Source organism: Theropithecus gelada, chromosome 12 (assembly GCF_003255815.1).
Source record: "Theropithecus gelada isolate Dixy chromosome 12, Tgel_1.0, whole genome shotgun sequence".
Taxonomy (NCBI): domain Eukaryota; kingdom Metazoa; phylum Chordata; class Mammalia; order Primates; family Cercopithecidae; genus Theropithecus; species Theropithecus gelada.
In genome coordinates this window covers 29,894,113-30,038,291 of record NC_037680.1, presented here as the reverse complement: position 1 = coordinate 30,038,291, position 144,179 = coordinate 29,894,113, and positions in this window count along the sequence as shown.

The following is a 144,179-nucleotide window of genomic DNA, read 5'->3' as shown; positions in this document are numbered from 1 at the left end:
GCACTGATAATGAAATGCAGCTCAAGAGTAACTGCTTTTCATTTAGGTACGTGTTTATATTGTAGATGAAGGCCTTTATGCAAGCCTAGTGTCCCCAGCATTAACTTAGATTCAAAATATTCTAAAATTAGAAATGTATGGGATTTTAGGGGGTTGGGACTGGAGCTAAAATTGAGGGACAGAGATGAGGCTATAACCACAATGGATCTGTTGCCCAATGCATGAGACAAGGCAATACGTGGAGACACTGGGTTGAACCAGAGAAACAGGTTTAACTGTAGGGCCGCTGTGTAAGGAGATGGGAAGGAACCTCAAATCTATCACCTGGAGGAGTTTGGGTCTAGGGTTTTGAAGTGGGCCAAAGTGTGGTGATCATTGATTGGTTGAAAAATGTAGGGTGAATTCATGAGACAGGGAGATGAAGAAGCTTTATTCTCATGCTGATTCTGTTTCTCTGTGTTTTCAGACTGGTTGATGTCAGCTGTTTTGCTGGAATTCAGGATGTGAAAAATATCTTAAGCAACTCTTAAACAAAATCTTTACGATTCTAATGCCAGAAATCCCATCTGTAGGAACAACAGAGATGCAAATGGTCAGTATCTAGTGACTTTCATTTACAAGGAAATATGTTAAAGTGCAGCCTGATTAATGCTTGACTTTAACAGTAATGAACAGTGGTGACGGTGACTGAAAAACTGCCGTGATTTTCTGACTCAGAAGCCATATCCCTTTGCACTTCTGAAAGTTCAGTAAAACTATAAATTGCACTGAGTGGGGATTTGGAAAAATCAAGGGCAAGAGACTGTTTTGGGCCAACGAAAAAGGAGGGAAATGAGTGAGCACAAGAATGAAGCCAACTGAGTAGAATGGAGCCTGACATGACCTGCAGTACTTATGCTGCTCTCCGAGGATATCCAAATGTATTGGTGCAATGAGTTATTCCGTCATAGGGTTTCCAGATTTTACAAATGAAATACAGCATTTCCAAATAAATTTGGATTCAGATAAACAATAAGTAATTTTTTTCATTTATTGTGTCCCAGGCAATTTAGGATAATCCTGTGTTTTGTCTGGCAGCACTTCCCCTCCCCACTCTTCATATATGGAGTTTGTGAATCAATATTTTTATAAACCTGAAACCGCCTTTGCAAAATCATGACAGTAAGAGAAATCTGACATGGTTGACTTTATCTTGCTTCTGACCTTCAAGCTGTCCTCGGTCATTCCTGGGCATAAGGCAAGCTATCTTTGGGAGAAATTTAGTTTATAGTTTAACCTTAAAGCAAAGATGTAATAGCCCTTCCCAAACTAAACCACCTTTGTAAAACTAATGGAAGGCCACAAAGTTAAGATTACCACAGGGGCCTGAATTATGGTAAGATAGGTGTAGTTTCTGTAATCCTTCACTGCTCAGGACTCATGTGGCCAGAGGTCGCAAGATTTGTGACCTTCCCAATTGCTATGTCTTTCAGACTGACCCCACTGGAACTCATGACTCATGACTCAACCGATCCTGTGGCCCCACCCAGAGGTGAACTCTACATGAGGACTGTTTTGCAAACTCCTATGATTTCATCCCCAACCAATCAGCAACACCCATTCCTGAGCCCCTGCCCACCAAGTTGTCCATAAAAACCCTAAGCTCCCAGCCTTTAGGGAGACTGATTTGAGTTATAACTCCAGTTCTCCCATGTGGGCCAGGCTCACGTCAATTAAACTGTCTCCCAGGCTGGGTGTGGTGACTCACTCCTATAATCCCAGCAATTTGGGAGGCCGAGGTGGATGGATCACCTGAGGTCAGGAGTTCAAGACCAGCCTAGCCAACATGGTGAAACCCCATCTCTACTAAAGATATAAATATTAGCTGGGCATGGTGGTGGGCCCCTGTAATCCCAGCTACTCAGGAGGCTGAGGCAGGAGAATGGCTTGAACTGAGAGGCAGAGGTTGCAGTGAGCTGAGATCGCACCATTGCACTCCAGCCTAGGTGACAAGAGTGAAATGCCATCTCAAAAATGAAACAAAACAAAACAAAACACAAACAACTCTTTCCCTACTGCAATGTTGTGGTCTCGGTGAATTGATTTTGTCTGTGCAGTGGGCAGGAAGAGCCCATTAGGAGATTACAAATTTAAAAGGTCAAGGTGACCCCAGGTAGCTGAAAGATTGGAGGCAACATATTCTGGTATCTAAGTCACACCTCCGTTCTCCAATTCGCATTTAAATTGAGGAACTCAGTGCAAGATTTCTTTATCATTGTCTTTTCCTTTTGGTAACTACATAGATGAAATGGCAAAGCGAGACTAAGAAGATATGTTAGAGCATGGATGTCCTGACTACAGTTAGGAACTCTTGGGTCCTAGGGAAATATTAAGAAAACTTTCGTGCAAATGAAATTTTTAGGTGATGCATACCCTCCTTTGAAAAGCATCTTAAGGTATTAGTTAAAATATGGCATCCTAGGAATATTTTCTATGAAACATAAGTACTTGGAATAGAGAGGCTAAATGTTAATCTGGAGGATACCATACATAGCAACAACTTAAAGAAAACAATTGGCAAAAAACCTCAGGGCCTTATTTTCCTAAAGCAGGTGAAATGAGTGGAATCTTTTTTTTTTTTTTTGACACAGAATAATTACTTGAAGTGAACTCAGCCTGTCTTCCAGATTCCTGATAATACAACCTATAGCATTTTATAGTCATCTGGGAAATAAAGCAAGGACAATAGTTTCTGGGTAGAATTCAGTGCTTCGTTTGTCTTCCAAATGTAGTGGCTGAGAGTGGGTCGAGGAAGAACTGAGCAATGAGCGTCAAACTTGGGTCTGTTATGAATTCCAGAGCTGAGGGGCCCAGGAAGGGTGTCTTCCGGGGCCTTGCAGAGAATCTGAGCTCCTCTTATAGAACACAGATGCTCTATTGGAAGGAAGTAATTCAGATCAGAAGCTGGGTAGCATCCAGGGTCATGAACTTAGAGTTTAAAATATCTGTCTGTGACCCCACCAGCCAGCTAGGATTTCCTGCTGACCCTAGAAATTCAAAGGATTCCAAGTTGGCGCACGAGCTTGCCTCCTCCTGACACTCCAGATGTCTAACAAAGAGTTTCCATGCTTTGAAACAGGTAGCAAATGTTTTATGGGTTTGCTGTTGTTAATTAATGGTGAAGGTTAACACCCTGAATAATAGAAATGACTAAACTATTCTCCTAAATAATACAATTGAAAGGAGAAAATATGAATTCACTGACTTAGATAAATGACGACAGTAAAGAGGGATTAAAAAGTAAGAGCAGCTGTGTTTTCGTTAAAGCAAATAGGCAGCTGGAATCCATAGGATCTCAGTTTGGTCAGTGGCCCAGTAGACTAAATCTTAAAAGTGATTGTTAAGTGTTAGGAAATACGAAAACCACAAGCTAACTCTACTGGAAGAAGACATTCACTTATTTGCAATGAAAACAGAATTAACAAAAAGTGAAATTCCAAACTTGGGAATTATTTTTAAAAAGAAGCAGCCTTTGAAAGATAAGTTTTTAAACAAGATTTATCATGACTCATAGTAATATAAAATAAATATACACCAAAGATTTTGTTTAATTAATTAAGGGAAACAGTAAGTTGTGACAAACAGTTCAAAGGAAAATTCAGAGAAATATATTTGTGTATATATGTTACCATGTATGTATTTGCATACATACATATATAAAAGATGCAGGAAATGAATTAACAAATAAATGCACAAGTGGTGTTTTACAGAGGGGTGAGAATGGAGGGTAGGAGAGAGAAATCAATTATCCTTTCACCTTGACAAAATTAATTTGCATGTCTATAGACAAGAATCATTTGCATTGCTACTAGTTATTTACAAATTACAGAGCTCTAAATAGCTCAAAAACAATGAAAGATGAAAACCCCAATGAGTGAGAAAAATCTGAAATTAGACAATGCCTAGTTTTCTATCAGGGATATCTAATAATCTTGTTGGCCTATTTAAAAGTCTTTAACAATTTATTCTGCTATATGTGACACTTGAAAATAAGGCAGAAATATTACTGCAAGCCTTTTTAACATCAAACTAGAGTAGTGGTTCTCAAAGTTGGTCCCTGGACCAGCAGCAGAGGCCTCATCTAGCACTTGTTAGAAATGCCAATTCTTGGGCCTCACCCTAGATGTACTACTGTGGATTAGATCTAACACCCTTTCTTATCAAGCCCTCCAGGTGATTCTTATGCACACTAGTGTGTGAGGCACTGGTAGGCGATCTAACATTGCCTGCCTTACAATTGATGAGGACTCAGGCTCAGTAAAGTTAGATGTTACCTTGGTAAAGATTGAAAAGTTGCAAGTGATTTTGTTTGGTAAATATACAAACATTTCTGAATTGTAGATGAGATAACAGCAAAGGCTGTGATTTTAGCATTTTACTTAGCAGTCTTATTTCAGCACTTTCTTTGGCCATATATAGTCGTTTCCCCTATCTTTGTATGAGCTTTGTCATCCCGGTGGTTTCTTTGTTAATTAGGTAAATAAATTTTCGACAAGTGCTCCCTAAATATCTTTTTAGGAATTGTGTCTTTAACTTTATAAAAATTATATTTTGACTTAATGTAACTCAAGTAGAAGGCACTTCAACCTAATAGAGGAAATGAAGTGCAATTGAGTCAATAAAAGAGTCAGGATATGAGACTAGGTCTGCTTGGAACTTTTTTGGGAACACTATTATACCATAAATCAGGCTTTAGCCTAAGCTTTTCAGTGTGAGTTACATGCATATTACCTGGTTCTCCCCGTGGCCATTTCTGGTTGGATTTCCTATTTATCTATTTCTTTCTTCCTGTCACCACCTCCCACACCTCTCCCCTGCCAGCACACACAGCAAATTATGCTTTGCTTCTGCAAAGGTCTGTGCCAGTTTTCTAACCTACTAGTTCAGCACATCGATTAAAAAAAACCATATTAGGGAATAGAGAGAAAAACTGAGTTGAATTTTTATGATAAAAAGGAGGTCTCAAAGGTTTTTAATTATGCTCTGCTTGGAGCTTCGCACAAATACCTCAAGGATACTCATTAATTTTCACCTGCCTATGTAGGTAGCTTGGTGGGAAAATGTTTAAGATAGAAGGAGAGTCTTTCCAAAAGACTATCTTTGCCAACTTTCACAAAACCCTAAGGGAAGCACACACTGTATTTAAGGCAGCTTTATAGGCTGGGAAAACAAACCTAGGAGCTTTGAGGAACTCTCCTGCTGTGCTTTCAAATGAAGGAGACTTTCTACTGAATTACAGAATTTTTTATTTTCTTAGATAAAATTGGTCATTGAGGGAGTTCAGTAAGAGCCGTAGATATATTTAAAAGACATATTTTTTCATAAGAACTATTGTGGAAAGTCTTATCAGATGAGAATGGACTGAAGAAGCATGCTATTCAGAGTGCCATAAGAGCAAATGTCATCTGAAATGTGTACCCTTCAACTCCCATGGCACACAGAAGGAAGATAAAGCAATGCAGTTGTGAATAGGAACATGTACAAAATCCTTTTGGCTCCACCTGTGTTTCTCTCATGACTTCTCCACCACGGCTCTTCTGCTCTGGTTTATGAAGTTTCTATACCTTTAGACACATGAAACAGTGTCACCCGTAGACAGTTTTGTTTGGTCTGCATAACATTTAAAACAATTAGATTTTGAACGTCTTTAAGTCCCTATTTGCTTCCTTGCAAATGAGATAAGTCGGTCACTCTCTCCCAGACTATGTTGTACTTTTTTCTTTGAGATCCTCCCAATGACAACTTCCCAGTGTTCTATATGTAAGAAAATTGTTCATTAAATAAACATAGAGACATTAGTAAACTTTTACAATGAGAGAATGAGGGATAAAATGTGGTAAAGACCTTATGAAAACCATAGACTGGGGGATAGGCTAAGAGGTCATTGAGTCCTCTGCAAACTTGCACTTTCCCAGGAGCATGAAATTATCTCCTGTAATAATCCCCACATACATAACCCAAGGCCCCAGCAGATTAACTTGATTTACTCTTTGCCATATCTGCCCTGGTGGTAATAACATGGGCAGTATGACTTAATGCACAGAATCTTTTCATCTCTGTGAAGCGTCCCATAATGTAAACCAGAGTGGTTACTTCACTTCCCTCAGCCTTTCCCTGAGACCCTGACGTGCTACATAAACAAGGGAAAGGCCCCCTCAGCACATAACTCCCTACAGTAATGAACTTCAAAGACATTTGTGGTATTCCATTCAGAAGTATTTTTAATTTGGGGCAGATGCATGTACGCAAAATGACTCAGTCAGCTGTATGTGGTATTTATATTGTGAACCTCTGGTGCCCAAGTACTGATCTCCTCCTTCCTGCGGTTGTAATTTGTTTAGAGAAAGCATCTTGGGGGAGGGAGGAAGGGAGAGGGCAGCAGCACTCAGGCTGCCAGTCTGGATGTGTGTGGCCTTGGGGAAAGTCTGCTTTGAATGTGAATACTGACTGTGGATTTTCATTACCAGAAAGAATGCTCAAGGGAAACTATCGGCATATAAATTCCTTCACTTGGAAATCAGGAGGGGAAAGAATTTTCAGAGATGCCCTGCAGGATGCCTTTTGTCTCTTAAGATGCATTAATGGAACTGCATCTCTGTGCAGGCAGAGCTCAAAACTCCTCACCAACACCCTCAAGTAACAAAGTGCAGTATTTTCTTCATTTGTCTAAATTCATTCCTTCTTTATCAACAGTCTGTGGGAAGGGAGGGAGATGGGAGAGACAAAACATCTGGGATTGAGAACCTCATTTCTTAACCTTGACATTTAATTTCAACAAGCATCTTTTAAAAAATTCCTATTTTATTTAGCCAAATACTATTAATTCATTTCTTAGAATGGACTCATCTCTTTCTTTCTATTTGTGTCACACTGCCACGTTCTTATTTCAGATACTATTGGATGGAGCAGGGACCCCCTCTTAGGGGCTTGCAAGCTCCCTCAAGCATGGAAGTAAATGAAAATCTTGAGTTTCTTCAAGGGAAACTCCAGGCACAGAGGTAGCCTTGAGAAGTAAATTAGCAACTTAATAAACAAGAAGTTAATAGTAGCTTAAAACAATAGCCAAGAAAGCCACCAGAATGTTTGGTTTCCTGTAGAAACCAAAGAGACTATGTTAACATAAGTCCCTGAGTTGTTTTCAGAAACGTACACCTCCACCATCTGGATCCACTGGCAGGTAGACCCCTCAGGGGTCTGAGGACTGGACTCTGACTGCCATTCTTTGTCCTCAATTTCTTCCTGAGGGCCCTGGAGGAAGTTACAACCCCAGAGCCAGAGCTAACATCCTTTTCTGCTGATCTTGAATTTTTAGACAAAGCTTCACCTCCTTAACCAATTTCAAATCAGAAAATCTTCAAATCTACCTATAACCTATGGGCCCCCACTTTGAGTTATTAAGTAAGCCTTTTTAGGTCAAAGCAATGTATGGCCTCCATGTATTGACTTACGACTGCTTGTAACCTCTGCCTTCTGCCTTTAAAAACCGCTATCTGTAAGCCATCTGGGAGTTTGAGTCTTAAGCATTAGCTACCCAATTCTCCTTGCTTGGTGTCCTGCAAAAAAATGCCTTACTTTCTCTCATTGCAACCCCTGTTTGACTTTGCTGCACTGGGTAAGTGGATCCCAGTTAGGTCGGATAACACTATATTCTTAGGCCTAGGAAACTAAGCAGCTGCTTCCTGCTCTCCACTCTTTCCTCCACTCTTTCCTGGCAGGGCCAGTTTTAGGTCTTCCTAAAACTCACACTGATCAAATCTCTTTCCTGCTCAAACCTGGTGCTCCCGTCCTTCCATTAGAAAATATTTGAGTGTCTACTTTATGCAAATGAGAGTTCTAGACCCTGAAGCACTTGTAGGGCCAAGGGACCCTAGACTCTGAGGGTTCACTGAAAAATCAGCTCTCAAAAAGCAGATTAGGCCAGGTGCAGTGGCTCACACCTGTAATCGTAGCACTTTGGGAGGCTGAGGCTGGCGGATCACTTGAGGTCAGGAATTTGAGACCAGCCTGGCCAACATGCAAAACCCTGTCTCTACTAAAAATACAAAAAATTAGCTGAGCGTAGTGGCGCATGCCTGTAATCTCAGCTACTCAGGAGGCTGAGGCAGGAGAATCACTTGAACATGGGAGGTAGAGGTTGCAGTGAGCCCAGATAGCGCCACTACACTCCAACCTGGGTGGCAGAGTGAGACTCCATCTCAAAAAATAAAAAATAAACAAACAATAATAAGGCACACAAGTTTATTTAACCTGTGTTCATGAGAACCATCAGAATGAAGACCAAAAGATACAGGGGAAATTTTCTGATTTTATGCTTAGGTTCAGCAAAGTATGGACAACCATGTAGAAATATGATTGGACAAAACAGGTATGATCTAATGCTAAAACTGAGTGGGGAAACCCAGCGAGGCCTGTCTGTCTAGATTCTTCTTGGCCACTCCAAGCAAATATTTCTTCTTTCTTGGTATGGGCCAGGAGCCTCTCTGGAATGGGGGTCTTATGACCTACAGTAAAACAAGGTAGGCCAGATGATTTCTTTATGGTCAGTGTTTACACAGAAAGGCTGAGGGAACTGTTAGATAGTGTTTTTAGGTCTTAAGGCTGGCTCTGGGGAAAAGGGGTTCTGGTTTTTATGACCCGCATTGGGGAAGAGGGATCCTAGTTTCCATGGCTAGCCTTGGGGGAGAATGGGCCAGAGAAACAGGAGGGTGGTAGAAGGTCAGAGAAAATCTTTTTCTTCTGAGGCTGCTGCTGAGGACTTCAATCTGGGGTATTGTTTTCTGAGCCTCAACACATTGTAACCATTTTCCCAATTCTATCTAGTGTCTTTTTCAATGAAATTTTCCGCTCACTCTGTCCTGAATACCTACTGAATTTTTAGACCTCCAGGTTCTGCTCACTCTTTTATCCCCACCTGGAGTGCCTGCTCCTCTGCTTGTTATCTACTGAACTCCTCTCCCTCTTGGAAATTTTAGCCAAATGCCAGCTCATCTACGAATCCTTCTATGACCCTGCCCTGGCCCACTTACCTCACCCCTCTTCAAACTTATGTAGTGTCAGTGGTGACTTCACTTAGTCATTTGGCTTCATTCATTGTCAAGCATTGTCATTTATTTATTCATGTTTTCACCCTGTGCCTTCATTGTGTTGGGGGCCCAGAAAAAAATACCCCCAAATGAAGGCCTTGTAAACAGCCGCAGAAGCAGAAGTTCTTCTCTGACCTTCTCCCTCCCTCCTGTCTCAGGCCCATTCTCTGCCAAGGCTAGCCATGGAAGCTAGAATCCCTCTTCCCCAAGGCGGGTCATAAAAACTAGAACCTCTTTTCCCCAAAGCCAACCCTAAGACCTAAAAATATGATCTAACTTTCCCTTAGCCTTTCTGTGTGAAAACTTGCCATGAAGAAATTATCTGGCCTACGTTGTTTGACTGTAGGTTACAAGACCGCCATTCCGGAGAGGCTCCTGGCCCATACCAAGAAAGAAGAAATATATGCTCGGAGAGTCAAGAAGAATCTAGACAGACAGGCCTTGCTGGGTTTCCCCACTCAGTCTTAGTATTAGATCATATCCTTTATGTCTGATCATATTTCTGCATGGCTGTTCACACTGTGTTGAACCTAAGCATAAAAATGGACAATTTCTGTTGTATCTTTGGGTCTTCATTCTGCAAGCCTCCTGTGTATACATGTCAAATAAATTTATATGTCTTTTCTCCATTTAGTCTGCCTTTTGTGAGTTGATTTTTCAGCAAACCTTCAGAGAACCGAAAGGAACTTTCCTCTTCGTTCCTACAGCTCTGACCATAAGTTCCTGGAGAACAACAATATATATATTTTATTCTTTTTGATGTTCCAGTCATCAGAATATAACTGATAGCTAAAATACATGATGATTATTTGAGACAGCATATATTTACTCTGAATGGAACAATCAGATATCTGAATAAAGAAATCTGTTACTAATACCACTAGTCACAAAACAAAGACTAAACCCAAAGACTCTGCTTTCAATGTCTGGAAGTAGCCCTGGAAGAGCTAACAATCTGAGTTGCTCAAGGGAATCCATTCAATTGCACCTGTAGGGGAGGAAAAAATAACTTTCTCTCTATCCTTCATAGTTCTTAGTTGGGACAGATCCCTGTAACAAGAGACAGATCAACAAGAGAAAAACAAAAAAAGTTTGTTGACAAGTTTTACCTCATGTATGCATGGGAGATACACAGGGAATGAGCAACTCTCAAAGTGGCTTTGAACTCAGGCTTAAACAGCATCTTCAACAAAGAACAGTAAATTTTCAGAGAAGTGACAAGACAAAAGAAAAGGACTTTGAGTCTCGGGGGCAGTAAACTGTGGGAAAGTGAATAAATGGGAGATAAAGGTGAGTTAGCACACTTTGTTATGTAGATTCCACTGGTGCAGTCTCCAGCTTCTTGTTTGTTTGTTTTTGAGACAGAGTCTTACTCTGTCACCCAGGCTGGAATGCAGTGGTGTGATCTCAGCTCACTGCAACCTCCACCTCCTGGGTTCAAGCGCTCCTTCTACCTCAGCCTCCCAAGTAGCTGGGAGTACAAGTGTGCACCACCACGCCTGGCTAATTTTTGTATTTTTAGTGGAGATGGGGTTTCACCATGTTGACCAGGCTGGTCTCGAACTCCTGACTTCAGGTGATCTGCCCACCTCAGCCTCCCAAAGTGCCGGGGTTACAGGCTGGGATTATAGTTACAGCACCCAGCCTGTCTCCAGCTTTATTATGGTCTGAAGTTGCTTTTAGTGATCAAACTTTGTCCTTTCCGGCAGAGAGGGGAGGAGATGAAGGGGTTACAAGTTATAATAAGTAGTAACAGGTTTGATTAGATCAATGTTTAACATTTACTTGATTGTTATTCTGTAAATCTACCCACAGCTGGACCAGGTAGTCTAATTTTCCTTCTTCTCTATCTTTGTTTCCTTAGAGTTGATAAATGTCTCGTTTTTGTGCCTTTTTAGTTTCTAACTTTTACAGTGTACTTAACACTAACTAATTTATTCCCAAGGTGCTCTCATTTCTGTAAATATTCATATGCATCCAGACCCATCCAGGATTGTATTAGTTTCTTTCCCTTGGAGATATGTCTCCAAGAGCCTTCTGGCCTCTACCAATTTATACAGGCTGTTCTGTAGGGCCACTGCATATCTGTGATCCTGAAGACTTGCTTCCCTGTCATCTTTTACCTTTCTCTTATGTTACCTGTCATTTCCTAGATCTCGTATTATTTTCTATTTGATTTACTTTCTCGTATGAATAAAGTATATCTTCTAGTAAATTCCATAAACAGAGAATACAGATGATATGGTTTTTGAAATCTTGCATAGTTTAAAAATTTCTTTATTCTACCTCCTAGCAGATTGACAGTTTCATTAGACAGAGAATTCCAGGTTGGAAACATTTTTCCTCGGACTTTGGAAAGCATTGCTTCATTGTCTTCTAGTTTCTGGTGGTACTATTGGGATAGATATCTCTTTCTATTTGGATTTTTCATATTTTAGAGCCTGACTTTTCTCTCAGGAAGTTTATAGGAATTTTTCTTAGTGTTTATCATTCTTAAGACATATTTTCCACTTTTCTGAAAATGTGTTAATGTGCCTTTGTATCTGCCAATTTTTTTGCCTATTGTTCTGGGCATTTCATTTGGACCCTTTGAAACTGTAAGCTCCTGGACTTTAGTTCTAGGAGTTTTCTTAAATGATTTTATTGATGATTTTAACCTTCCATTTTCTCTTTTTTGAACATTGATTATTAGAATGTTGAACCTCTTGACTGGCTCTTTAATTTTCTAATGTTTTGTCCCTGAATTGCACTTCTTTTTATCTTGCTCATTTGCTTTCTGGTAGATTTCCTCAACTTTATCCTCCTAGGTTTCTATTCAGTTGTTTCATTTTTCTATCACATGTTGAATATCTAAGAGCTCTTTTATTTTATGAATTATTAGTAAAAGTACCCTATAAATTATTATAGTAAATAAGACCTAGCCATGTTGATTAGACACCATTCTAAGTAGTTGTAAGTGTTGTATGGTGCTAAGAATATGAAAGAGGACAGTCTTAGTCAAGTTCACAGGTCTTGTTAGATATAAAATACATCTACATATAATTAAATTCCTGTCATGTAAAAAGAACTTCATTATTAGAAAATATATTTACGTGTTTTATTTCAAAGTCTTTTTAAAATTTTATTTTTATTTTTATAGATTTAAGGGGTACAAGTGTAGTTTTGGTATATGACTATATTGGATAGGGTAAAATTTGGGCTTTTAGTGTTGCTGTTAAAGAAGCGAAATGTCCAATCATGCAGTCAATATGAGTGAGATTAATCAGTAATGAGAATAACTTGAATGTAGTGGTCTATGTAAGCTGAAAAAATAATAATTCTTTCAGTTTTGTGGGCTGTGACACAAGAACTCTAAAAGGGACTCAGTATTACATCACTCTAGATATTGGAGGCTCCAACATCTCTGTTTTATGTAAATTTTATCTATTATATAAACAGATGGTATGCATATTTTACCCGGAAGATTTAGAATTAAATAAAGAATGGTTTGAGTAAGAGAACAAAACCATACTCTGTTCTTAGGTTAAGAAGAAATCCATGTGTATTTGTTACCTTATATAGTTAGACATCTGAGTCTCAATCTTGCATTTCCAATAAAATACATAAGTTATTAATTTGGAAAGGATTTTTAAAAAATTACTAAGTTTATGTACATTATTGGTACCTTTAAGACAAATTTAGTTACACTCCATTTATAGATATAATGCTCTGGAAGTTTTAAAATGTTTCCCTAGTCAACCAAGGAAAAACAGCCCTGTTGATGCTATGTGACCTCTAAGGCTAGGTTAGAAAAGGCCATTCAGCTTTTCCTTGGTTCTCTCCAGACATTTGCCTTTGGATCTGTGAGCCACCAGGTGAGTGAGATGTTGGAGGCTGCCATGCTGTGAGGAAGCCCAGGCTGCCATACTGAGGCCTTGTATAAGTGTTTGGGTTTATAGTTCCAGCTGATGTCCCAGATAACAGTTGGTATCAACTGCCAAATATGTGAGTAAAGATGTTGCCAGTGCTTTCTGCTCTCAGTAGACGAGTCACTCCTAGCCTTCAGTCCTTTCTAGCTGATACCCTCAGAGATTGTGGAGTAGAGAAAAGTCATCCCCACTATACCTTTCCCAGTTCCTGGCTGAAAGAATTTATGGGCATAATGATTACTTGAAGCTTAGGAGTCACCTGTTACATATCCATAGATAATCTAACAGGTAGATTATCTAAGAATTATTTAAATTCATGGAAAAAATAAAACTAAGATGAAGCTCAATGTTTGAAAAGTTGTGTGTTTAATTACTGAGTTTGTAAATAGAAACAAATGTTATTTAGAGCCTCTTAAAATTGAATGTATAACATTATAAATGTGTCAGATGTAACCATTAAATAAGATTAGTAAGTTGACTTTAAAAGCTTAAGAAAAAATTAGAGTTTGAAGCACAATTAATAACTGGAAACTAGGCATTTAAACCAAAGTAAGTAAATTTCTGCATTTATTTTCTAAATACAGAAACTGCTTTCAAAAACATCAGAAAACATCAACAAGCATAATCCCTTATATTGCCTCAATTATGTATTTCATGTACACAGAATCTTCTTATCTCTGGTAATATTCATGCTAGCATTTTTCTCCCTAGAGGTGTTATTCTCTCTCTCTCTCTCTCTTTCTCCCCCCGTGTGTGTGTATGTGTGTGTGTGTTTACATTCTGTATTTGTCTATTTGACATGTGTTCATCACAGGGTCAATTATGTTATCAATATCTTTTTCTTTTCTGTAGTCTTGATGCTCTGGCATTTGGGGGCCTTAAAGACCTAGGGAGAAACTGTTCCAGGGATACCCAATTATTAGAGATAGCAAAGGGCTCAGCTGGGAGGACATGTTTTATTTACAAACTATTATGGTTTAATTATGTCCCTTCTAAAATTTAGATGTTGCCCATGCATTAGTATTAAAAAGTGGGCCTTTATAAGGTGATTAGGCAATGAGGGCTCTTTCTTGTGAATGGTATTAAGTTCCCAGATGAAAGGGCTTGACTAAAGGAGTTCATCCCTTTTTGCCCTTCACCTTCTGCCATGGGATGACACAGCAAGAAAGACCTCACCAGATGCTGGTGCCTTAATCTTGGACTTCCCAGGCCCCTGAACTATGGGAATTAAATTTCCGTTCTTTATAAATTACTTGTCTGTGCTATTCTGTTCTAGCAGCACACATGTATTAAGAGAGAAATTGGTACCAGAGGAGTGGGTCATTGCTGTAACAAATAACTAAAATAACTAAAAATGCAAAAGCAGTTTTGGAACTGGGTAATGGCTAGAGGCTGGAACAGTTTTGAAGTGAATGCTGGAAAAAGCATGTATTGCTATAAATGGAATAGTAAGGAAAATTCTAGTGAGGGCTCAGAAGAGGAGGAAGGCTGTAGGGAAAGCCCCAGTTGTCTTAGTGATTGTCCAAGTTGTGGTGGTCAGAATGTTGGTAGAAATATGGACAGTGAAGATCATTCTGATGAGGGCTTAGATGGAAATGTGAACTGTCTTATTGGAAACTTGGGGAAAGGCCATCCTTGTTACAAAGTGGCTGAGAACTTGGCTGAATTGTGTCTTGTGTCCTAGGACTTTATAGAAGACAGAACTTAAGAGCCATGAATGAACATATTTGGTGGAAGAAATCTGTAAGCAGCAAAATGGTCAGGTTGCTACACGGCCTCTCTCAACTGCTTGTAGTAAAATGTAAGAAGAGAGAAACAATTTAAAAATGAAATTCATCATTAAAAGGGAAGCAGAATGTAAAGATTAGGAAAATTCTCAGCCAGGCCATGTAAAGAATTAAGTGTTTAGGAGAGAAAATCAAGGGTGTGGCCAAATGACTATTTGATAAGGAGATTAGTATGGATAGAAGGAAGCTAGGTGCTATTTATCAAGACATGGAAGAATGACTCCAAAGACAATTTGGAGATCTTTAGGGCTACCACATCGATCACAGGCCTAGGATACTAGGTACTTGGGGGAAGAACAGTTTTAGGGGGATATGGTTTGGCTGTGTCCCACCCAAATCTCATCTTGAATTCCCACGTGTTGTGGCAGGGAACCTGGTGGGAGGTAATTGAATCATGGGGGCAGGTCTTTCCCATGCTGTTCTCGTTAGTGAGTAAGTCTCACAAGATCTGATGGTTATTATAAGGGGGAGTTTTCCTGCACAAGCTCTCTTTGCCTGCTGCCATCCAGGTAAAGATGTGACTTGCTCCTTCTTGCCTTCTGCCATGATCATGAGGCTTCTCCAGTCACATAGAACTTGAGTTCTCCATTAAACCTCTTTCTTTTTTTTTTTTTTTTTTTTTTTTTTTTTTTTTTTTTTTTTTTTTGAGACGGAGTCTCGCTCTGTCGCCCGGGCTGGAGTGCAGTGGCCGGATCTCAGCTCACTGCAAGCTCCGCCTCCCGGGTTCCCGCCATTCTCCGGCCTCAGCCTCCCGAGTAGCTGGGACTACAGACGCCCGCTACCGCGCCCGGCTAGTTTTTTGTATTTCTTAATAGAGACGGGGTTTCACCGTGTTAGCCAGGATGGTCTCGATCTCCTGACCTCGTGATCCGCCCGTCTCGGCCTCCCAAAGTGCTGGGATTACAGGCTTGAGCCACCGCGCCCGGCCATTAAACCTCTTTCTTTTGTAAATTGCCTCGTCTCAGGTATGTCTTTATCAGCAGCGTGAAAACGGAATAATGCATGGGGGAAGGGCCCGAGGTGCCTGTGGGGCCTCAGGGTTCCCTGCCTGGGGCCACCACATGTCTCTATTTGTCCTATTCTAGTGCAGTACTGCTTGACCATCCCCACTGTGGCTCCAGTGGGCCCAGGTGTGGCTTTGGCCACCACTCCAGAGGGTGCAAGCACTGAGTCTTGGGGCATCCACATGGTGCTAACAAAATCTCATGCTGTGGCTTTTTGAGACTGGTGCTGCATGCTGATGGCTCTATAGGTTTGGGGGGGGTGGTCTCAGGTGCAGTCTTGAGTGTGCAGCTATGGTGTGCAGCATGCAAGAGGAGAGTACAAGAGCTGTGGAGACATGGCTACCTCCAGCTAGATTTCAAAGGATGTCTCAGACAGCCACAGGGCCCAGGCAGAGACCTGCCACGGAAGCAGGGCCACTGCAGAGAGCCTCCATGAGGGCAATTCCTAGTGGAGCCGTAGGAGTAAGGCTGCCCCGTAGACTCCCAACCTGTAGAGCCACCAGCATGCAGCACCAGCCTAAGAAAGCCTCAGGCATGAGATTTCAATACATAAACCCTGAAGCATGGACTGCACCCAGCTAAGCCATGGGGATGAGGCTTCCTGAGGCCTTGGGGGCTCATCTCTACCCCAGCATGTCCGGAAGGCAGGACAGGAAGTTAAACAAGGTTTTTCTCAAGCGTGAATATTTAATTTTATTTGCCCTGTTGGGTTTGGGACTTACTTAGAACCTGTTTCTCCTTTCCTCTTTTCCATTTCTCCCTTTTGGAATGGAAATGTCTGTCCCACTATTGTATTTTGGAAGCACATAACTTTTTTGATTTCACAGGCTCATAGCTGGGAGAAAATTTGCCTTAGGACATATTATGCCTTGAGTCTCACCCATATCTGATTTAAATGAGATTTTGTACTTAGATTTTAAAGTTGATGCTGGAATGAGTTAATACTTTTTGGGGGCCATTGTGATAGAATCTGTGTATTTTGTATATGAGAAAGACATAAATTTGGGGGGCAGGCAGTGATAGAATGCTGCAATATGAGTGTGTCCCCTCTAAAATTCATTTGTTGCCAATGTGATGGTATTAAGTGGTGGTCCATTAAGAGGTGATTAGACCATGAAGGCTCCTCCCTCATGAATAGGATCAGGTGCTTTTATAAAGGGTCATGAGGGGGTTCATCCTACTTTTTGCCCTTCTGCCTCCCACTACGTGAGGACACAGCAAGAAAGCCTCACCAGATGCTGGTGCCTTGATCTTGGACTTCCCAGTCTCCAGAACAGTGATAAATAAATGTCTGTTATTTATAAGTTACCCAGTCTGGGACGTTCTGTTATAGCAGCACAAATGGACTAAGACAAAAATCTACAAATCCAGACTCTGTACCTCTCAGCTCTCACACACAAAACCAATATTTCCCCTGCCTTAAATCATCTAAGGGCCGGGTACCAGACAAGTAAAGACCATCTCTAGAACCCAAAGCGCACCAGAATTATTCAAAATAACCAACCCTAGGCTGTTAACTCTGCCCTGCCTTTCCTGCAGAAACCCCAGTACAGTCTCTGGCCTAGATGTTCTCCTTGTTTCTGCTCTCTGCCTCCTGACTGGCAGGTGCTTTCTTTTTGTGCGTGCATTGACCCCTTCTCTGGGACTTGTGAGTAAAATAAAATTCTTCCTTCCAAACCTCATTCTTGTTTTCTCTGTGACCACACTGACTTTACCATGCTATAGCCAACATGTGCATTCTTAGAACATCCCTGTGTATTATTTGTTTCCTCCAAGTTGATTTATTTATCTGGCCTGTGATTTTCATTATTGGAGACATTCCTCATTTGTCTGATGACTAACTGATTGCTCACATTCAAGAACTGGGCATTAAGAAGTAATTGGAGATTCTATGTCTGGACTGGGTCTTGTCCACGATGAGCTTTACTGAGAGCGACCTGACTGGGCCTTTTTTCCCCCCACATTGAGTTTTCAATGTCTGTATCTTTAGGTCTCTTCCCTTGGGCAGTTTAGACTTTTTAGAAATGAAGTTTCAATTATATGCCTAGAGAATATTAGCCTAAATGTCAGCATTTTGGGAACCAATCCAGGGAAAATGGCTGGAGGTCTCAACATTCAATCAGCAAAACTCTGTTTAATCCCCCTGTTTTCAGTACAGTACAATGTATGTGGAGTTTCCTCAGTCAGAGACACTCTGCTGGGCCCTCTCCAGAGTTAGCAATTTTAGGTCAAGTCTAAGGCCTTCAAGTGTCTCAGGTGATCTCTACACATTAGTAACCATTTAATAGGGTCTCTGGCCTTGAAGAAATTACTCTCTGGTGATTTTGTCATAATTGCTTAAACACAAATGGTGAAAATGTCTCTTTTATATTATGAATCATAAATCTCTGAACATTGTACATTGTATTCTCTGAATGTTAAGTACAGAAGATTAATTCAAACACAGGTAAATAAACAACTCAAGTTGGAAAACAATTTGGACATCTTGAAGAAAATGCCACGTTACAAATGAAAGCGCCTATTAATGAGAAACTAACATATTCTTGTTGCTAGAATTTGATACATATATTCCACTTTTATTATTAAAGCAAGAAATTGTTATCTACTTCTGAATTTGATTCTGCTAACGTGCTATTTTATATCAGTGACAGATGATAGGCTTCAAACGCCTGAATACCAGCAGCATGAGAACATTTTTTCTTTTTGTATTTCTTGTACCAAGCTCTTGAGGTTATATAAAATATCTTCCTGGAGAATACATTGATGGTGCTTTTATCATAATTATGATGATTATCATATACTCTCATCATTCCGACCTTCCATTTTCTTGCTATATCAAAAGAATCCCTTTAAGTCACATGGCCCTTTAAAAGAGTGGAAATTGAAAAATAAGTTAAATAAGTTGGTACTTCCATCTCAATTGACCTTTGAGTTAGACATAGCTACAGACTTTGCAAGAATTGCCAATCTCAGTGTGATACAATATATTTCTTCCTTTTAAAGCATTTTCTTTAGAAAATTGTCCAATAAAAGTGAAAAATAATAAATAGATCCTATGAAAGGATAGAGACCTGTTTGGGTAAAGGGCTGTATATTAGTCCATTTTCAAACTGCCAATAAAGACACACCTGAGACTGGGTGATTTATAAAGAAAAAGAGGTCTGATGGACTCATAGTTCCATGTGGCTGGGGAGGCCTCACAATCATGGCTGAAGGCAGAAGGCACATCTTACATGGCGGCAGGCAAGAGAAAAATGAGAGCCAAGTGAAAGAGGTTCCCCCTTATAAACCCATCAGGTCTCATGACACTTATTCAGTACCATGAGAACAGTATGGGGGAAACCACCCCCATGATTCAATTATCTCCCTTCACCTGGGGACCCTCCCACAGCACATGGGAATTATGGGAGCTACAATTCACGATGAGATTTGGGTGGGGACACAACCAAACCATATCAGGCTCTTTTGTTTTGTTTCCTTCCTAATTTAGTCTTAAGATTTCTCTCCTGAGAGTGGCCATAAACTCTAGCCCTGCCCTGCTGGGAATCCAGGGAATTTTGTGTTTTTTTGGTGAATGTTACAGTGTGCCTTTCACAAGATGCTTCTTTGCTGGCAGGCAGCCTGGTGTCTAAGTTTTGGCTACATGACCAGGTGTTCCTCTTACATGGTACTTGTTTACACTGGCAGACACCCTGTGGCTCTTGCCTGACCTGTGTCCAGTTTATTCCGACCATGAGAGCCACTCCCTAGGAGATCCCTGACCAGAAAAGAAGTTAGGTTCAGGTGTGTCAGTCCAGTGAGACACAGAAGACACAACATATGAAATATGATCAACAAAACATATGAAATAATAAAGCAGTGTATTACTTCCAGGTCCTAGATAGAAGAGGGTATCAGCAAGGGCCAATGGGAAGGTTGTGGGGGCACCAGGCTCAACCAGCGATGGAAGGAGTGAAGGAAACAAAACTATTTCACCCTAAAATATACTTCTTTGACATATTTTGAGATGGCTGTGCAGAGGGTCTGCAAACACTAATAGCCTTGCAAAGCAGTCTTTTGTGGGGAGATTTGCATCAGTAAAGAGTCTGCAGTGATACAGTCAGACTTTCTCTGAGGCCCTCTCTTGTCTGGGTCTGTGAAAGATTTGCTGAGAGTCTTGGCACCTTGAAGCTCTGAAAGAAACATTTACTATCTATTCTCTCTGAGAGCTGCTACCTGTGAGGCTTCATCTGTATAACAAGACCACCTTTGCTAGCCAGGCTTCCTCTTCTCTCCCTCCCATAATCTGTCTTGCCATATAATCTGATTTACCACCCTAACCTGTTTTGGGCCGTGTTCTGAGCCCCCATTCTTTCTGTAACCTCTGGTAAATAAGCCTGTGAATCCCATTTAGTTTTGGGGGAATCACTGTGGTACTCCCTGTGCATGTTTATACATTTGTATGCCTTCTCTCCTATTAATCTGTCTTTTGTGAGTTGATTTTTTTTTTTTTTAAGTGAACCTTCAGAGGTAGAAGGTAAAGTATTCCCTCAGCCCCTACAGGAGCCAGAGAGAGAGATGGACCAGAAGTCTTTTTTGGAGTCCAGGTGTTATTGGAGTCTTTATTGGAGTCTTAGTGTTACCCAAGCAGGTTTCAAATGGGGAGCTCTAATTGGTGGGTAGAGAGCAAGCAGATACAGGTCCTGCGAGTCCATGCTGGGCCTCAGGAGTGTTTAGTGCAGCACATCTACACAGCCCTTCTGGGGTGGGGTCCGTAGAGTGACGCTGGTAGTTTATATATATGTCCCATAGGGAGGCTTAGGTATAGGACAGGTATCTAGATCAACTACATGGGAGGAGAGGGAGAACTGGAAACTGCCAAAGGTGGCTAAGCCCTGTTTCTGGTATGAGATAGTTAATCCTGTACTCAAAATGGATACTGTGGCAACATAAATTTACAAGTATTGACTACAAGGGCCAAGTTCTAATTATACCTGTGAGCTCATTATGTTTGTCGTAGTTGGAGAAGGAAGGGCATTTGTAAAACTATAGCATTTGTAAAAAGTAGTAACAGAGCCCTTTATAGGTCAGCCAAAGTATCCAGTTCTTTTATCCCAGAGATAGAGACGATCTTCACTGCCAATCTAAGCCTTCCAAACTAAGTATGCAGCATACTACTTGGCATGATTTAAACATTAAATACTCTGTCAAAGTTTGAATCTTTTAATGTCACCAAGGTCAATTAAGAGTGTTTTCTGTTTGGACAATTTAAAGGCTTCTTTGGCAGATCCAGCATCTAGTCTATGAGCAAATTTTGCAGCACTTGCATTATTGACTGATGAATAATACTGATTTGAAATAAATACTTAGCTCTCATTTACAAATGAGTGTAGAGGGGAATTCAGAAACTATTTAAAAGGTCTAAGGAAGCATTTGAAAATAAATTACTCTGGAGAAAGTACAAACTTTCTGTATTTGTCAGGATTCTTCAGAGACAGAGGAGTCTGATGTGCCAGACCCCTATTGACTCCAATAGGGATGGCACTATGTCTGAGAGACTGAAGAACAGACCAGGAGCCAGTGAATGAGACATAGAGTTTGTTGAGGACTTATATACAGGGCAGTCTAAGAGTGGTGGGCTGGACAGAGAAACTGCCACCCTTTGTAAAAAGCATGAAGTTTACATAGCATTTTTACTTAGCAACCTTCACCTAGCAACCGCCATCTAGCAACCTTCATTTAACTGAAAAACAAACGGCCTCAGTCTCTTGTATGGCCTGTGTGCCAAGGAATGGGCCAGCGGTTCAGATGTCCTCCCTATTAGGAGTGAATCTCCAGGTTGGTCACTTACGAATTCCTTAGCTCAGAACTCCGAACATGCATTCTTCTTAGCCTGTAGGGTTATTCTCAGAGTATGTTTAAGTTGTTGCTGACAGGTGCATCTATCATGCAAGAACCAATAGAAAAAAATATTTATACATAAGAGGGGATTTATTAGGGGAATAGGCTCACATGAGTATGAAGGCTGAAGAGTTCACTGTAGGCCATCTGTAAGCTGGAAAACCAGAGAAGTTGGTAATGTGGCTTAGTCCAAGTCTGAGGACCTCAGAACCAGGGAAGTTATTGTGTAACTCTCAGTCTAAGGCTGAAAACCTGAGAACCCACAGGTGTGGGAAGAAGGAAGATGTGCTGGTGCAAGTCCTGGAGTCCAAAGGCCAGAGAACTTGGAGTTCTGATGTCTAAATGCTGGAGAAGAAGGATGTCCCAGCTTCATAAGAGAGAGTGAATTCCTTTACTTTTTCTTTTCTTTTTTTCTTTTTTTGCTATCTGGACCCCCTAGGCAATTAGATAGATGGTGCCTGCCTACATTGAGGACAGATCTTCTCCACTCAGTCCACCAACTCACATACCCATTACCCCCATTTCTTTCAGAAACACCCTCACAGACACACCCAGGATTAGTGCTTTACCAGCTCTCTAGGCATCCCGTAGTCCAGTCAAGCTGACACCTAAAGTTAACCATCACGCTTTCCAATTTCAATTGATCATTCAAAAGATTGCTCATGGATCTATTCAAAAATTTAATTATATTTTGTATTTTTTATTATAAAATACTTCAAGTGTGCAGAAATGTACAGATAATAATGTAACAGATATGCATTAATCTACCATCAAGACATAAAATACATTATTTTTTGCCATAAATTTTCCATATCACTTTTGTTTATAAAGAAATATCATTGAAAAATCTAAAGATAAAGGCCCCCACCATGGTTTTTTTTTTGTCTCTTTAACTATCTTACTATATTTAAAGTATTGTTTGGGGGGCTGAGATGGGAGAGTTGCCTAGAAGTTTGAGTCCAGCCTGAACAACAGAGTTGGACTCTGTCTCTTAAGAAGAAAATAGTATTATTTGAGAGTAATTAGGATATTGGTTGAAGTACTTAAAATATAGATTACTGGTACCACATGATACTAGTCTTACGCAATTTGCTTTTTTAATTTGACATTATGTTTTTAAAGATTTATTCACATTTATAGATAGGAGATAGATCTAGTTTATTCAATTTTACTTTCTGCTGCTGCATAGTTTTGTTATAGAAATAAGCCAAGGTTTATTGATTCATACTCTTAGTAATGAATGATAAAGTTGTTTCTAATATCTTGCATTACAAACAATGCTGCAATAAATAATTTTGTTCATGGCTCCTTGATAATATGTGCAAGAGTTTCTTTAGAGCAGTGGTTCTCAACAGAAAATCATTTTTTGCCATCAGGGGACATTTGATAATGTCCAGAGACATTTTTGCTTGTCACATCTGGGTAGGACATCCTATTGGTATCAGGTAGATAGAGATCAGGGATACTGCTAAACATCCTGCGATGCACTGAGAACATAGGATTATCTGGCATCAAATGTCAATAGTGCGGAGACTGAGAAACTGCTCCAGGATATGTAACTAGAACTAAATATATAGAAACACAAACCACCATCATAAATGTTGGATTCAATATCCTAGAGATAACAGTCCCTTGCCAGTTAATCTGAAACTTCAGTCTCATTCCAGTCAATATTTTCACAGGGTTTTACGTGGAATTTGACAAACATTTTTCATGACTGTATTTTTAATTCTTCCTGGGACTATAGATGGAGCTAAAGAATATTGTAGATGAATCAAATTGATAAATGTGAAAGATGTCAGGGAGTCCAGTGATTGTCTTACAATAGCATATTTTTGAATAAATAATTTTCCCTAGGCTGGATTTGATTATTAATAGTATCGTTTGGTCCAGGTAGTAACATGCTTTCTTTTCTCAAAGTACATATCTGGAATTGGACAAAACACCGCAGCCTCTCCAGCTCCTATGGGTTACAATGCTTATGATCAACTTTACAGCACTTCAGCATAGGCTGGTGATAGGATGTATATGCTAAGTAACTTCAACTCTAGGTGCGACTGGCAGTCCTAAATGAGAATCCTAACCCTTGGTAACATTGTATCGGAGAGGGGAACACCCCAGGAGTTAATTTCTCAACTTTTCTGGTCATTCAAATCTTGACTAACTTTCAAAATTCTACTAATTATTTTACTTAATATCACAAATGAGTTTTCATTGTCAAATCAACATAATGAAAACTAAAATGGGCTCTTTTGGTGAAATAAAAATTATTCAAGTTTAAATAACCCAGGTTTAATTGGTTTTAGGATATCATTTTTCTCTTTTTTTTTTTTTTTTTTTTGAGATGGAGTCTCGCTCTGTCGCCCAGGCTAGAGTGCTGTGGCCGGGTCTCAGCTCACTGCAAGCTCCGCCTCCCGGGTTCACGCCATTCTCCTGCCTCAGCCTCCCGAGTAGCTGGGACTACAGGCGCCCGCCACCTCGCCCGGCTAGTTTTTTGTATTTTTTTTTTAGTAGAGACGGGGTTTCACCGTGTTAGCCAGGATGGTCTCGATCTCCTGACCTCGTGATCCGCCCGTCTCGGCCTCCCAAAGTGCTGGGATTACAGGCTTGAGCCACCGCACCCGGCCCATTTTTCTCTTTATATATGCAGTTCTGTATCTGTTGCTTTTCTGCTATGAATTGTAAAGGATTTGGGTTTTGATTGCCTCCATTAGTGAGTTATCAATTCCTCATACAGTCTTATAGGTCTGAAACATACTACAAGTTCCTGCTAACTTTACCATTTCCCTATGGCTCTAATGAAGTTAGAACTAGATCTTAATTGTAGTTGTGACCTTGTTGACCGACACTGGTACCATAATATATTTGGCTTGAAGTCATTAATTCTGACAGCTTCATTATCAGCCTGGGATAATGTGCTCTGATTTCTCTGGGTTTATACAATATAGTAATGGCATATTCATTCATTCATTTGACTATTTACTGAGCACCAAACTGCTTTAGCATCTCACCTCACCTGCATGTGTGAGGTTGCCTCAGCCTGGGACTTTCTTCTACCTTACTTCTTTACCTGGTGATCTCCCATTTTAACTCCTAGGTTAGATTCCTTTCCTAAGGGCTCTAATATACCCCATGCTCTTGCAGAAATAGCATTTTCCACACTGGAATGTTATTGCTTATTAGCCTGGATTCAGATTACCTGGGTTTAAATCATAGCTTCATTCCTTAGGAGCTCTATATCCTAGAGAAAGTTACTTATTTTCCCTGAATTTTATTTCCTCACCTCTTAAATGGAGAATTAATATACCTATTGAATAAAGTTGTTGTGTTCATTATATTTATTCATTCAGAACTAGTTATTAAGCAACTATTATATATTAGTTAACGATTCCAAGTGCTAGAGATGAGGCAATGAACACAACAGAATCCCTGCCCTGAATGCATTCTAGTGGGAGACAGACAATAAACATATCAATATATAACATGATGTGGGGCTGGAGAGTAGCTGATAGTCTCTATTCAATGTCTGTATTAGAAAGGACGAGACATTGAGCAGAGACTGAATGAAGATGGGGACACTGAGAGAAAAGCAAGTTTTTGGAGGTGGGGAAGGGGGTGGAGTGGGATGTGATCAGTTTTGGCTAGTTAAGTTTAAGATGACCATTATTCATTCCAGCAGAGGAATCGAGTGTCTACTTGTGTGATGGGCTGAATTGTGTACTCCTCAAATTGATATACTAAAGTCCTAATGCCCCAGTACTGCAGAATGTGAGTGTATTTGGAGATGGAATCTTATAAGAGGTGGTTAAGTTAAAATGAGGTCATATGGGTGGCCCCTAATCCAATATGACTAGTGTCTTTATAAGAAGAGGAGATTAGGACTCAGGCACACAGAGAGGGAAGACCGTGTGAAGACACAAGGAGAAAGCAAGCCAAGGAGAGGGGCCAAAGGAGAAACCAACCCTGCTGGCATCTTGATCTCAAACTTCCAGCCTTCAGAACTGTAAGAGAATAAATTTCTGTTGTTTAAGCCACCCAGTGTGCGGTATTTTGCTACAGCAGCTCTAGAAAACCAGTACAAGTTGAATAGCCACGTCTACAGTCTAGTGTTTAGGGGACACGATGAAGCTAGAGTAATTGGCATATGGAAGGTATTTGAAAGCACCTTGGATAAAGAGATCACCCAGAAAGGTATGGGGCTAGAGGAAGGCAGATGTTTAAGAACTGGGGCTAATATAATCCAATATTACGAGTTTAGGGTAATTAAGAGTTGTTAGCAAAGGAGATGGCAGAGGATCAGCCTATACTAGAAGAGGAAAGGAGAGCGGGGTCCAAGAAGGCAAGCAAAGGAATTCACTGATGGTAGGTGCACAGGCAAAGGCAGCCTAACTCAGGAGAAGTCAAAGCTGAATACCACCAAGAAAGATAGTGTGGGGCAGCAAGCCTATGAACTAGATGTGGTTGAGCAGTGCAATACATACACACCACATATGCACACGCACACATGCACGCACGCACCAACTCACAAAGGAGGTTATTTGGAGAAAGAAATTTGTTAACATTCACATGAGGGAGAGCCACAGAGTGCTTTCCCCCACCCGCAGTAGTGTTCAGAACCTCATATAGCATTTTGAAGTTGCAGAAAAAAGGGGAGCTCAGAAGATGGCCAAAAACAGGTTAAGGTGCTAAATCAGGTTATAGTAGCAGGACAGGTTATGGAAGGGAGAGAAGAGGAGGCTTGGCTAGCAAAGGTGGTCTTGTTATGTAGATGGAATCTTTGAGGTTGCAGCCCTCAAAGGGAATAGACAGTATGTGTTTGTTTTAGACCTTTAAGATATCAGACTCAGTTAATCTTTCCTAGATCCAGACAAAGGAAGGCCTCGGCTGTGTTAATGCAGATTTTTCTGCAGATGTAAATCTTCCCCAGAAAAGACAGCTTAGCCAGGCTACTTCTGTTTGCCGGTTCTCTGAGTAGCTATCTCAAAATATGTCAAAGAAGTATGTTTTGGGATGAAATAGTTTGAGTTCCTTTAACACATAAACACACACACACACACACACACACACACACACACACACACACACACACACCCGGTGGATTTAGAGGGAGACAAGAAACAGAAGAGAAAGGAAAGAAAGGCATAGCTTTCTGCAGCCGGTTAGACAGGCAGAATGAGAACAAAGTCCCATTATGCTCTGTCCTCTTGACTGTGTTGTACTCCTATTGTGGCAACCCTTCAGTTTACAGAGCACTTTCACATACATGACTTCAAATAACCTTCTCAACAGCTCTTTGTTGAGAGACGGCATTGTAAGCTGTGTTTTACAGATGAAAAAAATTAAGATTTTGGAAGGTTCAGTTACTTGTGTTCTGTTAGACAGTGGGAAATATTTAGGCTCCTCGGTTAATACCTGAGTTTGACTTCAATAGAGCTATATTTAAACTGCTTAATTGAAATGTTAGCATCCTCCTTTGGGTGGTCATTGTCCAGTCCTCCCTTACCACCTCTTCATTATTTCTCTTTTGAAGAGCATTGAAATGGTGTTAACGATCCCTTTTATCTTCTCTTACATTAAGTATGTATTATAAAGCTAACAGAATGCCATCAATGCCACATATCTTTGGCTCAACTTATAAAAACTTTGGTTAAAGAAAAAATCACAGAAATTTTATTATGACCCAGTTCTTGGAAGCATTAACTCAGTCAAATAAAACAAGAAAGAAAACCCTTAATTTTCACTGCTTCAACAAACCCCATGACATTTTTGACACGCGTGCTGAGGTACAGTGTTGACTGGGGAGAGTCTGGGTTTCTTTGTTCATGATTGGCTTAGGTTTGAGATGAAGCAGGGGCCCCTCCTAGGGGCCTGAACTCCTCCTCCCCATAAGCATGAAAATAAGGGAAATGAGTTCCTTCAAGGGAAATTTCAGGCACCTAGCTAGCCCTGAGAATTAAATAAGCAACTTGATAAGCAAGAAAGTAATAGTAGCTTAAAACAATAGCTAAGGAAGTTAGAATCATGGGGTGTTTGGTTCTGCATAGAAAATGAAAGTGCCTTTGCAAAAATGAAAACAGTGAGAAGATTATGACAGCGAAAGAGATCTGACCTAACCAACTTCATCTTGCCTTTAACCTCCAAACTGCCCTTGGTCATTCCTGGAAGTGGGCCAAGCTAACTTTGGAAGAAATTTAGTTTATTGTTTAAGTGGTAATAGTCCTTCCTAAAACAAAACGGCCTTTATAAAACTAATAAAAGGTCATAAGTATAGGATTATGAGAGGGGCCTGAATTCTGCTAAGATGTAGGCATAGTTAAACCATTACCAGCCATTGTTCTGGAGGTCGCAAGATCTGTACCTTTCTCAATTACTCTTGTGAATATCATTACTATTGTAGAACCTAAGATTGGCCTTTTGATATGTGTTTTCAGACTTTTGGGTCTCTGATGTCTGGATGTTTCCGTCCGGACCTGAGACTCAAGACTCAACTGGTTCTTTGGCCCCCACCCAGAAGCAGACTCAGCACAGGAGGACCATTTTCCACACCCCTGTAATTGCATCCCCTACCATTCAGCAGCACCCATTCCCTAGCTTCCTGCCTGCCAAACTATCATTTAATATCTCTAGCCTCCAAATTTTTGAATAGGCTGATGTGAGTAATAATACAACTCCAGCCTTCCATTTAGCCAGCTCTACAGGTCTTAAACTCTTTTTCTATTGCAAGTTCTCTGTCTTGATATATTGGCTCTATCTGGGCAGTGGGCAAGATGAACCCATCAAGTGCTTACAAAACTAAAGATAACATCTCAACACATATCCCTGAGTTATTTCTCATAAAGCTGAACTCCTGCCCAGTGGATCCACTGGCACATAGATGTCAGATAAAGGGGAACCAAAGACAACTCTGACCACTGTTCTTTGTCCCAAATTCTTCCTGAGGGACCTGGAGGGAGTCATACCCAACAGCCAGAGCTAACATTCTTTTCTGCTGACCCCAAATTTTTAAACAAATCTTCTTTCTTAACCAATTGCAAACAGAAAATCTTAGAATCTACCTATGACCTGGCCAAACCAATGTGTGACCTCTGTGTATTGATTTATGTTTTTGCATATAGCTTCTGCTGGAATTTAACCCTGCCTTTAAAAAACTTACTTGCATGCCATTGGGAAGGTCAAGATTTAAGTGTTAGCTGCCCAATTCTCCTTGCCCTGCAAATAAATGCCTTCCTTTCTTTCACTTCAAACCTCCGTATGGACATGTGGTTTTACTCTGCCAGGTGAGTGAACCCCAGTTCAGTTTGATGACAGATTTTAGGCAAATGACAGCTGGCCCAGAAGTCCTGAAAGGCCAAGGCTTTAGGCCAGAGCTCTCCTATGTCCTGTTTGGAGGTGGGATATAACTTCACAATTACAGAAAATTTCAGATTGGTCTATGTTTAATTTCTATCTCCATGAAGAGGCTGGCATCCTCAGCTAAGTGACTAAATGAGCAACAGCTGGGTTTAGAGGCAGAGAAACATAGATGTAACTTATCTTAGGCAGCCACCAAAGGACTCGTTTAAAAAGAACAATTGTGGTCAGGGAATTTTCAATACACTGTGGGACTGCTAAAGAAATTGTCTCCATCCATGCCTGTTAGCATGGAAAGGCTAATCCACAGTGCCCTAAGGAAGGATACTTTGCTTAGAAATGTGGCATTCAGTTTCTGTAACTCTGCATGGAGATTTCTTTTAAAGCTGCGCATTTCACAAAATGTATTAATTGCCTTGGGGTGTAATGAATTACAAAAGATGGGGGTAATCATAAAGAAAGAACATCAAGGAGAAGGAGATGAACAGAAACCTCATTGTCTTCAATGATCATCAAAAATAGGTCAGAAAACAAGTCTGCTTTGATGTTTGATGTTTTTATTTTTAAGGAATTCTGTGTAATGAAGTGTAACCTCAGCAAATGGAAACTAGACCCAATATTAAGAGCTAGAGAACTAGTTATAGGAATAGAGAATGGGACGAGTCATTTTCATGACATTCATTTGAGTAGAATCTCAATTCTTATGGTTTCCATAAAAGTTTTTCTTAGTTTTGCTTTTCTTCCAGTTTGATTAATCTATTGAATTGGATGTAGGCAGGTTGGAATAACCTACATGGTAGCTATGTTAATGTCTTCTTTGGCAAAATTAAAGGTATCCTTACCATGCATATTAGGCAACCTGGAGAGGATAGCAGTTGGAAGCACACATCATATTAATAGAGGCAGGAGGCAGAGAAATCCTAGGCAGACAGTGGCGGGTCCCTGGTGAAATTCCACTTTCAAGCCAAAAACAGACTAAAACCCATGGCCCAGAGTGAGAACTTCTATTCCTGTTTGCTTACTCTCTCCTGATTGATTCTTTCTGAATAATGCCTTTTAACTAATCAGATTTTGCATTTTCCAATACTACCTATAGCCCATGCCACCCCCATCCTGGGCCTATAAAGACCCCAGACTCAGTTGTTAGACAGAGAGGCCTGACTTCAAGGAAGAGACCTCCTGACTTTGGGGAAGATGACCTGCCCTTCCCATTCCCTTTCCAGCTCCCCTCTCTGCTGGGGGCTGTTTTCATCACTCAATAAAATTATCCTCCTTCACTGTCCTTCAATTTGTCAGTGTGACCTCATTCTTCTTGAATGCTGGACAAGAGCTCAGGACCCACTGTGTGCAGGTACTCAGAAAGGCTGTCACACTGGCCCTTTTCCCTTGCTGATGGAGGGCAGCCACCCTATTGATGGGGCCACGGGCCCACTGAACTGCTAACACACCACTGTCCATTGGGCTGTGGATGGTGAAACTAAAAGAGCTAACTGGCACACTAACACCCCCTCTGGGGCTTTGGGGTTGTGGGCAGCCTTGCCTGGGTGCCACCACGTTCCCCATGAGGTGACATGCCTGGTCTGGCCGCAAGCCCTGCACAGAGCTTGCTCCTGTGTTAGTGCTCAGAGGGGCTGGCCGGATCCTGCTCTCACTTGCTCACATGCTCCCTCCTGCAGGGGGCTGAGTGTGGTGAGCTTAGTAGCATGGCCATCCATACTGTGAGTCTGGCAAAGGGGCTGAGAAAAATCTTGCATCAGTGTAGACCTTCTCCTAATATTGGCTTCACCTCTTGCTGCTGTGTGATTTTGGCCTTAAGCCTCAGGTTTCCTATCTGAGAAATGGGGGTGATTACAATGTCTCACACTCTTGTCATCATGAGAATATAAGAGGTAATGTATGCCAAGGTCCTGATACATTTGTGGTAGGGGCTGTTGTTATTTATATCATCTTCTGAAATAGTCATCAAATGCCCAGAGGAATGTGAGTGAGTGCGTATGTAAGTGTGTGTGTGTGTTGGGAAATTATTGTATTGAATTTTCAATACACTGTGGGACTGCTAAAGAAATTGTCTCCATCCATGCCTGTTAGCATGGAAAGGCTAATCCACGGTGCCTAAGGAAGGGTGCTTTGCTTAGAAATGTGGCATTCAGTTTCTGTAACTCTGCATGGAAATTTCTTTTATACTGGATCAATGAGCTCTGTTCTGCATAAAATTAGTCATGTAGCCAGATTTACCTGGTGTGAGCACTTAAGAGAAGCTGAAGCTGTCAGTCTCCTCTCTTACCTGTGATCTTCAGTCTTCCTTACAAACAAGAGCTCTGATTTCATCACCTGTGTAGTTTCAAGATTTTGATAAATGACAGTCAGGACCTGGTGGGATCCACATAGTTCACTCCCCTCTGCCTCTCTCATTCTGCCTGTCAGAAAGTTTGAGACCCACAAATCCTGGTAGCTAGGAGCATGTCTCAGACACATCAGCAGATAGCACGGGACTGGGTCCCATGGAGCTGTACAACATTTTCAAGGGCTTGTTTCATAAACTCCTAGGTTTAGTTCATAAGTTACTGTGAACTCACCTGCAGTTAAGTTACTAAAAGGTAGCTACAATTCTGGGTTATGTAAACTAAAAATAAAACCCCAAGCCCCACAGCCAACTGAATGGATTTCTTCTTGGCAGGGAGAGGCCTGGAAAACTAAATTCTTGGCCATGACAGGAAGGCGGGTTGTACATGCCTCATTATATAGCCTCTCTTTTGAAGTTTAGACATAACTGACCAACATTAATGTCAAAATGGAGATTATAAAAGTTTCAGGACAGACTCTTTGTGGCAATAAAATACCAAATTATAAATAAGACTTAAAGCCATACAAGGCAAGGGTTAAGTCACCCTCTACAAACCATAAAATCTGACTTTTAGAAATTAACCTGGTATAATGTGGCTTACTTTCCAACCTGTGCTATAGCATCACATGGCAGATAGGAGACCCCCTTTTCTCTTAAGCAGTCCTTTGTACTGACTTCAAGTCTTTAGAGTCTAAGTTTAGACAAAGCTTCACTCCTTTATCCAAAAGCAAATTAAAGAATTGCAGAATCTACATATAACCTGTAAGCCCCCTGCTTCAAGATATCTTGCCTTTCCAGGCTGAACAAATGTTTACCTTCCATGTATTGATTTATGCCTTTGCCATTGCTCTTGCTTCCCTAAAATGCATAAAACCAAACTGTAGTCTGACTGCCATGGGCTTACTTTCGCAGGACCTCTTGAGACTGTTTCCTGGGCCATGGTCACTCATACTAGCTCGGAATAAACCTCTTCAAAATATTTTACAGAGCTTGGATTTCCCCTTAACAGCTGAAACATCTTTCTGCAAGTCACTGGGGAAGCTCATTTGTCCCTGAGGACAATGCCACTCACCAATTGGCTCCTTCTTGCAGCATTATATGCAAATTCCCTCCTCCTTAAAACAATAAATATTTAACAAGAAAACAGTAATGGAGCCAAGTGTGAGAGGTGTGGCTAAGCTATGCGGCAGCTCTCTCCTAAGATAAACTCAGAATAAGGATGAGAATATATTTACAAGATACACAGACACACACACATGCACACACATCTATATATATGTATACAACATTTGAATATTCTTTTTCATACTTTGCCTGTTGTAAAAGAAATATCCTTCTCTTTAATATACAGCCTAGAAAGGAAGTTTATCAAATTTCTTTAAGTCCCACATCTGTAAAAAGCAGATAAGCTCACTGTAAGAACCGATGTAGTAAAATCTCCACAATTATTGAAGTGAGCTCTAAATTCGTTGTGTTCTGTTTCTGCTCATATCATCTATCCAACTGCTGTAAATGAATTTTAATTCCCTTTACCCGCGTTGAGGCAGTTTATTGCTTATTTTCAGTATTTAGGTAGACGGCCTCACAGAGCCTTTTATTTTACTCTGGTTTATAGAATTTTAGATATCCACCCACATGTCACTGTGCATGCCTCTACACCAGCCCCCAAGACATTTCCTCTTGTAAAACAGATACGTATCAGTCAGTTGCCTGAAGCAGCTGTGCGCTTCCTCTGAACTCCAGCGAATATATAGTGAAGAAAGGAAGGAAGGAAGGAAGAAAAGAAGGTATAGGGGAGGAAAAATCATTTTCTCTTCACTTTTCATGAGTTCTCATCTGGGACTCCCAGAAAGAAAAAGATTAATAACAGAAAAAACATCAGAAATTTAATAACATGTATACATCCTATATACATGGGAGATAACCCAGAGAAATGAGTAGATATCTAGAGTAGATCCCAAAGAGTTGTCTTAGACATCTTAAATCCCATTGATCTCTGAAGCACGAAATGCACTGTAAAACAAGGGTAAGTCTTGTTATGCAGATTTAAATGGATGCCTTCTTCATTGACTAAGAGTCTCTAGTGAGTTAGTCATGTTTCTCTTCCTGGTACAGAGAGAGATGTCCTTACAAATGGAGATTTCCTTTATAGACATACATTTCTTTTTAAAAAGAGTGATTTTTTAGAGCTTCTTCTGTGTCTGCTGTTTCTCAAATAGCCAGCTCAAGTAATTCTTGTGCCCAAGAGGCATACTTGGCATATTCTGGTCTTCTACAGTTATTTTTGGGGTGGCATGTCCTGGACCCCATCAAAGCTAAGAAGGAAGGAAAAAAGGAAAGAAAGAATGAGAAAAAGAAGGAAAGAAGAGAACAGAGAGGGAGAGATTGAGTGAAGACAGAAAATGACATATGTTTCTATTTAGACCCACTGACAATTTCATTAGGTCCGTCTGCATTTAGCCTACATTCTGGGTTCAAGGCTGGTGCTGTGTAAATCTGGACACTGACTGAGGCTGTTGCGACTAATCTCCCTCTCCAGGTCAGAGATTTTCTCCTCCAAGCAACTGTTCTTCTTATTGACTCTTATCCAGCTGCTTCTCCCAATATTTGACTAGGAAGCAAATACTTAGTGCTATAACCTGGTTACTTTTGTTTTTCTGTACATCACAACTTGCCTGAGAGCACAACTGCCAATTTTAAAATGTGGCTCTTGGGTTGAAGGTCCTAGTGTCAGAGGCGTTCAAACCAGAGCAACTCCATCTTGAATAGGGGCTGTGTAAAATGAGGCTGAGACCTACTGGGCTGCATTCCCAGACAGTTAAGACATTCTATATGACAGGATGAGACAGAAGGTCAGCACAAGATACAGGTCTGAAAGACGTTGCTGATAAAACAGGTTGCAGTAAAGAAGCCAGCTAAAACCCACCAAAACCAAGGTGGCGATGAGAGTGTACTCTGGTGATCCTCACTGCTACACTCCCACCAGTGCCATCACAGTTTACAAATGTCAAGGCAATGTCAGGAAGTCACCCTATATGGCCTAAAAAGGGGGCATGAATAATACACTCCTCATTTAGCATATCATCAAGAAATAACCATAAAAATGGGCAACCAGACCCCTCAGGGCTACTCTGTCTATGGAGTAGCCATTCTTTTATTCCTTTACATTCCTAATAAACTTGCTTTCACCTTCTGTATGGACTGGCCCTGAATTCTTTCTTGGGCAAGATTCAAGAGTGGTCTCTTGGAGTCTGGATCAGGACCCCTTTCCCGTAACACTAAGACATCTATTTTGGTCCAGGATCCAATTGCATGCAAACCTCTCTTCCTGGCCAATTACCAGACCTTGCTAGTGGACGGGGCTGGGGCCTGCTTCATTGCTTTCCATTCCATTTGCCTGACCTTCTTTGTTGTGAGTAATCTGGCCTTCATTGTGAATGACACCCAACTATGCCAACAGACTTTTCCTACACATGGAAGTGTTATTCTACTCATTCCACAGGTATAGGAAACAGGCTTAGAGAAGTTTTATGGTTTGCTCAAAATTTTATAGGTTTTTTAAAGCTCTTTGGTAGAAATCTGGAAAGAAAATGTTCCTGTTTATAGGCCTGAAAGTGACATTGAAAATTAAACATCCTCAAAGAAGATATTTATCTCTTTGAAGACACTGAAATCTCTGATAAACAATTTTTAAAGACTAATTGTGAACACTGATAGCTATGCTCATCACTCAGCTAACATCTCTGGTCCCCAAGTTAAAATAGTTAACTGCAATCCTTCCCTTGCATAGTATGTGCCTGCTGAATAATGCTTAATTCAAAGTGCTCACCCCTTATATTTGTTTCAATATTGTTTGAGATGGGAACCAGGAGGGGGATTTTTGTTTTTGATGGTGGTAGAGCCTCATCATGGAGTTGTTCTATTGTGTTCTCCATATAGCCTGTGGCTTGGGTTTGTTTGCAAGAGTAGAGTTTATCAAAAAACTGGTCCTCCTACTTCTCTTTTTATAAAGAAGTGTTTGTAAATAAAGATTCTGCACAGAGTATACTGGTCCTCTAGGGCAGTGCCAATTCCTCTAATACAGTAATTATTTGAAGCCTTGTGCCCTGGAGTCAACATGTTCTTGTGAGAATTGCTACAGTTGAGAAAGCAAGATGAGTTTATAGGAAAAATGTGTTAAAATGTAAACATATATTAATAACTTCAAAAAGCTGGAGCACATAGTAACATCCTTAAAATCACTTTTCCCTTATTTCCAGATGCTTATGGCATTTATAAAAGGGATATAAAATCATACAGTAAGAGCACTGTGGGCGGGTACGTTATTTACATGTTATCATGTGTTGGGCATTTTTTACCTGGGGCCCTGATCAATTGAAGATGAAACTGATAAAGTTTTTAAAGCCATAACTTGGTTTTTTTTGTTTGTTTGTTTTTGCTGTTGTTTTTCTTTTTAAGAGACAGGGTCTTGCTCTGTCACCCAGGCTGGTGCTATCAGCGATCGTTGCTCACTGCAACCCCAACCTCCTGAGCTCAAGCAATCCTCTCACCCCAGCTTCCTGAGTAGCTTAGACTACAGGTGCATGCCATAATGTCCAGTTAATTTTTTTTTTAAATTTTGAAGAGACAGGGTCTTGCTATGTTGTGTAGGCTGAACCAGAACTTTTGAGTCCCCGTTTCTTATTTTATGCAATCACTTCACACTGACACCCCCACATCATTGCATAAATTGACCTTCAAGTGAAATAATTATATATAAGATGTTACCAACTACCTTCACCTGCATATAATGGTAAATCTGATGTGTGGATAAAGAATTGTATTTACCACATGTTCCAATTTGCCCAGTGGATTGATGGGTATTCAATCATGTTAACCAGTTTAAGATTTAGTAGAGTGAACAGTCATTACATATCTTATAACTTATCCTTTAAAAACTGTCGATTTTGAACTTCACCTTTCATCTTGACTTAATGTGATGTTTTAGAAGCATTCTTCAAAGAATAAAACACAACCATGCAAAAAAGATTGGGGGATCATCATGGCAGATGGGAGGCAGGACTAGATTGCAGCTCCAACAGAGCAGCATGCCAAGGCTTATGTTATGACTTTTAGCTCCAGATCAACTGCAAGAACAAACCAGCAATCCCGAGAAGACCCATAGACACTCTGAACGAAGCGGACTGCTCCTGCAGGACCTGGAAGACACCCCAAATGCTGTGAGTGTGCCAACTGCAGAAATGGGAAAGGAATACCCTCCTCTCCCAACACACACCCCTACTGGAGAAACTGTAGGTCTTTTTGCAGGAGAAGTTTCTGACTTTACCTGAAGCTGAGTCCATTTAGAGAGCTGAGCAAAATACAGGGGTAGAGGAAGCAGCAGAAAGGCCCTGGGAGCTCGCTGCGTCCCCAAGTAGGCCATTCCTGCCTGGCGCCACGGGGATCCATCAGGAGGGCAGCCAGAGGGGTACCTTGGAACAAATGGACTTAACATATATAGAGATCATTTTATCCAACAACTGCACAATATACATTCTATTCAACAGCACATGGAACTTTCTCCAAGATAGACTATATATTAGACCATAAAATGAGCCTTAATACATTAAAAAAAAAATTGAAGTTATTTCAAGCACTCTCTCAGACTACAGTGAAATGGCTTGGTTCTTTCCCCGCCTGTGGAGTCCGCACATCAGATTTGTACCTTCCCCCCAGTTCTGGCCAGGAGGCTTCTTGCCCTATTTAAATTGTTACAAAGTTCAGCTAGAGATTTCCTTCTACCTGTGGAAATCAACTACAAAGGGAACCTTCAAAAACATGGAAATTAAATATCCTGCTCCTGAATGAGCATTGAGTCAAAAACAAAATCAAGATGGAAATTAAAAACTTCAAACTGAATGACAATAATGACATAGCCTACCAAAACCTCTGAGATAAGCAAAGGCAGTGCTAAGAGGAAAGTTCATAGCCCTAAAAGCCTACATCACAAAGACTGAAAGAGTGCAAACTGACATTCTAAGGTCACCCCTCAAGGAACTAGAGAAACAAGAACAAACCAAACCCAAACCCAGCAGAAGAAAGGAAATTACCAAGATCGGAGCACATCTAAATGAAGTTGAAACAAAAACAATACAAAAGATAAATGAAATAAAAACCTGGCTCTTTGAAAAAATAAATAAAATTGACAGGCCATTAGCAAGATTAGCCAAGAAAAGAAGAGAGAAAATACAAATAAACTCACCAAAAAATGAAACGAGATATTATAACTAACACTACTCATATATAAAAGATCGTTCAAGGCTACTATGAACACCTTTACATACATAAACTAGAAAACCTAGAAGAGATAGATAAATTACAACCCTCGTAGCTTAAATAAGGAAGAATTAGATACCCTGAACAGACCAAAAACAAACAGTGAGATTGAAATGGTAATTAAAAAATTATGAACAAAAAAAGTCCAAGACCAGATGGATTCACAGCAGAATTCTATCAGACATTCAAAGAAGAATTGATACCAATGCTTTTGACACTATTCCACAAGACAGAGAAAGAAGAAACCCTCCCTAATTAATTCTATGAAGCCAGCATCACCCTAATACCAAAAGCAGTAAAGGACATAACAAAAAAGGAAACTGATATCCTTGATGAACATAGATGCTGAGATTCTTAACAAAATACTACCTAACCGAATCCAACAACATATCAAAAAGATAATTCTCCATGATTAAGTGGGTTTCATACCAGGGATGCAGGAGTGGTTTAACATACACAAGTCAGTAAATGTGATACACCACATAAACAGAATTAAAAACAGATATCACATGATCGTCTCAATAGATGCAGAAAAAAACATTAGACAAAATCCAGCATCACTTTATAATTAAAACTCTCAGCAAAATCAGCATGTAAGGGACATACCTTAATGTAATAGAAGCCATCTGTGACAAACCCACAACCAACATAATACTGAATGGGGAAAAGCTGAAAGTATTCGCTCTGAGAACTGGTATAAAACAAGGATGCCCACTCTCACCACTCCCCTTCAACATAGTACTGGAACTCCTAGCCAGAGCAATCAGACAAGAGAAAGAAATAAAGGGCATCCAAATCGGTAAAGAGGAAGTCAAACTGTCACTGTTTGCTGATGATGTGATCATTTACCTTGAAAACCCTAGACTCCTCCAGAAAGCTCCTAGAACTGGTAAAAGAATTCAACAAAGTTTCCAGATATAAGATTAATCTACACAAATCAGTAGCTCTTTTATACACTGAAAGCAACCAGAGAATCAAATCAAGAACTCAACTCATTTTACAATAGCCACAAAAATAAAATAAAATAAAATATTTAGGAATATACCTAACCAAGGAGTCGAGAAACTTCTACAAAGAAAACTATAAAACACTTCTGAAAGAAATTGTAGATGACACAAACAAATGGAAACATATCCCATGGTCATGGATGAGTAGAATCAATATTATGAAAATGATCATACTGGCAAAAGGAATCTACAAATTCAATACAATCCCCATCAAAATATCACCATCATTCTTCACAGAATTAGAAAAGACAATTCTAAAATTCATATGAAACCAAAAAACAGCCCACATAGCCAAAGCAAGACTAAGCAAAAAGAACAAATCTTGAGGCATCACACTACCTGATTTCAAACTATACTATAAAGGCCATAATCACCAAAAACAGCATGGTACTTCTGTAAAAATAGGCACATAGGCCAATGGAACAGAATAGGGAACCCAGAAATAAACCCAAACACTGACGGCTAACCGATCTCTGACAAAGCAAAAAACAAACAAGCAAACAAAAAAACATACAATGGGGAAAGAACACCCTTTTCAACAAATGGTGCTGGAATGATTGGCAAGCCACATGTAGGAGAATGAAACTGGATCCTCATTTCTCATCTTATACAAAAATCAACTCAAGATGGATTAAGGACTAAACTTAAGACCTGAAACTATAAAAATGATTGATGATAATATTGGAAAAACCCATCTAAACATTGGCTTAGACAAGGATTTCATGACCAAGAACCCAAAAGCAAATGCTATAAAAACAAAGATAAATAGCTAGGACCCAATTAAACTAAAGTGCTTTTGCACGGTAAAAGGAACAGTTAGCAGAGTAGACAGACAACCCACAGAGTGGGAGAAAATCTTCATTATCTGACGAAAGACTAATACATCTGATGAAGGACTAATAGCCAGAATCTACAGCGAACTCAAACAAATCAGTAAAAAAGCACTCAAACAATCCCATTAAAAAGTGGTCTAAGGACATGAATAGACAATTCCCAAAAGAAGATGCATGAATGACCATCAAACCTGTGAAAAAATGCTCAACATCACTAATGATCAGGGAAATGCAAATCAAAACCACAATGTGATACCCCCTTACTCCTACAAGAATGGCCATGATAAAATAATCAAAAAGCAGTAGATGTTGGTGTGGATATGGTAAACAGGGAACACTTCTACACTGCTGGTGGGAATGTAAACTATTACAGTCACTATGGAAAACAGTGTGGACATTCCTTAAATAAGTAAAAGTAGAATTACCATTTGATCCAGCAATCCGACTACTAGGTATCAACCCAGAGGAAAAGGAGTCATTATTTGAAAAAGACACTTGCACACGCATGTTTATGGCAGCACAATTCACAATAGCAAAATCGTGGAACCAATTCAAATGCCCATCAATCAATGAGTGGATAAAGAAACTGTGGTATATATGAATGATGGAATATTATGCAACTATAGAAAGGAATGAATTCACGGCATTTCGAGTGACCTGGATAAGATTAGAGACTATTATTCTAAGTGAAGTAACACAGGAATGGAAAACCAAATATTGTATGTTCTCACTGATATGTAAGAGCTAAGCTATGAGGACAAAAAAAGACACAAAGGCATAAGAATGATGCAATGGACTATGGGGTCGTGGGAGGAAGGGTGAAAGGGGGTGAAAGATAAAAGACTACAAATATGGTATAGTGTATACAGCTCAGGTGATGGGTGTACCCAAATTTTACAAATCAACACTAAAGAACTTAGTCATGTAACCAAATACCACCTGTACCCCAATAACTTACAGGAAAAAAACACTAACCATGCCCCCCCAAAAAAGTTTAACCAGTTTCTTTATAGTTTCTTGTCTGCATATTTTGGCATTTTTAGAGACACATACATGAGCCTTCTAAACAGTTAAATGTCTGCCCACACCGTGAAGCTCAAACATGGTTTAAGTGCTCCTGGGATGTGATTACCAAAAATAATAACTAGATCACAGTCATTAAAATGAAAAACTAAACATGTGATACAGGGAAATTATGCAAAGAAGGGCAGGGCAGTAAAGCAAGTACAGCTCTTTTTGTAGATTGGATGCTTTTTGATCTTCATTTCCCTTCTATTAACAACTGCATATCTTATTATTAGGGCAAGTGAGGCTAAGAAGCTCTCTTCAAAATACATTAATTATGTGATGCTGATCAGACAATGAATTATCACAGATTATGCAGCTCTATTACATTTAGTAAAGCTAAGTAGAGTATTTGAATATGAGTATGTTTCTATAGTGGAATCATATAAAATAATGTAATAATAATTATTTGGGGATAGCAGTTTTGACATCACTATTAGGTTGAATATGGTCTCATTACCTCCAAGTGGCACAGCAAAATATTAACTGAGCATCTGTGTGTACATTGCATTGTGCATTGTGAGTGGGTACTTTATACATGTTATCATATGTTGGGGCCTTCTTTGCCTCGGACCTGGTCCATAATAGGTACTCGATAAATGTTTGCTGATCCTTACGTTGATCAGCCTTTGTCCTTCCTGGTAGAGATGAGAGAAGGGACACTTCTGTGAATTTATGAAGTGCTTTTAGGCAAATAGGGAGTGAGCAGAGAGCTTTTCTTGTATTTACTTCTTCTCAATTGGCTTCAGTTCAAAATAATTTTTATGCCAAAGTGGCATATTTTGGGGGGTGGATTTTCCTACCCTTCATGCCCAAGTTTACGATTAACATACCAAAGTTAAAAGGGTAATGGTTAATACTGAGTGTCAACTTGATTGGATTTAAGAATGCAAAGTATTGATCCTGGGCATGTCTGTGAGGCTGTTGCCAAAGTGGATTAACATTTGAGTCAGTGGGCTGGGGAAGACAGACCCACCCTAAATCTGGTGACCACAATGTAATCAGCTGCTAGCAAATATAAAGCAGGCAGAAAACGTGAAAAGGTGAGACTGGCCTAGCCTCCCAGCCTACATCTTTCTCCCATGCTGGATGCTTCCTGCCCTCAAACATTGGCTCCAAGTTCTTCAGGTTTGAGACTCAGACTGGCTCTCCTTGCTCCTCAAGCTTTCAGACAGCCTGTTGTGGAATGTTGTGATCATGTAAGTTAAAACTTAGTAAACTCCTCTTTTTCTATCTATCTATCTATCTATCTATCTATCTATCTATCTATCTATCTATCATCTATCTATCTATCAATCATCTATCTATATCTATCCTATTGGTTCTGTCCCTCCAGAGAACCCTGACTAACACAGGTTTTGGTGCCAGGAGTGGTTCTAGAGGAACAGAATATTAAGGATGGAGTTATTTTGTTGGTTTTGGGGTTTCTGTAGTTGGCTGCTTCATATGATTAGACACCAAAATTGTAAGGACTCTACTTCTAATAGTATGGAGAATGCTGATAATACTTGGTGTGAACTAATTAGAGAGTTATGCAAAATAAATGCATTTGACACTCCTGATTCACTGCTTGTGAGAGGCAAGGTGTTTAGTGACTCTATACATAATACCTTTGACCATATGTGGAGAATCAAGGAACATAATGGGGCTGGTTTGGTTGCTCCTAAGTTCAGTAGATAATGTGATGAAAAAAAAAAAGATGAACTCAGGGATTCTATCTCCTGGCTTCAGAAGCAGATACTGAGACTCAAATCTGCTAAGATTGCCCTGAGCGAGAGTCTTATCTCCTACAGAGAAAGAGCTGAAATTGTGGAAAAACAGACACAAGCTCTTATCATTCAAGTGGCTGACCTGCAATGAAAAGTGCGTGCACAGCCTCACCAGGTGTCTACTGTTAAAGTGAGGGCATTGATTGGAAAAGAAAGGGACCCTGCAACTTGGAATGGGGACATGTGGGAGGGCACTGATGAAGCTGGGGACACTGAGTTTGTAAGCTCTGTTGGACCTTTTTTTCTGGAAGAAACAGCTTTCCCATCCCCAGTAATGGCAACATCCCCTCCCCAACACATGCTGCCATCAGCTTTTCCACATTTGTCTGAGGAGATAAATCCTCCGCTGCCTGAGGCAACAGTGATGGCCTCCCCTGAAGCAGTTGCCAGGCAAAATAATGTTGATTCTTCTCAGGAGAAACCCCCAGCACCCCTATTTGCTTCTAGACCTATAACTAGACTTAAGTCCTGGTGGGCCCCTAGAGGTGAGGTTGACTGTGACCCATGAGGAGGTGTGCTACATTCAAAAAGAACTGCTTGAGTTTTCTAATTTATATAAACAGAAATCTGGAGAAGAGGCATGGGAATGGATATTAAAGGTGTGGGACAATGGTGGAACATAGAGTTGGATCAGGCTGAATTTATTGATTTTGGCCCACTAAGTAGGGACTCTGCATTTAATGTTGTAGCTTAGGAAGTTAAAAAAGGTTCTAATAGTTTACTTGCTTGGTTAGCTGAAATACAGATTAAAAGATGGCCCACTGTGAGCCAGCTAGAAATGCCTGATCTTCCTTGGTTTAATGTAGAGGAAGGGATTCAAAGGCTTAGGGAGATTGGGATGGTGGAGTGGATTAGTCACTTTAGACTTACTTATCCCAGCTGTGAGTTTGCAGAAGATATACCCTTGACAAATGTCTTGCAAAATAGACTTGTGAGGGCAGCACCTGTATCATTGAAGAGTCTTGTAATTGCTCTTCTCTATATGTCAGATCTAACAGTGGGAACCACAATCACTCAACTATAAAATTTAAATATAATGGGAATAATTGGATCCCAAGGTGGCAGGGGCCAAGTGGCAGCACTCAACCATCAAAGGCAAGAGGGGCATAGCTACTGTAATGGACAGCGGAGGCAAAGTGACAATCAGAACCGTCTGACTGTTGTAGAGCTCTGACATTGGCTAATTAATCATGGTGTTCCTAGAAGTAAAACTGATAGGAAGCCCACTGCATTCTTACTTAATTATATAAACAGAAAACTTCTAGAGCGAATGGACGAAAGGCTAATTTGAATTATAAAACAGAGAATCATGGCCCGTCAATAAATTTTTGGACTTGAGCCAGTTTACAGACCCAGAACCCCTTGAAAGAAGGGGAGACTGGGTCACCTTGTGGAAGGACCCCACATTACTGACAATTTATGCAGTGACTATTTCTCCCATTCTTCCCCAAGGAGACCTCCAGACTTATATGAGGGTAGTTGTGCATTGGGGAAAGGGAAATGATCAGACATTTCAGGGACTACTGAACACTGGCTCTGAGCTGACATTGATTGAAAGGACCCAAAATGTCACTGTGGTCCCCGGTTAAAGTAGGGGCTTATGGAGGTCAGGTAATTAATAGAGCTTTAGCTCAGGTCTGATTTACAGTGTGTCCAGTGGGTCCCTGGATTCATCTTTTGGTCATTTCCCTAGTGCCAGAATGCATAATAGGCATAGACATACTTAGTGGATGAAAGAATCCCTGCATTGGCTCCCTGACTGGTAGGGTGAGGGCTATTATGGTGGGAAAGGCCAAATGGAAGCCATTAAAGCTGCGTCTACTTAGAAAAATAGTAAATCGAAACCAATATTGCATCCCTGGAGGGACTGCAGAGATTAGTGCCACCATCAAGGACTTGAAAGATGCAGGGGTGGTAATTACCACCACATCCCCATTCAACTCTCTGATTTGGCCTGTGCAGCAAACAGATGGATCTTGGAGAATGACAGTGGATTATCGTAAGCTTAACCAAGTGGTGACTCCAATTGCAGCTGCTGTACCAGATGTGGTTTCATTGCTTGAACAAATTAACACATCTCCTGGCACCTGGTATGCAGCCATTGACTTGGCAAATGCCTATTTCTCCACTCCTGTCCATAAGGCCCACCAGAAGCAATTTGTCTTCAGCTGGAAGGGCCAGCAATATACCTTTACTGTCCTACCTCAGGGATATACCAACTCTCCCCTTTGTGTCATAATGTTATTTGGAGAGGCTTTCATCGCTTTTCGCTCCCACAATATATTACACTGGTCCCTTACATTGATGACATTATTTTGATTGGATCTAGTGAGCAAGAAGTAGCAAACACACTGGAGTTGTTGGTGAGACATTTGCATGCAGAGGATAGGAAATAAATCTGACTAAAATTCAGGTAGCTTCTACCTTAGTAAAATTTCTAGGGGTCCAGTGGTGTCGGGCCTGTCAAGATATTCTTTCTAAGGTAAAGGATAAGTTGCTGCATTTGGCCCCTTTGACAACCAACAGAGAGGCACAATACCTAGTGGGTCTATTTGGATTTTGGAGGCAACATGTTACTCATTTGGGTGTGTTACTGTGCCTCATGTATCAAGTGACCTGAAAGGCTGCCAGTTTTGAGTGGGGCCCAGAACAGGAGAAGGCTCTGCAACAGGTCCAGGCTGCTGTGTAAGCTGTTCTGCTCTGCCACTTGGGCCATATGACCCAGCAGATCCAATGGTGCTGGAGGTCAGTGACAGATAGGGATGCTGTTTAGAGCCTTTGGCAGGTTCCCATAGGTGAATCACAGTGGAGGACTCTAGGATTTTAGAGTAAGGCTCTGTCATCTTCTGCAGATAACTACTCTCCTTTTGAGAGACAGCTCCTGGCCTGTTACTGAGCTTTGGTGGAAACTGAACATTTGACTATGGGTCATCAAGTCACCATGAGACCTGAATTGCCTATCATGAACTTGGTGCTTTCTGACCCATCTAGCCATAAAGTGGGTCATGCACAGCAGCATTTCATCATCAAATGGAAGTGATACATACGTGATCAGGCTCACGAAGGTCCTGAAGGCACAAGAAAGTTACATGAGGAAGTGGCTCAAATGCCCATGGTCTCCACTTATGCCACCCTGCCTTCTCTTCCCCAACCTGCACGGATGGCCTCATGGGGAGTTCCCTATGATCAGTTGACAGAGGAAGGGAAGACTAGGGCCAGGTTCACAGATGGCTCTGCATGATATGCAGGCCCCACCTGAAAGTGAACAGCTGTAGCACTACAGCCCCTTTCTAGGACATTCCCAAAGGACAGTGGTGAAGGGAAATCTTCCCAGTGGGCAGAACTTTGAGCAGTGCAACTGGTCATGCACTTGGCATGGAAGGAGAAATGGCCAGTAGTAGAAGGTAGTCATTAATGCCAGCTATTAATGTGTGACCAGTTGCAGAAACAAGGACTGCCATTATCATGAGTATTCTTCATTCTTTTGTTAAAAACATGTTTGGGCTGGGGGTGGTGGCTCATGACTGTAATCCCAGCACTTTGGGAGGCCAAGGTGGGCCGATCACGAGGTCAGGAGATCGAGACCATGGTGAAACCCCATCTCTAGTAAGAATACAAAAAAATACCCAGGCGCGGTGGCGGGTGCCTGTAGTCCCAGCTACTCGGAAGTCCGAGACAGGAGAATGGTGTGAACTCGGGAGGCGGAGCTTGCAGTGAGCCGAGATCAGGCCACTGCACTCCAGCTTGGGCGACAGAGCGAGACTCCGTCTCAAAAAAACAAACAAACAAACAAACAAAAAGTTTGTGCAGGTATACACTTGTACTAAGAAAATATCTTCATTTTATTTCTTTTCTCCTTTGTCATGTGACAAGATTTATTGACTTTACATCAGCATTTGAGTATTGTTAACTTTATGTAATACTATTCGAGTTGGGGATTGGTGTGTTTCCGGTTGTACAAAAGATAGTTGTATTATGTTAGGCATAATTGTAATCTTATTATTGTCTTTATTTGAAGATTGTGTATCATCTGAGGTGATGTGTGTGGGTTCAAGTTGACAAGGGGTAGACTTGTGATGGTTAATATTGAGTGTCAACTTGATTGAATTGAAGGATGCAAAGTATTGATCTGGGTGCGTCTGTGAGGGTATTTCCAAAGGAGGTTAACATTTGGGCCAGTGGGCTGGGGAAGGCAGAGGTACCCTAATCTGGCGGGCACAATTTAATTAGCTGCCAGCGAATATAAAGCAGGCAGAAAAATGTGAAAAGAAGAGACTGGCTTAGTCTCCCAGCCTGTATCTTTCTCCCATGCTGGATGCTTCCTGCCTTCAAACATTGGACTCCAAGTTCTTCAGTTTTGAGACTCGGACTGGCTCTCCTTGCTCCTCAAGCTTTCAGACAGCCTGTTGTGGGACCGTGTGATCATGTAAGTTAATACTTAAACTCCCATATATATATGTGTGTGTGTATATATACACACACACACACACATATATACACACACACACACACACACATATATCCTGTTAGTTCTGTCTCTACAGAGAACCCTAACTAATACAGTGAATAATCCTTGACTAGGGATAATTATACTGCAGATTAGTGGTAAATACCTTAAGAATCCTTACAGTCGACAGACAAAAATCTTTATTTGGCATCTACCATGTTTAAAGTACTGTGTCAGGCCATCTCGGGCAAGGGATGGAGTGGTAGAAAGAAATACTCCTTATTACCTAATTGCATGTAAATTTTTCTGCTACTAGAGCTTGAAGTATCCCACAGACACACTAAAAATTGAAGATCTCAGGTTATTTTCCCAAAAGTGGCTATCTGGATTCTCTATCTCAGCAAATCATTTTCCAAGTGCCTGGGAATTTTCCTAGACTCTCCTCTACTCCTTTATTGCCCATATCCAATTGGTCATCCATCTGAAATTCTAATGATTCCTTCCCTTGAGTGTAGACTGTGCTAATAATGTATTATTTTCAGTCTTCATCTGTTTTGCCTAATTGTTAAGATAATCTTTTTGCTTCTAGCTGTCCTTAGTTTCATACCCATGGTCCATCCACACTGGATCAGAGGGAGTTTTCTCAAAGTCAAGAGCCATTACACCTCTTAAAGTCTTTATAAAACTCTTAAAAGCTTATAGTTGATATGCTTACATTATTGTAGCAGGCAAATTCAGTCTAACTCAGATATAAATACTTCATCAATTACTCGGCATTCACTCTCCCTCAGGCCACATGGTCACCAAACTAGGGTGGGCCATACATCCTTGTTTGCCCAGAATGATCCCAACTTATGCCCCCTGTCCCTGAGTAATTATAATAATACCTCTGAAATGTTTAGATGATAAATTATATGGCCACCCTAAGTACCACAGATTTGTTGAAAGAGGTTTTTGAGAACTATCTGGTAAGGATAGCCTGGAGATAAATAAACCAGAGTTCTGTATCTCTAATCTAAAATTCTTGGATGTGTGTCATAAATTAGAATTATTCTTATTTTAGAAAGGAAATACAATGCATTATTATGTATTACATAATATCCCCAGCAGGGTCTAAGGAAGTACTCCTTAATCAAGCATATGACTATTGCTGTAGAGAAATATATGAATGTAGGAATTTTTTTTCCCTAAGAGAGCAATATAAAGACTATTTAGTTTAGGGCAGGATTTGATGCTAAACGATTATGAAAAGCATATTTGGTTTTCAGAGCTTTTCAGATTTGGGAATACAGAAATTTTGGACCTATACTTAGTTTTGGAGCTAGAAAGGATTCTTTGTCCTCTCTAATCTTTGATTTTCTTATTTGTAAAATAATAATAATAACTGTACTTCTAATACAGTTGTTGTGAGAATAAAATGAGATAGTTACATAACTGGGCTTAGTGAAAGGCCTGGTACAAAATGCTCAATGAATTGTTGTTATTTTTATGAACTACATTCTGTTCTTACCTAATCCAAAGGTAGGAATGCCAAATTATCTCAAGGCACACAAAGCAAGTGAAGAAAATGTGATGAGTGTGGGATTGAAAGCCTGATGTTTTCCGTCTGCCTAACCTAAATTATTTTCCCCAGAAACTGTTTTTATCTCCACTGCATTATGAACAGAACAAAGGTTTTCTATTCACCATTGTATCTCAAGGGCCTAGTACTCTTTCTGGCACATAATAAGTATCTCAGTAAATAAGGATTGATTGAGTGAATAAAAGCCTATGAGATCCCTACAAAATATCGCATTCAAAGATACTTTGAGCATAGATATATTTGGGAAAGCCCAAAACATATCAGGCCACAGCGTTTGTCATCATAATACTCAGGAAATTCTACCACACTGTTCCTTTTTTTTTTTTTTTTTGGAGACAGAGCCTCACTGTGTCCGCCTAGGCTGTAGTGCAGTGGCACGATCTTGGCTCACTGCAATCTCTGCCTCCCAGGTTCAAGTGATTCTCCTGCCTCAGCCTCCCAAGTAGCTGGGATTACAGGCATGTGCCACCACACCCGGTTAATTTTTGTATTTTTAGTACAGATGGGATTTCACCGTGTTGGCCAGGCCGGTCTCAAACTCCTGACCTCAGGTAATCTGCCCACCTCGGCCTCCCAAAGTGCTGGGATTACAGGTGTGAGCCACCGTGCCTGGCCACACTGTTTCTTTTTGTTTTGGTCACATGAAACCTTTGCATCTATTCCTCCATTTACCTGCCCCACTCCCCAGCAGGGTATGCTAGTGCCGAAGGGCCCTGGCAGGTCCTAAAGGAATGTCCCTGCTTTTAATGCCATCTAAAACAGAGGAGCGAATGCTCCAGGAATTAAGCTCAACCATTACTCGCTGTAGTGTTTAGGAGCTAAAATGTCAATGATTTTTTAAAAAGTCTTATTTTCCTTAATTTCCAATAAAAACCTAAATTTTCTCAATCTGTAAAATATTTTAAAAGTAAGTTGGCAAACCAACTTTTATTCTCACTTGAAATCTTTTCCTTCAATACCTTTAAAATCATCGTCATGAACTAAAAGTCATCCCTTATGTGTCCAAAGTACAATGGCGTGATTTGAAATAATATATGCCCTTTTATACTTGAACAAGTGGCTTTAAATGCAATTTGAATCTTGCCCATGAGATGTGTAAATTTTTGGATATAGTAATCTAATAGGATTTAAAACTCCCTAAGGGAAGATGTATTGTGTGTCTTCAATAGTTTACTTATAATTCTTAAAGTCAAAAATTCTGAAAACTGTAAATTTTCTCATTTGTTTTTGAAACTTGATTTGAACTTATTTTATGGCATGAATTAAATGTGAAGTTCTTTTGGCCTTTATCTCATTCATATGAATGTTTACATATTAAGTGGTAGAAATATTAATATGTTTGAACACGAATGCTTCCCAGACCTACTGGGGTGTTACTTAATACAAGGTAAATGGGCAGTATTACCTCCATACAATTAGAAAAATTCTGCATTCTGAAATACATAAGCCCCATGGGTGTCAGGCTGTGGCCCTATGTTACCATTAGGTTTATTTTGGGAAGTCTTATCAATGAGAGAATCATGTGTGCAATTTCCAGTATATATTTATAACAAGGGCTGGGTCTAAACGTGACTAAGGTTGGAGCTAGTTGCACCATTCTGGATTGTTTTCTTGAAGTTTTCTATGTATTAAGGGAATGGTGTACCGGTATTGAGCCTTGAAATCTGTTCTAAAAGTATTTTGGATGCTGCACAAACAAAAAAGTTAAGAGATAAATTCACAGATGTGTTCAACATTTATTGACTTCTGGACTGAATTAACAGAATTAAAGTTTACAATTGATTGTAATTACAGCAATGCTGTATCTTTACATATTTTTCCTTATTGTAGATAGAGTTTACTAGCCCATGTCCTCATGAGATAATCCATCCACTGCAATCCTTTTTCTTTTTTCTTTCTGGAGACGCAGTCTTGCTCTGTTGCCCAGGCTGGAGTACAGTGGCGCGATCTCGGCTCACTGCAACCTCTGCCTCCTGAGTTCAAGCAATTCTTCGGCCTCAGCCTCCTGAGTAGCTGAGACTACAGGTGCACACCACCATGCCTGGCTAATTTTTTTGTATTTTTAGTAGAGATGGGGTTTCGCCTTGTTGGCCAGGCTGGTCTCAAACTCCTGACCTCAGGTGATCTGCCTGTCTCGGTCTCCGAAAGTGCTGAGATTACAGGCACGAGCCACTGTGCCCAGCCCAATGCTTTTTCTTATACCAAGATTATCACTGGCAAGAGAAGAAGGATTCAGACTATTTCAGACCCAACCTAGAGAACTCTTTATGGCATCATGGTTAAAGGGTGGCAAGGAAGAGAAAGGGGAAGAGAACTAATATAACTGAGCATCTACAATGGGACCTACACTTTGTCTTATCTGCTGCTAACAATATAAGCATTTAAAGGAAGACTCATTATCCTTAGTTTACATCTAAAGGAAACGGAGGTTCAAGAATATTGCATAACTTGACCCATTTCCCAGAACCATAAGCTAGAGTGCCTGGACTAGAATCCAAAGACTCTTCCCAAAGCTCATGCAGCCCTCCCTAGAGAAGAAAAGCAACCCAAAGCCAGAAATAACTGAAAATATCAAAACACAGAGGTACTTCTCACTAAAACTTAATTAGCCATTTTTGTCCTTCGCTAAGGATGTAATATTCTAAAAACGGACAGAAATGAAGACTTTTTAGGACACCTGCATTGTCAACCATAAGTGTGGCTCTCAGCAATCTCAATTATATCCGACACTCCTTCCCTGCCTCTTTGTAAAGCAAGACTAATTTAAAACAAAAACTTAGGGGGAGGAAATGTGATGTGCCAAGTCTAATGCATTTTGAAACAGAATGTGCAACACATATGCCTAGGGTTTCCTTAAGAGTTTATATTATAAAGTGTTTATATTTTAGTCATTGTTTTCTGGTACTTGTTAAATAACAATCAAGCTATAGCTGCTCTAGGAAGATGAGATGGCCAGAAGAGAGTCAAATACCAGAAAAAGGAAAGTTAAAAGTATCATCTGTTTTATTTTTCTTGCTCTGCAATTTATGTAGAAATGTGCCTCGTGCCAAGAAAGACAAATTATAAAAACGTTGCCCCTTAATTAGCAACTCAAGGAGACAGGTCTGTGGACCGCCTTCCATCCCTTCCCCTGCCACCCGTTACACAGACACATCCACTCAGACACACACTGCAACGGTTTCTCTTTAGTGCATAGGTTTTCAAAGTTAATTACATCAGAATCACCTGGAGGACTTGTTAGCGTCCAGGTTGCTGGACCTGACCCCTCATGTTTCTGATCCAGTGAGTCTGGGGTAGGACCAAATAGTTGATGTTTTTAACAATTACCTAGGTGCTATAGTCTGAACGTTGGTGTCCCCGCAAAATACATATGTTGAAGCCACATCCCCAGGGTCATAGTATTAAGAGGTGGAGTCCTTAGGAGTTGATCAGGGCTCTAACCTCATAAATGGGGTTAGTGCCCTTATAAAAGAGGCCGGGGGAGCTTATTTGCTCCTTGTAGTGTGCGAGGACACAGCAAGAAGGCGCCACCTATGAATTAAAAACTGGTTCCTCACCAGACAGGAAATCTGCTGGTGACTATCTTGGACTTCCCAGCCTCTGGAACTGTTAAGAAATACATTTCTGTTGTATATAAACCACCTATGGTATTTTTGTTATAATGCTCAAACAGACTAAGTCACCAGGTTGTGCTGATGCTACTAGTCTGGGAATCGCACTTTGAGGACAACTGCTTTGGTGAATAGTGTTTAGCTTGCATTGCACTGAGCCTCAGAGCAGCAATTCTAGACAGGTAATGAGCATCTGAATCATCTGGCAGCTTGTGAATGTGCAATTGCCCCCTTCTTGATCCTTGACCCTGGCTAAACATTAGAATTATCTGGGGTGATATCATGCTCTCATCCACCGCAGAACAATGGAGTCAAAATCTTTGAAGGTGGGACTTAGGAAGGGTAATTTTTTAAAAATCTCCCCCAGTGATCTTAATACCTATGGAGGAATCATCACCATAGTAGATCAGTTCTGAAAGCACATCAGTGTCCATGGGGGTGTGTGTTGAGAAACATGTCCAAGCAGTTCTCATCCAATTTGAGAAACAGTGCTTTGGGCTGAGACCCAAACTTTCCTCAAAGGCTTATCACCAGCCCTCTATGACACCAAGGCCCATACTCTCACACACAGTCTTAGGCTTTGCACTTGCTCCTCCCTGCCTAGAAAGCTCATTTTCTCTTCTCATGCAGTGAAATCCTTCATGTCCTTTAACAATGATCTCAGGGAGCCAGATTTTTTAAAATAAGTTAATCCTAATTCTTTTTCTTTCTTTCCAACTTTTATTTCAGGTTCAAAGAGAATATGTACAGGTTTGTTACATGAGTAAATTGCATGTCATGGGGATTTGGTATACACATAATTTTGTCATCCAGGTAATCAGCATAATACCTGATAGGTAGTTTTTCAATACCCTCCTCCCACCTTCCACCCTAAAATAGGCCCCAATGCCTGTTGTTCCCTTCTTTGTGTTCATGTGTACTCAGTGTTTAGCTGCCACTTATAAGTGAGAATGTGCAGTATTTGGTTTGCTATTCCTGTGTTAATTTGCTCAGGATAATGGCTTCTAGCTCCATCACATGTCACTGCAAAGGCCATGATCTTATTCTTTCGTATGGCTGCATAGTACTCCATGGCATGCGTGTGTGTGTGTGTGTGTGTGTGTGTGTGTGTGTGTGTATCTCACATTTACTTTATCCAGTCCACTTTTCATGGGCATCTAGGTTGATTTCATGTCTTTCCTATTGTGAATAAATAGTACTGCAATGAACATCCATGTGCATGTATCTTTATGGTAGAATGATTTACATTCCTTTGGGTATATATCTGGCAATGGGATTGCTGTGCCTCTTCTGTGCATGATGAAACCCTCTGTTCTCCTTTACCTTTGCACTGATTGTACCACATAGCAGAGTTTCTTTCCACTTTTCTGTAGGTCTCTCCACTGAGTGCTAAATTCCGAATGGAGGAGGGATGATTTCAGTTATTTTATTTTATTTTTTTTCTGAGACGGAGTCTCACTGTGTCTCCCAGGCTGGAGTGCAGTGGCGCGATCTCGGCTCACTGCAAGCTCCGCCCCCCGGGTTCACGCCATTCTCCCGCCTCAGCCTCCCAAGTAGCTGGGACTACAGGCGCCCGCTACCGCGCCCGGCTAGTTTTTTGTATTTTTAGTAGAGACGGGGTTTCACCATGTTAGCCAGGATAGTCTCGATCTCCTGACCTTGTGATCCACCCGCCTCGGCCTCCCAAAGTGCTGGGATTACAGGCTTGAGCCACCGCGCCCGGCCGATTTCAGTTATTATTTCGCCTACCCTTACTGAATATAATTCAACGTAAGGTGAATAAATTGATAATAATTTAATCCTACAAATAGGGAAACAATCTTATTTTCTTTTTAAAATGTGAATCAAGAAATATGGCTTTCTAGGATAGGATAAGACAGCTTATTCAGATGAAAGAAATGACCTCTATTAATAAATAAAGTCAGCAATAGGACATGCAATAATCATGAGAAAAGCCTCATTATTGTTTTCTTGCCTCAAATGAGGTCTGTTCAAACAATATAAAGCCATTGCAAAAAAAAAAAAAAAAAAAAGTTTTATACAAAAGCTACACTTGAATGCCTGCTGCTTTAAATCTTCTCATTGAAGTTTATCCTGAATTTTTAGTTTGTGTTTTCTGAGAGAGTAACCATATGTCCAAACAATTGTTGTTTTGACGGTGTGAAATTCCTTCATACATTCCAAGGAGCGATCGCAAAATACTGAAGTGGCAGGTGGGAACCTAAGCTGATGCTGTTGATCCCTTTGAAAATACTAGGAGTATCACACACCTTGGGACAAACTGCAGGAATCACCAGCCTTCAGAACCATTGCACATCACAAATTTCTACCTTATTATAACAGTGTAAAGCTGTCTTGTTTAGTAACTTGTATTATTACTCCTTATATCACTGAGTGTATTTGTGGTTTGTTATAGCAAAGCACAAGTCTTTGAGCTTGGGCTAGAAGACATGGTGAGATATGTTTTGTCATTCTTCAGAGTCTGGAATGCCCTCTGTGCATAGCACAGCATCTATGTAGTTTATTATGTATTTCTCAATCTGTCATAAAAGGCAAAGCTTTACACAAATTATGTAACTTACTCTATATCTGGCTAGGAAAAATAATAAATAAAAAATAATACCCTATATCTAGTATAAAAATAGTATAGCATAAAAATAATACTCTATATCTGGCTAGGAAAAAAATGAATACTAAAGAACAAGGGAAACAAATGTTTTGCTTAGTTCTGTGATTTTTTAAAAATGACATATACTATATAAGCATATGCCTATTTCCTGCTTTAAAGGACTTGAACATTTCCATATTCCTATATACGGTTTTATTGTCATGCTATTACATACAAATTGTTGAAATAGAATCTGTTGTCAATCTACACTCCTTTGAAAGACTGTATCAAGGGCCATTATTTAATTTTCATGTGAACAGATGCTCATCTGTTTTAGAATTAGACTAAAGATTTTGGACTTGGTCTATAGTGTTCCAGATTGAATGCAAAAACTATCTTTAGACTTTGAGATAAAAAGGTTCCTATTGAGGGAGACTGATACTTTTCCTAGAAAGATGGGATCAAGCATGAAATTTTCCTAGAAACATGAAATCAAACATGGAATTTTCTCAGAAACATGGAATCAAAAAGTGGAATTTTCAGGGCAAAACCTGAGAATTACTTTGAGAGTATCTCAATCAGGAAGAGCAGGAAGTGCTTTGGTCTCAGACTCTTAGAGTTGCCACCTTCTTGACATTGCTTAACCAGGTACTGTATAAACCTGCAGCGTCTCTCTTCTATCTTGGTATCCGGTGTCCATGGTATGTGTGATTATTTGTGTTTTATTTTAAAGTATCCCTTTTGAACATAATCTGATTATGGACAGAAGAAAACAATTCAGTGAGAATTGCACTGTCTACTTAAAAATTTCATTTTGTGAGGTGAGGCCCAATATATAAATACATGACAGATTCACTTTTCATTTTTATGGTTAACTACTGGGTGTTCCTATTCTGTATCCTGTACCATACACCTCTTCTCTTTCTTCCAAAAAGTTAAAGCATCGCTGGAAATGTAGCTACACTTAGTTTCCAAATCTACTTAAATGGTTTGAGAATACATATCATCCCTCTCCATTTTCCAGTGGTTAAGGGAGCAGTTCATTTTAAACAGGCACTTCATTCTAGATCTACGGTTCCATGTTTCCATCTAGAAGTGGAATCGTGGATCAGCGTATGTCGGGGAAAAAAACCAACAGCCTGACTCAAGATACAACTAGTTTTAGAGCATTCTGCTGGCTCTATTCATTTTACCCAGGCCCTTCTGTGGACAGAGTTTTGGATGACTGCGCCTTCTTGTGACATTTGGAGGCAACATTTCTTTCTTCCCTGGCATCTTCCTCCAGTCATACTGCCTGATTTTTTTTCTAGTCCATAGATCAATTCTATGATTATACCATGAAAGCTGCTAGATGCTTATTCTATGTCTAACCCCATGATAAGTGATTTTACTGATGATCTCCCACTAAACATACTGTAAGATAGGTATTATTATTTCAATTTTACATTTGGAAGAAATGAGGTAGAAAGAAATGTAATGCGTTTTCTATTGCTCCACAGCTACTAAGGGACGATAGTAGATTTTAAGTTCTCAAGTTTCTGATTCTGAAATCCACATAAGTTCTTAAACCACAGATTCTAAAATTTGAGCATGTATAAGAATCACCAGTTTCCGCCCATTTAAGGAGTTAAGAAGTCGATTTAGGTTAAGAACCAATCAGCAATTAACAAAAAAGAAAGAAAGAAAGAAAATATCATAGTACTCCTTTGATAGTAAAAGCTAAAACTTTTTGTGTAACTGTGATTTCAGTTATATAGGTATATTCTGGGTTGCAAAGTAAAATGGTTTTTTTCTTACTATGGGTCATGTTCAAAAAGTCTAAAAACCACTTGTCTAGGTATTTTGTTAAAAGTATATATTTTGATGCCCCTCTCTGTGAGGTTCTCAATCAAAATATACATTTTTAACAATCTTGGTGGTTCATATGCTAGTGTTTCTTGAATAGCACTTTCATAAAATTTGGCTTAAACTATACAATCAAAATGCAAATTGCTCTTCCTCTGCTTTTACACATACCACTTTCATTTTCGCACTCTGGCATTGAAGTCATATTGTCAGCAGGCTTTTTAGGGCAAGGATTTTCCTTCATATTATAATTTTGGTGCCCATTTGGCACAGGCACATAGTAGTGCTTAGTTAATGGCTATTGACTATCTTCTGAGTTTTCCTTAATTGGCTAGCATTTTCTTTTCTTTTTTTAAATTTTATTTTAGGCTCGGGGGTACATATGCAGGTCTGTTATATAGGGAAACTAGTGTCATGGGAGTTTGTTGCACAGATTATTTCATCACCCAGTTTGAGAGTTGGTATTTGCAATAACAATTTCTTAAAAATCAAAAGCACAATGAGATACTTAAGATCTAAAGGACAAAATAAATCTTTACTTGTGATTGACACAAATAAGTTTTGAGAAATAACAATTATTTGAGTTTTCCTCCTAAGTTTTATTCTTTGAAGCCTCTATATGTTTTGAACAGTTGATTAAAACCTAATGTGGAAACTCAGGTGATATTATGATTGTTAACTTGGAGAGAGCTGGATAAACTTGAATCAACAGATTTCTTAGACAACAATGAGAAATAATTCAAAGCAGAATAGATAGATATACTGTAGTTATTTACATATTACATTCAGTTCATTGTTGTAAAATTAAACATTGCAATTTTTTTTAAGTTAAAGGACCCAATATGATGACAAAATGTTTTTAGGAAAATCAGATTTTAGTATGGAGAGCATTGAATAGCCAATGTTTTAAGAAAACGGGGCATGGCAATGGATGTTAATGATGATCAATTAATTATTGTGTCTGGACAGGGGCTGAAGTGTGGGGATTGCTGATCGGTTGAGAAGTAAGGGTTGAAGTTGGGGGACAGAGAGATGAAGAAACCTCATTTTTGTGCTGAGTGGGTGAGCCGGTTCCTTGGTAGCGGTCTTCAGGCTGGTTGGTGTCAGCCGTTCTGCTGGAATTCAGGATCTGAAAAACTCCTCAGGAATTCTTAAACACAAAGGTCTTATGATTCTAGTGTCAGATATCCTGTCTACAGAAACAATGGGGAAGAGTGTAGCAAGGGGTCAGCATGCTGACTCTTGGTTTGTTGTTAACCCTCTCGTTGAGATGATGAAGTCTCCAGAAGATGATTGAGTGCAGACTTGAGAAAGCTTCCATTTAGGAAATGCAAATGGAAGCAGAGTAAGGAGAGACTCAGATGTTCTCAGAGGCAACAGGAGAGCATGGAGAGAAAGTGTTTTGGAGAGAAGGTAAATGTTGAAGAGGTGTCAATAGAGAATGGCAGAGGTGTCTGCCAGAGAATGGCAGCTGAGCAAAGACCCATGGATTAGGCAACTAAAGAGTCTTTAAGGACTTCAATTGTGTAGAGCAATGGAGCTGAAGGCATGGAAGCCAGGTTGCAAGGAATTAAAATATGAGTGTTTTTGAGGCAGTAACTCAACTGCAGACCTTTTTTTTTTTTTTTTTTGGAAAGTCTCACTCTGTCGCCCAGGCTGGAGTTCAGTGGCATGATCTGGGCTCACTTTAACCTCTGCCTCCTGGGTTCAAACAATTCTCCTGCCTCAGCCTCCTGAGTAGCTGGGACTACAGGCACGTACCACCATGCCTGGCTAATTTTTTGTGTTTTTAGTAGAGACGGGGTTTCACCGTGTTGCCCAGGCTGGTCTCGAACTCCTGAGCTCAGGCAATCTGCCTGCCTCGGCCTCCCAAATTACAGGTGTGAGCCACCGCGCCTGACCTCAAATGCAGACCTGTTTTTGGAGATGCTTAATGAATACGGAAGGAGAAAGACAGTATCTGTTACTATTAGCTGATGCTTACTAGGCACTCCAAATCCCACTTTTAAAATTCACCTCTCTGTTGTCTACTTGTATCCTATACCTCCAGGGAAATGAATGAAATTTGTTTATCTTACTGTGTTGTAATTTTTTTTTTTTTACTTCTGCTATCTTTATTTATGCCCATCTCCTGCATGAATCCATAAGCTTGCAAACAAGAATGCTGTATTACGTGGCTTTGTATCCTCAGGACCTAACACTGTTCTTGTGTAAACTGTGTTCCATGTATGTCTATTGAATAAAAGAATGACTGGAGACTCCTTAGAAGTCTACCCACCCAATTTGCCACAAATTGCATATCTTCAAGTCCACCCTCCTGTATGATTTTCTTCTTTGCTTGTATCTATAAACTATTTCAAAATGCAACTGGCAATTCATTTCCTCCAGAAGTCTTTTCCCAATTAACCTAATGTAAACTAAACAGTAACCTTGCATATCCTCAGTGCATAAATTAGTAGGTATGTATTTTCTTTGTATGAATTTAAATAGTGCTTAATAAAATTCTGTTCTGCAAGTATTTTTAGGTCATAATACGTATATAAATTTTCTGTCTTCGAATATAACAAGACATTGTACATGCTGAGTAAATGTTAACAGGCATGAATAAACTTTAAAATACATCTGAATATACAAACATCATAGATCAATATCATAGATCTGCTACTTCTTGACCTACTGGACAGAAATTTTAATCAAAGACAATGTTTCACCAGTGTTATTCTTTTGGATCACATAAAATAGAATTTTATGAATTGATGACCTTCAAAATGTTGAAATAACACTGTAAAGATAATGTATTTTGCAATTTATGTTAACATTCTGATTTGTCATTTGGCAAAAATGAAATGGCTAGTAGAAGTGTTCTAGTTATTTAATTGTGAAAGATATTATTTCTTCATTATGATCATTGTTTGAATTTTATACATTTGCCGAACTCATTCATATCATCTTTATAAATACCTAGCAGGTAACTGATTTGATTGTCATTGGAAATTACAAGCTGACTCAGAGGTATTCAAGGAGGAGACAGGAATTCCCATTGGAATGAGGATGCAAAACCCACACTGATATTGTTGTACATGTAAAAGGAACTAGAGAAGTAGAAAGAAACACAAAACTGATGTACTGTACAAATGAAGGTGCAGATTATCTAACAGGCTGTATTTTGTATATCTATTATGTTCAGGGTATACACTGCTGTATTATATTTACCCGTCTGCTTCAGCTACTAAATGGAGAACTTTTCAAGAGCAGTGTCTGTGTCTTATTCATCTTTTTCCATAATATCTGGCATGAAGCCTGGCATAAAAAATGTCCTCAGTAAGTGTATATGAAGCCAAATTAAAAATGTATAGCCACCAGGCCTGGTATCTGTTACCCTTTATGCATCTTCACATTTATTTATGAGAATGTAGATTTATATTTATTGATATGAAAAAATGGACTTCATGCCTTGTGGAAGGGAAAAACAAGGTTTAAAACATCTAGAGAACCCCAGTTCACTTATGTACATGTATATCCATACATTCATAAGTTAAGAATGCATAGAGATGTATCTGGAAGGATAATTAATCAGATAGGATTTCGGATGATTTTAATTTGTATATCTATATTTTTTATGCATTGTCTGAGTCATGGTGAGCTCAATTTAACTTTGAAAGGATGAAGTCATCGTTCAGAATGCGGACAGAATACACATTAAAGCTAAAAGCCTCAAATCCCAGGCCTGCTGCTTACTTGCTGTGGCAGACTACTTGTCTAAATCATAATTTAATTATATATAAAAAGAGAAAACAAATAGATCTGACCTTTTAACACTCTTGGCTGTTTTGAGAAGCTACATGTGTATGATCTTGGTGCACAAACTCAGGCATGCATAACTTTTGTTTGCTCATTCTCACCTCCTAACGTTACGCTTGAGTTTTGGCATCTTATATGGTGTTAACACTTGGGGTTTGCTGCAGGGAAGGCAGGTGGTAGAGTCAATGGTTTGGGGTACACAACTGTTTTTGGTGGGGTGTCCATTCTACTGGCCTTCATAGCCTCTTCAGGATCTGAGGAATGTTTTTGCTTCCGGATAACTTTTGGGGTGCCAGGATATTTTACAAGACTGCCAATAGTCCTGTTGCCTATCCAGGCCACCATTTCTCTCTGTTCTGGATCACAGGTACAATGTTGGGCGTCTGGGCTGGAAACCTCCTCGGCAGTCTGAACCAACAGCTCTCCTTCCTCCAGTTCAGGATCCAAAAGAAAAACTTCCTTCTCTTGGGGAGGGACAGGGAAAGCTTTACGACCCCCAGTCCTCATCCCCCACCCCAACCTCCAGGGCATGTTATCTATATCATGGAATCCTTTCCAGCCTACCCTTACTAGCTGGAGGTGATTCCATGGCATAGATAATACATCTCTTAGGCACACTTAGAGACTCTTAGCTTCCTTCTCTTTTACATCTTATCACAAGAGTCTCCCAAGGCAAAGAGTATAGAGCCCTGTACCTGATAAAGAGTAAGGCAAAAGAAAAGAGAAATAAAGGGTGGAAAATAAAACCCAAAGGTATCTCAAAATATTTTCTGGAAAGTTATGAAAACACTGTGTTCCTGGGAGGGACACAAACTAACTAGAAGACATTTTACAAGGCTTCTCAATAGGTTTCTGAAAGGGAATTAGGTTCTAGTGCTCTAAGATAGCTATTGAACATAATAAAATTATCTTCTCTCCTGCATCTGGAATGGTATTAGCCATGCACTCTCCTAGGGTGAATTGAGAAAATACTTACTAAACTAGCTCCTAAAGGAACTACTTATCTCGCTGAACTGATTGAGAAAGGCTGCAAGCATGGTAACTGTTGTGCGTGCAACCGACGCCACCCTTAAGAGAGTGTAAACATTGTAGCAAAAAATGCCTAGATGCTCCACCACAGGAAGGTGAAGACAAGGAAGGTGTTCTCTAGCAGGTACGAGGGGAAAAGGCAGGAGTCCTGGCTCCTGGAGAATGTGATAGTGCCAGTCCTGTAGGTGCCTTGGCACGGTAGAGAGTAGCAGCTTCCGACGGAGGAAAAACAGAAACAGAAAATGGAAATTCTTTTGGCACCTCTGTTTGTGCTTGTCCTACTTGTTGCTTGAATGCCTTATAAATATATGAAAATATAATGAACCCCAAATTGTGACATGCTGACCTGATGTCCTGCATCCTTTAAATAGAACTACATAGATCATGGTCAGGATTACAACGTGGAGAGGGAGTATGGTCAGACGAGTGGCCCAAATTCATTAAGTCTACCTCCAACATTTCCTTAGCTCCAGATACTCAGTTTGACTATCCATAAAAAAAGATGGTACTGTTTACCTTTTAAAGTTGTGGGGAGATTCAAATGAGATAGAAGAAAGAGCCTAAGACAATATCTGGTATATAATAAGTGCTCAAAAAATCATAGGGATTATTACTTCTCTTGGTTTTAATTGCTTCATAATAAGACAGGCATATGTATTCTCTTAAGAAATGAAAAAATAAGAAACTAAAATTGTTTTATCCTTTCCCCCTTTCCAGCCTTTGGAGGACTACTCAGATGATAGGAAGAAGTGGTTGAAAAAGAAAGAGAAACAAGATGAAAAGATTCATGACTTTTCTGGAAAGTATAAAAAGCTATTTTTTGCCTCGTCCTCTTTATTTAGTTGGCTATAGATTGTTTTGTTTATCTATTTTGTTGTGTGATAAAATGCGATGTAGGAGTAATTGTTTTTCTTGTGTGTGCATGCTTGTATGTATTTCTATTTAATGAAGTGCTGATCCTGCTGATTCAGAGTACCTTTAAGTTTTAAAAAGATTTTATTTTCTCCTGGCTTCCTCTTGCATACACAAAGGCAGTAATAGAGTATCATTTAAATAATATGCCTTGGTTAGAACCCAACAAAGTGGTTGAGAGAAACATTTTGGAGGTTGACCTAAAATACATTAACTTTGAAATAAATATACATCTGGCATAAAGAATGAATTTTACCAAAGGTACATATCAGTTTTACCAACAGATACCATTTTGGGAAGATAGGTATTCTGGTTTTAAAAATATTTTAGTTTGAGTTCAGTTGTTTTATACCTTACATAATACTAATCAGATGCTGGCTCAGAACTATGTGTTGGTCGAAAATTTTGGTTAGGTTCCCATGAAATATCTGAAAGGCTAAAGAACTATGTAATTATGCATACATTTAAAACTTTGAAAGAAACATCCCACGTGCTACCTGACCGTGAAATTGTCCCTGATGATAAGGAGAAAGGATAAGAAGATGCTGGGGACTGCTGGATTCAGAGTGGCCATACTCAGACCTAATTCCTTAAATATTCAACTGAACTAGATGATGCTCTATGATCCATAAGCTCTCTGTGCTTTTGTTTCTAATAAAACAAAATGTAGAGAGGATCAATCTCATAAATATTTCTTTTTCTTTTTTTTAATAAACTGAATGGAGATTCCTGTGCAGTAGACTATATCACAAATGCTAGTATTAGAAGATTAGAAAAGCTTCTGTCTTATAAACTATTTTATATTGGGTATTTACTATTTATAGCTAATGGATTTCTAAATACACAATTTGACCTGCTACATTTAAACTAAGTAATTACTTAAATACGTGTCAAATAATCCAAGTTAATATCCAAAGTCATGACGTTATCAAAGTTACAGTTTTTTCTTAATCTGTCAAGAATTTCAGTGCTAAATTGACCTTAATTTTTTAAAAAAATAATACTTAGGTAACTTTCTGATTACTCAGAATAGTTCAGAACTGTAACTCGTGTTCCTGCGTGTGTGTGATTTTTCTCCCTGTGCATTCTATAACTGACTTGTTCAAGGGTGCTAAGAAGAGAGAAGCTGATGTGGCTGATGTTGGAAGGTGACAAATTCTTCCATGGTAAAAGAAGTATCCCTTAAGGCAGGGGTCTCCAACCCCCGGGCCATGGACCCACCCTGGTCAGATCAGTGGCAGCATCAGATTCTCACAGGAGCATGAACCCTACGGTGAACTCCAGATGCAAGGGATCTAGTTGCGTGCTCCTTATGAGAACCTAATGCCTTATGATTCGAGGTAGAATTGTTTCATTCCAAAACCATTCCCCTGCCTCCGTGGAAATATTGTCTTCCATGAAACTGGTCCCTGGTGCCAAAAAGGTTGGGGCCCGCTGTCTTAGGACAGGTTCTGTTACCAGTTTCCAGTTGCCCATGAAGTGGTCTTCATTATCCTGGCTTTCTCTCCCTAGCCTCCTCTTCCTGCTGGCCTTCCTACAGGCCTATCCCTCACTGGCTCTGGGTCCTGGGCCTCTACCCAGTCCTGAGTCCATGTGCTCAGAAACGGTGTGATTTCATCCTTCTGGAGTACTGGTGTTCATGTGACTGTCCTTTGAAAGACCAGTGAAAGAGTCATCTGTTTTCTATTAAACTTTGATGACATTTGATACACACAAGACACCGAGAGAGGGGCAGATCCAGCTGAATGTGCAGATAAAATAGAGACCAAAGTAGTATATCGGGAGAGATGTGAAGATATCCCAGGTGAGTCTGATTCTACTATCATTTTATTGAGATATATGGTAAGATCTATTGCAAGGCAATTTCTTCTTTTTTACCTAGTTCTTTAAAAAATGTTGTAAAAATGAGACTGTCTCATAGTCCCGTTGACTTTTTACACATCAAGGCTTAAATTATAAAGACTATTTTTCTTGTCATCGTCAACAAACTCACCATTAACTGAGTCCATAGAGTAAACACCAGTGAGTTTTATCTACTTTTCATTAGTGTTGACATATGGTAATAAAATCATTTGTTGAAAAAATTTATGAATGAGTGAATAAAGCACAGTCGGAAAGTGCTCACCTATTCCAAAAGCATTCATTGAAACAATGCTTTCATTCACTGTAAAAAGTAGCAATGGGACTGTTTCTCATGGATACAGTTATATTGAATAGTATTCATAAACTATATGTAATATTTATGATATATATGTACATACATTTACATCAGATTATGTAAACAAATGAGAACCAAAAGCAAATTTAAATATGTGCAAATATTTACCAAACACCAAAACCATCAAAGCAGAGGCAACTCAATTTCTAAAGAAGACACATGCACAATAAAATATGTCACTTAAAAACATAAGAAAAGGACAATCTCTTTTCCATTCTCAGAGCTTGATTTAATATCAAGGCAGAGTTCGGCAGTTTGGCCTTTTCTTTAGAGTTGGAATGTGCTTTCCAAACCTTTTTAATTTTAATGTGATTCTGGCTGATAGTCCCTGAAATTCTAATATTCGAGCCCTACAAGCATTATTTTACTCTCGTGGCCCACTGAGCAACCTCAGAAAAAATAATTTTTGGCAACTGATCTTTACAGAAAATGAAGTGATTGCCATTTGTTTCATTTCTCTCTGGATTTCTCAAACAAGCCTGCCAATATTGAGTGAAAGCACTTTGGAAAGTAGTAACTTGGATATCAGAATAAATAAATATTATGGATTCTCCCCTGCAAGTTTTACCCAGTATTCCTGAAAGAAAGGCTTCCTCTCACCTATTTTGACTGTACATGTGGCTGTGCTCTCTGGCTTCAGAATTCCTTCTATAGGAAGAAATTAATCATTGATTATTGTACTAAAATAGATGTGAGTATTTACTCTTAATCAAAAAGGTACTGTCTGAGCTCAATTACTCTCATGTATATATACATTCTGGTGTGAAGGCTGATCCAGTTTCTTAATAAAGTTGGCAGGAAATAATCTGAAAAGCTCTCCAAAGGGAAGAAGTTAAGAAGAGTGAAAAAGGATTATTTTACGAGCTTTACCCAAATTTCATAGCAAATGCTTGCCAAGCTATATGAATCTCACTAAACCCCTTTGGCGTTAAGAGTTTTAGTCAGCACGTGCCCAAGCCATTTGCATCCTAGGAAACAAATGTGGAGCACATGTTCTGACACAAGTTAATGTGAGAGCAGCCTGGACGGACACCAGAGCCAAGAATCGGAATCTTGGCTGGAAACAACAGAGGGTTAAAAAATTTCTACATATAGAAATATAGCATTTGTCTTTAATGTCTGAGTTCTTTTTATCTTTTTTTTTTAAACAGTGTGAAATCAGTTTAATGAATGAGAGGAACATGCCATGTTGCAGTGCTAAGTCATAGCAGTGAGGCTGCCTGTGTTCAACCATGTGACAGGTTTCGTAAAATAGAAAGTACTGTGGCACTTTCAACAGTAACTAAAGCCATAAGGCAAAGTTTCTAGTTTTATTTATGGCTCATTGATCAGGCCAGTGGACCAAATGCTAAAACAAAATAAAACAAAAAGTATTCATAGTTATGGATATGTTACCTGTTCTGATTAACCCCCAAAGTAAGAAAACATTAAAACTTTTTCAGAAAGACTTTAAGTATGGTCTATTTTTCTTAAATTTGATGGAAGGGGTGATGTTAGAATTTTTTCACGACATTTTGTTAGAAGATTTGATTGGGAAATACTACCACACAGTAAAAGACACCTTACTGTGCACATTGGAATCTCAAATAATCTTGTATAGGTTTGTGTGTGAAATTTAAATGTAAAAAAGAGGAACTTTTTTCTATTTTATTTCACTCAAAGAATATTTAAGCAATACTGTAGGTGGAATATTATCTTGCTGACTAATTCAGCTGAATATTACCTCTTTTGCATTGTATGATTAGGTATATTAGAATTTGTGGTTTAAATAACGCATATTGCTAATCAACCTAAGATCACAGTTTGTTTCCCCCTTGAACAAGTAACATTCACTGTGACCCATTATGTGAGCAACAATGTAGAGTACTGGTGTAGAGTTAGGGAGACCTGGGGGTTCATTCTAGCTGAGTCACATGCTACATGTGTGAACTTGGGCAAGTTACTTGATCCGGAAGCCTCACTGTTCTCCTTTGAAAATGGGAATAATACTACCACCTACCTCCTGGGATTGTAGGGGTGAAGATTGGATCAGGTAATGTGCCAAACACTCAGACAGCACTCAATAAATGTTAGCTGTTCTCCTTCATGGTGAAGAGGGTAAGACTGGATGATTAAAATCAAAGTAACTCAAGGGGCACACATTGCTGAATGGGAATGTCTTCACACTTTATGAATGATGAATTTATATATATATAAGTAGGGACATGGCCAAGGTTAAAGGTGAACAAAACTGACCTCTACCTTCCCCTCGTATCACACAACCCCCTGCCCCCTATTTCTTTCCTACCAGTTTGAATCTCAGTGGTCTCAATTTGCTTTCCTCCAAAACACCTCAAAACATACAAAACAAAAATTGAATAAAGATGGATTGAGAAAAAGAGACGAACCTTGGCCCCAATCCCTGGTGATGCCAGGTCCAATATAATTATATTCTATAAATTCAATGTAGTTTTTACCTTTTAATTTAAAATAAAATTGTTATATGAAGACATGTCTATTTATACTAAAATGTTTATAGCCAGTAGAAATATTCAATTTTTTATGTTTTTTTTAAATGATAATGAGTTGCTATGAAATCCACAGAAAATGTCGTTTTTCATTTTTACATAGAACAATAACAAATGGTTACTCAGAAGTTTACTGAGTATACATGACACATTTTTCCAAGTAAAGCACTTAGTGGATTTGATATAGCAATTTATTAGAAATACAGAAATGTGGATTATAACAAGAGGTACAATCACGTCAAACTGTTTACTAATATTAATGCTAGTCTCTAACAGAAATACGTTTTTTCTCCTTCATTTTTTAATGGCTCATGAGGGCTACTATACAGATCGCAAGATGCACGAGTATGAACTATTTTTATCTAGCTTCCATGATGAGACTATTCTCCAGGACAAATTAGATTTTCAGACAGCCTTATGGATAAGTGAAAAGAAAAAGTGTGATTTAAAAAATAATCCTCAAAGTTCAGATGCTGGGGGATCTGGAAATCCCATACGGAATAACTGTCTTGAAAAATTTATACCCTTTTCTTTTTTTGCTGAATGAAATGTATTGTGAACAAGCAACCTGTCTCTCAGAATTTTGTCACTTACCAGCTGGTCCCCATCAATGTAAGGTTGAAAATCCAAAGCTCCAACTAACCACGTGCTCATAAAAATGCAGGGCAGTTCTTAAACATTGATTAAGAGCTAGCCATGTGTTAGGTGTTAAAGAAATGGAGGTGAGCATCTTAAGGGTGTAGGTTATGCCAAAGTTTTCTTCACAGGAATAATACATAAAAATGAAAACCCTCATGTTCAACTATGACACAATATCCAGTTGGGAGACAGGTGACAGTTGGATAATCCTTCTGTGCTGACCGAGACACAGGCCATATGGTTTGCACAGAGGGGCTGATGGAACTGATAACACAGTTGTTAGAAAGCCTCTCCTTTTCTCCTGTTGCTGCTACATTGTTCTAATTCCTGTATTGTGAAAAAACTTGCACCTTCAAACACCTAGTCATGATCCTTTCTTGACTTGTTCTCTGGAGTCATTTATCATTCAACTCTTGCAAACATTTCAACCTGAGTAAGAAATAACAGGCTATCAGTACTCTGCAGGTAATAACTGACTATGGTTCCATGGCCTTACACATACCACATCTGCTTTCTTTTTGATACGAAAGCAGAAACTTTGGTTCTCCAATTCCAGTGCAATGAGAAGGTTGGGAGTGAGTGAGTGTAATCGTTTTCTAATGAAGCTGACTGAAAAATTATGATTTTTTTCTTAAATCTTAACTCTAAACCAAATAAACACTTCTGAGAAACATGGTTCATAAAACATATAAAAATATGTTTCAGTCATCTCTTACTTTATGCATACACATGAAAAAGTGACAAATTTGAGAAAAGTGTTATATATTAAAATGTACTTAAAAATTAACTGAAATTCTAGCTTGTATTCCTGTACATAATGAATTTGATAAATCTAAATTAGTGCCATTATTTGGTCTTAAGCTTTTGCCTATTGGTGGGCAACTGGTCATCAAAAGGGTTTAGCAAAAAGAGGTCAATTTCTTACAATGTATATTTTTTTCTGCTACCTATTGATTATGAACTTGATCTCTGGACTCCAAAAGCCTGGAAATGAATTCCTATTTTAGCATGGAACAGCCAAATGATCTTGGGCAAATTATTTATCTTTTATAAGTCCCAGTTTCCTCCATTCTTAGAATACTGAAAACTCTGGGGTAGGAAGCCTCTAAAATAACCCCAAAGACCCCTACCTCCTAGTACTCACACACTTCATAATTCCCTCCCCTTGAGTGTGGGCTGAGCTAAGTGACTTTTTTCTGATGAATAGGATCGGACAGACATGATAGGAAATCATTCCTGAGATTAGGTTATACAAAGATATTAGCTTCCTTCTTGAGGATCCATTATTTGTTCTGTTTCTCAAAATTCCCTGTCCTGTGAGGAACAATTCACTATGTTGGGAGCAACCCTATTGTGAGACACATTTGCCAATAAACTGATGTCTCCAGCCAATAACCAGTGAAGACCTGAGATCTGCCAACAGCCGTGTGTGTACGTGTGGAAGCAGAATTTCTGAGGCCCGCTAATAACCAAGAACATGAGCCTAAGGTCCCCAGCTAAACTGTGCCTAGTTTTCCTAATCCACAGGAATGGTGAGATAATAAATGCTTATTGTTTTAAGACTCCAAGTGTGGAGTTAATTTGTTATACAGCAATGGATAACTAATACAAACGGGGACAATAATAACAACATCCTTGTAGGATGGTTTTGATGATCAAGTGTAATGATACATGAACAGACAGTTATTCTCTGCACTGAAAGGGAGTTAAAACAGAAGAAAGCTAATTAAACAAAACCTGTTAAATCAGAGTAACTTTATTTTCTGTAGATAACTGTTCTTTGTTTATTTATAAAATCTGTTTATAAGCCACGTCCTTTACTACTAAAGTCTTAAATTTTCTTTTCTACAAAAGGGGAAAACCTTCTTCTGGGGTTAATCTCACAATATCATCCTTGGCTCAAATAATCCAGAACTCTTCCCCTTCTTTTTCTAAATTTTTTTTTTTTTTATTTTTTGAAGAATACATCTAGTAATCTTTTTATTATTATTATTTTTGAGATGGAGTTTTGCTCTTGTTACCGGGACTGGAGTATAATGGCTTGATCTGGGTTCACTGCAACCGCCACCTCCCAAGTTCAAGCAATCCTCCTGCCTCAGCCTCCCAAGTAGCTGGGATGACAGATGCCCGCCACCAAGCCTGGCTAATTTTTGTATTTTAATAGACACGGAGTTTCACTATGTTGGCCAGGCTGGTCTCAAACTCCTGACCTTAGGTGATCCACCTGCCTCGGCCTTTAAAAGTGCTGGGATTACAGGCGTGAGCCACCATACCCGGCCCACATCTAGTCATCTTAACTTTCAACCTCCAACCCACACATACTGCCCAATACTTTTACTTACCCCCAATAAAATTTTTTATCCTAGAGGAAAAAGAAAATCATGTTTGCTCTTTCTGTGCATTGGGCACATGATTGTGGAAATCTATGCTTCATATTCATTTTTAAATCTCTCTGTGTAGGGTTTTATTACAGCCACATTATCTAAGTACTTTTAAAATTTTGTGTTGAGACATAAATTAATGAAAATGGCTAGTATCAACAGATTTATTCATTTTTATAGACGTCTCTTTCATAGCAAAAGTCCAGCTTTCAGAAGACAGAGAGCGCCGACAGTTGAGAATTCTGATGGGGTCGGTCCTTCTAACTTTTCAAAAGTAGGTCATATTTCAAGATAGAAATAAAACATAAGCAAGAAGAATTTCTCTTGTCTTTCCTCATGCTTCTTGTGTGCTTTTATGCAGACAGGTGGAAAAAAATTTTCTTTTGCATGAAATGGGAAAACTTGGCACAAGACTAGAATTTTTAAAACCCCCTCACACTCTGTAAAGTGCAATATCATTATTCAAGTGCCATAAAAGTCAAGGCATGTGCCTGGGTTGTGCTTCAGGAAAGATTGTGGCCACCTTGTGGATTCCATAGCCGTTAATAGCACAATTTGGAACACTACCCAATAGGTCACGGACTCTACCTCCAAGAAGATTTTCATGCTTGGCTGAAAAAGAGTGAAAGCCGTTAGTGCACATGACCTTTCCCAGGGACGGCTGGAAATCTTGAAGGACAGATTCCAGAGATGTATGTCTGCCAGGTCCAAACATATTGTTTAATTCAGTAGATTAGCAGTGGCTGAATAATCTCTGGAAATTCCAATTCATTCTTATACGATTTGGTTTAAGAGTTCCATGCACAGCCACCCTATAGTGTAGACTAGAGAAGTCACTATTTTGCCTTTGGGTGTTTTAGGTAAATCAAATTCACACAGACTGGGCAATATAAAAGAGAAATATTAATGAGACATTTTCAATTCTGCCTTCACCCCCACCTTTCTGTGTAACCTTAGGCAAGTTTCTTAGTTTTCTGACTCCAAGTTGTAGATATCCTAGTCAAGTGAGCATAAACAAAAACAAAAATAAAAAACATGAATTATGTTTTTTTAAATGATATGAGACTTCTCCCAGAAATAAAGGTTAAATTATACCTGTGCCTCAGTAACAACTGTATCCAGAAATTCCAATACTTATTTCTTCTCTCATGGGGACATCTTTATTCCTCTTTTGTTCCGTTGGTTTCCACTGCCTGTTTAGTTCACAAGGTAGGCAATAGAGTGGTTAATAATCGCAAGTTCTACATCTTACCAAAAATAAAAATAAATGAATGGAACTTAATGGCTTAGCATGGATAAGGTGCATGGAAATCAATGGCTTAGCATGGATAAGGTGCATGGAAATCAATGGCTTAGCATGGATTGGATGCCTAAAAACCAATAGTAATAAGGTGAGGTGGATAAGGTGGATAGTGCAATTGGGGAGGTGGTGGTAGGAGAGAGCTGGGTGGATAGCACAGTAGGGTGGTGCTCTGTAGTGGGACTCGGACCACCTGCTCAAGATGCAAAGAGAATAAAGGATAGCAAAACTTTGCAGTGGTTAGAAGTACCGCCAAATCACTTGGAGGACAGAAATAGCATCAAAGCACTGATTCTTAGCCATGACTGAATGTTTAAATCACCTGGGAAGATTAAATTTTTTTTTTTTTACTAAAGCAAAGTTCTTTGTTTCTTGAGAATCACCTGGGGAACTTAAAAATTTCATAGCCTTCCCAGATCTACTCAGACCTTGTCATTCACAATCTCTGGGAAATTAAAACAAGCTCCCCAAGGGTGCTTTTGCACATTGAAATTTGAGTATCATTGCTCTAGCTTGGTGATTCTCAAAGTGTGATTCTCATACCAGCAGCTTCATTGTCACCTGGGAACTTACTACTAAAGCAAATCCTCAAGTTCACCGCAAACCTACTTCATCAAAACTCTTGGGGGTAAGGCCCAGCAGTCTGAGTTTCAAGGAGGCCTCCAAGTGTTTGTAATGCCACAAGTTTGAGAACCATTGCTCCAGACATTTATCTTTCTAAGAATTCATCTTTATGATATTTTACAAATGTATTCATCCTGGGTTTTAGCATTTACAGTATGTAATTGCTTTTCTTTAAACTCTAAGTGTTTGATTAGATAATAACCCTGCATCTTCACTGACACCATAATGCCATTTGTAAAAGAATTGTTGCATAAGACATGAAGAGGTAAATTATTAACATCTACAAACCTGAGAAAAAGATAGCTTTCACCATGTTTTTATTTCCTAATTAGCTTCCCTCAGTGTTTTTGGAGTGCATTCCTCCCTTCCATATGTTGCTTCAGTATCAGTTTCATTGCTTTCAGCATCTTTAGTTGTAGACAGTGCAGCTATCACTTGAGCAAGTTCATCTTTTAATTTCCCCCTCTTAGGCCAATGATTTTTCTTAAATGTAAGAAAAATATATTGCAAAATTTTATTTTGAATAAAATATTATTGAATTGTAAGGTAATTTTTAATAGAGTTTAAAAGTTTAAAAACTTTTTAAGAAAATATTTTAAGATATTGCAAAACAAGACTACAAAGTATACGTAATTGTTATTACATTTCTACACAGGCAGGGAACACGTTCCTTTATAATTTCAAATTCTATTTCAGATTCAAGGGATGCATGTACAAGGCTCAGGAAACACTTTAGAATTTCAAATATAATGAATTTACTGGAGATAAAGTGGTTATAGAGATTCTACCTGCCATAACAAAATATAGCTAGCAAGACCACAGTAGAAGAGAAGAAAGTAGGTTAATATTTGAAAATACCTGAAACTATACTCTAAACCTACTACTTTTGAAAATTTTATAAAAAAGTGAGAATACATAGACCCACAGTCATCAGCCATCAATGCAATAACAGTATCCTATGGCAGATAGGGATAGCAGCAGGAGGCAGGCAAATGCCTAGGCAAACAGGGGCTGGTTCCCCAGTGAAACCCAACCTTCAAGCTGAAGACAGTCCTGGGAAAATCCTCAGACCGGACTGAGAACCTGTTTCTCTGTTTGGCATGCTTGACTCTGATTGATCACTACCCTTCACCTATTTTACATGTACTGACTCTTTCCTAATTGTTTTTTCACACTGCTGTGCTCACCTTTGAGTGGGCCTTTGTTTTAGCTTTTCTTTGCATACTCACAAACCAAAAAGGGCTCCCCTAGTCTGAGCCCATAAAAGCCCCAGATTCAGTCAGGAGGGAAACTACCTGACTGCAGGGGGTAGGGGACCACACCCCCATGTCCCCTCTTTGCTGAGAGCTATTGTGTGATTCAACAAAATTTTTCTCTGCCCATCTTCACTCTTCAATTGTCAGCGTATCCTCATTCTTCTTGGACTTGGAACAAGAGCCGGGGAACCGCCAAATACAGCTACAAGCTATAGCACAGGCAGGCCGAGTGGATGGTGTGCCTCCAGTGGTTGGCCTGGGGCTGAGTGTGAGTCCTGGGTTGGGGGGCGTCACTGGGAAAAGTGACTGAGAAAAATCCTGTATCAATAGGCTCTGAGAAATTCCACTGTATAGTAATTCAAGAAGAACAGTGAAAAAGCAATGTCTTAATACTATTATGATTATACTTTTGACCCCAAAGACCCTCTAACATGGTGTTTGGGACTCCCAGGAGTTCCTGAACTACAATTTAGGAATGGTGAACTGGGTTAAATTCATACAGTTAAATCCAGATGCTCCCCTCTGATAAACCTGACCAAACTAAAGTGCCACAATAATAAAATATTTGCTGTGCTGGGGACATGGGGTACTGTCAGAGGAGAGAGCCTAGAGGCACCTGAGTCTCCCAAGACTTGGAGCTCAGGTTATCCAGGTCCTGTAGCAACTGATTCCTGCCAAGGTCCTTTTTGGGACTTTGACCTCATGGACTCCATGATGACGGAGACTCATTATCAAGTCAATTGGGATGAATATAATACATATTGTTTTTAACGTAATTAAAATCCTGGGGAGCAAAGAATTTGATGTGAACTTCAGATTCATAGAGAAGGAAGGTTTGTTTTGGAAAATGTACCAGGACCCAAGCTGCTGAAAGAAGTATTTTCTGATTTTAGAAAACTGGCAAGGCTAAAGACCTTATTTGCTTGATACACTGGACTAAAATAAACATTTTTTTTTTGTTTTGTTTTAAGTTGAGAGATCTCTGCAGCATGCTAAATAATTCTTGGGACACTATTAGCCCAGTTGGAGATTTCTGCCAAAGAATGTAGTTGAGACTGTTAGCAAAGGGAGGTCAGATCTTCCAGGTAAAATTTTGAGGACTTTAGAGAGTTACCAGCAGACTAGCTTTGAGTAAGGGTATCACTTGGTGATAATATGTAGGTATTAAGACTGTTTCAATTGTGGAGAGTCAGACCATTTAAAAATTTTAAAACAAATAATTATGTGGAGGAAGAAAATATGTAAAGATACTTCATAGGATGTGGTCAGAGAGCTAGTCATGGATACATTAGCATTATGTGAGCAGCAGAGAAGGACAACTAATATAGTTAAACTGACAACACCTCCAGCTTCATGAAATATATCATCAAGATGGGATTAGACGTGTATGAGATTTATGGAGGCCAGGAGGAAAAGGCCTAAGCAGGATAGAGACAGGGTACAGGAGAAGGCGGGAAGAGGCTTCAGACCATGATGCAGCTCTGACCCCAGCACAGGAGAGAAGGAAGGAAGATTGTGTAGAAAGGAACTAAGGCTGAGCACATTTCCAAGAAAACGATAGCCAGGCTGACGCGAGCTCTTGAGTTACAGTCATCCCTTGGAGGAATCGTGCATCTAGCAGGAATGGGCCTACATTAGCTTTGCTCACTCATTGGCTAGGCGCAGCCTGAGGGAAGCATGGCTCCAGCACAAACAAGGTGATGGGCGTAGAGGCTCTCCTAGCAGTGGCTGCAGCCATCTGTCAGTGATGCTTTCCTAAAGAAGACATCTGAAAGGTAAAGTTTCATGGCCACCATACGAGACTTCAAGAAAAAGTTCAAGGGAAGAGAAAGAGTCAGAGACCGGGCACGCTGGCTCATGCCTGTAATCCCAGCACTTAGGGAGGCTGAGGCAGGCAGATCACGAGGTCAGGAGTTCGAGACCAGCCTGGCCAACATAGTGAAACCCCATCTCTACTAAAAATACAAAAATTTAGTCATGTGTGGTGGTGGGCACCTGTAATCCCAGCTACTTAGGAGGCTGAGGCAGGAGGGCACCTGTAATTCCAGCTACATAGGAGGCTGAGGCAGGAGAAATGCTTGAACCCGGAGGCGGAGATTGCAGTGAGCCAAGATTGTGCCATTGCACTCCAGCAGGGGTGACAGTGTGAGATTCTGTCTCAATAAAAAATAAATAAAGAAAAAAGGAATAAGAAATGCCTCTGGCAAGGTAAAATAGGAAGAAAAATGCAAAGAAAAAATAAAATAAATTGAATAATAAATTAGTTATAGTTGCAGGGCTGAAAATGAGCCTCCTAGGAATTAAATATTTCATCTTTTTTTTTTTTTTTCTGCAAGGAAGTTCCTGATGGTATACAAATAAAATTCAATGAGTATTGCTCCTTGGACAGATCTTCAATATTTCTTAAACTTGGTGGTGCACAGAATCACTTGGGTTGTTAATAAACTAGATTTCTAGGCCTCTCAGTGACCTACTAAATTAGACTCTGTAAGAGCTAAAATTGCTAAAATTAAGACTTTACACTGTGAAGCATCTCATATGATTCTTATTCAGCCAGCGTGGCACTGTTAGCTAACTGATATTTGGTAATTTAATGACCTAGTACAGCTGCTTCCAAAGACTGGCAGTCACCTGAGTAAGGGGAGCAAGGCACATGAGCAGTAGATTCTAATTTAAAAAGTTTGGCCCAGCGCGATGGCTCACGCCTGTAATCCCAGCACTTTAGGAGGCCGAGGTGGGTGGATCACCTGAGGTCAGGAGTTCAAGACCAGCCTGAACAACATGGCAAAACCCCGTCTCTACTAAAAATACAAAGTTAGCCAGGCATGGTGGCAGGCGCCTGTAATCCCAGATACTAGGGAGGCTGAGGCAGGAGAATTGCTTGAACCCAGGAGGTGGAGGTTGCAGTGAGCCAAGATCATGCTGCTGCACTCCAGCCTGGGCAACAAGAAGGAAACTCCATCTCAAAATACAAAAAAAAAAAAAAAGTTTGAGTGAGTCCTCAGCATCTTATATGTGTTAACAATCTTTTCAGGGGATTCTAATGGGCAGCAAAGTTTACAAACCACTAGTGTAGTCCAGAGGTTTCAAGATAGGATAGATAAGACTATCCATAATATGTATACAGAATATATAAACAAATTCTATTTATTTTTATCTAATTATTTAAAAAGTATCATTTTGGTATAATTTATCATGTATGTATTAAATGTATAAATGTTAAATATGCACATATTGGATATGTACATTTAAAGTTTTTGCTATTAGGGTATATGAAAAAGCTGTGGATTCCATTGGACCAGTTAACTATTACTGTTATGGAAGCAGGATCAGCCTCAAATTAAAGAAAAGGAAATTCCTATTAATTATAAATCAAATGGCCCTAAAAAGTTGAAGGAGACTGGTAATAGGTGTCTCTCATTACTACTGGCCAATAGAATAATGATTACTTATTTATTCAGATGCTCATTAAAAGAGTAGTGCCGCCAAATCAGAAGACATTGAAAAATGGTTTAGTGAAGCCCTAGAGTATATTGGAAAGCTATTGATTTTAGAATATTTAATAAAATATTGTAAAGTTGAAGCTTTTAAATGTTTATTGATAAGGAAAAGAGATTAGAGATACCTGTCTTTAAAGACAAGGACTTGAATATCTCTATAGGAGGAAAGGTTTTAGAGGCTGAGGAAGTGTATTCAGGGTTCTCCATGGGGACAGAACTAATAGGATACATGTATATATAAAAGGCAGTTTATTAGGGAGAATTTGCTCACACAATTACAAGGCCAAGTCCCATGATAGGCTGTCTAGAAGCTGGGGAAGAAAAAAGCTGGCAGTGGCTCAGTCAGAGTCCAAAAGCCTCAAAAGCAGGGAAGCCTACAGTGGAGCCTTCAGTCTGTGACTGAAGGCCCAAGAGCCCCTGGCAAGCCACTGATACAAGTCCCAGAGTCCAAAGGCTGAAGGGATCTGATGTCAAAGGGCAGGAGGAGTGGAAGGAAGCATCCAGCACGGGAGGAAGATGAAGGGCAGAAAACTCAGCTAGCAAGGTTATACCACCTTCTTCCATCTGCTTTGTGCTAGCCACACTTGCAGCTGATAGAGGGTGCCCACCCACATGTGAACTGGGTCTTCCTCTCCCAGTCTACCCACTCAGATGTCAATCTTCTCCAAACAGCCTCACAGACATACCCAGAAACAATACTTTAGCAGCTATGTAAGCATCCTTTAATCCAATCAAGTTGACACCTAATATTAATCATCACATTTTATAATTTAATAAAACTAAAGGAGAAAGAGATACAGATTAATTACAAGATCATATAGGAAGAGCAAAGGAAACATACAAAGGAAAATTATGAAATAATCTGAGGCAAAGGGATTAAAAAAGTGAGTGGAGTGATGAAGGAAAGATTAAAGTAAATCTCAGATTACTAAGTAAATAACATATGAACATGCCACAATTAAATAAACATTTGTGATGCAGAAGCAACAAATTAAAAGTTAAACCAATTTAATGTCTTCGAAAGAAGAGATGCTCTATGTAATTTTTAAAGAAAGGAGATATTTTAGTCCATTTTATGCTGCTATAACAGGATACCTGGCAGTTGGTAATTTATAATGAACAGAAATTTATTTGACTCATGGTTCTGGAGGCTGAGAAGTCCAGGATTTGAGGGGGCCACATCTGGTGAGGGCCTTCTTGCTGTGTCATCATAAGATGAGAGGTATCACAGAGAGAGAGATGAGGGGGTAAAGGGGGCCAAACTCAGTCTTTTAAACAGAAACCCACTCCCAAAATAACAGCATTAATTGATTTATCAGGACAGAGCCCTCATATCCTAATCATCTATTAAAGGCCCCACCTCCCACTGCTGTTGCATTAGGGATTAAGCTGGCAGAGTCCTAATATCCTAATCATCTCTTAAAGGCCCCACCTCCCAACGCTGTTGCATTAGGGATTAAGTTAACAGAGCCCTCATATCCTAATCATCTCTTAAAGGCCCCACCTCCCAACGCTGTTGCATTAGGGATTAAGTTTCCATAATGAACTTTGGGGACACATTCAAACCATAGCAGGAGGCAATATAGAGAGAAAAACATTTAGCTCTGAAACTCAACCTGGAATCCTTGGGACTGTCAGGGGGAGAAATACATGATTGAAAGTTTTCAGTATAAAAATGACAATGTGAATTTTTTTAAAAAGGTTGTAAAGTTTGGATGGCCAGTGAATAATTATCTTTATGAACAGATGGAGGAAAATTGGGTTTATTGAAATGTGTGGCTATCATTGAAGCAATTGGGAAAAGAAAAAAGTTTTTCAAGAATTGGTTGGTCTTCCTATATCATGAAAAGTTGACTTTGAAACTTTATCAGCTTCAGAAAACACATTTCTGATCACAGCATGTTCCATCTCCAGTGTCTTCAATGGCCCTCAGTTGCCCGAGCCTGGCCTTCAAGGCCTTCCATGTAGTGCCCCTTATTGCTGTAGCCTCATGTGTGTGACCCTCCCCTAACACACCTCTGAAGGACTTGGAAGTAAAACACAACAGCTTGTGTAACAATAGGCTGGAGTTGAGTTTTGGAATTTTCCAAAACAGTGAAAATCCAGATTATCTATGTGACAAACTTTTGATGTATGAGGCTTTTTGTGGTCAGATAATCTGTCAACAATAAATCATATAGACCAATTTTCTAGAAAATTATTTAACTGCTGAGAAGTCAATTGTCTCTTTTGTAAGACTGTTAAGGTTACTTGAATTTTAATTAGTTATATAAAAGATCTAACATATAGGTGGTTTTCAAGACATCTTAGGTCCTGTTTGGTTATCTATTGCTTTAGAACAAACCAAACTGGAACTTAGTCGCTTGAAACAATAATAATATTTATTTTACTCCTGTATCTCAATCTGGGTAAGGCTCAACAAAGTCAGCACTTTGTTCCATATGGCGTAACCAGGAGTGGCCCAAAGTTTAGGGGCTGGAATTGTCTGAAGGCTCATTCACTTATATACCTGGTGGTTGATGCTAAACTTCACCTGGGGTACTAAGCAGGACTGTTGGCTGGCAAACCTCCATTTGGCCTCTTCATGTGGCTTGAGTTCCTCACAGCATGGTGGCTGAGTTCTAAGGGTAAACATCCAGAAAGAGAGACAAAGCCAGGTGGAAGCTCTCCCACCGTATTTAGCCTACCCTTGGATGTCACACAGCATCACTTCAGTCTCATTCTATTCCTTAGAGAGAAGCCACCAAGGCTAACCCATATCTAAGTGGAATGGAAGTAGTTTGTACCTTTTAGTGAGAGGATTATAAAAAATGTTGTGTTTTAAAAGTGCTGCAGTTCCCTTTATATCTTTATGCACCATATTTGAATAGGCTTCACAAGAAGTGACCTTCTCTGGGTGGAGAAATTTTATAGTGCTCTATAAAACAAATGAAATTACTTTCAAACACAAGTAACAGAAAAAACATAAATTCAAATACAGTGGTTCATAACTAGACATAGCTGTGCTTTTAGTTATTTTATATAGTAGCAACTATAGAGAATGTAAACATTCCATTTTTCTTCTTTCAGCTTAGGGCATCCAATGACAATGACTTTTACATTCTCACTGTGTTGAATTCATAGGAGTTGAGTAAGGAGAATTTGGGATAAATAGCAGATTGTCTATATCCATAAATCTTGGTTGAGGACTTCCGATCTCTGGTTTTAGTTTTACCTCCATAACTGTCATCATTGACCATCTTTGCTTTTGTGTCCCTAAAATCTGACTGGCTCGAGCAGAAAATTGTGCTATCCATTGTGCAACTGAACCACCCTGGAGCAGAAAATTAGGTGTGAAACAGTGTAAGCTCTGATGTTCTAAACCCAGGAAACTACTGTTGTGTCCCATTGATTGGATTCTTGAATATAGATCACATGGTCTATTTAACAGAACTAAAATGACATCTTGTAGTAATCCACTATGAGGATTTTATTTAGTTATTTAGAGACAGAGGTCTTGCTCTGTTGTCCAGGGTGGAGTGCAGTGGCACAATCGTAGCTCACTCTCAAACCTCCAGGCTCAAACGATCTTCCCATCTTAGCTTCCCAAGTAGCTGGGATGACAGATGTGCACCACCATGCCCAGTGATCCACCATGGATGTTGCAAGCTAATAAAATATGGCCTTCATGATCCATTATAGTATTCTTTTCTTAGGATTTATCAAAATGATCTCTCAATGATGGGTGTTGATATACACTCAAGAAAATATTAACCACGCATGGCAGTGTGTGCCTGTAGTTCCAGCTACTTGGGAAGCTGAATCAGGAGGATTGCTTTAGCCCAGGAGTTTGAAGCTGTAATGAGTTGTGATTCTGCCACTGTACTCCAGCCTGGGCAAAAGAGTGAGACCTTGGCTCAATAAAAAGAAAAGAAAAGAAAAGAAAAGAAATCCTTATCTTCATTTAAAATATATATGCATATAGGAATCAAGTTCTAAGGGTGTTTTATTTTTTCTTGAAAACCCTTAATTGTTTGGAATCCAGATACTTCATAATCTCATCTCCAACTTAGACAAATAATTTAACTATAAAAAATAAGGAATGAGTTTTCTTAAAAACAAGGGCAAGAAATAAAACTGTATGGCCTTTTGTTACATAACATTGGGCAATATTTTAGTTTTTAATTAATTTTGTCACCTTTCTTGGTTTTTTAATTGCACATTTTTTCTTTATTTCGTCTAAAAAAACAGGATACACGTGCAGAACATGCAGGTTTGTTATATAGGCATATGTGTGCTGTGGTGGTTTGCTGATATATTGACTCATCCTCTAAATCCCTCCCCTCACTCCACACCCCCAAACAGGCCCTGGTGTATGTTGTTCCCCTCTCTGTGTCCATCTTTTCTCATTGTTCAACTCCCACTTATGAGTGAGAACATGCAGTGTTTGGTTTTCTGTTCCTGTGTTAGTTTGCTGGGATGATGGCTTCCAGTTTCATCCACGTCCCTGCAAAAGACATGATCTCATTCATTTTTATGTCTGGATAGTATTCCATGGTGTATACGTACCGTATTTTCTTTATCCAGTCTATTATTGATGGGCATTTGGGTTGGTTCCATGTCCTTGCTATTGTAAATAGTCCTACAATAAACATACGTGTGCATGTGTGTTTATAATAGAATAATTTATATTCATTCGGGTATATACCCAGTAATGGAATTGCTGGGTCAAATGGTATTTCTGGTTCTAAATCCTTGAGGAATCGCTATATTGTCTTCCACAATGGTTGAACTAATTTATATTCCCACTAACAGTGTAAAAGCGTTCCTATCTCTCCACAGCCTTGCCAGCATCTATTGTTTCCTGACTTTTTAATAATCACCACTCTGGTGTGAGATGGTATCTCATTGTGGTTTTGATTTGTATTTCTCTGATGATCAGTAATGTTGAGCTTTTTTTCATCTATTTCTTAGCAGCATAAATGTCTTCTTTTGAGACGTGTCTGTTCCTATCTTTTGCCCACTTTTTGATAGTGTTGTTTGCTTTTTTCTTATAAATTTGTTTAAGCTCCTTGTAAATTCTGGATATTAGACCTTTGTCAGATGGGTAGATTGCAAAAATTTTCTCCCATTCTGTAGGTTGTCTGTTCACTCTGATGATAGTTTCTTTTGCTATACAGAAGCTCTTTAGTTTAATTAGATCCCATTTGTCAGTTTTGGCTTTTGTTGCAATTGCTTTTGGCATTTTTGTAATGAAGTCTTTGCCCATGCCTATGTCCTAAATGGTATTGCCTAGGTTTTCTTCTAGGGCTTTTATGGTTTTGGGCTTTACATTTAAGTCTTTAATTTATCTTTGGTTAATTTTTGTATAAGATATAAGGAAGGGGTCCAGTTTCAGTTTTCTGCATATGGCTAGCCAGTTTTCCCAGCGCCATTTACTGAATAGGAGATCCTTTCCCCATTGTTTGTTTTTCTCAGGTTTGTCGAAGATCAGGTGGTTGTACATAGGTGGTGTTATAACTGAGGTCTCTGTTCTGTTCCTTTGATCTGTATATCTGTTTTGGTACCAGTATCATGCTGTTTTGGTTACTGTAGACTTGTAGTAGTATAGCTTGAAGTCAGGTAGTGTGATGCCTCCAGCTTTTGTTGTTGTTGTTGTTGTTGTTTTTTGCTTAAGATTGTCTTGGCAATGTGGGCTCTTTTTTGGTTCCATGTGAAATTTAAAGTAGTTTTTTCTAATTCTGCGATGAAAGTCTCTGGTAGCTTGATGGGAATAACATTGAATCTATAAATTACTTTGGGAAGTATGGTTATTTTCATAATATTGATTCTTCCTATCCATGAGCATGGAATGTTTTTCCATTTGTTTGTGTCCTCTTTTATTTCCTTGAGCAGTGGTTTGTAGTTCTCCTTGAAGAGGTCCTTCATGTCCCTTGTAAGTTGTATTCCTAAGTGTTTTATTCTCTTTGTAGCAATTGTGAATGGGAGTTCATTCATGATTTGGCTCTCTGCTTGTCTATTGTTGTTGTATAGGAATGCTTGTGATTTTTGCACATTGATTTTGTATACTGAGACTTTGCTGAAGTTGCTTATCAGCTTAATGAGTTTTGAGGTTGAGACGATGGGGTTCTCCAAATATACAACCATGTCATCTGCAAACAGAGATAATTTGATTTCCTTGTTTCCTGTTTGAATACCCTTTATTTATTTCTCTTGCCTGATCGCCCTGGTCAGAACTTCCAGTACTCTGTTGAATAGGAGTGGTGAGAGAGGGCATCCCTGTCTTGTGTGCCAGTTTTCAAAGGGAATGCTTCCAGTTTTTGCCCATTCAGTATGATATTGGCTGCGGGTTTGTCATAAATAGCTCTTATTATTGTGAGATATGTTTGTTTCATCAATATCTAGTTTATTGAGAGTTTTTAACATGAAAGGATGTTGAATTTTATCGAAGGCCTTTTCTGCATCTATTGAGATAATCATATGGTTTTTGTCCTTGGTTCTGTTTATGTGATGGATTATGTTTATTGATTTGTGTATTTTGAACCAACCCTGCACCCAGGGATGAAACCAATTTGATCATGGTGGATAAATTTTTTGATGTCCTGCTGGATTTGGTTTGCCAGTATTTTATTGAGGATTTTTGCATTGATGTTCATCAGGGATATTGGCGTGAATATTTGTTTTTTTGTTGGGTCTCTGCCAGGTTTTGGTATCAAGATGATGATGGCTTCATAAGATGAGTTAAGGAGGAGTCTCTTCTTTTCAATTGTTTGAAATAGTTTCAGAAGGAATGGAACCAGCTCCTGTTTGTATTTCTGGTAGGATTCAGCTGTGAATCCTTCTGGTCCTGAGCTTTTTTTGGTTGGTAGGCTATTAATTATTACCTCAATTTCAGAACTTGTTATTGATCTATTCAGGGATTCGACTTCTTCCTGGTTTAGTTTTGGGAGGGTGTGTGTGTCCAGGAGTTTATAATTTCTTGTAGATTTTCTAGTTTATTTGCGTAGAGTGTTTATAGTATTCTTTGATGGTAGTTTGTATTTCTGTGGGGTCAGTGGTATATCCCCTTTATCATTTTTTATTGTGTCTATTTGGTTCTTCTCTCTTTTCTTCGTTATTAGTCTAGCTAGAGGTCTATCTATTTTGTTAATTTTTTCAAAAAACCAGCTCCTGGATTCTTTGATTTTTTTTGCAGGGTTTTTCATGTCTCTATCTCCTTCAATTCTTCTTTGATCTTGATTCACTCCTGTGCCTGGAGATGTCACTGAAGGAAGCTGGAGAACAGCAAAGATGGGTGTCTGCTCCTTCTTCTGGAACCTCTGACCTTGAGGGTCACCAACCTGATGCCAGTAGGAGTGCTCCTGTATAGGGTGTCTGACAACCCCTGTTGGAGGGGCTCACCCACTAGGGTGGCACAGAAGACAGTACCTATTTAACAAAACACTTTGTCACTTGGTGGAGGGGGTGTGCTTCTCTCAGGGGAACCCACTTTCTGGGCTGCATTGATTCCTTAGAACTACCAGGAGGAAAGGCTAAGTCTGCTTTTCTGCAGAGACTGCAGCCAATCCCTCCCATTATGGGCTCAGGCACAGAGAGATCTGGGTTCTGTCTCTGAGCCTCTGGCTGGAGTTATTGATGAGTTCCTGGAGGAAAGCCCCACCCAATGAGGAAGGATGGGTCAGGACCAGATCTGAAGAGGCACTCTGGCTGCAGACTGCCACAGCTGGTGTGTTGGGTTATGGGGGACAATTCTTGGGACCAAGCTGTCCAGACTCCCTGGTTCCAGCAGGGGAACGGCACAGCCTAAAGCTATAGAGAAGGATGCTGCCCCTTCCCCACCCAGGGAGCTTAGTGTGTTAGGCAGTTGCAAGTCCCAATGATGGCTGCTGCCCCTCCCCTAAGTAGCCCAAATGGCTTAGACAGCAGGCACCCTCAGCACAGGCGTGCTGCTCGCTCCTACCCCCAGGATTTTGGTAGACTTAAGCAGATTCCAGCTGAAAGGCTGTTGAGAATCTGTGCATTCTAGGGTTGGAATGCTAGGCCCCGGTTGGGTGGGTTTGCGAGTGGGATCTTCCAATCCATGGGTTGCACACTTCCGTGGAAAAAGCGCGGTTTCCCTGACTGGGTTGCATGCTCTCTCTCTGCCTCCCTTGGCTGGGGGAAGGGGACTCCCCTACCCCAGCCCCACGCCGTGACTCTCTGGTGGGCCGCCACACCACAGTGCTCTTCCTTCTCTCCCTGGATTATGCCAGCCTCCTAGTCAGTTCTGATGAGAGAACCTGGATACCTTGGTTACCAGTGAAGGATTCACATGCTTATTATGGTTTTTTTTTTTATGGGAGCCTCTGTACACTACTGTTTCTAGTCAGCCATCTTGACACTGCCCCCCCCACCCCATATTTTTGGTTTTTTACTTACAAATTACAATATGCACCCTTAATTTACTACAGCTATTTTAAATTACTATTATATCACTTTAAGAACAATGTAAGAACTATATAATTCCATTTATTTCCTTCTATACATTGTGCTATTTTTGTCACATACATCTGTATATCTTATAAACCTCATAGTACATTGTTAATTTTATTGCTTAATCAGTAAAGTGAATACGTTTACAAATGGTACCGTATATTCATTTCTTGGGGTCTTCCTTCCTAAAGGTCCAAGCTTCCATCTGGAATAATTTCTGTTCATTCTGAAATGCCTTTAGTATTTCTTGTAGTGCAGGTCTGCTGGTGACAAACTGCCTCAGATTTTGTTCATCTAAAAATGAATTTATTTTGTTTTCAATTTTGAAGGACTTTTTGGATAATTATAGAATTTTAGGTTGAATTTTGTTGTTGTTGTTGCAGAAGTTAAAGACATCAAGTCATTTCCTTCTGGCTTCCATTTTTTATGATGACAGGACAGTAAGCTTTAATTCTTATTATTGTTCCCCCAAATTAAATATGACTCTTTATTTCTTTTCAGAAATTGTGACTATTATATGCCTCAGTACAGTTTTCCTAGTATTTGTCCTGCGTGAGATTCTCTGAGCTTCTTGTATCTGTGGGTTAATTTCTTTCATTGACTTTGAAAAAAATTCCAGTCATTATCTCTTTGAACAATTCTTCTGCCTGATTTTCTTTCTTCTCTGTCTGGGACCCAAACTGTATACATATTAGGCCATTTGTTAGTGTGCCACATGTCTCGAAAGCTCTTTTTTCATTCTTTTTAAAATTTGGTGGTTCAATTTATATCATTTCTATTGAGCTAAGAGTTCTCTGATACTTTCTTTTACTAAATTTACACTACTGTTAAGCCTATCCAAAAATCTTTAATTTAGATAATGTGTTTTTTACTTCTAGAATTTTTATTTGGCTCTTTTCAGAGTCTTCATTTTTATGCTGAAATTCTCCATCTTTTTCTCTAAATTCTTTAAAATGTTATGATTTATTTAAAGACCTTGTATGTTAATTCTATATGTGTAGCTTCGCTTCTATTGAATATATACATATATACACACATATATATGTGTGTATATATAATTTTGATTATGGGTCAAATTCTCCTATTTCCTTGCATATGTCATTGTTAAAATTGCATGGCATATATTATGTTTCAGAGGCTTGTAGAGACTAAACTAAGTTTTCTTTTCCCCAGAGAGGGCTTACTCTTTCCTCTGTCAGATAGCTAGACAGAGATCCCTTTGATCCAATCTGCATCTGAGCTACATCTGAGGTTGGGTTGCCACTTTACAAAGTACAGTGCACCTCTTGTGTTAAATGGCTTGAGGTTAAGGTCTGTTCTAAGTGTACTACAAACATTGCTTTATAGTGGGACTTAGGAATATAAGCACCACCAGGGCTGCAGGAAATAATTCTTTGTTTTCCAGCACAGCACTATGCATCCTGAACTATTGCAGGCTTGTAGGGGAGAATCAGTGGCAGTTGGAAGGAACTGTTTCTGATGTTGGAATTGCTGCAGATTCTAATCTTTCAAGCAGGTTCATGTGATTGTTAAAAGTTTTGCTAATTTCTCCTTGCTCCAGCATACCAACCCTCTCTTCCCCTGACCTACGGCTGGCAAGATACTATACTTACCTTTGACCAGACCTGGCACTTGTATCAATGGAAGAATGTAGTACTGACCTCAGGTCACTGACCAAGGGCTTATCATTTTCTGAAATTCAGTATCTTAAGGTTTCTTTGATCACACAACTTTCCATTGGCTCAAAAGATAAAATAAAATAAAATAAAACAAAATAAAATCTCTTTCTCTCTAGACATATATAGATATCAATGGTCTGTTGTTACTGTCTATATCTTTGAACTCAATTTCAATAGAACAATTTAATAGAAAAACAGAAAATATTAATGACTGATTTTCAATCTTTCTCATTTTGGGTCCATTTGAATCATTAATGATAGTACTCTCATCTCACTTGCTTTTTTTTTGTAGACCTTTTCTGATTACTTAAATACCCTAGATAAAATACTTCTAGAAATATTTTTGAATTAGAGATTGTAAAGAAAATTTTTGCTAGCAATATTCATTTTCAAAGCTTTTTCCTTTGGTACTCCACTGGTATTTATGGGTCTTTGGAGTCCCTATCCTACAATTTCAAAACTATTTTCAAGGGGAAAAAAATTAAACTTGACTCTAGCATTTAAGCATAACTAAAATCTATACAATCAGAATTAAAAGAGGAACAACTTTAGGGAAGTCATAATATTCAAAATACTTCAAAAATAATCTGCTGATAAGTTCCTGTCTGTGTACAAAACCTCTGGATCCCAAATACTTTTCATTTTAATCTACTAGAAAAATACATAAAAACATCCTCACACTATTCATGAGTTAGACTCAAATTATAGAAACTAAGAGAAGATTAATTTTTTTCCGCAGTATAGCTAATTTGGAAGATTTGGAAGTTACACCATAGTTTTCTTCTTTAAACAATTTTTATTTTTTAAATGAAACCCCAGCTAAATTATAGTATATTTGTTGCTTACAGCAAAATTATATAATAAAACTATTGATAACATCTGAGTTCTCTGCAGGGCAAGGGACTGCGCAGTAGTAACACAGCTTTCCAAGTTCACTTTGTTCCTTTTGCATTATTTAATTATCTTCTCAACTTTAATACTCTAGCCAGCAATTATTGTTCTATGCCAGATAAAAATTGTTCATGAACCAACCGGAAAAAACTCCCACATTCCTAAATCTTGCCAAATTACAACAAAGCTGTCTCAGAATAAGAGCAGCTGAGAACTCTACCAACTCTCAGTAGAGCAGAGTGCTTGCGCCCACTTCTGCATATCACAATAGCAACTTCGTTTTTTCATGTATTTTCTGGATTCCTGTATGTGTGCTTGGAATAAAGACTCTAGCCTGGCTTTTTCTTGGGTTTGATGCAAAGTTAAGTGGTGTAGATCAAAACCTCAATAGAAGGCCTTGGGAAGGAACGCAATGGATTTTCCCTGGAAATTCCAGAATGTATTGCCTGAAGGTTATGCTGTAGATCTCCAGAGCAAGAGAAAATAATTTCTTTTGTTATTCAATTTCATTTTTAATTGACGAATAATAATCGCATATGTTTATGAAGTACAACAGGAAGTGTTGATATACATTTACAATATGGAATGGAATGATAAATCAGGCTAGTGAGCAAATCTATCACCTCACATACTTACCATTTTTTTATGGTAAAAACATTTAAAATCTACTCTTTTAGCAATTTGGAAATATACAACCCATCATTATTTATTATAGTCACCATTTGATGAGTACTTGACTCGAGGGTAACTGAGCAATTGGGTGAATCCTCTTAGCTTAAGGAAACAGAATTTTTCCATGCGTTACTTTTCCAGCTTGATTTCTATTTGATGATTATACCCCCTAGTATTTTAAACAGACACAGATACTGAGTTATGAACAAAATGAATATTAAACAGACTCTGGTTTTTATCACATGGCTACATATTATTATCTCATTCTCTTCTTTACTGGTGAACAGAGAGAATGCTTGGAGGCAGAAGAATGAAGGCGTGATGATTTTGTATATTAAGCAAAACAGCTTTCTTTCTTACTGCTATATTTCATACAATTATATGTGTAACTAGTTAGGGATGTATGGATTTAGGCCACTATTACTATGGAAACCATGGCCATGGACCCCAGCCTTGGATTTCCAAAGTACTTTACTGTTTTTTTCTTTTTCTTTTTCTTTTTCTTTTTTTTTAAGGCTGCAGATGGCACTCCAGTAAAAAGCTTAAAAAATAGAGCAGAAAATGTTTTTCCCCCCATTTGAGGAACTAGAGTAAACTTTTGCTGTATTTAGTTGCCATAAACTGTAATGCAATATTCTAGTTTATCCTAATTGGTCTGAACTTGAATAAGTAGTCACTATTTCTACTTGCTACGAAGTGTTTGTACTAAGATCTGAAGAATAACTGGCATATTTCAAAAGATCAATATATTTTCTAAGAACAAAACTTAAAGTGCAGTGTCTTATCAAAGCAAAGGACTGTAAAGTAAATCCAGAGGCAACCTCCTTATATTAAAAAAAAATTATATTTGAAATCACAAGACTTTTTTCTTCCTTTTTTTCTCCTCTTACTTAAAAAAATTCTTAGCAAAATATTGCCCTGAAAATAATAGCTTAACTGCATTGAACACTTGTTATGTGTCATGTACCTTGTTTACATTAATTTATTAAAATTTTACAAGGCATTATGAGGTAGAAACTGTAACTTTTTCTATTTTACAGTTGAGGAGACTGAAGCTCAGTGACTTGAGCAAGAATTCAAACCCAGACAATCTGGCTTCCAAGATCACGCTTCTGGACTTCCATCTGTATGCATGGTGTTCTTCACAGTGCATATTTTTTTAATTTCTAGTATGATAAACAAAAATACAAGTTTTGGAAATTATTTCCCCCAAGACCTCCAGAAGCAACAGAAGGCACATTCATGAACATCAAGGCAAATAACAACTGCAGACAATCCAGTTACTCGCACAACATCCTTTTAGATCTGACTCTAAAGTAGCTGAACACTTCCTGACTGGCTTTTTCCCCATTTTTCCTCATTGCCAATCATCCCATTTAGTTATGAAAATACTTCATTGGTAGTAGTGGCCAAACAGGCAAATATCTATTCAGTAATTAGATGAATAAATGAGGTGTTTTTTAGAATAATAGAATAAGTGCCGGATGGTTCTCTGATGACCTTGGACAAGCCCAGTTCTCTCCACTTCTCTTGCTTGCAGTTCTCGAGAATGTCTGCAGAATGTGCTGGGACTGCAACATTTTGAGACAGGGAGAACCTGCCTGGAACAGCCCAAGCCTTGTTCCCATTCCTCCCAGGAAATATAATACCTTGAGTTAGGGAGGAACTATTCTGGACAGGCTCGGCTTTGTTCCTCCCTCCTCTGGACACAATATGCCTTCAAAGCTTTACCCAATGGGTCACATTACTTCTGAGATAAGTCACCCAAAGCAGGCTGCCTTTTGGCATCCTTCAGCTGCTGTGCAAGAAGCATGTGCAGTCAAGACTACTTCTGCCCCTGCAGCTTTGCTGAGCCTTGGAGGACTGGCTGACAATGGATCCTAGGCTCCTTTTGTCCCTTGCTGTCTATCTGCAGTAATCAACCTGCTTTATGTAACTTGTGTTGTTTGTGAGTGTGCTGTCTCGCACTGGACTCTTCTAAGTGGGTAACCAGTACACGGTGAAACTGCTTCACAATAAGAAATTGAGAACAAGGTCAATTGTAGAGAAGTCAGCCAAAGGTCGGATTCTGTTTTAAAATCCTTATTTGAAGGAAGGTTTCAGAAAGTAGCTTTAGATAACCAGGCATGTTTTGATGATTGAGATTTTGGGATTCAGGGACTGCTTCAGACATCCACATGGTGTCACCAGGGAAAAGGCATTAAGCTATTTTGTGAGGAGCATTTTGAGACCTGCTGGCTCGGCACTACTTTGTCATCCTTGCGACTGAATATCCGTTTCACGCGTTGAAGCCCATTGAGAGCCTGCCCCATATAAAAATATGCCATAAGCATCTTATCCTCTAAGACTAGAGTTGCGGTTAGGATATTTTGCACATCCTAAAAAGATTGATAGAATTAGAGTAGATTATGAATGTGTGCCTTGAGAACATTTTAATTTCACTGAATCAGATTCAATTTAGCAAAACAACGTGGGCTGAAAATCATTCTGGTAAACTCCTAGATTTAGTGAACAGATAACCCGTCTCGTCAATAGAGCAGGTCTTAACTGTAAATCTTGTGCTTGTAATAAGAGAACTATAGTAAATTCACAGGGCTCAGTAGCTATGGCAACTGCAGATTTCAGTCAATACCCTTTGATCTTCAACATTAGATAGTCATGTCTGATTGCTGCATATAATCCTTTTCCCAAAAGAGGTCAATATGTTCTTTCTGAAATACTTCAAAGTATTCTAGTCCTTAGAAATGCCTAGGGCCTTTCTATTAGTTACTACCATCTTTGATCAATAGTCCTACTTGAAATGTTATGTGATGTTCACACAAACACAAACACACAAGCCTACATAGAAAATACAACTTGTACATATACACATTTTCCTTTGCTAAGAGGATGCATCATTAAATATTTGTACATATAAATGCATATCCAATATATGCAGACAAATATATACTTTATATACTATGTATTTTATGTAAATGCAACCATACTTGAAGATAAAAAGCCAAGGAAAATATTAGTAGTAAGCATTTTTAATAATAAGAAATGTATTTTAAATAATGACATCAAAATGATTGGTGGCAATTTAAATACTACTGTCACTGATATTATTAATTTAAGATTACAGCCAGGCACGGTGTAAAAAAAAAAAAAAAATTACAATGACACTCTTATTTGAATAAATCTAATGAAGAAAAACAATGACAATTTAAAAAGAGTAGTTTAAGACCCTATCTTAATTTGCTTTTCACTTATTCCATTTTTATCTAATTATTCAATAACCATTTTATTGAATTCTCATTTTATGTGAGGCCAATAAAGTAGCAAGTAAAATGCAGTTTATAATCTCAAGTTTATAAATACCTAGTAAGGTTATAATTATACTCCTAAATTAAATTAGAATGCCTATTTAGGGGATACAAGTCACATAAAAAGGTTGTATACAGGAATGAATGCAAGAATGAGTGCAAATCAATGCTCTGGTTTCCTGGGAAGAGGTGCCTTTTTGCAAGAGAGATCAGAGAAGAATTCATGGAATAGGGAGCATCTATCTGGGCCACAGAGTATGTGTAGAATTTCAGCCGTCTTGGTGTGGAGTAGCAGTGGTCTTAGTGTACATGTACAGGAGGGGCTAGTGTACATTCAGGTCTTGAGGTGGAAACTCAGGCACCCACTAGAAGAGGGAGGGTCTTCCATGAGTGCATGGGGGGCACCTGATGAGGAAATCTTGCCCAATCAAATCACCTAAGAGCATTTTAGAAAAGACGTGCGCTACTAGACTAGGGAACTGTAAGGCCATCACAACAATGAAAAGATAGAAAGCAAACCTGCTTTGGGTTGTTTCACTCTAAAATTGAAATTCTAAAATATTCTTTAAAAAATTTATTTCTCATTCTGAAATGTTAAAACATTTTGACAGGTCATATAGAAGAAAAACAATAGATTTCTATCTTTTCCTGGAAATAGATCTTAGAACTAGTATTTTATTAGAACTCCAGCTCTTTTTTTAACAAGACAATATTTGAATACAGACTTGAAGGAGGCGAGGGAGCAGAGTTTGTGTGTCTTTGGGGAAAACATTCCAGGGGAACTGAGATTGAATGTGCCTGGTATGGTTCAAAGACACAAGGAGACCAGCATGACTGAAGTATGGTAAGGGAAGGAGAAGGTGGACCTTGTAGGGCTTGGTAGGCCATTGTAAAGACCGGCTCTTATTCTGAAAGAACTGCTAAGCTGTCAGAGGACATTGAGAAGAGAACCATGAACTGGCTTGTGTTTTAACAGGATCATTTTTGCCGCTGTGTTGACAAGCAAGGAGACCAGTTAGGATCTGTTGTGTTGAGCCAGGTGAGAGATGGCTGTGGTATGAATCAGAGTGGTGCTGGAGGGAGGCTTGAGATGGGCTTGCAGAAATTCTGGGTATAGTTTGAAGGAAGAGCTTACTGAATTTGCTGATGAATTAGATAGGGAATGTGTATAAAGTATTCAAGAATAACAATAAGGCTTTTGGCCTGAGCAATTGTAAAGAGGATATTAATAACTGAGAAACTTTAAGAAGGACAAGTGTAGGTGGGCCAGGTTAGTGGAAGAATAATAGAGTTTCAGTTTGGAACATGTGAAATTTGAGATAGCTGTTCATGGAGATAGTCATATGAGGGTTAGGTCTGATCACTAGCAACGTGAAGATTCTTGTTGACCCTGAATAGGGCAATGATTAAGGTGAACTTAACCTTTGTTAACTTTTAAATTATTAGCTCAGTACCTATCTAGTATTACACAATAGGCAAAACATCAATTTTAGGACTTTTTGAAGCAATATGGTACCCAGAATAAGGGAAGCAGGCTATCCAAGTATGTCCTGTTGAAGTTGGGCAGTAGCTGGAGCAATTAAATTTTATAGGGCATATTAGTGATCTTGGGGTTGTGGCCTGTGAGAAATGTGAATGAAATAGTATATTCAGACTGGAAAAGAGTAGATTGTCATAGGTACTTAGTGTCTGAATGGAATTTTATGAGGAAAAAGTATTTTCCAGAGGGCAAAACTGAAATGAAGGGTTAGAGGTATTAAGATGTAGATCTTTTTCTTAGAAGAAATAGAAAAGGGAGTCATGACCTGACAGAAACTGAGATTTCTGGTGAGTATGCCAGGCAGCAATCATTGTCCTGAGTATTCAATTGTTCATCGATTTACACTTACTGCATAATCTCACCGCATAAATGAGTGATGACTTTCAAAGGCGTTTAAGATCCTTTGGCTTGTGGGTGGAGGCTCATGTGGGTGGGATGTTAGTGAGATCAATACTGTCCAAAACTTGGTTTCAAATATTTTTTGTAAAGTATTACACTCAGGAGAGGCCCTGTCAAAGTCAGATTGCAAGAAAAGACAAAGGTGGCCCTGAGAGGGAACTCATCATAAAAAAGATAAAGTGTAGCATAGACTCAGTAATAGGGTCTGCATGCTGGAAGGCAATGATAGTTTTAGTTACCCAGCTGTGGCTAATCTTGTATCTTATCCTGACCCAGCCATTCTGGCTGTGTGTTTTGCCCTTAGGAGAAAATGAACGTGTGCGAATCGAAAGAACCATCCTGCCTTAACAATTTTGGCACAGGCTCGCTGAGAGACTGAGAATAACACAGAGGACTGTATCCTGCAAGAAAGACACATGTTTCCAGATTGAGATTCCAGGGAGGGCATCCAGTTCCAAGGATAACAGTGATGGGGCTGGGTTTGAGACTGGAGTTGCTATGGAAACATCCCAAGCAGGTTGGCTAGCGTGGGGAGCAAGGACCGCTGTACACAAGCACCTCTGAAGACTGTCAGGAGTTTTCTATGAAAATTGGACTTCCTGCAGTCGTGTAGGTGAGACATTGGAAATATTGAGGTTCAGCTATCCGTATCAAAGAACCGCATTTTCTGTCACTGGCTGGCATGACTTCTGTAAGAATCTCCAGGACTAATAGAATGAGTAGACTGCCTTGAATGTAATGAGCCCCCGACAATGTAATACTACTTGTGAGTAGTATTTAAGGAGAGACCAGATGGCTTTATGTCTGTGTATGTTCATATTCTACTAGAAAACCCGCGTATGTGTATGCATTGCAAATTGTAAAACAAGTTCTGCATTATAAATGCTATTATCACTAGGTATGTGTATGTACGTGCTATGTATGTATGTGGGAAGTGTCGCTGCATGAGGGCTGACTTTCAAAGTCTCCTTTTCAACTCTTAAGAATCTATGGATTTATCAAAATAAAATAGGCAATTTTAATTTAAAAAAATATGTTCTAATGGGGAGATGTTGGTCAAAGAGTACAAACTTTCAGTTATAAGAGGCAAAAGTTCTGGGGCCTAATGTACAGCATGATAACTATAGTTAATACTGTATTGTATTGATATTTGCTAAGAGAGTAGATATTAAATGTTCTCACCACACACATATACTTATGTGAGGTAATGGATGTGTGAACTAAGTTGGCTGTAGTAATAATTTCACAATATATATGTCTATCAAATCATCACATTTTACACCTTAAATTTATACAATTTTATTTGTCAATTATACCTCAATAAAGCTGGAAAAAGTTATGTCACACAAGCAGGTTTGGTAAACAGTCACAGCTCAAAAATAAGCAGATTGATATCTGCTCTCTTCCAAGTAGAAAGTTTTATAAATCTCTTATGTCTGCAAATGGTTAATAAATGTTCTTAAAGAATCCAGGACAAACTACTTTTTGATACAATCTCAGATTGAAAAGTTAAGGAAACTGTAAAAAGATGAATCACACGTAGGAAAGAAGTTGAAAAGGGAGAAACTCATCTACTACCTGTTCATAAGTAGCCATACAATCTTAATCCAGCTCCTATGCAGCCCTGCCTGACATCTTGACCCTGATTAGTAAGGCAGTGGAGGATGCCTTTGGTAAAATCTGCAATAGGCATGTACATATATATATATGAGTTTATATACAAATACATACATACACACGTATATATGTGTATATATGACTTTATATTATACAATACACAGAAGCTTATATTTGAATGTTAACATTTGCATTAAGACTGTGAAACAAAATGCATTAAATAACTCAAATAGGCTGGGCACAGTGGCTCACGCCTGTAATCCCAGCACTTTGGGAGGCCGAGGCAGGCGGATCACAAGGTCAGGGGTTCGAGATCAGCCTGACCAACATGGTGAAACACCATCTCTACTAAAAATACAAAAATTAGCCTGGGGTGGTGGCCCGTGCCTGTAATCCCAGCTACTCAGGAGGCTGAGGCAGGAGAATTGCTTGAACCTGGGAGGCGGAGGTTGCAGTGTACAGAGATCACGCCACTGCACTCCAGCCTGGGCGACAGAGCGAGACTCCATCTCAAAAAACAAACAAACAAAAAACCTCAAATAGACCTTAAATACTTTATTCAACTGGTACACACCAGGGAAAACCTGAAGACCAGGCAACTCTGAGTTGAAGCAGGATCGAAGTTCTACAGGGTAAGGAGAAGAGGGGAGTATGTATTTTTGTGGTGCGGCTGAGGTAGTGGCTTTCATCTTTAATTGCTGTTAAATGTACCGACGTTCTGGTTTTCTTGCTTCTGGCTCAGGATTGTTGATGTAATCCCATTGGATAGCTGTCAGAGTAGTACTTTCTCAGTGCTGTTCTTGCAAGCCTTGCCATTTATCAGTTAGTCAAGTATCAGGGGTAGGTAAGGTAGCAGAAAACAACAACAACAACAACAAAGTGTGGGAGGAGAGAAGAAAAAAGGAGAAAGAGGCACAACCGAAGTCAAAAGGAAACTGGGAATCCTCTATCATGCGTGTTTTAGTCTTTTTACAAAACACAGTATGATTTGTATCTTCTGTTAATGTCTAATAAAGAAGCACAAATACGTAAAATTATGTGCAGTTTTCTTAAAGACGAAGTAAAATTCTAAAGTGATCTTATAAGTATAGAATTTGAATTATTTGCTACTCTACTGCAAATAGTTCTCTAAATGAAACAACTGAAAGCCAGTAGAAGGGGTATTACAAATAAAACAAATTATTCCCCCCGCCCCAACGTTAGTTTAAATGAAAACAAATTATTCTTTCCATGCTGGATTATAATTCCTGCTATACTGCTTTCATCTTTTAAAAAATCCAGGTTCATTGATTTCTTAAATATCCCCATTTTCGTGAATTCTTTTTAAAATGTGACTTATGCCAGCACAAATGCAAATATGCCTAAGAAGGTTAACACACAAACTTCTTAGCAGTCATGACACCCTGCTAAAAATGTATTTACCAAATTGCCATTTTCTAAAATAGGAGATGTTCAGTGTTACTCGTGACCTGGTTACCAGGAGCTGACTTATTCAGATGAGAGTAGAGGAATAGAGAGGATGTGAACTGTAGCAAAGCAGGGAAAAGGGAGCTCTGTGCTGAAAATGATGCTGAAAAGGCACAGACAGAGGAAGGAGATCATTTATAAAATTGTTTTCTTACTTCTCAGGTTGGCCTATAATTTGAATTTTGTCACATTCTACACTTAAAAAAAACCCCACAAATATATTCCCTAAGTCTCCCATAACATTGACTACCCTCTTTGGGTAATTAACCCACATGCCACTTGCATCTAACGGACTGCCCTGCTTTGACAGCTGGGAAAAATCACGCCAGCTCTCAGAGGGCTACTTGCTTTATTACCACTTGGTGGCTAAAGCTCCTACCATAGCCATGATTACAAACTTTTTTATTTTTCCCGTTCCAGGCTTGTTCGCACTCTTTGAATTCAACCGGAATCAAACTAGTAAGCACCTTCTTGCGCTAAGTAGGAGAGACCCAAATGTCTAGGTGGTAATCTAGACAATTTTACCACCCTTATGGAATAATGTCCAGGGAATATGGTAATCTAGACAATTTTACCACCCTTATGGAATAATGTCCAGAGAATATGGATAAATAAACAGACAGCTACATCAAGCAGTTTAACATACTGACTTCAGACTGTGAGAAGACCCTCTCTGCTTTAGGACCTGAGTTTCCCTCCCACCTCTGCCCCATTGCAGTTGCTGGTTGTGGGTGGCGTGGGGCTTCAGACGTTCCTTGCACGGCAGCCTTGTGGTCCAAGCAGTGCAACCAGGTCCTTTTTAACTCTCAGAAGGGTTCAGACAAATGGGAAGTGACAAGTGGTACTAAGATTCTATGACTCTCAAAAATTCAAATTCAGAGCATCCTGTCAAATATCCCCCTTGAATCCCATAGGTGACTGAGGTCCTGAGCCCTCTTCTGCTATGGAAGAGTTTGGAAACAGAGTCCAAATATACTACAGCTTGCTGAAAGCTCATGATTTCTTTTATCCTCTGCCTGTATCAGTAAACCAAAAAGGGGGTTTGATTTGCATTTCCCTATTCCTATATGCTGTCAGTTGAAAAATGTTAAAAATGTGTGGGGCACAGAAACACAAGTAGTTGGAGGCACTCTGAGAATAAGTCCCTGTTTATATGTCTGATCTCCTACCCTGAAGATATCCTAGTTTTTTTCCCCCTCATTTTTATGTCTTTGTTGGTTCCAATTTATTGCTATGCTTTTGATATGATGCTCAAATTCAATGGGGTGATAGGTATGTAGTGGAAATAATATTTTAAAATAAACTTTTGTAGCCACTTTTCCTTCAGAGGTGGAAGGATTTGGTATCATTTTTAACAGTGGAGAAATAAATTTATACTGCTTCTTTTCTCTTAAGGTGACTTGTGAGGAGAGAAAAAAATGTAACACAGATGTTCCCTGGGGTCACCTTGCTCCAAGCATCAGGATAAGGTCAGCTCAAACCCTGCCACTGTGTTTTATGGCAAGTCCAATGCCCTCAGGATTTCTGCAAATATATTTGTGCTGGTCACCTCTGACTCCAGTTTCCTGCTTTTGTTGAATTCTCATTACTCTTAAGTCTTGAGGCTGCTCCTTTATCTCTGGCCTGGCTTCAAGTCAAATGTGGGAGCATTTCCGCCTTTATTCTGTTTTCTTCTTCTCCCCTGACTGTTCACAGGAGGCAGTTGGGAACAGAAGACATTCACTGAGATTTGGGGTTACACACCAAATGTAAAAGGGGAAGAGCGTTTACGACACAGATAACTTAAAATTGCATATTATATTTTTCTGCCCTTAAAAAGTCCCTTGGCTATATTTTACAAATCAGGCTCTGACCTCTGACTTCCTTCCATGTCCCTTTGTCCTCTTTTTCTGTCCCCACCAATATACACAAATAATTGACTCACTTTAATATGCAGAGAAATGTAACTCTCTTCAACCTAGAATATGGTCTCTCTTAATATATGTTCTGTGTACACTTGAAAAGAATGTGTATTCTACCACTGTTGGGCACAGTGCTTTACAAATGTCAATGGGATCAAGTTTGACAGTATTGTTCAAGTCCTGTGTGTTCTCATTGTCTTTCATTGTACTTATTCTCTCAATTATTGAAAGAATGGAAATGTCTGACTAAAATGTTGGATTTGTTTATTTCTCCTTGCAGTTCTATCAATTTTTGTTTTATGTGTTTTGAAGCTTTTCTATTAAATATATATATGTTTAAGATTCTTATGTTTGCTTGATTGACCCCTTTATCATTATGAAATGACTTTCTTTAGCCCTGCTAATATTCTATGCTCTGAGATCTATTTTGGATATCAATATAGCCATTCAATTTTTCTTTTGATTAGTGTTAGCATGTTAAAAAAACTCTTCCCTTTTAATATATTTGTATCTTTATATTTCAAAATGGTTTGCTGGCTAGCCATGGTGGCTCATACCTATAATCCCAGCGGATCGCTTGAGCCCTGGAGTTGGAGAACAGTCTGGGCAACACAGCAAAACCCTGTCTCTACAAAAATTACAACAATTAGCTGGGCATGGTAGCACACACCTGTAGTCTCAGCTACCCAGGAAGCTCAGCTACCCAGGAAGCTGAGATGGGAGGATCACCTCAGCCCAGGGGGTCAAGGCTGCGGTGAGCTGTGATCATGCCACTGCACCTTAGCCTGGGCTACAGAGTGAGACCCTGTCTCAAACACACACACACACACACACACACACACACACACACACACAAGTTTTCTGTAGACAGCATAGAGTTGTGTTGCATTTTTATCCAGTACGTCATTCTCTCACTCATATTTACAATTAATATGATTGCTGACATGGTCAGGCTTAAACCTACCATCTTGTTATTTGTTTTCTGTTTATGTCATCTGTTTTTTTGTTCCTTTTTTTTTCTCTTTTTCTATTTTCTTTTGAATAACTGAGCATTTTAAAACATGATTTCATTTTATCTTTTCGTTATCTCATTAGCCGTAGCTGTTTTATTATTTTACCTTTTGCTTTTGTGTTTAGAGTATACATTTTAAGCTATCGCAGTCTACTTTAAAGTGGCATTATACTGCTTCCCCTTACAATAATGCATTTCTGTTTTTCCCTTTCTGAACCATGTTATTGTTGTCATATAATTCACTTATATATGTGGTATAAGCCCTATATATTATTATTTTATAAACTGTCAATGAGCTTTAATAATTAAAAATATACATCTATATTTTAATAAAATATTTAAATAATAATAAAAAATCATATGTCTATATATCTCCACATTTTAATCTGGTATCATTTTTCTTCTGCCTAAAAGGCTTCATTTAGCATGTCTTATAGATAGTCTGCTGGTGATTGGATCTCTCAGCACTTCCATTAAAAAAAATTAATTGAATATAAAATTATTTGTTGACAAGCTTCTCTTTTAGTACTTTAAAAATGTTGATCTTCTGTCTTCTTACTTTCATTGTTTTTGATGAGAAATCTTTCATCCTTATCTTTCTTCTTCATGTAATGTGTCTTTATTCTCTGACTGCTTTTAAGATTTTGTCTTTATCATTGATTTGATTAATTTCATTATGATATTCGTCAGTGTAAATGTTTCCCATTTTTTGTCCTTGGGATTCATTGAGCTTTTTGTGTTTATCATTTCTCTCAAATGTAGAAAAGTTGTGACCGTTGGGTAGGTTTTATTTCTAGATAGCATTCCCTTGGAAATTGGTTTCATTTTTCCTTAATGACATTATGAATTTGTAAATGACCAAACGCCCTTTTTCTTTAGTCACTTTAGGAAGAGATTTGCCATGTTTGTAGTCTATTCTTCTCATAGGATTTTATGGTAGGCATTTTTATATTAGCCTAATCCATGTTTTCCTACTATTAATACATCCTCATATTTATTTTTCCTTTAAAAAATTATCTCATTTTTTCTAATATACAATATATTTTTGTTATTATCTAATTCAGCTTAATCTTTTTTCTTTTCTTCTTTTTTTTTTTTTTTGAGACAGAGTCTCACTCTGTTGCCCAGGCTGGAGTGCAGTGGCACAATCTGGGCTCACTGCAACCTCCCCTTCCTGGGTTCAAGCCATTCTTCTGCCCCAGCCTTCTGAGTAGGTGGGACTATAGGCACGCACCATCATGCCCAGCTAATTTTTGTATTTTCAGTCGAGACGGGGTCTCACCATATTGGTCAGGCTGGTCTCAAACTCCTGACCTCATGATCCACCTGCCTCGGCCTCCCAAAGTGCTGGGATTACAGGGATGAGCCACTGCACCCGGCCAATCCAGCTTCAATATTTTTAAGAATAATGTGGAATATAAATCCTTTCAACAATTGCTTTATCTTAGCTACAGAATATTAATTTACTAATTAAAAAATATCAAGAGTACTTGAAGCTACCAGTTTATTAATAGAAATAGTAATAAATTAATGTAGGTTTTTAAGTATATCTTTTAGAATATTCTTAAAACCCCTTGTGTCAATTGAACAATATTGTGACTCAACAGCAGAATTTATTCACAACTCTGTGATGAAAATGTCTATGCGAACCTTTGATTACACACCCTGCTGATTGAGAACCTGTACTTTCTTGGGCCTAGAGTTAGTAAAGAGTTTTATGCTCACTCTGTACCTTGGTACTATATCTCTTCCATGAAATTTCCGAAGTACTATCTAGAGAAAATATTTAGAATGAAACGGTTTGTAGATGTCTGTACCTTGCTTTTGGTGGAGTTGGTCAGTGTCTTCAGCTTCCCTCTGTTCCCCACATCAGTCTTTCTTCCTTCTCAACTTCCTGTTGTGTCACTCACTTTTAGCTATCTCGCCAAAAGAAACACCTATTTTCCTTCTCTTTGAAGAAAACTCTGCCCAATTTTTCTCTGTCACTTTTTTGCAGAAGCATAGAATACATCTGAATTATTTTCCTGCTGGGAGTTTGGAAGTAAGCAGAGATATGCCTCCCTGACGTTCCTTGTTTCTTCTTTCCAGCTTAGATGTTCTGTCACCCCTCTGTGCTCCCAAGGTATCTTCCTATGTAGAGGTGTCTTCTTTATAACATTCGAGATGCCATAATGTCATCATTTGATTATTTATCTGCATTTTCTTAGTAGACAACACAGTCTTTTTAAGGCTCTATTTTTTAAAAAAATCTGTTTAGGTTTACAGCAAAATTGAGTGGAAAATACAGAGTTCCCATAAACCCTGCCCTTCTCCCCCACATGCACAACCTCCTCTGCTGTCAACATCTCACACCACAGAGATACATTTGTTACAACTGATGGACCTACTTCAATATATCATCACCTAAAGTCCATCAGTTTACAGTGGGGTTCATTCTAGGTGTACATTCTGAGTTTGAACAAATGAAAACCGACACGTATCTACAATTGTAGTATCATGCTAACTAGTTTCACAGACCTAGAAATTATCTGTTTTCTGCCTCCATCCTCTGGCAACCAATAATCTTTTTACTGTCTCCATAGTTTTGCCTTTTTCTGGATGTCAGGATAGTTTGAATTACAGAGTATGTAATTTTTTCGAATTGACTTCTTTTACTTAGTAATAATATGCATTTAAGTTTCCTCTTGTCTTTTCATGGCTTGATTGTTCATTTCATGATGAATAATATTCCATGGTCTGGATATACCACAGTTTATTTATCCATTCACCTACTGAAGGACATCTTGGCTGCATCCCAGTTTTGGCAGTTATGAATAAAGCTGCTATAAACATTCATGTGCAGGTTTTGTTTGCGTGGATACCAGTTTTCAACTCATTTGGGAATACCAAGGAGAGCAATTGCTAAGTTGTATAGTTAGAATATATTTAGTTCTGTAAGAAATTGCCAAACTGTCTTCCAAAATGGCACCACCCTTTTACGTTCCTACCAGCAATGAATGAGAACTCATGTTGCTCCACCATCCTCGTCAACATTTGATGTTTTAGATTTTGGCAATTCTAACAGGTGCGTAGTGGTAGCTTATTGTTTCAATTTGCAATTCCATAATGACATATGATGTTGAGCATCTTTTCAATATGTTTATTTGCCATCACATATCTTCATCAGCAATGTGTTTGTTCTGGCCTTTTGCTCATTTTTAAATTGGGGTGTTTGATTTCTTACTATTGAGTTTTAGGGGTTCTCTCTATGTTTTGAATAATGGTTCTCTTTTACATGTGCCTTTGTAAATATTTTCTCTCCGTCTGTGGCTTGTCTTCTCATTATCTTTCACAGAGCAGAAGTTTTTAATTTTAATGAAGTCCAGCTTATCAATTATTTATTTTATGGACAACAATGCAGTTTTCAGGGGAAAGAAAGTCATTTTCTTATTTCTATTTTCTGCTTCTGGCACAGTGATTGGCACTTTTTATGTACTCCATATTAAATGAATGGGTGAATGGATTATTTTCTGCCTTGTTCAAATAATCCTCCATTCAAAACAGGATCACCCATATTCTTACATTAATAAAGGAGCTTAATGGATTTAACAAGCAAAACAATATTAACAGGTGATTGAGCATTTGCTTATCAAATTGACTCAGCTCTCTGCCTTTTGCACACCTTGCTATCTTCTTTCCTCCAAGAGTTATGCTAGAATGCTTGTTATGTTTACCAGTTGTCCCTGCTCAGATATGAAAGAACTTCCTGTTATACATGGGAAACCGATTCTTCTTCTTGTGCAGCTGAATTCTGATAATTTAGCTGTTGTCACTCAGAGATGATTTCACTATTACCCAAAAAGTACACCTAGATATCAAAGTTGCAGACTGCAGTCATATGGCATTATCTGATTAACTAAATTCTACTCTCTCTTTATAGTGTTTTATTATAAGTCTAGTAAGAGTATAATTAATCAGAAAAATTTTGAGTATTTTAATGAAAATAATGATGCTCAGCTGCTGATTTATTCTTGAATAAATCCTAAACCCTGCTAAATGTCTTGGGATTGTGCCCTAACCTAAGCATGAATATTATATAGAGATAGTGAAAATATTTTTCAAAATAAAAATACTGTTACATGATTGGAATTTAATAGACACATTTATATGTGTCTATCAAAGGTTAAAAATTAAATCCTGTTTAACAAACTGTCTTGAAAATAAAATACATAATAGTAAATTAAAAAGAAATTCCTTAAGAGAACTGAGATTCATGGTTATTGAAATATATAGTGTAAAACCTTTTGTTTTAGACCTCATTAATTAGAAATGCAAGAAGACTTAGCAGGAGGCTTTCTTTCTTTCTTTTTCTTTTCTTAGTTCTTTCTTTTTCTTTTCTTCTTTCTTTCTTCCTTCCTTCCTTCCTTCCTTCCTTCCTCCCTTCCTCCCTCCCTCCCTCCCTCCCACCCTCCCCTCCCTTCCCCTCCCTTCCCTTCCCTTCCCTTCCCTTCCCTTCCCTTCTTCCCTTCCCTTCCCTCCTTCCTTCCTTCTTTCTTTCTTTCTTTCTTTCTTTCTTTCTTTCTTTCTTTCTTTCTTTCTTTCTTTCTTTCTTTCTTTCTTTCTTTCTTTCTTTCTTTCTTTCTTTCTTTCTTTCTGGTTCAGCTTTTATTTTAGATACAAAGAATACATGTGTAGGATTGTTACATGGGTATATTGGACCCAGGTAGGAATATAGTATCCAATAGGTAGTTTTTCAACCCCTTGCCTCCCTCACTCTCCTCTCTAGTAGTTCCCAGTGTTTATTGTACACATGTTTATGTCCATGTGTGCTCAAAGTTGAGCTCCCACTTATAAGTGATAACATGCAGTATGTGCGTTTTTATTTCTGCATTAATTTGCTTAGGATTATGGCCTCCAGCTCAATCCATGTTGTTGCTAAGGACATGATTTCATTCTTTTCTGTGGTTTGTAGGATTCTATGGTGTATATGTACCACCTTTTCTTTATCCAATCCACCATTGACGGACACCTAGGTTGATTCCATGTCCTTCCTATTGTGCATAGCATGGCAATGAACATACACATGGATGTGTCTTTTTGGTATAATAATCTATATTCCTTTGTGTAATGGGATTGTTCATTCCAATGATAGCTCTGTTTTAAGTTCTTTGAGAAATTTTCCAATTGCTTTCTACAGTGGCTCAACCAATTTACATTTCCAACAACTGTGTACAAGTGTTCCAAGGGGGCGTTTTAAAGTAAAACTTTGTTTTAATTTTAAGCTTTTCTTCAACAAAAAAAAATGCAAATTGTAATCTACCTAATGTAAAATTACTATAATATATAATTGATATAATCAATAATTTCAACTCATACATTCTGGAAATTTATTAATAGACAACATTAGTTTCTGCTTATCTGTAATTTTTGAAGAATATTCAATAATCATACTTCCATTCATTCACTCATTTGACTAACCTTTACATTAATTTTATTTGAGTTCAAATCATGTTGAATGATTTCTTCATATAGATGTACCTTTTACAGTGTTATCCAAATTTAAGTTTTGATACTATTATTTATTGTAATTAAAAGAATAAAGGATGTAGATGTGGGCATTACAAGTTATTTTTCTTCATTTATTGAGCACTTTCTCCCTTTTAGGCCTTGCAGAATGAGGAAGGAGAGCATATGATACAAAGATGAATTCAGGTGTCTGATATTCACTCTCTATCTTCAAGTACCTAATGATCTAACAGGACAATCCTACACAAATATTAATAATTGTGATACTAGGTGGAAATTAAAAAGTCCTAAATAACACAAAGAGGTAAACTGAGGTTCATTTAATAAGTACTTTATAATCAAAGACATAAATGGTCTTTAAACAGATTCCTTCTTATTTCTCATCGAATGAGTTTTATTTTACAGGATGTTCATTAGTAGAAAACAAACTTTTGCATAAGCAAAATTTATAAACCATGAAAACATACTTTTCTCAAATTAGTAACCAATGTTTACTTTCTTAAATTCTTTAAACATGAATTTCACAATATATTACTGCATTTAACCATTTTGGTGATTATTGTATTATGATCATTTGTCCTCAGAGGCTAGTGAAATGTAACAAGTTGTTTACTTTTCACCTAATGGCCAAAAACTAGTTTACTTTTGGAGTTCTGATTTCTGCTTTCCAAAGTGTTTTTTTCTTCCCTCACATTCCTCGTTATTTCATTGCAATTTGCTGCCATGAATGTGCGTGTCTCAAAATAAGATCCTGCTTATATCAAGCTTATTACTTCCATTTTGCTTTTGGGGAGTAAACTAGTTACCTAAACTTGCTAGAAATTTCTAAAACAAGAGTTAATGGAATCTGATGAGAACTTTCCTAGGAGTAAAACATATGAGATTTAATGGACATAGCTTTGCATAGTGAATGCATAATGGATTGCTAATCATTATTTTTTAATTTATGATTTCATAATTAGCTTTGTATATAAGAATAAAGTTACAGCTTGCCTGTTAGGTATTTATAACATGGTCCATGGAAATATGTTTTATGAAAACATAATAGCACATTTGTATATCTACCACCTGACTTATTAATTTTTTTTCCATTTCAAGAAGCATGAACAATAATCTCAAGTCATTATATTGGTCGAAATCAAAGCTGGTATTAATAACTCCAAGTATGTTACTTAAACGTAACATTGTACTATTATGCCCTGTGTGGGCAGGTTACAAATTAGCAGCAATGTGGTTGAAAAATCCTCTTATTTCACATTGATGGGGCTACAAATGCTATGTGGAATTCTGCCAGTTTTGCCCCTTAACCACATGACCCTAACTGCCACAATTACTGTAAGGTCTACAGTAAGAGCCAGAGTTCCCCCAAGTGGATGTTATTGTGGGGGCTTTTGGATTGCTTGCCTGTCTGAATGTCTATCAATAGAGTTCTCCCAACTAATAACCAGAGCAGAATGTCTGGGAACTCACAAGCAACTGTTGCTAATTTGGATGTTCTGGATGACATGAAAGTTCTCTGACTGCAATGAATCATAATTTTCAAGTATACATTTAGCGAGTTGGATTATCACAAAACATTACATTTACCTGTTGGGAGAGCCCTAAAAGTACTCAGGTGATTGTCTTTCACCCTGGCTAAACATAACTCCTGTGGTAAAAGATGGTTCTTTTAACTTATTTCCAGCAGCTACTATAGTACCTGCCATAAAGGAGCCAAATTCATAATGAAATGTTGACTAACAGGTAAATGTATATTTACTTTTATAACAAAAAATTAGATAACAAAATAAACCTGGTAAATGAATTCTAGTAACATTTTAAAGGAATTCCATCTCTAGATGTAAAGCTTAAATAATTTTTAGATTTCTTTGAACTTACTTTTTAAAACTACATTCTGTGGCTCCAGTTAGCCTACTCTAAAATGCCTTCAGTTAATTAGCAATATTTGAAAACTATATAAAACGTCTTTTAAGTAGTGCTTTTTGCAAAGTTTTCTTTTTCTTTCTTTTTTCTCCCTATTTCTCTCAACTTGTTTTATATATTACCGACAAATTATGAATTAGATCCCAGATAACCTGTTCTGATTCAAAGATCAAGCCAATAAATTTGTAGTACACTTTTGATGTATAACCTCACCTTAAAAAAAAAAAATCTTAGGAGCTATCCAAAGTCAAGGAAAGAAACATGTTTGCAAGTCATAGCGGAGCTACTTTTCACAAATTCTTGAGGGAAAAGAATACAATAGTGTCAGAAAGCAACACAATAACTTAAATCCAGTGAAATAGCTTCATGACATATTTATTTTAGAATATAACCTTCTAGCATCCTTTGTTTCTTCCTGTGTTAGTAAAACACAAAGCAACATAAAACATTATTTGAAAGTCATCCTCAAGTGTTCTTTTTCAGTTGTCCAGAATTGCATGCCAATGGTATATAAAAACACATTTATGTTAATCTGTTTCACAGGATTAATAGAAAAGATCGGAGAATGCAGGCATTAACTCTTTTCTTTGCTAATATAACATGACTAGAAAATATGGATCAGCCTACAAAATGGGAGAAAAGACATGAGGTGCCTGTAGTGACTTGGGACAGGGTGAAGAGAATGTACAGAACAATTTTTACTGGACTTGGTTGCTTAGCCTTTAGAAGATTTAGGATAAAGTCCAGCAAAAAAGATCATGACAGTCTTATAAAAGAGAACAAGAATATTTAAGAGAAAAAGAGACAAGGAATAAAAGGGAGGAAGAGAGAGAAAGAGAGAGAGAGAGAAGAGGGAATGCTTTTCTCTTACAAACAAGAAACATGTGGCTGATGTGATGGCGTGGGAGGTCTCCCGGGGCAGATATGTATTGGTTCTTCTGACAACTTAAATAACTTCACAGATAATTGCTAACAACCATGAAATATCCTTTCACCTTTTCTAGTGCAGAGCACAGGCTGTTCAAACGTCCAAGTTAATTAATATGAACTATGCTTTTTAGGTAGGGAAGGTGAATGGTCCTAATTAGCCTTGCCTAACTGATGGACAAGTTTGGTCATAAAGGTTGGAACTCTTGTTAAAGGATATTCTGCAGCTCAGCTGCAGAACTTGAATTGAACAAGATCTCTGGACAGCCTGTAGTCTAGTTTTTTCTTTCTTTATTCTCACTTCCTTTCTCTTTCCCTCGCTCACTCTTATCTCTCTCTCCTTCCCTCCTCTCTTTTTCACTTTACTGTATGCAAAACTAAATCTGCAAATAGCTGGATAACTTTTAACCTTCATCTGAGTAGTCCATTTTATTTTCAACATTTACCAACATCCACCACAAAGACTACTGAATAATTTTTAATTCCATTGTATTGTTACCCAATTAGCTTGAATGAAGATGGACAGTTTCTCTTGAAGCTGCTTAACTGCCCTTGTACATTGAGTGGGAATGGGGGAATGATTTCTTTAAAACATTTTCTGTTTCTACTTGCTTTTAGTTCTGAAATTCTTTCTTTCTTTCTTTCTTTCTTTCTTTCTTTCTTTCTTTCTTTCTTTCTTTCTTTCTTTCTTTCTTTCTTTCTTTCTTTTTTTTTATAGGTTTTGGTTCAATTTACCACTGAATTTCAAATTTGAATCCCAAATCAGACCCACTAACTGACTACCAGTGATTGACTTGGCTGGATTTTGTCATTGAGTTTATCCACAGTGGCTGTTTGCACTAGATTTGTCCATGTGGTTCTTTTGCCCGTAAGAGTGATGTGCAGATAGGGGTCTCTCCTTCTCCTTCTCTTTGTCTAAATGTTCTTCATTTTTTTTTTTTTTTTTTGGACTTGCGCTAACTTCTGCCTTGGATAAAATAGTGCAGAAAATCTTTGGTAAATTATTTTATCATAGAGTTTGTGTTCTGTGGTTTGTAATATGTTCTGGGCCACATCAAAGAAAGAGAAGCCATATGGAGTGTAACAACTTAAACGAAAGGCAACAGAAATTGTCAGAGGAAGTTAATCCACAGGCAGCATTGAAAGACAGGGGTCAGGTGAAGGGGCAGGAGATAGAAGCATAGCTGAAGTAGGCAAGGGTGGGACATGCATTAGGTCACAGAATAATCTCTGGAGGAGAAAGATACTCTTAAGCCTTTGGAAAGAAATGCAATGAATATTTCATAAGCTTGCCAAGAAAAGCAAAAGGTGAAGAAGTTATTTATTATCCAGAGACCTCCATATGGTTGCTTTCCTCCTACACCAGGAAAACTTTTAGCTTACCTTCATTCATTCATTCATTCATTCATTCATTCATTCATGGAGACAGGTCTCGCTCTGTTGCCCAGGCTGGAGTGCAGAGGCGCAATCATAGCTTAATGCAGCCTCAATCTCGTGGGCTGAAGCAATTCTCCCACCTCAGCCTCCTGATAGCTGGGGCTACAGGCGCATGCCACTGCACCTGGCTGAGTTTTAAATTTTTTGTAGAGATGAGGTCTTACGATGTTGCTCAAGCTGTTCTCAAACTCATGTCCTCAAGCAATCTTCCTGCCTCAATTACAAGTGCGAGCTACTACACCTGGCTAGCTTACCTTAATAATGTGAGTACTTTTTTGTTTGCTGTGATTAAATGAGGCTTGAAATAAAGAACCATGGACTATCAAAAGGCTCTAATAAGTAAATACTGCATGCCTATCTCAGTGCAGCTTATGCCCCTATGGCTTGTAAAGTAGGTAAATAATGGGAACTTTATCAGGCAGTCAGTAACTCAAAACATCAAAGGTATTTAACCACAGTCAGGTGAATGTAGATTTCTTTCTCTTTATAAAACTCCAGTAGTTCTAGATATCAACATTCTCCTCACTGTTTGCGCTCCCAGGTAGCCTACTTGATTCCTTATTCCTTTATTGCATACATTGTATTGCGTACATCATGCATTTTAAGCCATAGAAAGGGCATCTAACCATGCCAATGGCAGAAAACTCTTATAGTAGCAACCTCCCAGAAGTGACACTTAAGCTGAATCTTAGAGAGTGAATATGAAACTGCAGAGGTAGGGGAGGAAGTTATCCCAGGCAGAGAGAATTGCCTGGGTAAAAGTTGCCAAGGTGGGAAGGTGCCTACTTCTGTGCTGTGGGAACTGCATATAATTTGCTGTGGTCAGCCTGCGTTGTGTTACCATTCTAGGGAGCTGAGAGTAAACAAAACACAGCAGAGTAAAAATATGCAGGGTTCAGACTGTATGGGCTCAAAGCTTTGCTCTGCTGTCTACTGGCTGCATAACCCTGGACAATTTACTTGACCTCCCTAAGTCTCAGTTTCTTAATCTGTAAAAGGATAATAATGGTATTTCCCCATTGTGCATTAATACGGAATCATGCATTTCAAATGTTTAGAACAGGGTCTATGGTATCTTATCAGTGTGTACTCTTATTTCATTATAATTAATAATTCCCAGTTTTTGTATTAAGGATTTCACCTACATAATTACACATGTATGTTTTGTCTTTCATGGAGATTGTTGGTAAATTACCCTGCTACTGCTACTTGCTGGAACTCTAAGCACTCGTGTGTTGGCTCCAGAAATCTCTCTACTATTGCGATAACATTGATGTCTGCGTTACATTTGTTTCTTGTGGACCAATAAAGGAACGTCATAGGCGTCACACTGAAAAGGATTCACCGACTGGAGCCTCTAAAAGGCCTTTGTTGGCTTTCCTGTAACATGGTCCTATTCATTTAGCAAAAGAATGGCCTCATATTTTATAATATAATTTGCAACCCTCATAGATGGAGCTATTGTACTTCCTGTGGTGGGGTTAGACTGACTTGAAGTGTTTAGCTCTAACCTTGGGCTGAAACCAGAATGAAACCTCCTGAATAGGCCTGTACAGCTAGAAGATTAAGTAGCAGCATCTTAAAAGTATGCTTACTACAGTTAAGAAAAAATAGTTAAAATATTTCTAGATGAAAAAAATAGAGGTCACAGTAACAAAAAAATGGAATAGCATGTAGCTGGTACTTCTAGATCCCTTGTGTGGGACTACTGAGAAAAACAGGGGTGTGAACTGAGCTGCCAGGGGCTACTCCTGCTTTGCAAAATTTAATAAAACGTAAAAGTTGTTTCTAGCAGTGAGCAGTATGGGAGAAACTTTCCATGAAATCGTACCTTCATCAATTTTAAACAAGGGCTATAGGAATAGCTCTTTTACCCAGCATCATTGGGAAGATGAGATGGTATAGCACCTGGAATGTGTTTTACCTAGCACATGGAACACTGGGAAGGCTTAATAAGTATCACCGGTTGCACTACTAGGAGTAGGGTACAGGTGGTACAGATTGGTGGTGAGAGAAAGTTTCAACCCCCACCCCCACCCCCCAGTTTATTGCTGACAGCTGAGCCCCAGTGGGCTGGCTTAAACTCTCTGTGTTTGTAATCCTTTGTCTGCTGAAGGTAGATACAGTTTGTAATCTCCCTCACAGGAGGTTTTCAGGAGTATATGAGTAAACAGAAAAAAAGAAGCACAGAACAGTGTCGGGCCCCCGGTAAGTGCTCAACTAAAGATGAACTGTTAGCAGCAGTAATTTTATTGCAGAACAATTTATATTTGTCTAAAAACCTCAGGATTAATCAAACATTTCAGTCCAATACATCTTTTTAAATTATTTTTTGATAGTTGATAGATTTGTAAGTTGTTGAAACAAATTTCATTTGTATTTATTGACTAGTCACGCATTCTATATTATTATTCTGTATTATTCATATGCTAATATTAACTAAATGTTCTCCAAACATGACTGAACCATCTTCTGACCTATGTGATGGATTTCAGAAGCATGATTTAGGATTACATTATTTTTTCCAAGAAAACAGCTTAATAACTCTACATTATCACCTTGTCTCGGGGATCTTGGTGGTGGTGTAGAAAGCAGCATTGATTATTTGCTGTTTTTAAATTTTGTTTCACCAGTAAAGAAATCAATGGGTTGTGTGTAGGCAACAACATCAGCCTTAGAAGATAAGGGCACACTTTTTCTCTATTGGCATTAAAATGGTAAAGAATGCTAAGTAGGACTCCAGTAAATATTTTTTGAGTGAGATCCTGCCACCCACTTTCCTTTCTTTTATCTATCCCCCCTCAAAAATAAGCAAAAATCTGTAACTAAACTTTATGCAGAATCACTACAACATATAATTACAGGATACCAAAGAGGATGGAAACAATAAAATTGAAACTAAGAAATTTCTGTCTTTCCAGTAAACATAGCATTCTTGATGGGAACCGGGGAGAGTAAGTCTAATCTGCTTATAGTTGGGAAATCTGTGGAGAAAGAGGTCAGGAGAGATGATTTTGCCAAAGAGGGGCATTCCAGGCAGCGGATGGGGGCGGGATGTCTGGGCTCCAGCAGCAGAGAGAATGGGGTTGTGTCTTCTCCGTGCTAGAGCAGGGGCTGGGCACACATCTCTCACTGTGATAATCATAGGCAAGGCATGAAATAGCAGGGCAGAGCTGGAAATAACTGGCTTTGCAGAAGCACTGAGCAGCCAGCGCTACGCAGGCCTTGAACTGCCCATTTGGATCCTCCCAGACGTGGAGAAAGATAACCGAGGATGAGCCTATTTACCATCACTAAGAAGCCTGGCAGTGGGCCTGACATTGTGTCATGAGTGATTTGGATTCTCATCAATCATCCATGAATACTTATTGAGAGACTGCTATGTGCCAGGCCTCATTCTTGACCCTAGATATAAAATGGATGATAAGAGAGACAAGAGACGTGGAGTTATTGTCTAGTTGGAAAAGACAGATAGTAAATAAGCAAACATTGATGGATAAGATAGTTTCAAAAGAACTTCTAGATATGAGGGAGAGTAGCTGGAGAGTTGGGAAGAGCTCCCTGAGGAGGTTGAGTGAGACCTGAGTGAGGAGAAGCAGCCATCCTTCCATGGGTGGTTCTGGAACTAGAATTTTCTGGAAGGAAGAATCACTTTGTGTAGGGAGCATGAGGCAGGGCTGACCTGGAAGAATGCCAGCGTGAGAAGGGGAGGAGGTGCTGTCCAGGAGGGAGCAAGGCCAGGTCATTCAGGGCCATGCAGGCCATGGTGAAGAGCATGGATTCTGTTCCAAGTGTCACGAGAAGCCACTAGGGCTTTAAGCAGGAGAGATACGTGACACAATATGCATCTTACAGAGTTTGCTCGCTCTGGCTACTGTGGACAGAGGAGTGAGAGTGGAAGCTGGTTTCCCGTTTGGGAGGTGGTTCCCATTCAGAGATAATGCTTTCCTGGGCAAGGGTGGTCGCAGTGGAAATGGAGAGAAGTAGTTGAATTTGGGTTGGGTTTTAGAGATAAACCCACAAGACTTGATGATCAATTAGATATGAGGAGTAAGAATAGGAAACAAGTCATGAGAAACATTAGTTTTGTTTTTTTGTTTTTTTTTTTTTGGAGACTGAGTCTCACTCTGTCGCCCAGGCTGGAGTTCAGTGGCTCAATCTCGGCTCACTGCAACCTCTATCTCCTGGGTTAAAGCAATTCTCCTGTCTCAGCCTCCCAAGTAGCGGGGACTACAGGTGCATGCCACCACGCCCGGCGAAATTTTTGTATTTTTAGTAGAGACGGGGTTTCACCATGTTAGCCAGCATGGTCTCAATCTCCTGATCTTGTGATCTACCTGCCTAGGTCTCTTAAAGTACTAGGATTACAGGTGTGAGCCACCGCACCCAGCCAATTTATTATCTTTTCCTTGAGCACCAGATTATATAGTGATGGCATGTACTGAGACTGTGTGACAGGGAGCCAAGGGAACAAAGAGATATTTGGAAAAAAAAAAAAAAAAGAGTTCTGTACTGGCCATGCTAGGTTTGAGATGCCAACAGACCATCAGATGTAGATGTCAAATTAGAAGTTGGATATTTGAACTTGAAGCCCCATGGAGAGGCCAGAGATAATGGTAAAAATTTGGGAGGCATGGATGTATACTTGGTATTTAAAGCCAGGGCCCTAGGTAAAGTCCCTGAGAAGTGTCTACTTTTGAACAGGCAAGACAGCTTCTCTTGACACTTGGAACAGAATTTATTTTTTGATCTCTAAATAAGAACAACAAAACTAAGCAAAAGATTTCATACTCATTTCAGTCACTGTTTCACCTTCAGACTCTCAAACAAGGATTTTTCTCTTTCAAGGCTATTGTCGTCAAATACATATGTCATTGGATGTTTTTACATCCCCTGTTCCTATCAATAGAAAGTTCCTCACTTCCTGCCTTGATTGGCTTTCTCTATTTCTAGTCTTGTTTCTGCATCTTCAGACCCTTAGACAAAGCCAGTTGATACTCCACAATTCCCTAAGCCATGAGTGTCTTAATGAGGACTCAGAAGAAGTATCTGAAGAGTTAGACAATAATTTATTTGAGCATGAGCAGAAAGATCCATATTTAGATAATTCTCTTTTCACAGCATCATTATCTCAGAATGCTTCTGCTGACAGCCTCGGAGATAATAGCATTCAAAATGTAAATAATGAAACAATACACATGGTAATGAGAGAGGCTCAGAAAATACAGTAGTAATGAAAAAATAACAAGACAGTGATTCTAATATTGTAAATACACAAGTTTGCATTAGTGACAGATTATCTCTGTAATGCCAAGCTGAAATAATTTCTTTAGAAGCAAATGTAACAACTGCGGAACAACATAGAAGGTGTCGATCCAGTGCCAGTTAATGCATTTAGAGAATTAGACAGGCTCTGAATAATTAGGAGTGGATGAGAATCTGGAATGAGCAGGGTACTGTTAAGTGTGGGAGTAGTGGAGGTGCACAGCATAAAGAGAATTTCCAGGCAGGCGCACATAGGAAACCAGAGACAGAAAAATATCTTATCAAAAGTCATTGACTGAGCTATATCTTCCACAAATGTACATAAAATCATTGTAACCACTTTGCTGAATAGGCTGGAATCTGTGTTGTAGAAATATAAAAAGGCTTATTATTTTCCAGTCTTACTCTTCAAATATGCTCTGTTGGATTTTCTTTTCCCTATACCTCGATTGCCTTATAGGCAGAATTCATACTGTTTCAATATTAGAACAGCCTTGTTTTGTTAGTGAAAATTCATATTGGAGTAGTACAAGTTTTGGTGCTGTCTAAATCAAGATTTCAATCTCACATTTAATTCTGTGCTTCTTACCTCCTGTTGGCCTAGGCCTAAGTGACCACTGAGGGCATGACTTATTTTCCTCTCTCCTTTTTTCTTGTTCTTCGCTTCAACGCCACACATTACTCTGGGTCTTTCAAGGTCAAGGGAGGAGAAGATAGACTAAAGGAAGTCCCATCTTGCTTGGAGGTGCTAGAATGCAGTGTCATTGCCCTCTGTGAAGTGAAGGGCTCCTTCATGGAACAAGGTTTACATGATGCCTTGGAAGCCCTCTGAGAATTCTAACTTGGATATGTTCTTTCTGACTCTCTTGAGATGCTCCTTCCTTACCCATGGTATACCACAGCTTCTTATTGCTTGGGTCCCTATGACCCAATAAGCCCCATTTTTGGGTTGGGTGCTTTCTATGTCATAACCCACTGACACTGTGAATATTACCTTATGTGGTAGAAGGGCCTTGGTTGATATGGTTGACTTAAGAATCTCGAGATAGGGAAATAATCATGGCTTATCCAAGTGGGCCTAATGCAATCAAAAGAGTTCTTATCAGAAGGAAGCAGGAGGATCAGTCATAGAAGATTTGAGGATGGAGGCAGAGGAGAGAGAGGAGAGAAGATGCTATGTTGTTGGCTCTGAAGATGGCAGAAGAGGCCACATGCCAAGGAATGTAGGCAACCTCTTCAACCCAGAGCAGGCAAGACAGTGGATTCTTTCCTAGAGCCTCCATAATACAAGCAGCCCTACAGACCCATTTTAGACTTTTGATGTCTGGAACTGTAAGAGGATAAATTTGCATTGCTTTAAACCTTTACGTTTGTGGTAATTCATTACAGTAGCGGTAGGCATTGAATCAGGTGCCTTCAAGATGACTTGGATTTTTCATGGCACCCTTTCAGGCTGGACCTGCCAAATAATGAGAGTACAGGTTGCTTCCACACTGGCTGTCTCTCCTCACCTTCCGTGCAACTGCTTTGGCCAATCTCCCTTCTCGGGAATTCTGAAGATAGAGGCAGGCAGCAGTCTCAAAGTGCCCAAGTACCCCCCAAACTCAAGGGAAGCCTGTTGAACTTTCCCAAGGACTTCCCTACTGTGGTATTTGAGCTGTTGTAATCATACATGTAAAGAGAAACACATATCTCCTCTTCTTGCTTTTTCAATTATCATGAATTGTCTCTGGAATCTTCCTTCCTTTATTTGTGAGAGGAGAGTACTCTCTAGCCAACCCCATGAAGCAAAGAAAAGTCAAAGTATTTCTAAGACCTGGTAATTCTAAATCTGAATGACCGCCCTTGAATTTCTGAATTTCTGCTCTGCTCTTTGCATAGGCTCTTTGGAGCATTTGGAGGTGAGGACTAATTTTTGTCAACTCTTAATAATTCTCAGGGATGTATTTAGCAGCTGCTTTTTAGAATGTGAGGTTGTTTATTGTCCTTTTTCCTGCTTATCACTTAATTTCAAATTCTAAGATTATAGGAAAAGTTCCATTAATATGTTATTAAACAGTTTGTATGCTGTGCTCATGGCTGATCTTTTGAATGGAGAGAAAGGGTGCATGCCCTGGGCTTTGAGAGTTCTGAGAGAGTCACTGCTATTTTAAAATATGTATATTTCTGCTTAAAATCCCTCAGTTGGAGTCTATTCTTTTAGGCTAAAGCTTACGTATTATCCTTTTAAAATGCAACAAAGTGGAATAGTGGATGACTGAGCATGGGCCAATCTTTCCTACGCTGTGTTTACTGAGTTTACTGAGGGAATATTTTTCTAGTGTCCAGCACAGCTCCTAGCACAAAATGGGCACTCAGCACATGTTTGTTGAGAGATTGAATAAACAAGTGTGTCATTACATCCATTCATGCATGAATAAATAACCTATCTGTGCCTCTGATAAGGTATAATATATAGCTTGACCTGAAAAGGACTAAGGAGGAGGGAGGCTGACATAAGATGCTTTTGTAAAACTAGGGAGAACCCAGAGGATGCTGGTGTGCTGGGTGGAGAGGACATACAGGAGGGAGGGATGAGCCTCTTGGACAGACTCAGTGGCTTTGGACTTTTCTACTTGGTTTTGACTCTCGCTGGTTGTTATGAATGTGTGAGTGCTGATTGATACATTTATTACACCATGAGTAGAGCAGTGATGGGAAGGTGTATTGGTCTGTTCTCATGCTGCTAATAAAGACAAACCTGAGACTGGGTAATTTTTAAAGAAAAAATGGTTTAATGGACTCACTTCCATGTGGCTGGGGAGGCCTCACAATCACGGTGGAAGGCAAAAGGCATGTCTTACATGGCAGCAGGCAAGAGAGAAATGAGAGCCAAGTGAAAGGAAAAACCCCTTAAAAACCATCAGATCTTGTGAGACTTATTTGCTACCACAAGAACAGTATGGGGCAAACAGCTCCTGTGATTCAATTATCTCCCACTGGGTCCTTCCCACAGCATGTGGGAATGATGGGAGCTAGAATTCAAGACGAGATTTGGGTGAGGTCACAGCCAAACCATATCAGAAGGCCTTTGGTAAAATAGAACACCTTAAAAATAATTGTGCTGTTTTCCTCCACCAAATGAACGACCACATCTGGGCTCTGTCATGATATAGGATGTTGGTATCTGGCCATTCAGCCGTTAGAGAATCCCTTCAGTTCAAACTGTGTATTACCATAGATTATGGAAAACAGCTCTTGGCTGAGCTTCCAGAGACCACACAGAGTAATATGAAGGCTTTCATTTGGTTCAGTACATGAGGCCTCTTGCTTTATATTACAAATGAAGCACCATAAATGTTTTATCCACTTTTTTGTCTTACCTGTTTTCTGTTCTGCCACATCATCTTCCATCCTACAACTTTTGACACTGAGATTCTTTGGATAACTGAAACGAGTTGAAAATGTAATACTATAAAAGTTTCTAACAACCAAATGTTTTAACCAGGTAATTCTTACATGTTTTGACCAGTCAATGCTTAGGCTAAACTTTTCAATTAGAGATGTAGGAGTTAAATTAATGTGTAGGAGTCAGGCATGGATAGATAAGACTATTTTACTTTAGAGACACTTTTATTTGTTTAAGCTATGCTCTGCAGATGGTGTTTCATGATGATTAACACTTAATGTCTAGCGAGGTTTAGGCTTAGTAAAAAAATACTTAATGTAAAATTTTTTAACTGATTATGTTTGTTTTATGATAAATATTTTTATATCTAATTATATCAACAATTTAGTGATAAAAACTTCATTAAAATTTTTTGTGTGTTTGTATAACATAAATATGGATTTAATTTCCTGTTTCATGTTATGTCTGCTGAAGTTAGTATATGATAGACTCAGTATAATTACATATTTTCGTTAGTACAGATTTATCTTAGTCCATTTATACATTAACAATTTTAATATTATTCAAGTATGACAAATTAGACTTATTCTTAGAGTAAAACTGAAGATGAAAAAAAAAACCCTTAGTATTTCTTGAGTATCAGAAAATCTGGTGATAATATATATTTACAAAATACAAATGTATTGGTTAATAGGCACTTCTGGATGACAGTACTACAGAGAATGAAATATTGATATTGTGTTTAGGAACTGATTCAAGAACTGAACTGCATCCTTTAATGATGCTAAATTAAAGAATTTTTAAACTTGTCAGTTACCCTTCACAGCAACATGTACTATTTAAATGAGATGTGAAGCTCTGTGTTACTAGATATTTTAATCACTCAGCAAAAGTCAAATAAGTAAAGGAATATTAAATTTGTGAAGCTGTGGGTCAACAAACAGTTCCTAAGTAATAGATTTGTGTGGATAAAGGAAGAGTGCAGGAAGCAGTGAAGATAAAAATGCATGCCCAGTGTGTTCATCAGGGGACCGAGGACTTTGGAGCTCGGCAGAGGGCTTCTCGCCTCTACTTGCTCCTTATTAGCTGCAGGTTCTTGGCCATTTGCTACTCTCTCATGCCTTTCATGAAGACTAATAAAATAATGTATATAAATAAACTTGTTTAGTGCCCGGTACACTACTTTTGGCACAATAAATGGTAATTCCTTCCTCCTTCTGAAGAAACTGCTCAAACATGACACTATCCAAATGGAACCACAGAAGAATAGAACTTTAGAGCTGTGTGGTTGATTTAGAAATGGCTTAATGCCAACTCCTTTTAATTTGGGGATACAAAATAGACTTCGGGGACTAGAAATGTTTTAAGAACAAGAAAACTGTTTCTGATTTCATAAGGTTAATTTATAATTTTTTAAAAATCAGTTTCCTATATCATGCTTTAGAAATTCTAGAAGATGACTATTTTCTACTTTATAAACTAATTTTGGTATAATGCAGATAATCATACAATTCTAACATTTAGAGCTACATGAGTTTTCAGACTATTCAACTATAATACATTCTTGAGGCTCAGAAAGTCTGGATATCTTGTCCAATATCACATCAATTCTTTCTTTGATTTCTGATTCATTTTAATGACATTTTATCTAGTCATAAAGGGAATATCAGGCATGGCTGGGATGGTGACCAAGAGGAAAACAAAAAGAGGCAGGCAAAGGAATCCAAAAAGAACCAAGGCATTATCAGCTCAAATCCTTACAGCAATCTTAGGAAGCAGTATTATCATTGCTCATTGCTTTAGCCCAACAATGGTACCCGGGGTGCAGAAAATACAAGCTGGTCATCCAAATGAATGGATTATTAAATGACTGGATAAATTCAGTCATTGATTGGATCCAATCAGTGAACTAAATGAAGCACTGTCTCCTATCTCCCAAATCAGGACACTTCCCAGTACGTTACAGTCTCCCAGGTCACATGAATTCTGAATTTCTACTTTGTCAAGGTCTCACATAGCAAATAGGCAAAACATTCAGAGTCACATTCTCTTGCCTGGTGTATCTCTCTTAAAAACATATTTGGCCTCTCAAAGATAACTTCTAGAGTCTCAAGCTCAAATGTTTTCAGGGACCAGTCAGATAATGTGAATGAATAAATCTAACATAAAGACAATCTGCTGCTGACTGCACATGGGCCATCAGATGGCATTTAAATTTAGAATTTTAGGCAAATACAACAGGTCTGAGGCTAAAGTAGGCCCTCACTAATTTGCTCTTCACTTTGTATTTATTCTTTTCTTTCTTAGATGAGCACAAGAAATTTAGATGTCTACATCCAAAACAGAAACTTTTTAAAAATGATAATCAAGATCACCTGACATTAACACTGAATTAATATGTGCAATAGTCAAAAGTGCTATCTTTTGTAAAATGTCACAAAACCTTATTAGTACATCTACTGGCATTCCTGGCTGAACCTCTTTCCATTCTCACTGGACTTTGTCACCATAGACTTCGAGCTTGGGATGTCACATATTCCCAATAAGAGGCATTGGTATGCATATTAGGAATATGTAATGAATCTTAATAGCATTAACTTATTGTCCCAGAACGCTGGGTCATACAAATGCAGGTTTGCACTGGCATACACATGCTCATAATTAAGGAAGGGATATTTCTTTGCCCTCCTATCTGGGCTTCTCTGATAAGTTGTTATGCAGCTGGCATTCAATGCAAATTGGAGTTTGCTGGCTTCTGATATGCATACTAGCCCTAATCAGCAGATGACTTGTGTCGCGGCTGCCCACCTCTACAGCTAGGCTGTCACATTTAGAATAAATAATAGAGTCTTGCTTTGAATTTATAAAATACAGAATGGCCTCATTCAAACTCTTGTATAAAAGTACAGGATAATGAGTATGGTTTTCATGTGTAGAAAGAACATTTGCTAGACATTGTAGAGCCTGGGAAATTAACACTACCATATCATTATTGATTATTATTGAATGTTATTTGGTGTAAAGAGGTTACAGCAACTCAAATACAGACTATTAATAGAATGTGGTCCCTTTGGCCTGGAGGAATAAACTTCCTACTGAAAGTGCTAAATATCCCCATTAACAACTCGAGGATTGTGTTTAAAAGACCTTTTTAAGAGATACTATAAGCTACCAAAGCTTTATTATAGAGTGTCCTTAAGTCAGTCTGGTGACTTTAGTAGCATTAATTCCTTAATGATGAGTAAAGCACTGTTGACAAAGAAGCAACAGTGTTTTGATGAATGGTAACATCAAGAGAAAAGATTTAGTTAAATACAACTGAAATTTTTGGTGAATTTTGTAATAAGCTAGAGATGAAAACAATTAGATTTCAGAATAAATATTAATAAAAATAAGCACTACATGTTGGGTTAGAATAATTATGAACTCTGAATTTGTTTGTTACATAATTGTCATCGTGGCTCTGAAAGAAAATTATTATCCTTACCTTGGCTTGTCAAGGAAATTCTTCTTATAGAGATGAGAAAACAGACTTGAAGATATTATTAACTCAGTTAATAAAAAGTAAAGTTGGCATCTATCCCTATATCAGCTGGACTGTATAACCTTTGTTCTTGACCCCATAGTTGCCAGACTGTCTGTTTTGAGGGCGGGTTGAGAACAGTGTTAGGTGAACAGAGAAATTTGCTGCAAAGCCCTGAAGAGTGCAATTATGTTTCAGACCACTGTTTACATGCTACAGCTTAATGTTAAAAGAAAATATGTTTTCAAAACTTAAAGAAACAAAATGTGCTCCTGGATTTTCAATAAGGATCCTCTTCTAAGACAATTTAGCTAAAACTAGAAGGTTGTTCAACACAAGCGAAGGCAGATGTTGATTATTTAACACTGCGACACCTGTGAAAAATACAAATGTAATAACAGATACCAAACTTTGTCCTGAAGAACCAGATGTTTAATCTCTTAGGAAAGAGATCCTCAGTTTCTATGAGTAGACTTCTAAAAAGTTACCATCATGTAGCAACAGTATTTACTCCCTGCATCTTCAACTATTTAGGGGCAATTCCCACTTCTCTGGTCTCAATGCTCTTTAAATAACTAGTGTCATTCCAGATTATTGTCACATTTTTTCTGCTGATTATAAATTTAAATATACTTGTCAGAAAAAAGGAAGACAAGTAGAGATTTATGAGAAACCTTTTTTAGACAATGTATGATGTTCATACTTTTGTATTATCCTATCTAGTGACCTTTGAGTAGTAAAAGAGAGATGCTAGTGTTTTTTGAAGTGTGGAAATTTTAGAGCTTTCTGTATTCTGATACCAAGGCAGGTGGTCATTCCCAAAAGCCACCATTAGTCTTGGTGGTGTAGCTCATCTTTATGTCTTGTCTGGATTCATTTTCTGTTGCTACATAACAAATTACCACACGCTCAGCAGCTTAAAACAGCACAATTGTATTAGCTCACGGTTTTCTATGTCAGATGTTGGTATGGCAAAACTGAGTTCCCTGTTCAGGGTCTCACAAGGCCAAAATCAAGGTGTTGGCAGAGCCTAGTTCTTGTTTAGAGACTCAAGGGAAAAATCCACTTCCAAGTTTATTCTTGCTGGCAGAATTCAGTTCCCCATGGCCACAGGACTGAGGTCCCCATTTTCTTGCTGCCTGTGAGCCAGGGGTTGCTCTCAGCTTCTGGAAGCTTCTCTCAGGTCCTTTCCATGTGTTCCCCTCTATATTCAAGCCACGAACTTTGTTCCAATTCTCTCTTGTAATCTACTTGACTTCCTCTCTGCTACTCACTACTCACCAGAGAAAATGCTCTGCTTTTAAAGGGCTCATCTGATTAACCAAAGCCAACTGATTAGTAAACTAATTACATATGAAAAAATGCCTTTTGCCATGTAATATAACATAATCATGGGAGTAATAACTCATTGCATGTGCAGGTTCTGCCTGTGCTTAAGAGGAAGAGATTTTACAAAGACAAAGGTCACAGGAGGTCAGCTTAAAATTCTGCCTACCAGAGAGGCAAACAGTTTATTGTGTAGCTAGTTTTTACTTCCCTTTTTGATCAAATTCTAGTAAAACAAACTTTATAAATGTAATTTGTATTTTAACTTAATTTAGTTTTAGTATGACTGAGAGAATTTCTTTGACAGAACAAAGGCCCTGTTTGCAGTAAATACATTTGAAGTTCAATGGAAATGTCATTTTGTCAACTGAATTTAATACAGTATGGTACAATGATAAATCTATTTAATCCTTAACCCCACTGTCCCTTTAAATATTATATAGATGAGAATTTTCTATGGTTTTGAATAAAATCTTGATTAGAAGCAGCAACTTAAAATACAACTTTTCATTGTAGTATAATATACATACAGAAAGGGGTAAATCACTGTGTAATCAGTGCCCTAAACAAAAAATAGAATAATAGTAGCACTTTAGAAACCCTACTTGTGACTCACCCCTCTTCCCAACTGGTAGAACTATAGTCTTACACTTGTAACTACAATTTTAGAAGTTGGACACTTGGTTGTTTTCCTAAAATAGATTTATCTACTGGGGTTTTATGCATCCAGATGGCTTCTTGGTCATAGTCTCCTTTAAATTACTTTTATGACAGTTTTATCCCATGGGTCCATTTAGCCCACCAAAAAACTCACAAGACCTAACGTAATCATTGATAGGACTGACCCTAGTGCCTAGTAGAGTCTTCTTTCTTAGCTTTGCTATTCTAGGCCAAGCCATACCTTCTTGCCTTTAGAGTTCATGTTGTCCTTCAAAAGGGGCAAAATATCATGTTGTATGAATGGTTTCTTTGAAACCCCTTCTGCCACTGGACTTAAGGTGAGGGAAAAGAAGGTGTACTCTTTCCATCCCCGTGGGAATGGGCGATGGAAGGACATGCAGATACTGACTGCTCTCACCAAAAAGTCTCTTTTCTTGACCACTTCGGCTTTGACACATATATGCATTCAAAGTGGGCAATATGTTAAGAATAAAAAAAAGAAATCAGTGTTTGGTCACTTCCTTTACCTATCCTATATAGAAGATTTAGCTCTTCACTTTAGAATGTGGGAATAGTTCATTCTCAGGCTGGAGTAGTGTCTCGGTGGAAACAACAACAGAGTCCCCCTTTGACAGGCTGTTACATAGATCTACTATATACTTAAGAAAAAGTGTTTTGAGCAGGGAATCTGGCTCACACCTGTAATCCCAGCACTTTGAGAGGCTGAGGTAGGTGGATCTCAAGGTCACGAGTTCGAGACCAGCCTGGACAATATGGTGAAACCCCGTCTCTACTAAAAATACAAAAATTACCCATGCATGGTGGCAGGCGCCTGCAGGCCCAGCTACTCGGGAGGCCGAGGCAAGAGAATAGCTTGAACCTGAGAGGCGGAGGTTGCAGTGAGCCGAGACTGCGCTACTGCACTCCAGCCTGGGCGACAGAGCAAGATTCTGTTTCCAAAAAAAAAAAAAAAAAAAGTGTTTTAAGCAGCGGAGATTTTCAGTAGAAACTGTTGATCAATACTTAATTTTTCTGTCAGCACCATCAACTAATAAATTGGCTGCTAGTTGATCAGTAATTTATGATCAGATTAGTTTCTGACTATCTTCTGGCTTCCTCTTTCCTACTCTTCATTGCCTTCAAAGTCTAGTCTGGATAACTGGCAAAAACTTCATTTAAAAACAGGCGATGGCTTTAACAAAGTAGTTATTAAGCAATAAAAATTCTCCCCTTATTTTTTTTCTGAAGCAACACTCTATGGATGTCAGAAGAATTTTGATGCCAGTCAGTGTATGAAAATATGTAAAAGACCTCTGTTCCCATCTTGACAACATAAAAAACAGGATTAAAAAAATCGTATTATACTCTTCAGCTATCAACTAGCAGAGAACACAGCGAAGCCTTGGTGAACTGAATTCTAGAAAGGAATAAGCCACTTATGAATAAGAGGAGCACCACTGTAGCTTCTATACCTGAGGGCAAGTGTTTTTTCGGGTACATGTGAGTGGAAGAGTAGGTATAACATAGATGGAAAAACAGTAGGGACAAGGAGAAATCAGCTACACCTTTAAAGACAATGTGAGTGGTGTAACAGATTATTATATGAATTAATTCTAAACACAAACATAAATCACTTGGACTAACAATTCTCTTGTCACACTCCTGGTCAAAATTTCACTGAGACGGCAGTAGGGGAGAAGCTTGAAAGCAAAGTGAATTCACGCAGTTGTATGCATTCTTGAAGTGTTTAGGTTTTAGGACCCAATGAAAGTTGAATCCAAACATGAACCAAAGCTATTTGAAACCTTGGTCTATCCCCTACGCCACCTGGCTCAAATGCTGTAAAAACCCAAAATGATTAGCCCCTAATTGGTAGTGGCATAGGAGGGTACAGGTAGGGTTAACAAAATGTGAACTTAATCTAATTGACATTATGGTTCAGTCCCAGATCAACTTGACTTTTGAAAAAATTTTAATCATCAACCACTTACTATAATTACATTCAGACAGAAGGTAAAGCTTAAATTATCTGGAAAATAAACAAATAATTATATTTCAGCCTCTACTTTTCTTTATACACAATATCTAAAACTCAGTGAAAACATATGAAACATATAAGGAAGCAGGAAAATCAAGACAAAAAGTAGTTAATAAGAGCAGACCCGTGTAGACTTAACCATTGATAGTAACTGAGGTAGTAAGCAGAACAATGCTGAAAATGTCAATGTCCTAATCCCTAGAAGCTATAGGGGGGAATTAAAGTTGCAGATAAAGTTAAGGTTACTTATCAGCTGATCTTGAGATGGGAAAAGTATTCACTATAATCACTAAAGTCCTTATAACAGAGAGTGGCTTTGAGAAGAGTGTCTTAGAGAGGGAAATAAAGATGCTGTGCTGCTGGCTGTTAAGATGGAGGAATAGGCCATAAACCAAGGAATGAAGCAGCCTCTAGAAGCTGTAAAGAGAAAGGATATAGTTTCTCCCCTAGGATGTCTCTCCAAGGAAATAGATTCTTCCTCCAGAAGGAATGTAGCCCTGATAACACCTTGATTTTAATCCAGTGAAACCCATCTTGGACTTCTAACCTCCAGAATTATAAAATAATAAATTTGTATTGTTTAGGCTACTAAATTTTTGGTAGTTTATTGCAGTAGCAATAGAAAATGAGTATAGCAGGCAAAAACTTGAAAACTATTACTGATGTGTTAAAAAAAATTACAAGAAAGAATGGATATAGTGAGCAAAGGGATTGAAAATTTGGAGAGAAAATAGGAACTATAAAAGAACAAAATGATATTCCAGAACAGAAAAACATAATGTTTGAAATAAAAAAAAAAACTTAGATGGACTGAACAGCAGACTAGCATGCACAAAAACATAGTCGATTTAAAGAGAAGATGAATTGTTCAAACTGAGTTACAATGAGAAAAGTAAATGAAGAAAATGTCAGACGTTTGTGGGACAATATCATGCAATTGGAGTCCTAGAAGAAAAAGTGATAAGGAAAGTTATATAGATGATTTCAATACATAATGGTCAATTGTTTCCCCAAATTTAACAGAAAAACCTAACCCACAGATTTGAGAAGCTCATTGAATGCTAAGTGGGACGAACACTCACACCACACACACACACACACACACACTCATGCACACATGCATGCTTGCAACAGGCATGAGATAACCAATCTGATGAAATCCAAAGCAAAAGAGAAAAGTACTGAAAACAGCAAGAGGATGAGAACATTACATACAGAGGAGCAATGATTCAACTTATGCCTGACTTCTCATCAGAACCAGTAGAAACAATGGAACGGCATCTCTGAAGCACTTAATAGAAAGAACTGTCACAGTAATTCTGTGCATAGATGAAATAATCATTCAAATATGAAGGCATGTTTTCAGATAAGCAAAACTCGACAGACTTATTGTCAGCAGACCAACACAACAGATATCATAAAGGAAGTTCTCCCCTCTAAAGGATCCCATAAATCCAGAAACTAAGATATAGAGGAAAAATAAAGAGTGGTGGGAATGGTAAATATGTGAGTAAATATAAGAAAATAATTAACATCAATAAAATTCCTCAATAGGCAAGTGACTGTTTAAGACAAACATGATTACAATTTATTTTGTGCTCTATAATTAGTACACAAGAAATATGTGGCCGAGCGCGGTGGCTCAAGCCTGTAATCCCAGCACTTTGGGATACCAAGGCAGGTAGATCGCCTGAGGTCAGGAATTCAAGACCAGCCTAACCAACGTGGTGAAACCATGTCTCTACTAAAAATACAAAAATTAGCTGGGCGTGGTAGCAGGTGACTGTAATCCCAGCTACTAAGGAGACTGAGGCAGGAGAATCACTTGCACCTGGGAGACAGAGGTTGCAGTGAGCTGAGATCGAGCAATGGCACTCCAGCCTGGGCAACAGTATAAGAGCCTGTCTCAAAAAAAAAAAAAGAGAGAGAGAAAAGAAATGTGTATAAAAACAGCATCAAGAACAGGAAGGAGGTTATGTTTAAAAATACTACAAGCTTCTTACATTATACGTAAAGTGATAAGATTTTAATTAAAGTTAGATTATTATGAGTCAAGAATGCATAGTGTCATCAGAGCATTTATTAAAGCATTAAGACAAAGAGATACAGCTAAGAAGCAAATAATGGTGATAAAATTGATAAGAAGCTGATTGAAAGGCAGGAAAGGAAAGGAAGAAAAAAGAAACAACAAGTAGGGCATATAGAAAACAAATATAGTAATGATACTCATGATACTCTTTTTTTTTTTTTTTTGGACATGCAGTCTCACTGTGTCACAAGGCTGGAGTGCAATGGTGCGATCTCAGCTCACCGCAACCTCTGCCTCCCGGTTCAAGGGATTCTCCTGCCTCAGCCTCCCAAGTAGCTGGGACTACAGGTGCCTGCCTCCATGCCCAGCTAATTTTTGTATTTTTAGTAGATATGGGATTTCACAGTATTGCCCAGGATGATCTCGATCACTTGACCTCGTCATCCGCCCCCCTCAGACTCTCAAAGTGCTGAGATTACAGGTGTGAGCCACCGCGTCTAGCCACTAATGATACTCTTTTTTTGTTTTTTTAAGTTCTAGGGTACATGTGCACAGCGTGCAGGTTTGTTACATATGTACACATGTGCCATGTTGTTGGGCTGCACCCACTAACCCATCATACATTAGGTATATCTCCTAATGCTATCCCTCCCTACTCCCCCCCGCCACGACAGGCCCCGGTGTGTGATGTTCCCCACTCTGTGTCCAAGTGTTCTCATTGTTCAGTTCCCACCTATGAGTGAGAACATATAGTGTTTGGTTTTCTGTCCTTGTGATAGTTTACTGAGAATGATGCTTTCCAGCTTCCATGTCCCTACAAAGGACATGAACTTATCCTTTTTTATGGCTCCATAGTATTCCATGGTGAATATGTACCACATTTTCTTAATGCAGTCTATCATTGCTGGACATTTGGGTTGGTTCCAAGTCTGCTACCGTGAATAGTGCCACAATAAACATGTGTGCATGTGTCTTTATAGCAGCATGATTTATAATCCTTTGGGTACATACCCAGTAATGGGGTGGCTGGGTCAAATGGTATTTCTAGTTCTAGATCCTTGAGGAATTGCCACACTGTCTTCCACAATGTTTGAACTAGTTTACAGTCCCACCAACGTGTAAAAGTGTTCCTATTTCTCCACATCCTCTCCAGCACTTATTGTTTCCTGACTTTTTAATGATCGCCATTCTAACTGGTATGAGATGGTGTCTCATGGTTTTGATTTGCATTTCTCTGATGGCCAGTGATGATGAGCATTTTTTCATGTGTCTGTTGGCTGCATAAATGTCTTCTTTTGAGAAGTGTCTGTTCATATCCTTTGCCCACTTTTTGATGGGGTTGTTTGATTTTTACTTGTAAATTTGTTTAAGTTCTTTGTAGATTCTGGATATTAGCCTTTTGTCAGATGGGCAGATTGTAAAAATTTTCTCCCATTCTGTAGGTTGCCTGTTCACTCTGATGGTAGTTTCTTTTGCTGTGCAGAAGCTCTTTAGTTTAATTATATCCCATTTGTCAATTTTGGCTTTTGTTGCCATTGCTTTTGGTGTTTTACTCATGAAGTCCTTGCCCATGCCTGTGGCCTGAATGGTATTGCGTAGGTTTTCTTCTAGGGTTTTTATGGTTTTAGGTCTAACATTTAAGTCTTTACTCCATCTTGAATTAGTTTTTGTATAAGGTATAAGGAAGGGATCCAGTTTCAGCTTTCTACATATGGCTAGCCAGTTTTCCCAGCACCATTTATTAAATAGGGAATCTTTCCCCATTTCTCGTTTGTGTCAGGTTTGTCAAAGATCAGATGGTTGTAGATGTGTGGTATTATTTCTGAGGGCTCTGTTCTGTTCCATTGGTCTATATCTCTGTTTTGGTACCAGTACCACGCTGTTTTGGTTACTGTAGTGTTGCAGCATAGTTTGAAGTCAGGTAGCGTGATGCCTCCAGCTTTGTTCTTTTTGCTTAGGATTCTCTTGGCAATGCGGGCTCTTTTTTGGTTCCATATGAACTTTAGAGTAGTTTATTCCAATTCTGTGAAGAAAGTCATTGTTAGCTTGATGGGGATGGCATTGAATCTATAAATTACCTTGGACACTATGGCCATTTTCATGATATTGATTCTTTCTATCCATTAGCATGGTATGTTCTTCCATTTGTTTGTGTCCTCTTATTTCATTGAGCAGTGGTTTGTAGTTCTCCTTGAAGAGGTCCTTCGTGTCCCTTGTAAGTTGAATTCCTAGGTATTTTATTCTCTTTGAAGCAATTGTGAATGGGAGTTCACTCATGATTTGGCTCTCTGTCTGTTATTGGTGTATAGGAATCCTTGTGATTTTTGCACATTGATTTTGTATCCTGAGACTTTGCTGAAGTTGCTTATTGGCTTAAGGAGATTTTGGGCTGAGATGATGGGGTTTTCTAAATATACAATCATGTCATCTGCAAACAGGGACGATTTGACTTCCTATTTTCCTAATTGAATACCCCTTCTTTCTTTCTCCTGCCTGATTGCCCTGGCCAGAACTTCCAATACTATGTTGAATAGGAGTGGAGAGAGAGGGCATCCCTGTCTTGTGCCAGTTTTCAAAGGGAATGCTTCCAGTTTTTGCCCATTCAGTATGATACTGGCTGTGGGTTTGTCATAAATAGCTCTTATTATTTTGAGATACGTCCCATCAATACCTAATTTATTGAGAGTTTTTAGCATGAAGGGCTGTTGAATTTTGTGGAAAGCCTTTTCTGCATCTATTGAGATAATCATGTGGTTTTTGTCTTTGATTCTGTTTATGTGATGGATTACGTTTATTGATTTGTGTATGTTGAACCAGCCTTGCATCCCAGGGATGAAGCAAACTTGATTGTAGTGGATAAGCTTTTTGATGTGTTGCTGGATTTGGTTTGCCAGTATTTTATTGAGGATTTTTGCATCTATGTTCATCAGGGATATTGGTCTAAAATTCTCTTTTTTTGTTATTTCTCTGCCAGGGTTTGGTATCAGGATGATGCTGGCCTCAATAAATGAGTTAGTGAGGATTCCCTCTTTTTCTCTTGATTGGAATAGTTTCAGAAGAAATGGTACCAGCTCCTCTTTGTACCTTTGGTAGAATTTGGCTATGAATCCGTCTGGTCCTGAACTTTTTTTGGTTGGTAGGCTATTAATTATTGCCTCAATTTCAGAGCCTGTTACTGGTCTTCAGGGATTCAACTTCTTCCTGGTTTAGTCTTGGGAGGGTGTATGTTTCCAGGAATGTATCCATTTCTTCTAGATTTTCTAGTTTATTTGTGTAGAGGTGTTTATAATATTCTCTAATGGTAGTTTCTATTTCTGTGGGTTCAGTGGTAATATCCTCTTTATCATTTTTTATTGCATCTATTTGATTCTTCTCTCCTTTCTTCTCTATCAGTCTTGTTAGTGCTCTATCAATTTTGTTGATCTTTTCAAGAAACCAACTCCTGGATTCATTGATTTTTTTGAAGGGTTTTTTGTGTGTCTATCTCCTTCAGGTCTGCTCTGATCTTGGTTATTTCTTGCCTTCTGCTAGCTTTTGAATGTGTTTGCTCTTGCCTCTCTAGTTCTTTTAATTGTGATGTTAGGGTGTCAATTTTAGATCTTTCCTGCTTTGTCTTGTGGGCATTTAGTGCTATAAATTTCCCTCTACACACTGTTTTAAATGTGTCCCAGAGATTCTGGTATGTTGTATCTTTGTTCTCATTGGTTTCAAAGAACATCTTTATTTCTGCCGTCATTTTGTTATGTACCCAGTAGTCATTCAGGAGCAGGTTGTTCAGTTTCCATGTAGTAAAGCAGTTTTGAGTGAGTTAATTAATCCTGAGTTCTAGTTTGATTGCACTGTGGTCTGAGAGACAGTTTGTTATAATTTCTGTTCTTTTACATTTGCTGAGGAGTGCTTTCAACTATGTGGTCAGTTTTGGAATATGTGCGATGTGGTGCTGAGAAGAATGTATATTCTGTTGATTTGGGGTGGAGAGTTCTGTAGATGTCTATTAGGTCAGCTTGGTACAGAACTGAGTTCAATTCCTGGATATCCTTGTTAACTTTCTGTCTCACGGATCTGTCTAATGTTAACAGTGGGGTGTTAAAGTCTCCCATTATTATTGTGTGGGAGTCTAAGTCTCTTTGTAGTTCTCTAAGGACTTGCTTTATGAGTCTGGGTGCTCCTGTATTGGGTGCATATATATTTAGGATAGTTAGCTCTTCTTATTGAATTGATCCCGTTACCATTATGTAATGGCATTCTTCGTCTCTTTTGATCTTTGTTGGTTTGAAGTCTGTTTTATCAGAGAATAGAATTGCAACCCCTGCCTTTTTTTGTTTTCTATGTGCTTGGTAGATCTTCCTCCATCCCTTTATTTTGAGCCTATGTGTGTCTCTGCACGTGAGTTGGGTCTCCTGAATACAGCACACTGATGAGTCTTGACTCTTTATCCAATTTGCCAGTCTGTGTCTTTTAATGGGAGCATTTAGCCCATTTACATTTAAGGTTAATATTGTTATGTGTGAATTTGATCCTGTCATTATGATGTTAGCTGGTTATTTTGCTCATTAGTTGATCTTTCTAGCATTAATGGTCTTTACAATTTGGCATGTTTTTGCAGTGGCTGGTACCGGTTGTTCCTTTCCATATTTAGTGCTTCCTTCAGGAGCTCTTGTAAGGCAGGCCTGGTGTTGACAAAATACCTCAGCATTTGCTTATCTGTAAAGGATTCTATTGTTCCTTCACTTAAGAAGCTTAGTTTGGCTGGATATGAAATTCTAGGTTGAAAATTCTTTTCTTTAAAAATGTTGAATATTGGCCCCCACTGTCTTCTGGCTTACAGAGTTTCTGTCGAGAGATCTGCTGTTAGTATGATGGTCTTCCCTTTGTGGGTAACCCAACCTTTCTCTCTGGCTGCCCTTAACATTTTTTCCTTCACTTCAGCTTTGGTGAATCTGACAAATATGTGTCTTGGAGTTGCTCTTCTCGAGGAGTATCTTTGTGGTGTTCTCTGTATTTCCTGAATTTGAATGTTGGCCTGACTTGCTGGGTTGGGGAAGTTCTCCTGGATAATATCCTGAAGAGTGTTTTCCAGCTTGGTTCCATTCTCCCCGTCACTTTCAGGTACACCAATCAGACATAGATTTGGTCTTTTCACATAGTCCCATATTTCTTGGAGGCTTTGTTCATTTTTTTTTTACTCTTTTTTCTTTAAACTTCTATTCTTGCTTCATTTCATTAATTTTTTCTTCAATCACTGATACCCTTTCTTCCACTTGATTGAATCAGCTACTGAAGCTTGTGCATGTGTCACGTAGTTCTTGTGCCATGGTTTTCAGCTCCATCAGGTCATTTAAGGTCTTCTCTATACTGTTTATTCTAGTTAGCCATTTGTCTAATCTTTTTTCAAGGTTTTTAGCTTCTTTGCAATGGGTTCAAACATCCTCCTTTAGCTCGGAGAAGTTTGTTATTGCCAAATATTCTTCTCCCAACTCGTCAAAGTCATTCTCTGTCCAGCTTTGTTCCATTGCTGTTGAGGAGCTGCGTTCCTTTGGAGGAGAAAAGGCACTCTGATTTTTAGAATTTTCAGCTTTTCTGCTCCTGTTTCTCTCCGTCTTTGTGGTTTTATCTACCTTTGGTCTTTGATGATGGTGACATACAGATGGGGTTTTGGTGTGGATGTCCTTTCTGTTTGTTAGTTTTCCTTCTAATAGTCAGGTCTGTTGGAGGTTGCTGGAGGTCCACTCCAGGCCCTGTTTGCCTGGGTATCACCAGCGGAGGCTATAGAACAGCAAATATTGCAGAACGGTAAATGTTGCTGCCTGATCCTTCCTCTGGAAGCTTCGTCTCAGAGGGGCAGCTGGCTGTATGAGGTGTCAGTCGGCCCCTACTGGGAGGCGTCTCCCAGTTAGGCTACTCAGGGGTCAGGGACCCACTTGAAGAGGCAGTCTGTCCATTCTCAGATCTCAACCTCTGTGCTGGGAGAACCACTACTCTCTTCAAAGTTGTCAGACAGGGACATTTAAGTCTGTAGAAGTTTCTGCTGCCTTTTGTTCAGCTATGCCCTGCCCCCAGAGGTGGAAACTACAGAGGCAGCCAGGCCTTCTTGAGCTGCAGTGGGCTCCACCCAGTTCAAGCTTCCCGGCTGCTTTGTTTACCTATTCAAGCCTCAGCAATGGTGGATTCCCCTCCCCCAGCCTTGCTGCTGCCTTGCAGTTTGATCTCAGACTGCTGTCCTAGCAGTGAGTGAGGCTCTGTGGGCATGGGACCCTCCAAGCCAGGTGCGGAATATAATCTCCTGGTGTGCCATTTGCGAAGACCATTAGAAAAGAGCAGTATTATGGTGGGAGTGACCCGATTTTCCAGGTACCATTTGTCACAGCTTCCCTTGGCTAGGAAAGGGAATTCCCTGACCTCTTGTGCTTCCTGGGTGAGACAACACCTCACCCTGCTTCAGCTCATGCTCCGTGGACTGCACCTACTGTCTGACAAGCCCCAGTGAGATGAACCTGGTACCTCAGTTGGAAATGCAGAAATCACCCATCTTCTGTGTCACTCACGCTGGGAGCTGTAGACTGGAGTTGTTCCTATTCGGCCATCTTGGAAGTGGCCACACTCACTGTCCTGCTAATGATACTCTTAAGAAAAACTTAAGGAATTGTAATTAAGAATAGGTAATTAAAAACTTAAGAATCAATTATTATATTGCAAGTGTGTTTTAAAACTTAAAAAGTACAGATTATTAATGGGGATAATAAAGCAAAACCAAACCATATGCTACTCATGTGACATCACTTTAGATATAAAGACACAGATAGGATTAAGATGTGGAAAATATATTTCATGCAAATACTAGTTCTAAGAAAGTTTCTATGGCTATATTAATTCAGACAAATTTGATATTAATATAAGGAGTATTAGAAGAGATTAAGAAGAACATTGCATAATGAAAGCCAATTTATTGCGAAGGTGTAACAATTTTAACTGTGCTTGTACCTCATTAAAACAGAGCTTCAAACTGATGAAGGAAAAAATGTCAGGAAGAAACAGACAAATATTGTAAATTTTAACACTATTCCATCAGCAATTGATAGGACAAATAGAAAGTAGCAAAAGGAAAAGATTTTAATAATACACTCAGTAAATTTAATATAGCTGCTATCTGTAGAACACTATTCTCAACAACTGTAGAATATGTATTCTTTTTGAAGTACACATGGACTATTCACATAGATATGCCATATGCTGGACCACAAAACAAGTCTTAAAAATTAAAATAAATGAAATAGTACAGGATGTATTCTATGACCAGAACAGAATTAAATTGGAAATCAATAACAATAAGATACTAGATAATTCTAAAATATTTGCAAATTAATAACACACTGTGAAATAATCCCTAGGTCAAAGAAGAAATCACAAGTGAAATTAGAAAATGTTTTAAACTACATGATAATGAAAACAATATATTTAATATATAGAATAGATTTAAGGAAGAGCTTTCAGATAAATGTATATATTTAAGTCCTTATATGCGAAAAGCAGAAAGGTTCAATCTAATAAACCAATAAAAAATTAAATCTCCATAAGTAGAAAGTAGGAAAAGATGATAAGTAAAAAATCAATGAATGAAAAAGGCAAAAGAGAAAAAAAAATCCGTAAAGCTAAAAGTTAGTTCTTTGAGCAGAATAATGATTTTAGAAAATCCTTGCAAAGATGATAGAAGAAAAAGAAGAAAAGAAGAGGAGGAAGGAAGGAGGAGATAGAGGAGGCAGAGGAGGAGGGAGAATAAGAGCGAAAAGGAGGAGGGAGAAGAGAGAGGAGGAGGGAGAAGAAGAGAGAGGAGAGGGAGGAGAGAGGAAAGGAAAACAATATCAGGAATGAAAGATCATATAACAATGAAAAACTTACTAATTAAATATTATGAATAATTTTATGTAATCCTTGAAAATCACAACTTACCTAAACTGATACATCAAAAGAAAATATTGATAGACTAATGTTTGTTAAGGAAATTGAACTTAAAAATACAAACTCTCCCCCAAAGAAGCCTCCAGGCCCAGATGTCCTCACAAGAAAATTCTGTCAAACATTTAAGGAAGAAATAATAATAAAAAAAAAATACCGAAATCCTTTCAGAAGTCATAGGGGAACTCATTTTATGAAACCATAATTTTAATGACAAAGACATTACAAAAAGTAACATTACAGACCAAAAATTTATTGTATTTCTATAAAAGAAATATCGTTCAAGAAAGTAACTTTTACTCTTGACAAATAGCACTGTCTTGGAAGTCAATGTTACTTGTTATTGAAGAAAGGCATCATACTGGTGAATTCAGCTCAGTGAAATATCTTCTCTTGTCAGTGAGTGAATTGTATCCTCAAACACTGCTTTTTTGGAAGAATATGGCAAAACGTGACCAGGCTCTGGAAAGCTGAAGCGTGTGTGTGTGTGTGTGTGTGTGTGTGTGTGTATTTGTAGGAGTGCCATGAGATAAGATTGTGTACTCTTTTTCTTTTATTTTAAATTTTCTTTTTAATTTAAAAGTACTTTTTCTTATTTTTATTTTATTATTTTTTTTTGAGACAGAGTTTCACTCTTGTTGCCCAGGCTGGAGTGCAATGGTGCGATCTTGGCTCACTGCAACCTCCGCCTCCTGGGTTAAGCTATTCTCTTGTCTCAGCCTCCCGAGTAGCTGAGATTATAGGCACCCGCCACCACACCCTGCTAGTTTTTGTATTTTCAGTAGATAGTGGGTTTCACTTGGCCAGGCTTGTCTCAAACTCCTGACCTCAGTTCATCTGCCCATCTTGGCCTCCCAAGGTGCTGGGATTGCAGGTGTGAGCCACCATGCCCAATGTGAGTACTTTATTTGAAATTAGTTGAATACAAAAAGAATTATAGAGGTACCCTAAAATGGTGATACTGAAAATTGTCTTCTGGGGGCTTGGTTTATGATATACTGTATTGGAATCATACAGTAATTTCCGAAGTCTTTTTCTATGAATGCTCATTGCTGCCGCTAGCTCACATGTTACCAAAATATGGTAAGACTCAAAATCTAAAAAGCAGGGTCTCTGTGATGCATTGGAAAATTTCAAAGATTGCAGAAATTTTGAATTAAATACATTTTGAGCGTGCTTCTTTAAAAAAAAAAATTGACTTTATCTTTTAGAGCAGTTTCAGGTTCACAGCAAAATTGAGCAAAAACGCAGAGAGTTCCCGTACATCTCCTGCCCCTACACATGCATAGCCTCTCCCATTATCAACATCCTCTAGCAGACTGGTACGTTTATATTACAATTGAAAAACTTACATTGTCACGTCATTATCACCTAAAGTTCATGGTTTACATTAGGGTTCAGTCTTGATGTGTTCCATGGGTCTGGACAAATACATATTGACAGACATCTGTCACTATAGTATTAAATAGTGTATTTTTACTGCCCTAAAAATGTTTTGTTTTCTGCCTATCCATCCTTCCTTCCCTACATTAGTATCCTGGCAACCACTGACATTTTTACTGTCTCTATAGTTTGGCCTGTTCGAGAATGGCCATTTAGTTGGAATCATACAGTATGTAGCCTTTTCATATTGGGTTCTTTCACTTAATAATATATACTTAAGATTCCTCCATGTCTTTTCATGGCTGAATATCTCATTTCTTTGGAGCACTGAATAATATTCCATTGTATGGATGTACCGTAATTTATCTGTTCTCTTACTGAAGAATATCTTGGTTTCTTCTAAGATTTGGCAATTATGAATAAATCTGCCATAAACATCTATGTTCAGGTTTTTTTGTGCAGACATTAGTTGTCAAGAATGAGAGATCCTGTTACACCACATCCTTGCCAGAATTTGGTTTTGTCAGTGTTCTGGATTTTGGGAATTTTAATAGTTGTATAATGGTAGCTCACTGTTGCTTTAATTTGTGTTTCCATAATGAGATATGATGAAGAGCATCTTTTCATATGCTTTTTTTTTTTTTTTTTTTTTTTTTGCCATCTGTATATCTTCTTTGGTGAGGTGTCTGTTAAGGTCATCGGTTCATTTTTTAAACAAGTTGTTTTCATATTGCTAAGTTTTAAGAGTTCTTTCTATATTTTGAACAACAGTTCTTTATCAGATATATCTTTCACAAATACTTTCTCCCATTCTGTGACTTGTCTTTTCATTCTCTTGACAGTGTCTTGGTAGAGGAGAAGTTTTAATTTTAATGAAAATTGTTTTCATTAAACACTCTTTTTCATAAATTGTGCCTTTAGTGTTGATGTATCTAAAATAGTCATCAGCAAACCTAAGGTTTCTAGATTGTCTGGGATGTTATCTTTTAGAAGCTTTATAGTTTTTTAACATTTAGATCTGTTATCCATTTTGAATTCAATTTTGTAAAGAGTGTAAAGTCTCTGTATAGATTCAGTTTTTTACATGTAGATGTCCAGTTGTTCTAGCACCATTTGTTGAAAAGACCATCTTTGCTCCATTATGTTGCCTTTGCTCCTTTGTCAAAGATCAACTGACTACATTTATGTGGGTCTATTTCTTATCTCTCTGTTCTTTTCCATTAATCTGTTACTTTGCCAATACCACCCTATCTTGATTACTACAGCTTATAGTAAGTCTTGAATTTAGGGAGTGTCAGTCCTTCAACTTTGCTCTTCTCCTTCAGCATTGTGTTGGCTATCCTGGGTCTTTTGCCTCTTTGTATAAACTTTAAAATCAGGGGTTGAAAGTCACAAAATAACTCCTTTATAGCGATTTTGATTGGGATAGCATTATAGATCATGTTGCAAAGAACTGACAGGCTGACAATACTGAGTCTTCTTATCTATGAACATGGAATAACTCTCCATTTATTCTTTGATTTTGTCATTGCAGTTTTGTAATTTTCCTTATAGATCTTGTACATATTTTGTTAGATTTATACTTTATTATTTCATATATTGGGGTGCCAGTGTAAATGGTATTGTGCTTTAAATTTTAAATCCCGCCTGCTCATTGCTGGTATATATGGAAGCAACTGACTTTTGTTTATTAATCTTGTATGCAACCTTGTTATAATTGCTTATTGTTTCCTGGAGGTTTTTTGTAGTGATTCTTTTAGATTTTCTGTACAGATAATCATATCATTTATAAACAAAGTTTTATGTCTTCCTCCCCAATTTGTATACCTCTTATTTCTTTTACTCGTTTTATTGCATTATTAAAATTTCAAATGTAGTGTTGAAAAGGACTGAAGAGAGAGGACATCCTTGCCTTATTTCTTATTTTAGTGGGAGAGCTGTTATCCATAAGTTTTTTGTAGATATTCTTTATCAAATTATTCCTAGTTAACTGAGAGCTTTGATCATGAATAAGTATTGAATTTTATCAAATGCTTTTTCTGCATTTATTGATATGATTGTGTGATTTTCTTCTTTAGCTTGTTAAAGTTTGCTAATACTTTATTGAAGATTTTGGCACCTATGTTAATGAGATATACTGATCTGTAGTTCTCTTTTATTGTAATGTCTTTGTGTGGTTTTGGTATTAGGGTAATGCTGTTTACATAGAATGAGTTAGAAATTATTTATTTTGCCTGTATCTTTTGAAAAAGACTTTAGAGAATTGGTATAATTTGTTTCCTAAAATGTTTGGTAGAATTCACCTGTAACCCCATCTGGGCCTGGTGCTTTCTGTTTTGGAAGCTTATTATTCATTTAATTTCTTTAAGATATAAGCCTGTTTAAATTGTTTATTTCTTCTTGTGAGAGCTTTGGCAGATTGTATCTTTCAAGGAATTGGTGCATTTCATCTAGGTTATCAAGTCGGTAGGCATAAAGTTATCCCTTTAGGTAATGTCCTTTTAGGTCCCTCTTTAGGTAATGATTATTTGTGTGTCTACTGTCATAAAACTTATGATAAATTGTTGATAATCTTGAATGGGATTAGTAGGGGATGGGTGTCATAAACCAAACTTTCTATTCAGAAAGAATAAAATAGCATGTTTTTTCATGTATTGGGACTGCATATCACTGTGGATTTTTAATCTTCACAGATATTTACCTTACCATTAGGTATGCTCACTATTTATCTATCCATCCATTAAAGAGTCTTTCAGTAACTATCTTGGGAGAATAAGCTCTATCTTTAGGCTCAGAAACTCTGTGTTAGGTTCAACAGAGTTTGCATAACTTACTAAATACAGACTGTTCATTCAGGAAAACCAGTATGTTTCCCTTTTGGCCAAAATATACATTTGTAGCTCTTGGGTAAGCTGAGTGTAGCCTCACCTGTATCAAACTGTTGTATCTCATGTGCGGTCATATTTAAAATATGTATAGCACCAAAAATGTAAATGTTCTGATATCAAACTACTGTATGATTGTCTTATTTGAGCCATAGGTCAAAACCATACACATACAGTTGGAGGAAGGATTTTTCCCTGAAGGGACTAGAAAATTGTCATTTTGGCATCAGGAAATAAAGATTTCCATGTTGGCCTTGCACTGAAGGGAGAAAAACTAAAATTCTCGTGAATGTTTAGAGGCAGATGGCCAAGATCTGAGACCTTGAGGATGCCAGGAACATTTCTAGTGGTGGAGGTGGGCGTAGGGCCAGCTGCCCTTTGGCACATGTATTAAATGCTGGAAGTAAAGAAAGAGAAGACTAATAAGAGTCCCTAGAATAGATGTAAGATTGGATAGGACTTTTAGGCTAATTTACCATTCATTTATTATTTATAAAAGGTTTACCATTTGAACCTTTTATATGATCTTGAAAGTTATTGCCCAGTATCTCCTATGCTGAGAGGATTTTAGAGAAGAGCTAGTACATCTTCAGAGACATATATAAGAGGATAATATTGTTTCCTCTCCTCTGATCTAATTTTCAATATTTTCTACCAGTTATGCTAATTAAGTATCATGGAGCCCAGCACAGAGCCCATGAGGTTCACCTGAGGCAGAGGGGTGGTGAGGTAAGGGGGCTGGATGGGAAACTAAGATGGATTCAGGAGAGACAAAGTACCTTGAAACTTTTAATAAATACTTGGGAAAACTTCAAAAGGAGCTAATTTTAGGCATAAATGCAGAGAAGACTTGAGGCATATAATTTGTATTATACATGCAAATGCAGAGACTCAAGGAGTATCAAAACTGTACCACTGACATTCAACGCACCGTCACAGTAGATTCTGCTTAGTGAGCTGAATCTCTTACTTGAACGGGCTGAGTTAGGAGGTAGGTCAGTCTGCATATAACCTTTTTATTTCTGCTGTTATTTCTTTCTTTCCCTGAGCTATTATGATTTTAAAAATATGACTGTTTGTTCCACATCCCCAATTTACCACATTAATGACATTAAGAGAGGTGAGAGACACAAAATAAAGAAACTTAATTGAACTTAAGTAGTTGTGACTAGTCTTTATTTCCTTTCCCTTTCTCCTTTCCTCCCTTCCTTCTTTCCTTCCTTTCCCTGTTCTCTCACTCTTTCTTTCTTTCTTCCTTAGAAGAAAGTTACCATATGCCTAACACTGTCACATGCATTTAATAAGTGCCAACCACACGTCAGTCAGTATAACCGCACAGTGCCTAAGGGTTTGAACTCAACAATCAGCTAGTGGCAGTAATCTAGGCTCCACCCATATTAACCAGTGTTTGTTAATTATGGAACAGACAGCACTACATTTTAGTTTCATTTTGGCCAAAGAGAAACTATGTGTCTCAGCTTCCTTGCATCTTGTGATTAATTTTAGCCAGTTGAATATGGTCAGAGTTTATGTGTCTCACTTCCAAGTTGGGGTAGTTGTGAAGCTACAGTGCCCTCCTTATGTTCTGTAACCCCTGACTCCATTTCTACTTGCTGGCAAGATGACACTGGTGTGATATGGAAAGATGCAAAATAACAGAGCTCAAATAAGGAGAGTGCCTCCATCTGTGAAAGGGCGTCCAGAGAAATGCTGCCCAGCAGAGCTATGTAAACTTGTATAAAAACCAGGCTTTATATGAGGAAGAAATTCACCTTCATTGCATGAAGCCACTGAGATTTTGAGGTTATTTTTATGTTAATTAATGTTGATTATCTTTACATTGGGTAGATTTGTTAATATCTCTAACCTTCAGTTTCCACATCTGAAAAATAGATATAAAATTAACCCCCACTTCAGAGTCATCACAAATATTAAATCAAGTAAAGCATGAATTTACAGCCCAGACAAGACTGCACACTATTGATGTGGGAGGACTTTTCAAGGGAAAACAAAGGCTCTGTGACCAAAGGGAGAATAAAGGCCCTGTGTCCCAATGCAAAGGTGGGCAGGCAAAACACAGATGCCCACTGTGAAAGTTGTCAGAGGTCTGTCTACATATCATGGCAAGGATTTCAATCCAGGCTTATGTGATTCTCGGGCCAAGCTGCTACAGACCTTTTGGCTGATGAAAGACTAACTTTGTGATTTGTAAATATCTTGAGTTTGTCTCCAATACACCTCTCCAAGTTAGATTGAAAGGATATCCAATCTTTCAAGTTAGATTGAAAGGATAGTACAAGTCAGACAATTGTTTGGGATTTAGGTATTCAAACTGATGACCTTCCTCAAAGGATAGCTCTTCTGTCCTAACTGCTCTAAAACTATAATCGTAATTCATGAGTGAGCGATATTGATTTGTTCATTGCCTCCCAGTGTTTATGAAGTGAGGAATACAGCTTATTCCTATTAGTTTCTTAAGATTCAGCCATCATCTTTAAGTACAGAAGATTAGTTTAACACCTTTGGCATGTATTCCAAGGAACAGAATATACTCTAATTAGATCTGCAAAAGCTGTTACCTTGATTATCAGATATACTAATTATCTTGTCAGTCATTGATCTTATAATTATAAGGGAGGATGCTGTTATTTTCAAATGATCCGGACTAAATTCTGCCCTTGAGTTCAGAGGCTCTAATTGAGTCCCAGCCCAGTAGATGTTTACATTATTCTTGTATACACAGTAATTACCTGTAGCTGCATGTCTTTATCCTCAAGGTTTTAAAATTGGAGCCTTCACAATTATAAAAAGAAATTACACAAAAATACTTCACAATTATACAAAGAAAAGGTCCAAATTGCCTAATCCCACCACTCTAACAAGTTTAACTGAAATCTATGAATGATAAGAAAAGGAATTATATTCAGTCTCATTAATTAAATTTGCTTAATTTTAATCAGTAGACATTATGTATAGATTTTTGTTAATGCCTATCATAATTTGAACAGAGTGTTTTATGCCATTGGTTGAAAAGATAATCTTTGTTTTCTCTTACACAGGCTTCATAAATAAATATACCTAACTATATTATGTTGTGGATTTGCTTTTAAAACATATGCCATATGCAGACATTTTCTGTAGGTATAGGCTTTTTAACATGTTATCATTTATGTCTTCAGGTTAGCAATTCCAACTTTTTCATCTTTGTGATACTCACTGGTCTTAGGACTGTACTTTACATTCTCAAATGCGATACATGTCTTTCACCTTTTATCCAGCAGAAGTGATGGCTGGACACTTAGAGATGAGCTGTTGTAGCCTATTGATATTTCCCTAAATGTTATCAATCAGTTACCCATTGATAAAAAGGCTTCATTGTTTAAGTAGTTTTTTTATATTATGAAAACAATATAGTAGGGGAAGTTCAAGCCATGCCATACCCTTCTTGGTCCTATATCCTCACCATAATAACAAACAAAAGTCTAATATGATTTGACTTGATGACTTTTATCTGTTAGTCTAATGGACTTAATATTACCTTTCGGGATAACACCAGACAAGTTGAAACCCTCTTCCACATTTTACTGCTGATGAGAAAAGGTAAAACTACTTGTATTACATTAAAAAATGTAATATCATGAAAGAGCTTGGGATGAGGGTTTGGTGATCTGGATTTACGTGTTACCTCTGCCATTTATCACACAGGTAGTTTTCAGTAAATCACGTTTTTTTTTTTTTTTTTTTAGCTTCAGTGTATTAATTTAGAAATAAAAAACAATAACATTATCACTATTTCCCTTATGAAGGTTTATTTTTACTACGTTTATGGTTGTATAATTTTCATACTGGAAAATTTCACCTTCCAGAAGTATATTTTCTTGAGTTTTGAGAAATATATACAGCCATGTAATTACCACCACAATCAAGATCTCATCTCAGAGAGTTCTCACTTGCCTTTGAAATCAGATCCCTCTACCAACTTCCAGCTCTTGGTAGCCACTTATCTGATTTCTACCTTTTTAGTTTGCCGTCTTCAGATTGACATATAATTGTAATTATACAGTATTTAGCCTTTTGAATCTGGCTGCTGTCAGTTAGCATAATGCTTCTGAAATTCCTCCTTGTTGTACGTACCTAGAAATTGTTCCTTTCCTTTCTTTCTTTCTTTCTTTTTTTTTTTTTTTTTGCTGAGCAGTATTCCAATTCATTTATTGACTCATGGGCTGGTAGGCTTTTGAGTAGCTTTCTTTTTTTTGTTGTTTTTTGTTTTTTTTAATTATAAACACTTACATATACCTTTTTTGTGGATATGGATATGTTATTTATCTTAGATAAATATCTAGGAGTGGAACTTCTGGG